Raw genomic sequence first — 144,179 nt, 5'->3', positions numbered from 1 at the left:
TGGAACATACAGGCCAAAGATGGGAATCAGGAGATACATCTGCACTTATACTATTAAATTTCACCCTCACCAAACTTGGCCGTTCTTTGCAGATATGTTTCTCCTGCCATTGACAACAAGACAAAAAAATTGAAATGGTAATTTTATCACTATGTGAGCAGATACTGGTCTTGTAAACAACCTGCTCTGTTTACCAAGTAAAATAGCAAACTGGATAGCAATTATATGATCAAAGATCCAAATCCAGATAGTAGCCAAATTAAGGTTAGACAGGCAAATAACTCTAGCATTTCTTAATTTTTGAAAAAATGGCTTTTTAAGCCTTAAACGGTTCTCTTAAGTCCCTGGTAGTAAGTGAGAAAATACAATACATTCATTTGTTTTTCTTGAGAAGTCTCTCAAGAAAGTTGGAAAAAATCTTCTAGAAAGAAAGAAAAAATGAATATTTGAAATTTGGGGATGTTTTAAATAACTAATGAAGCTTTGAAATATCAGTTACTTAAATGATATTGTCAAAATAGCAGTAAAATTACCCTGAAGAATAATGTAACATCGAGAAATCTCTTTCTATATCTAATATTTTACTGAGTAGATAACAAGTTATTGAACCTAAAAGCTTTATACATAGATTTTTCTCTCATTTTGGTTGCAATGAATCTGCCTTTTTCTTTTCATATTTAGTGAAAAGTCTTGAATTTTACTTCATAGTCACTTCTATTTTTGATATTTCTTACATCCTCACTTCTGTGATTCCTATATTTTCTTCAGGAGACGCTAAAAATTAGTCTGTTTTATGAATATGCTCTTTCTGTGGTAAGAAGTATTAGACACTTAAATAGTTATTGCTGTCATCCCTCCTCTGGTTCGAATAGCTGTTGAATAAACCATGAAACTTGCTTACATTATTATACATGCAAAACAATACCTGGATAAGCAATTTGAATCATAAATACTTTATCCTTTCAGCTACATTTATAAAAAAAAAAAAAAACAGTGTGGGAGAGGTGTCAATAAGGCCCTGTTCGCTCCTCCCCTAACTCCTCTTTCTTCAAGGTGGGAATAGGTGCAAAATTCACAAGGCAAAAGAAGAGAAAAGGGGCTTATAAGTGAAATTCACCTTAAAAACTTGGGTATAGCTTTGTGGTCAAGTCACAAATGGTCTAGTGTCATCATTCTTGTTCCTTATAATTAATCTCTTGAAAATGTGCAATTAGGGACAATACGATATTTCCAGAACATTTCATTTTTCCTTTTATAGGAAATCTGCCTTCCAAGAGGCCTGCCCCTTGTCAATATACACAGGCTGACTGAGCTGTAGCATATATGCGCCGGGTTGGTTTTCTGAGGATATGGTATGTCTTGATTAGAAGTTTGTAACTAAGTAGAGAATCCCACTGCAAGTACCTATCCCTGACAAATTCTTCATTTCATGAAAGTGCTTTTTCTTTGGGATAAACCCTTCCTTATTCAGTACAGAAAAATGTTGTTTTCCATGTAGATTGAGCCATAGATTTCATTCTATGTATTTCTTTAATGCAGCACTGGTTACATTTTATTTTAATTGCTTGATACAGATCACAGATGATGCACAACCAGTGCAAACAGGTTACCTGAGCTTTGATTACCTCTAAAAATAGTTCCTATATTAAATGAGCAAAAGCTAAATTAAAGGAACAACTTACACATTCAGTCAGCATTCTCTCTCTCTCTCTTTTTATTTTTATTTTTTTTTTATATAGTTGAGATTGCAGCAGAAAGTCTCAGTTATGCAACCTCAAAATACTCCTCTAAGTCCCTATACAACCATGATCCACCTCCTTTTGGTAGTTGTTATCCTGTTATTGTCCCTGATGATAAACTAAAGTTCTGAAGGTTGATAGTCTGTGGCTAATTGGAAAAATAGTTGTGTTCTCAGAGGGTTCCTGCCATTTAATTTCTGTTTCTTTGTCCATCATTTCTTTCTCTGACAATTTGCTTATCTTCACTAACAGAATCTTAATATTAGAAGTCTCTGAGATAGCAATAAGGAACTTATATCAGCAACATTTTCTCCACATATACTTGTTCATTTGGAAAAGTTAAATTTGTTTTATGTTGCTAAATTTTCTTTGACAGAATACAATAAAATGTGCTATTTCAGAATTTTGAAATAGTCATTGATTTTATCTTGTCCCTTAGATACTCTTATACTATATATGAAATGTAAATGAAGAACTGAATGGAAATAACTTTATCTTTTGTAAGGTAAATAACATAGAACCTTTAGAACATTTCTGTTCTAAAACAGAAATGCTTCATAAAATTTATGAAGGCACAATCAAATCCTTCTGCTCCTATTTATTAATGACTAGGGACATTAATAATGCCCTTAAATGTTAATGATTTTATGGTTTTACAGACAAGCTTATCTTCAATATGCTTTAATGAAACTTAAGCATTGACTGAAATTTCTAAGTGGGTCAGTAAACAAAGTTGATACAAGCTGTATGTACTCAAAGCTTCCTTTCTTTTTTTTTTCTGCATGAAACTTTGAACTTTATTTGTGTATGTTATTTGAAAATAAACAGATTTTATTTTTTTTCTTTGTTAATAACACTGAAAAACACCATTAAGGAGATATATCAAATTAAAAGAAGCTAAAGAACAAATAAAACTGTAATTTCAACATGGAACAAAGTGTCTACAGAAAATATCCATGTTGATAAATGGATACTCTGAACTCTGGGCTCTCCGTTTGCATTTGCTCATGTTCTGTCTTTGTTTTGTTTGGAATCTAAAGGAAAGAAGAGGTTGCAGATTGATGCTGAAAAAAAAATATTTGGACATGTTGGTGAGATGTTTTTATTCAGTAGCCATTGTACAAAACAAGCAAGCAAACAACAACAACAAAATATCAATATTAAGGCTAATCTGATCCCCATGTGTTGCAGATGAGGAAAGACTTATTTAACTACCAATAATACAGATAATGCACCACCAAATAATAAATTAAATCATGGGAAAGATATTTAATATGAGAAAGAATAAACACATGGACTGCATTATGAAACCTGCATTCCAAAATATGAGTTGTTGAGGACCCAAACTTCATGTGTTCACCTAGGACAATGGACTATTAATTATGGTACATAACCAGTGGCATCCAGATCTGAAGTAACTGTGTTATCCAGAAAATCTGATATCTACAGGAGAAAACAGACACTGTGACACTTTTTCTGGGTGGCACCAATATTCCAGTCATATAACTAAATGTTCGTAAGAGCAGTCTAGTCCTACAGTCAATGCCCTAATAGCAGGTCTAAAATTATTGTATTTACATGCAACCTGTGTGTTACAAAAATAAAGGCACTGTAAAAAAATCCTATAATGGAGTATTTTTATTGTTTTTTCAGATTCATGATATTTTCTAACATACATATTTAAAGGTGTATTAATACAAAACAGTGTTTAGAGGCACAGTAGTGTCTAGATAAGATTATCTGGAACTCTGAAGGTTTGTGCATGGTCAAATTCACCTCCAAAATACGTGCTCAACTTCTTCCTTTTCTGCTCATAGCCACAAGGTTTGATAATTACGGCTATGAGATTCCAATTGTTGCTCCTTCAGACAGAAACTGTGGATGTAGTTGTGATTAACCAGCAGCATGAAAACACCTATTTTCTCACACGTTAGGATCCAGACAGCACGGTAATGTGACCATTCATTTTCTTAATGTAAATTTTGAAAACCTGAACAAAGTTGATATTTTAACTTAAAAAAAATTATTTAATGTGTAGTCCCTTTCAAAGTGAAAACTGAAATGGAAATTGGAATATTCATTATTGTTAATCGAAGAGAAATGAGAGAAATGATTGAATTCCATGTGCCAAATATTTTAAAGGTCCTTCCCCCAAAAGGAAGCCTTGCGCAAGTTTGAAAACTGAAATGATTTTAAGGAGTCTCAGTTTTGATGAATCATGTATTTATGGCTCTTCGTAGATATCTCTACCCATGGCTCCCTACTGCCTTTTATCACCTCATCAGTAACCATTCCTTGCACAGTGTCACTGCATCAGTGCAGCTGCACGAGAAAATGATGCGTTTCCTCTAACATGTGTTCTGTTTGTGCTTCTTTGAGATTTCTCTCAAAAGTCCTATGATTTCCTTGATACTACGGTTGTCTTAGTCTCTTTTCATGTGAGCTGAATTTCCTGCAGATCATTCTCCTGATCTCATTCTCTCTGGTATTCATGTTTCCTACTGTTTAGTCCTGGAATAGCCACAACCTCTTTCCCAGCAGAATTAGTAGCAGCATCCCAAGCCCCACTGCACACCCTCTCCCACCCCCACCAAAAAAAAAAAAAAAAGAGGACTTAAAATATCAGTACATTCATGTTTCTTACCAGAATGCTTAATATAATGTCCTTCAGACATCTGAAAAACATGAAACAAGCAGCTAGTGTGTATGTAACTTAAACAGGAAATACAGTGCTAATACATATTTCAACCCCAGAATTAATTCTGCTTTCTCTCCTAGCTGGGAAAAGTCCCCACGCATGAGCTGGATTTACTGTGCTAGATGTAGTTGTACTGATGAGTGAAGGGAGTAGCTGAACAGTTTGGCAATGTGAGTAGATCTGGATCTGAGCCAGTATTTGGTGTATTCAAGGCATATGTATATCTTAATCCAGTTTACCTGGGTTCCTGCAAGGTAAAGCAAGGTTTTTCTTTTCATTGAGTTTTAGTGGTGTGAGAGTAGGTGTATGCTATGCTAAAATGCTGAAAAACTGGCAGAAAAACTAGCTTAATTTATGGAAGTGTATAATGAGATTGTGAAGCAGAGTAAGTTTCAGTTTTACTTTACATGGAGATGGATTCAACTCATTGTAGTATACCAAGCCACATTATACATTCAAAATGTGTGACTCTGTATGCTGTTGACATGTAAGGACATTGCTCAAAAATAGCAGATTAACAGCTTCATTTTATGTAATTCAAAATTTTCTGTTTTTAAGTGCTTGAACATCCCTGACCCTAAGGCACAAACCTAAAAGCAACCTTAACTTTGCATTAATGAAGCATGTTGCTAGATAATTTCTGTATTGATTTAAAAGAACAATGCATTTTAAAGGACAAAAGTAGTAGCTCTTATCTAATGACATTGTATATGTAATTGCAAGTAAATTACGTAAATTGTATACATAATTTTACCTGCAGCTGCCAAACAAATGTGGCGATCACTGCCAACACAAAAGGCAACACTCTAATTCTTGCCATCATTCAAATAAACCTTTCCTTGACGAAAGCTCCTAGTAACTTTACAAGGAAAATAATGACAATTATTTAAGCTTTAAGACCAAAGAAAATAGACATTATATATGAGATAGAGAGCTGTAAAAAGCTATTAATAGAACTGTGAATAGAGTCATGCATCGATAAAATTCATATTAAACTGTGCCTGTCTTTCTGTTACGTCTGGCCACTTACCAGGTATTGGGTAGAGTCTCCACATTGGAGAGTAGTATCTTCGGTAAACACCTGTGTCACCTATATTCTGGACATGAGACATAGGGACATTATATAATGGATTCAGGAAAAATGTGCAGCTGAGTAAGCTTATAGAGCATTATTTCTAGCCATTTTCTCAGATACTCCTAGTCTGTCTTTCATATTAAGAACGCTATATGCAAAAAATATTGGACTTCATACTTTGTACAGAAGAGTAGACACCCCTGTTGAAAAATTTTCTTAAGTCAAGAGAGCAATACAGATTTTTAAGTAAAATGCTTAGAAGTTTCATGGTCACTTACTACAGATGTTTTCACAGTCTCACCTTCTTGTGTTCCAGAGATAGCACTTGCATATATTTGTTCCACAGGACAGTTTTTAATTTCAAAGCTATGGCAAGACTGTCTTCTACATAAATCATATAATTTCCAAAATAGTCTAAGAATGTTTCCTGAAACCGTTTAAAGCAGTATTTTCCTTAATTGTGGACCTCAATGCTAGAGTGTCTCGAACTGAATTTTCCAGTAAAAATGCAACTTAATATATACATAAGAAATTTTATATTTAGATTTAGATTGTAAATTCACTGTCATGCAAAGGAGCTGAAATACAATCATATGAGGCACAAGATATGTTACTCTGGGCTGAGCAATGCACTAAAGGGATTATAGTGCTTTTAATAGCCAAGCTAGTTCTTTAAGAGCTTGGAGACCGTTGCATGGTATTGCATCATGCTATGAAGTTATCAAACAGTCTGCACAGGAGAAAACATCCTTACAGAGAATCTGTAGCATATTTCCAGTGGTACTAGAAAATGAGTGGTCAGTTGCTTTTGACCACACCTAGATACAAATAATAATAATAATAAAGGTAAAGTCAGTATTCCCTGAAATGTCAGATAAAGTAAATTTTGACTGCTCTGGAGCACTAAAATATATAACTGCACAATTTAAGCAAAATCTTCTGTAAAGATTGTGTAAACATATGTAAGAAATGCAGTGTGACAACAAAAAATATTTCAGTTAGTTAAGATAAGCCTTTCATACTAGTGTCAGTGTCCATCTTTTCCATATCATCCTCTCTTGTCAGAAGATAAACTACAACTTGAGTACAAAATTACTGTGAATGATCCACTCTGAAGAGTTATTTTCTTCATACAGGAATGCCATAGTCTGTAAATCCTCTAGCAGAACAAGAATACAACCTAAAATTTCCTGCAAAAATTTGTTCTTATCACATTGGTTACTGCTCAAGCTGAATAATTGTTTGCAAGATTAAAATGCCTTATCTTCTGTGCTGGCCACTGATATTGATATATTTTCACTGTAAATGAAATGTGTAGTAACAGTGAAAATCATGCTTTTCTGTCATCTCTGAATAAAGCCTGAATTCTCACAGCTGAATATTGCCCAACCCAAAGGAACATGTGAAAAAAAAAAATAATAAAGTAACAACAGACTTGCTAAAAATCCTTGCTTTATTTGGAATGCTCCTGTCTATCCTTCTTCTAATTTTCAAAAAGCTGTAGAGAGAACACTGGCATACAAATATTAGAAGTCCTTAACAAGCTACAGAAAATGTAAGACTGAAGCGAACCGTTAACACACTTCATTCCATTAAAAGCTCTGACACAGAAACCCAAACTTACCCTTTTCTGCCACCCTTGCCATCCAGATTCATCCAAATCCAAACACACACATATCTCCTTCCCTTGTCAGCTCTGTCTTTTGTCCTATATTGTTCTGGTATGATCACTATGGAAATAAATGGTTACAGACTACACTTTCTAAAATTACTCCAGCATATCTAGTATTTTACAATCTCTACATGCACTAGAAGACAACATTTCATCTTCTGTCAAAGGGGCTGTATCATTATATTTCCTTTTTATGTATTTATTTATTGTAACTCATCTCTGCAACAAATATCAAAAGGCTTCCTATAGAGGGAGCATTTGATGAAAGCGTCACTGTAAACTAATGAAAAATGCATAGAAACCTTTGATAAGTTTTCCACAGTCAACTTATCAGCCTAGGAAGGTTTCCTTTTCATTGTCAAAACAGCTTGGCAATGATTTTCCAGACTGAATATATTCACAGTAAATTTATAATAATTTCATAATATGTGAATATGATAATTTAAAGTAAATACATAAAAGGGATTTTTTTTCAGCTCTTATTCTCTCTGTATATGTATATAAATGTAAATAATAGAAATACTTCCTCACAGGCATCATTTTGCTTTCTCAGTGCCTCCTGCTATATCCAGTTATTTTGTTTTTTGTGTACTTGTGTACCTCATCTCCCTTGATCTTCCAAAACAATAAAACAATAACAGTACAATTACAGTACTATAACGTTTAAGAAAATGCTTCACCTGTGTCTTTAATATTATTCCATCTCTACAAGAAACATCTCCTCTGATTTCTCCTATTATTAGCTTTATTTTGCTCCCATAAAAAAGGTGACTTAATGTTTGATTAATGTAGTCATTTTTTTTTTTACCTATGTGCTCTGCTGTATAACAGAAAATGTATGATGTGTCTCCAGCTGCATCTAATAGTATTTACAGAGCTAAATTCCTTGTTTACTACTAGTTGTATACAAACATCCTGAAAAGGAGTCTAGAAAGACCAGCCTCTGCTGGTCAATTCCTACCACTCCATCAGCGTTCCTGAATTGTTTATCATTCTCAGAGATACTTTAAACCTTTTTAACTCCAATTTCATTATCAAATAAATAAGTATTTAGTTTCCAATAAGCAGGGCTGATAACTACTATTCTGTATTTCCAGAATTCAACTTGTCCAGTCAATGACTGGAGAATGTTGCAAGCAGTACACGTCATCTGACTATTGCAACAACTTTCACACGCTCTCTAGCCTATCAACCACTAGTTTCTTTGTTTAACATGAGCATCTCTTTATATAAGGGTATCTCCAAGCATCTTGTAACATGACGCACTTCTTTTAAATGCATTTCATAAGCTTGCAAAGTTATCTTTTGCTTCATTTTTGTTTTGGGAATATTTTCAACTAAATAAGTATGAAATAAAAATAATGAAGTTATCAGCTTCAATATTTTTTTCCCAAATATGTAATCCTGGATAGTACATCAGAAATTCCACTAAAAATCACTATTTTTCAGGGAATTTCCACCACACACTAAGTAGAAACATAAACAGCTCACTCCAATTAGAAGTATGGGGTCCAAAAGATAAAACAACTTTTGCACCTTCTACAACTTCTCTGATTCTCAGATTCCCAGATCAGACTTATAGTAGTTTTGCTTTATGATTTTTCTTATATCCAAAACCTTCCCTTATTAATAGTTTACTTGTCTCATGTAAAGCTGTTGGTTATAAATGTCTGTCCATGAATGAATTGTTGAGAGATATAGATTTATTCCTCAATTAAAAAAAAATAAAGCAACAACAGCAAAAACAAACAAACAAAAAAACAAACTTGGACAAATTGTTAATCAAAATCATTCCTCTATCCATCTTACATCATCTTGATAATCCTGATGGCCTTCTATAGGATCTTAGCATAACTGAAATGTTTCCCTATTGTGCCATCCCCGCAGACATCTATAAACATGCCTGTTTTCTGTTCATACTGTAGCTAATGAAGTCCCTGTACTCCTCAGTACTTTTCTCAGTACAGGAAGCCTCACAGACAGACTTGAAATTCTCAGCTGAAACACAAAGTTAAATGTGTGGCTGAGTCTGATCATTTTCTGATATTTCTTTTTTGTCTGTAACTTAACACTCTGTTCTGATTCTTCTACTGCTCCTTAACCATTTGGTAAGCTTTACTCACTCAAGTTCAAATCCCAGTACATGTAAATATCCCAACCTTACCTGTTGAATATGTTTTCATGACCTACTTACTTAGTCAAAATATATTTTTTTCTACTCAGTATATTTTGTCTTCTTTTACGTCCTCATCGTGCTCCATGGACTTGTTCCTCCGGTTCAGAGAGGTGGGAAACATGCCATGGCTCCCTGCTGATCCATGTTTCCCAATGTCTTTTCATGTTAACTAGGTCATAAATGGGGTTGTGTATAAAAACACTATTGTGTCCAAAGACTGGGGTCTTCCCAGAATGTATAGTTTAAGCATAGCTGAAGGCACTCCATAATCACCTACTGAAACTGAAGCTTGACATCATTTTATATAACAGAGCAAACTAGAATTTTGTAAACTACAAACTACTAGTCCATTAAGCTACAAACATAAGACTACTGACTGCAGTAAATATGGACTCTTATTATCACAGAAATTTTCAGTGGAAAACTATTTTTTTCTTCCAAGGAAATGTCATTTTGATTGTGAAAACATATAATCCCATCAAATGCAGTGTTTGTGTATTAAAAAGAAAATTATACCTTTCTCTCTTTGGCCCCTAAAGTATATATTTCTTTATAGCAGCATATAGATATAAAAAAACAATTGTTTGAAATTTACAAATGCATGTAATCTCCATATAAGTACTGCATTCAGACTCTCAAACACCAAAACAGAAGAACGGAAGAATGTACTTTCGTGATGGCGGAAGACTAAATATTCTTTCAAGAATGGTTTATCCCATTGAATTTGCATCTGCAAGTTTTCCCTGGCAGATTGTTCTTTCATTTTAGAGAAATTCTGTTCATCTGCTGTAGCCATGCTTTACATAACATCAATAAATCTTCTAATTATTTCAGATGTTCTTATTCATTCAAAATATGCTGTCTTGCATGTAATTTTACAGTGGAAAGACCATAAGGATTTTCTTACTCTAACTCTCATTTAAACTGTTTTTGAGTTCTAAATATGGTGATTCCAGAATACCCAGTTATACAAAAAGATTTATTTCTTTAGCAATGCTTTATGGCCTAAATACTAAACTATAATATTCACAGAAAAGTGACATTCAAAAAAAAAGTATATAAAAACATATTGCAAAGGGGATTTTGTCTCTTGCCTGTAACAACATGATTTAAATATTAGGTTTTTATTGTCACAAAATTTTGTGATTGTCATAGTTTCCATATTGGTTAACTTTTGATGACATAAGAATTGCTTGCTCTTTTCGAAGAAGTTGTACGATTCTATAACTAAAATTGGCAAATTCAAAATTGAATATAGGTCTATACATGTATGAATACATATGTGAGCATATAAAAGGAAAAAAATAGAACAACAACAACAAAAGAGTGGAGTAATGGAGTACCTGATTTAGGAAATATACAACAGAAGCAGAGGTGTTCAAGGCAGACACTCTTCTTTGGAGAGAGACACAGGCAAAAATCTTGATACATAGATTTCTGGATTAACTGTCCCTTAGCATAAATGGCTGGTTTCTGGGACCCTATGCTGTAAACACCATTCTAAAGATGACCTTTGCAATTTAATGTCCTTTTTATGCTTTTCCTTGGAAGGGAAAGAGAATATATATGTACAAGCTCTTGCTCGCAGTCATGCTTCCGAAGCATAGGTATTTCATTATAGTGTAGAGATGAAACATTCTTTTCTTCCAAGGAAGAAAAGAAATTATTGGAAGTCAGTTTGTAGAGCTAGTTTACTCTTTAGGAAAGTACTTGGGACAAATCTGCTTTTTACTAGGATGGTTGTACAGTTTATTTTATGGGAAGATGAAGAATGGAGCAAAAAGAACCAAATTGACCAGGTCACATGCATATCAAAGGAAATGCTTGAAAAATAAATGGAAATTTCAGGTGTTCAGGGAAAATTCCTGTTGCGCAAAAAAAAAAAAAAAGAAAAGAAAAAAAGAAAAAGGTTAGAAAATAAAATTGTAAAGGTCCCAGATAATGTGTAAGTGCCGTGAACATAAAGGTGAGGGGAAACACAGCACTGTGTGTACCGCAGGTCATTTTATGTTCACTATGGAAAATTCTCTTGTCTGTTCATGGTTGAGGAAATCTCCAAGTTCTAACAGCCTGGCCTATGCTGGCTTCACAGTGCAACTAAAATGATAAAACCTTGTTCATTAATCAGTTATGGTGTGCTCTCTCCCAGTTTAGCTGAGCTTCTAGACAGAAATAAAATACTTCCTCCTCCTTTATAATTTCTCAGATTGTTGTGTCGCTCTTGCTTCCCTGGGGTCCTGCTCCTTTTGGGTATTAAAGGATATTTCTAATTAAATTTGTTATTTTTGTAAATTTTTGTAAATGTACATATACATTTTGTAAATGTATTATACCTTTTGTATATACATTTTTGAAATGTATTATATGTTTTGTAAAAGTATAATCTGTGGTATTTCCAGTGCAAGGGCACCAAGCACTTACTCAAATTCCTCTCCAAAGCACGGTTGCAAAATCCAAAAAGCAGATCCATTTTCTTTTAATCTGAATAAAGCAGTGCATGCATATGCACATAAGTCTTTACTGAAAATGAAAATAAGAAAAGACAGACTTGACTCTTTCTGACAACAGTTACAAAAAAAAAAAAAAAAAAAAAAAAAAAAAAAAAAAAAGCAGATTCAACCTATTTTCTAGGAGGCACAATTCAGTGTTTTGCACGAAAAGGTAGATCTGGAATGGGCAAGTCCCTGTAGTTAGGGAAGTCACCCTTGATATAAAGAGCATGTTTCAAATTCCCTGATTTTCTTCACTCAGTGTGAGGTCTAGCCTGCCTTTTACACAAGCCAGATGATTATTTTAAGCACTAATCTATAAAGTTGTTCCTCTTTATAGTTGAGAGGGGGAAACTGAGAGATTATTCTGTAACTAGAATTCATTCCTTTGTGATATGAGAGCACCGAGGTCCAACTGTCTTCTTCAGTTAATATTTTTATATGGAAAATGATACACTTGCAGCAAGAGAATTGGAGACAGACCTTTTCTGACTGTACAGCTGTCTCATGTTTGGTTATTCACTTGAGAAAAGTGGCAGTCAAACTCAAAAAATATTAGCTAGAGGAGCATGGATAGGTCCCATTTCAGAAAGGAAAAATCATTTTCAATAGGAAAATTCTGAAATATATGTTATTGTGAAGTATGTTGATTCATTTGAACTTTTCAATAAATTTTCCCTCAGAAGGATTCTACTCCACTGTCAAGTCAAAAATGTTGTTCTGAATTCAGAAGTGTTTACTCCCTGCCACAAGCAAATATCTTGACATCAAATTCATAACACACACACAAAATCACAAAAATACTATGGATATTCTGTAAATTATCTGAACACAGAAAAGTATAGGAAAGAATTATGTTAAATAAGGCAAGCTTCAGCTGACAAAATATACAACCATCTTTGCTGTGGAAGGCTTCTTTTTTTCACTAGCAAGTAAGAGTGAGGCATTTGTTAAGATGAAATATCATCTTTCTTGCTCAATAAAAAACAATACAAACAAACAAACAAATAATGGAATGGTTGCCACAACTAAAAGGACCTTCCAAGAATGAAATTATAAATATATCATATTTATGATTCTAGCCCAAACATAACTTCTTTTCTGTATGCTACAAAACACAGTATTTTTTTCCTCATTCTTACTAGAAAAGAATCATGGCTTGGGATAAAATAACTTTTATATTCTCTACTTAGGAATAAAAATAATTATGTTCATAATTTCTACTGAATATCCCTCTGTATCTAATTCCACACTTGTTCCTGATACTTCCATTTTCCTCCTTTAACAGTCCTTCCTCATGTGCTTTCACTTGATCTGAACAAACTCCTCACTTTTGAATGGGATCTTCACTATTGAAAAGGAAGGGTTCAGGTTCATAAACTTACTGTACTGTGAAGAATTATGCAATTAAAGGCATATTTATATACCTCATTTCACATCATTTCACAAACTCGGTTTACCATACATGGTAATGTTAAACCAAAGAAGGACAAAATTAAAAACATGATAAGGAAATATGGTGGTTAAAAAGTGTCTGTTGAAATATAATAAGGTGAAAGTTGTGATTGATAAATGGCCTACAGAGGAACACATAACAACTTTTCTTCATCATTCTTAGGAATATGATTATTTGATTAACTGATTAAATTAACACAAAAATTCCAAAACATTAAGCACTTTAAGGTCAACAATAATTTCATTAAACCACTTCACAACCTGACATGAAGGCAATGAAGTATCAAAAGAACAAACCTTATTTACTTACAAAGGATTACATGGACACACCACATATAGAAACTGATATAGAAGGGGACGAGAGGAGAGGAGAGGAGAGGAGAGGAGAGGAGAGGAGAGGAGAGGAGAGGAGAGGAGAGGAGAGGAGAGGAGAAGAGAGGAGAGGAGAGGAGAGGAGAGGAGAGGAGAGGAGAGGAGAGGAGAGGAGAGGAGAGGAGAGGAGAGGAGAGGAGAGGAGGGGGAAGAGGAGAAGAGGGGGAAGAGGAGAAGAGGGGGAAGAGGAGAAGAGGGGGAAGAGAAGGGAAGGGAAGAAAGGAAATAGAAAAGAAAAGAAAAGAAAAGAAAAGAAAAGAAAAGAAAAGAAAAGAAAAGAAAAGAAAAGAAAAGAAAAGAAAAGAAAAGAAAAGAAAAGAAAAGAAAAGAAAAGAAAAGAAAAGAAAAGAAAAGAAAAGAAAAGAAGGAGTAATGGAGAAAGAACTATGAATAGAGATCTTTATAGACAGCAGTTCCACTGCAGTCAGTGTGTCTGTTTCAGGGGGTATCCTCACCGTTGCATTTGCATTGTTGAGATAAATAACATAGGAATGTATTTGGTAACCATCTATAATGCTTTAAGAAGTGATTTAACTTCCATTTAGATAGATATAGTACAAATCCAGCAATGGAATGGAATATTTTATGGAATATTTTAAGGAAGATGACATGAAAAGAGCTTTTTTTTTTAAAAAAAAAAAAAAAAAAAAAAGATGTTCTGTATTTTAAAAGTATTATTACAATTGAAATTTAAAATAAGTAGAGCTATTTCACTTTTCCTAGATATCACTAGGTGCAATATATACCGTTACTTTGTTTTGTAAATCTGCCAATTTCAAATTCTCTTGCCATTTTTGCTGTCATTAGTGAGTTGTCTACAGTCATTTTCCGCCACAGATTTACAAATAAGAATAATTATAACCGCAACAACAACACAACAACAATATATTTTGGCAATTATCTGCAAAAACCTCATTTGGAATAAAGTGCTAATTTTAAAAACCTTAGAGTCAATAGGAAATAATTAAACTGTCATCTTTCCATGCTAATGGTTTGAATAAATATGGTTAATCTTTGTTTTATTTTACTTTACAGAGATGTTATCTAAAGAAGAGTATTCAAAGAAAAATGATAGCATTTATTTTCATAATTTTTATAATTTTTAAGAAAAATAGATTTGACATTAGAATTGGCCAAGGATATGACTTGTTGATTTGCTGTTTTGTCTCTGGACTCATTTCTTCTTTTCACTTTCTATTAAAAACAAACTCCTGAATAAAATTTTATGTTATAATTTTAACATCTACAGCCTTTCTTCTTAAAAATATGGTGTGACTAGGATCAAGGTGTCACTGCAACTCTTACTGTACGTTTGTAAATGTCCTGTTTAAGTCTTCTTTTTAGCCATCTCCGTAGTTCTGTTTTTATGATATGTTCATAGTTCTTTCTTCTCATCTCTGTGATCTCTTTCTATTCTACTTTCTATTTCTGACCTGGTCTCTCTACAGTATTCTTGTTTCTAATAAATTCCACTAAACTTGTATTTGCATGGTAGGATAATATCACAGTTTATTTGTGGGGAAGTGGGAAAAGCAAATATTTTCTGCTGCCTTTGTTCATTCCTTGTTATTGGAACTAGCCTGATGTTATCTGCCTCTGTCTCCTTATCTAGTCGTGTTTGAACATTTTTTTGGATTAGGAGAGAATGAGCCCAGTAATAAAACCTTATCTCAATTGGCTATGTCTACACTGTTAAATAAAATAGGACTAGGGAGTAAGCTCAAGCCCTGAACCTCCAGCTATTCATACTATTTAATTATTAACATACTGTCTGGTACATGTTTTCCTGTACCATCCAGCAGTCTCCTTGAAAATGCTCAGGTTCACATAAGCCCAGAGCCACTCCCACACCCAAGGCTTTCCCCATCTACTGTTCCTTACTAACTTACTATCTCACCAGCTATTTTCAGCACTGTTCCTGCAAGTTTTTGATATCAAATACACTCACTTGCTTATGACACTTCAGATCATGTAACAGACACCCTGAGTTTTGTGCTTTGAAAACCTGATGCAGATGGGCTGCAACATCCCATCAGCAGTAAAAGCATTTTAATTGGAAAAAGTACAAATAAAAATAGATGGTTATATGTGGAGATACAAGGATACCATTCCAGGTACAGGCCCCAGATAAAGACTATTGTGTGAGTGTGGTCAATCTACGCTAGTTGGCTTTAGAGTGCTTCCTGGCTCTGAGATGTTTTCAAGTTTTCAAATACAGGTGTCATTGCCAGGGAGTGTAAATTAGTGCTAGTGGTGATCTTGGAGAACATTGAACTTCAAAGAAAGGTTTAGCAGCTCACACAGCTGACAGCACATGCAGCAATCTGAAGGCGGGTTAGTAGAGTATGCTGAGGGATTGTATCTCTGAGCTTAACTATCATCCTTTTGAGCTTTGGTATCTAAAGCGGCTTCTCTCACTAATTTGGATTCAGATGTTAATTATTTTCCTGAGCTTGTATACTTAAGTAAAGGCACAACATTTTTAAGTACACCTGATGCTACCTAATTTTGCACGTAAGTAGATTCAGGAGAAGAATTTATCTCCCTTCAAATCTAGGAATCCTACACCTAACAACAAGGCTATAGTTTGAATTTGGTCTAAGAGTGGTACACAAAGTATCCAGAAAGAAAAAGTAGTTTTGTAACTAGTCCATAATAGGTGGATAACCAATATTATTCATAATGTTTTTGTTTAATTAAAGATAAATCTAATTTGCATAAATTCTCTAGGGAGCAATGATAAACACCCACGTATATAGAAAAGGTGCAAAATACACACACCACAATAATAGTCTCTTTCCTCGACCATGCCTTCTGAAGGAAGTGATTGTGGCTAGCTATATGATTAATTCTATGCAGACAGTTGATGATACTTCTCAAAGTACAATTATTAGACTGGATCCTTTGGGAAATGATCTTCAGATCTCTAACTCATGATGGAATTTAGACACAGAGAAGGCAACCTGCTGTTCACGACAAAGTACTTCTACAGGCATATACCTATGAACAAAACTTTAGGCCCAGAGAGGTGCTAATTGAATGCAGACACCTCCAGAGTTTAAAGTCAGTGAAGAGTGTGCGTTCTGTGACATCGCTACCTTAATCTATTTTAGATGCTAAAGCAGGGAACATGAACTTCATCTAAAGAACGTAGAAAATCATTTCTGAAAGCCATAGCAAAAAGCTTCTGCGCTATTAAAATTATATAAAGGCTACTTTCTGTATTAGAACAGATGCAGGGAATAGGAAACCTGTCACTAGAAGATGTATTTGTTTGGTTAGTATAGGAAGCAGAAGGGAAGAAAGGTCTGGAAGAGAATCTGCCCGGCCTCTGCAAATGAAGCAAATGGTCAACAATTTGGAGGGAAAACCTATTTGGTTGGAGGAATATTTTTTATGATATGCCTAAAAAACAGTCTTGTGCATCAATCACCCAAGTTTATAATATTTCAGTGTCTGACTCCCATTGTGAATGGTCTTAGTCAAGAACTAGTATAAATATTAGTATGCTATAAATACTAGTATACTAGTATAAATACTAGTTCTTGACTAAGACCATAAATACTAAATGCATTAATGAAGGCATTTGCATTAGTGCATTTATTAATACCCAGCTTGATCTATAGACATAATGCAGTGAATGAAAACATTTTACTCTCAGAGGTACATCCTGAAACGAAAACAATTTATGCTTTATTGAGTCCATAGGTCGTTAATAGGTCATTAAATTCAGGGAGAAACTTATAGTCTGAAAAAAAAAAAGAAACAACAACAAAAAGTGTATCTTAAAACAAAAACAAATAAAAAAATGGTGAGTCAGAGTTTAATTTCTTAAGAGCAGTGAGCTATGTCCAAATAATGTATAGATAACTAGGGGAATATGAAGACAGTGAACCAGTTGTGAACTGATTCCTTGGACATGAATGATGCTTGGCCCTATTTGAGTACAAAGAGATCATGATACTTATCTGAAAGACTAGCCATGAGAGAGGAGAAGTTTTGAAATAGGTCTAAGTGAGGAATAGCAAGAAAAAAAAAATCAATGAATTCTGGGGGGAAAAAATAGATTTCTAAATCTTAAAAACAAATATGACATGATAGCCTGAAATAGCAGGACACTGAACTTGCCAAATATTTCCTTTAAAATCCTGTTTCTAAGATGTAAAGAAACAAACTCTGATTGTCCTCTGTATGCACACTTCCTCTTTTCTTAACAAAATTTTAGTTTGCCATTAAGACACTTTTTATCATTTCCTTAGAAACTTTGAAACTGCATAATTAAGAGATCCTTTCGTTTAAACAAATATGAATACATCATTCACGTGCTTTTTTCTCTTATTTCATTGAAAAACAAGTCTGTATAACATATTTTATAGATTAGAATGACCTCTTCATGCCTATTACTTACTTTTATTCAAGCCAGGCTCTCATTCCATCTAAAAAATTATGAGCCTTCAAGTTACTCAAAACTAATGTCTTTTAATCTTCTGTGTCCTTATGTAGTTGGGATAGAGGGAAGAGAGATTTTTTATAAGAAGTAGATTCTAATGATGCTTTGTGATGAAAATATGATCTATTCTGATAGAAATTCTGACTGATGCCCCTTAGTTCAGACCAAGATATTACAAGAGACATTTTAAATTTGTGCAAGTCAAGACTATGGATATTCTGAGGCTGCAGTGAAGAAAGATGAGGCTTCTGTCACATTTACTGTATTTGTTCCTTTATAAAACCATTTACACCTTGGCAGTAAAGGTTAGAGGAGTAGGATTTAATTCCTCTGAGATAAGATGAAAACTAAACCCAGGCTCCACAACGCAGGTGGTCATTCTTATACACTAAAAGACACCCAGACATGAATTTCTCCAGCAGCTTTGTTTGGATTTGACCGATCTTCTTCTCTTTTCCTTTTCTTGATATGTTCCAAGAAAATTGAATATGGAAGGCCACACATTACTTTGATCTTTTTTTCTTCGTCGATCTTCAAAACTTTTTTTTTTTTTTTTTTTTTTCTCAATGGGTCTGGGTCCTAAAGTAAAATAAAAACAGAAAAGCAAAGAAAAAAAATCAGTTGTTTCTCAAAATAAAAGGTATTTCTATTTAATTCAAAAGCTAGGTCAAAAAATCAATTCTTTACACAGCTTTAAAACATAATCAGTTTCATTGACTTAAGTGTGGTGAAGTGCACAAGTAAATCGAAAACAATATTCTTTTATTATTGCTGAGATTTGTCACAAGTAATTTTAGAATCACTTATTGACCTCTTATTATTAAGATTTATAAAAGAACTCATTTGCTAGTCTGAGCACTTCTGACTTTATTCGTGATAAAAACAATACCATTATTTCACCAACATGAAACCCTCAGAAAAAACCCCTACTGTTATCAAAATATAGAAAGATTTTTTACCCCATTACTTCTTATCAATTATTATTTCATTTTAGTTTTCTAAGCTCTATCTTTTTTTAAGCTTTTTCTCTTCTCTTTGACTCTTCCCTCATCAATTCTATACAGAATATGCCAAAGAACTGAACAAAAAAGATGCAAAATTCATTATATACTCATATATATAAATCAAAACATGAGTCTTGATTTATAACCAAAATTAATCTCATTATGTTTGTTCAGTATATGCATTCCCATTTTTTCAATCTTTCTTTCCTTTAAAAATTCCCACAGAGAAATAAATGCAAATGAAGTTTATTATATTCAGATTTAATTTGTTCCCCTTTGAAAATCATGCCTTATTTTATTTGATAATTCTAAATGAACAGTATCAATACCAGAAGACTGATAACTCAGCTTCTTTAGTGAATATTTCTTTTAGTTAGTAAATGCAACTGCATTCACACTGAAAAACTAAATAACTTTTTTTCCATCCAGAAACTCTAAAGAATGATCATTTAAAATCAATAAGATGGACACAGATTTTACTGATGTGTAAAAAATATCTAAAACTAGCATAACCTGCAAAAAAATTTTTGAGCTAGGTCAGGTAAGGAATAGAGAACGTAGTTTTACTATGTGAGAAAAAAAATAAGTATCAAAGCAGAAAATAGCAGAGCATCAAACTTTTTTTACCTGTGCCAAATACAAATACACCTGGCAAAGAGATGTTGTATGTAGGAGAAAAATATCTTCTCCATGAATATCAAAGATCAGCTACCAGCTACATGCCGGTCTATGGTAGCTGCATTGCTGGCCAAGGTTCATTAGCCATATCTTCAACCTCGACAATGCATAAAGCACTCCCGTTGCTGCAGAACTTTATTGGAGTTTAAACCATCTGTGGGTAGATTTGTTATATGAATTCAGCAAAATTTTGTTGTTTTTTCCTCCTGTTGGGTATTACAGCCATAGCAGAAGACCTACTCATAACATGTTTTTTAGATAGCCTTCAATACAAAGTAGATGAAAATAAGAATCAGCGGATATAGTAATAAGCAAATAACTTAAAAAGTTTTAAGTCTTTATGTTTAGGGGCATGTGTTCATGGATAGGTAGCACCAGCATGAAATTCCTCTCACAACTTTTTGTCTTCTCATTCCTTGACATTATTCAGTCTCATAGAGCAGCAGAAGAGACCAGTAGCTTGAAAATTCTTATGTTCTCATCTTTTACATAACGTCTTCTTGTTTTCATTTTCTTCAGCTTAATTAATGATGTTACAGATCTATCAATCCAAATTGGATGCTTGTGATAAGTCATTGTACTAGAGGACAGAATAGAGTAGATTTAATGAACTACTGAGCTGTCAAAAATTGGCAAAAGGCAGGATGACAAATCAATTATGAGTCCACTGATTAGTTTTCAATCAGAAAGGATGGCAAGAAGAAAACAGGAAAGATACTGGGATGAGTATCTTTTCACTTAAATTTAGATATTTAACCTGTGGATCTTTCTAACTGCATTACCACTCTGGGTTGTCTTTAAAGACAATGGAGAAAATTGTTCCAGAATTGTTCCAGCTCCAGAACACATTCCAAACCATTTCAATAAGACTAACTGTGCCCTTCAGATTCCTCTTTTTTTAAAAAAGAATAAGGTCAGTCTAGATGACTAGTTTAGAATTAGTTGTTACATAATAAAAGGTGCATTTGGGCATATTAATTCTCACGTAAAGCAGCTGAGATTCAGAATGTACCTGGTACTGCTAACCCTTCCTTAATGCATAGTGTTTGGAACCTAGGTGATCTTTCCCATGAGCTTCCTGCACACACAGAGCCCTGCAAGATATTTGGAAGGGACTGTTGTAGCTCACTATTGATCTTTGCATGTCATCCATGTTTGAAAGATAAAGAACAGTGGCCTAAAATCATAGATGGCAGGGCACCTTATCTATTCCCTTGCCTTCAGGCAAGATAAAATATTTTCTATCGTATGTATATAAATGTATTTTTACATGAAAGTTGTTAAATGGTTTCCTGAATTATATGGAAAAAAAAACATACTGGAAAAGCTAACTTTCTGATGTTTAGTTACTCTTAGATTTGCAAATAGGTAGGTCCTTGGAGAATAAAAACCCTGACAAAGCTGTACTCAAAAGCTTTGGTCATGCTAACTGCAGTAATCGAAAAATATGCCTATAATCCTTTTTATGATCATGCTGATTTTATGTAAGACCTATATTTACTGTTTCAGCAATTTGTATGGGACAAAAGGATCTGTAGACCTATATCATTAATGAACAGGCTAATGGGAACTGCAGGAAAGTTGTCTGCCCTTAAATCACTAAGTTCTTTCAGAGATCCAGTTCTCTGTACATCTTATTACTCCACTAATGAGTCAAAGCAGTTCGGAAACATACAGGCTCTTCCAGACTTGTTGGAATTTGTTTGCAACAACCTGGGTTTTATCAATGTCAATGTGTTGCCCAGAGCATGAAGCTCTTCTATTTTAAGAAGTACTTGGAGAAAAGATGCCCTCATCAGGATAGATTTTTGGATTTAATAGAAAATATTAATAGGAATATCGTACTTGATACTACACTTCTTTGGTACATTTTAATAAGATAAAATACACAAGATTTAGAAGACTGATACTGACATGATTGGTATCCATGGCTATTTCAAAACAATTATGTCCTACAAAGAAAACTATAAGGTTCTACGAAGACTTCTTTGTGTATCACAATTCCTCTCCTCACTTTTGAGCTATTTATTTATCAGTGTTCCAATTGCGAGGCCTCTGTGTTAAAATCAGCAACTGTACAGCAAAGCGTTGTGATGCTTTAAAAATAAGGTAGGAAAAGTAACCTTTTCAGTGAATGTGGATGTGCACAGCTTATAGATGGTATCTGAAAATGTACTTTCAGAAAGAAACAGGGCCTTCATAAACAGTTCTTGTCTGCTTAAAGGATAATTAACTTGCACAAAATACAATGTACCATAATGAAGAGTGGGCAAATCTCGATAGAAAAACCAATATAGTTTTGCTCTCAGATTTTAATTCCTGTATTGTGAAAGCTTGAATTATCTCTGTGTCTATGAAGACATGTTTTTTTTTTTTAATAGCCCAGTATATGAAATATTGGATGACAAAGACTGTTTAACATGTAGCTATTATATATGTATAAGTATAATTATGTAAATTAATATATATAATGTGCATATTTAATCCATGCATTAGCTACTTATTAAACTTTCTTTATTTTTTATCTTTTTACTTATTAAGTCTTTGTCATCCATTATTTCATAATATTGGATTTCATAATTTCGTAAACTAGTATTTCTTTAAATACTTTGGTTAGGAGCATTTCCATATCAAAAGTTGCTCTAGAAACTCCAAGGACATTGTTTCAAGTAACTTCTGTAATTCTTGTCATGGTATCCAAGGTTCTTATATAGCTTGTTTGTTCTATATTAGAGCAGCTAATGTCTGGGATTTAAGTTCTCCTCTTTTGGGCTCATCTTCATCTGCTCAACAACACTGGCTGTCTGCCACTGCTCTGCAGCTGTCTAGGCTCTGTCTCTGTAGCTGTCCTGGGTCAGTAGCTACCCTATGTAACCTTAGTTTACTCTAGCTTGGATCGTGCTCTTTGTTATTGCATTCCATTTTTGTTTTATGGTTGCATCCAAATCCGCTCTCTGTTATTTTAGTTGTTGATCCTTCAGATCAACCCTGCACTCTAAAATTAAACAAAATGGAGGTGCTATAGAAAGCAGGTATCATTAGACTAAGGGAATAACGCCTTCTCTTCCTCTGATTCATACAATCACTACCAAAGCAAATAAACACTATGGTTGCAGGAAAGTTTTTTATTCACAGGGGATTAGTAGGACCCTCAAAGAGATTTCAGAAGAACCATCAGCATCAGCAAATGCAGTAGCCCATTTTTACAGGCCATCAACTCAAATAATTCTGTTAATATCATAAATGTTTCAAAAAACCCAACAAATTCAAAAACTGACAGCATTACACTGATATGCAATGCAAGATTACTTAGAAATTGCCTTTACTTGGCCAAATATGTGTATCTAGTTTAGAGTATACAAGTATGTGATGTGCACAAAACACAGCAAATTACAAGAGATTTGCTAACTTCATGACATACCAGTTTCATTTGGGGAAATATTAAAGACAGATTTTTGGTTGCCGGTTTTGTCAAAACATTCTCAATTGCAATGGAATATTATTCCAGTTTCTTGGAGCTCTCATTCTTTACAGAATATCTTTTTTTTTTTTTTTCCCTTCATTCAGTTTTTCAGATGGCCCCAACAGAACAACTGAGCTCATTTTGAATTATATGAATGGTAGCTCATCAACTGAGGAGTTACTGTCTAGATTCACTGATTCTACTGGCTCTTTTGTCCATAATGAGACATTTAAGGTTACTTTTGAGCACTTATATATACCTTAAGTTTTATTCTCCAGTGGAATCTGACCTTACACCTCAATAAACTGAAATGGAATTCAAATTATTTTATAGCATGTGGTTATTATAATACATCATATTTATGTATCTAGAAACCATTACTGAACAAATAGTTTTATTTTTGTTAATTTTGCGACCGTGGTACTGTCCCTTGGATTATATGTAATGGCTCAGCGCAAACTCTCATTGCCTACAGGAAAAGGAAATTTCTTCTTCCTATAGAGAATAATCTACTGTAGATAGGAATGACCAGTAGTACCTAGAAGCAGAAAAGAGTACAGAGAACTCAGAAAACAATTTACTAAAGTTCAGCCAAGAACTGAGACTATTTTTAGGATGATGCAAAGTGTGGAAAAACTAAAGAAGAAAGTTGTGATCCCAGGAAATCAGTGGAATCTTTAGTAAAGTGTAGTTTTTGCAGAATAAGAGAATCACCATAACAAAATAAGTGTGTATATAAAAAACCCTGCAAACACATAGCTCTTCCATGCCATGTAGGTCTTGGAAGAACCAGGGTTTCAATTAGCATTCAGAGGCCTTCTCCAAAGGAGAGCGAAATTCTACCCCTAATGCCTTCCTATAGAATCAGAAGAACCAGAGAATTAAATACATTGCGATGTCTCCAGAGTTTTCCAAGTGCTAATTTGCTTGCCAGGAGAATGTATGTAGCCTCGTTTTCCCTCCCTCCCACTAGCACACACATTGATAATTTATTTATTTAAGCATATTACTATATCTGGTATTTCTATTATAAAATTATAAGACTACATTATTGACCTAATTAGTCAAGAAAGCAAACACATGAGATACTAAAGATGTTCACAGTTGTAAAGCATGGTAAAGCACTAATAAACAAAATTTGTTTCTGTTAGGTTTGTCCATTTTAGGGGGGGAAAAAATCACTATCCCAGAGGACATCTGTAAAGAAAAGCGTAGCTTTAACAAGGCACAGAGGAAAGAGGAGAAAGTTCTTCTTGGATGATTTTAATTATACAGCCTAGTGTTTGCTATACAATGAGTAACAAATGAAAGTATTGAAGAACAATTGTACATGCCAAATATTGAAGGTATTCAGTAGACCTAGTTACTTTCAACTCAGGAATTGGCTTTTCCTGTTAACTTGAGTGAAGAGCATCATGCCATCAAAGCAGACTATGCTTATTTAAGCAGTCTTTTTAAACTTTGGGTCATGTTCAGGCTGTTTCAGCTGTCGGTGTTGTAACATCTGCCTGGCAGGATGGTTCACAATCGTTATCTTGAGCATCCCAGCTCTCATCCAGCCAGCAAGTTAAGCGTCTCCAAGAGGAAATTCAGACAGCTGAAGTAGGAAGCCTTTCTATCTCCCTTGACTGTACAGGAAATGCTTTTGGGAATGCCAAATTATGATGTTTATTTGAACAGTTATCTGACTCATCTATGTACATAGCACAGACACCTTCATCCCTTTGAGATTCAGAACAATGCATTTACTTTTAAGCACAGTTAGATGATGAAAGATGCCTTCTTTTTTATGCACATATTAGGGAACTTGACCAGAAAAAAAACATTCTTAGACCTCCCTCTGTTTACACCCCCTAAAGCGAGGCCTAAGTCTCAGACAATTATGTAGCCCAAGACTGAGCTGAACTATTCATTTTGCATTTTTTCCAATTTCTGTTGAATCTGGATCACAGGATAGAAAAAAAATTAAAATGATTTGTGGGAAAAAAATAAACAAGATCTGTTTCTATCCAAATAATAGGGATGATTGTCTGGGAGTGATACCTTCTTGCCTCTGGCTCCATATATTCCCTATGTAATTTTGTGCTGTTCAGGACAACACTTTGCCAGCTTCTTGTTAAGTGATAATTGCTAATATACTGCAATATAACACAGTAAACATTCAGACACATTCTAAAATTATATCTAATAAGATAAAGATAAAGATTGACTATTACTATTTTGACTATTGGCTATTGTTTTCTTAAAAAGAAAGAATGCTTAAGTCAGACTGGGCAGAGTCTATTACTAGAATTATATTGGTACAAATGAAAGACCAGTCAGTCATCAAACTGAGACAATAGGATCATTTTTAGGCTTTTAATCTATTTCAGTCTTTAAGATGTGGATTTTTTAGTATTAAAGCATCATAGAATGAATTATGAAAGGAAAAAATACAATGAATAATCACTATTTGGAGTTATAATTTTCCAGGACAATTAATTTATTATTATTCAGTAATAAACTAAGGTACATTTTATAACAGTGGATAATAAAAACATGTACATCAGTTACTTTTTTATTCATTTCATACTCTTAAGAGTATGACACAGAGGTCTGTTCAAAGGATACATGTTACTTACACAAACCAGTAACATGATACATCTAAATGATGTCAATGGGTTTTATGAATACAATGTGCAACTCTGTTGGTTCTATTTTCTTAGTTGCAGCTATTATTCTAAAAATATTTGGTGGGTGTGTCTTAAGATTATGCTATTTTGGTGTAAATGTGCAGAGTGATTTTTAACTCCTGTGGCACAGACTAAGACTTTTGAAAATACTTTTAAGCAACCTGAAGAGTTAGAAAAGACTCTACCGACATCTGTCTTTATTATTTAACCTAATCAGATGGACTCTGTGAAGTTTTTCAGCTACTTCACAGAGTCCATCTGATTAGGTTAAAATAATAAAGACAGATGTCGGTAGAGTCTTTTTAACTCTTCAAGGTGCTAAAGTATTTCCTTTCAGTCCTTACTCCCTTTCTCACACATACATACACACAATAATAATAATAATAATAATGAAAAAAAATTCTCCTAACACTATCTCTCTACTGCCACTACCAATACTCCTACAACATTTCAAAACCAAAAAGCAAAGTGCAAAAAACACTATCAAAAATTATCATTTTCCTAGCAAGCTTGTGCATTGTTCCAAACTCCTCAGAGACAGAAATTTGGGAAATATAAGCAAGATATTTCATAGGACTATTTTAATATATAGTGGCTAATACAGCAGTCTTCCTGTATTCATAGACATGCACCTTTCTCATTTCTGTGGCTAATGCTAGGGAAAAAGCTTCAGCTATTTAAAGAAAACTAGCACTTATACACACAAAAACGTGCTCCATAGAGGACCATGAAAAGACAATGACATATGACAAGAATATTATTTAATGGCTGCATTGACAGTTTACATATAATGGCATTTAGAATAAGAAGGAGGTATAAGCCATTTTTTATTCTGGCAGCTGTAATTTAACAGATGGTCAGGCTGTCCATGAGATTTCTATTGTCTGTCTTTCAGTAGTGTGATTCTCTTTCACCTTACCATGATAGTGATTTCTATAAGTGAATATACCAAGCTACGTTTCCCACGGCTTGAACACTGCTTCAGAGATGACAGGCATGAAGAGAAAAACTGCTGTTGTCTTTTTAGAAGTATTAGACATACAACTGATCTGAGAGTTGTTGAGTTAACCAGTGACCTACCTATGCTGTTACCTCCCTTCTAGAAGGCAAGTTTATAATCTTTCTCAGGTTCTAAGATTGCTTTTCCATTATATATTTATCTTCTACACCTCTACCAACTATCTGCTTCAGCTGATAACTGACAGATGGCTCAAATGTTCTGTGATGCATCATAGAGATCTTTTGCAGATGAGTCTATTGCTGTAGTTACAGTGTGCTGTGCTCTGTGTCCCCAGGAACTGTAAAAGAAAAGAGTTTTACTGGGCCTGTTATAGGCATGGTGGTTGCTTATAGAGATGCTGACCTCAAAAGATATATGTATATATGTATATCTTACTAACTTAAACTATTTTTATCATTAGTATTCTACAGTCTGGTAATATTTATATGAATTTTACCACACACACACACAAAAGTATATGTATCTTTTGCAGAAGTAGGATTAAGGTTTTATGTTAGAAGCAGAATTATCTGTGTGCATGAATGAAGGTGGAGTAAGACACAGGCTGACAATGACTAGCTGTTGCTTCAAAGCTTACAGAAAGTGGCTTAGGTGATTTACCAATGTAATCTTAATGACATTACTCTCTACATTTTCTAGAGATGAGGAACACCTACTCCACATCTCCTAGCGTACATACTGAGAGAAGTTTCAGCTACATATTAAAGGAACAGAAATGACTCAGGGAAAAAGAAAAATCAGAATATAATCTTATGCACAATGTAGGTCAGAATGACATGCATCCATAAACAAAGCCAGAGATTATAAGACATAACATATGACTTAGCAGAAGAAAGTGCAAGCATTAGCTTAGATAAGAACCTGTAAAAATTTGTGTTCAAATGAAGCTGCATGACAAGCAGAAAGTGGTGGAAATGAACTAATCCAGTAGGACACTTACTCAAGCAATTAGTGCATAGACTCACAAAAATTACCATTAGACATTCAATATTTACAGCATTTTTTTTTCTGTAGTGAAAAATGATGCTTAAGATTTTTTTTCCATTAGTATCCCTTAGTACAGCTCAAGCTGTTATGAACCCAAACAGGATGCACACAAACTCCCAAGGGTCTACTTACACTAGGGAATGAACATGGAATGAATAACCAGAGGAGTGGCTTTTTTTTTCACACATACACCAGATAGATAGGTATCAAATTTCCTCCTTACAATTTGATAATTGAAAAAGAATAGAATGACCACATACACACATACGACACACATGTACATATATATATATATATGTACTTGCATGCACAGCTGTGAACTTTCAGTAATCTGTTGAAAATCATACATAAATTATTCATCACTATTACTAATACATTTTTAATTCCTACTCTTAGAGGCTGGTAATGGATATTTTTACTTTGAATAATGGGGTTCTGACATTGAAAGTTCTCAGACTGGAAGAATTCAAAACTGTGATTTACTTTCTCTCCTTCTGCTCCCTACACCCCCTCCCCTCTTCTGCCCCTTATCTTTCTTTTATTATTATTATTATTATTTGCATCAGAGAACTGAATCACTTCAGAGTCTTCATACTGCAGTACTTGCAGAGGAGTGTATTCACTTTAAAACCCCAATGTCACAGCAAAAGTGGAAAGAGCATAGAGAGTATGAGCATAAGAGCATAAAGAATAAAATCATCCATCAACTTTTAGTCTCAGGTTCATGATATCATTTGTAAGCTGAAGCAAAACACAGACACTAAACTGCATCTAAACTTGTGCACACTGCAGGCCTGAATCACATACCATTATAGTTGTTACTAGCTTGTGTTCAGTTTCTATCTCAGACTAAAATACATAAAATGTGATGAAGCACACAGCAACATTATCTCAATTAAGATGTAAGGTCATTTCCTACAGAGGAAGAAGATGTAAAGAGAAGCTGTATGTGGCGTGTATGTAAATAGAAAGTATGTGTATGTGTATATAATGTTTAACATATATTAATATATTTCTATAAAATACATTAAAGTAATATACAAACAGTATATATATTACAGTAAATATATACAGTATTGTATTACTGTACATAGTATATAAAAATATATCACACATATTACTATATAAAAGTTACTGTCTGCAATGTTCATGTTTATAAATATATATATATATATATTCATATGGACTTTGCATCAGATTCTATTAGAATTAACACATCTATAGGCATCCTTATCAGTAGGATCTGCCTTGAGGAGACAATGAGTTTGACCATGGGCATCTTTGACTATGGAGATGGAGATCTGTACTCCCCAACAGTCCCTGCTTAATATTACTTCTTCACTCTGCTTGGTTTAGCTGCTCTCTCTCATGTGCTCATTGGTGTTTCAAAGGCTGCCAGAGCTGGCCCTGCAGCTGCGGTGTTGGGAGCATGAGCTCCCTTCACTCCCTTGGGCAACGGAACACTTGCAGTGCACTGCTACCCAAATTAACGAAATGGAGATTGCCATGGGCTGCTCTGGTACCTGCTAAGCATGTTTACTCCTAAAGACATCTTTAGATTCAGGTAACTCACTCCTGTATAATTAGCCTTACATGATGTCACAATAATTATTGCAAATTGTTCATTCTGTTTCAGGAATAAAAGCTAGTTTGCTGTGTCTGCCAGTGAACTATTTATTGCAGCTTATGTTAGCCCCGTGTCAGGCTCTGTTTGGAGACTCCAGCAACCAGCTGCTCTGCAAACACGTGACGAAGTTCCCTCCTTCTGACTCCGAAGAACTTGCAGTGGGAGCGGTGGCTACACAATAGCACATTATAGCTACAAGCACAGCGAAATGGAGGCTGGAGGAAGAAAGAGTAACACAGTGTTACATTACGGAGATTTCTGCATCTGTATCTTCTGCTTTAACAATGTTAAAAGACAAAATAAATTCTCACATTTATTTCTCACAAGGAGTTTCATAAGCAATGGCACCAAAGAAACGTGATTTCTACTAATTTGTGCTTCGTGTTGTCAGTCCTCTGGGAATAGATTCTTTGACGTCTAATAGGCAATGCTGCAGCCTTTCTTTGGGGCGTCATGCTCCTTGCCAGACTGCTTTTCAAACTTCTCTGTCCATTCCGGTTGGTGCTAGCCAAGGAATTCACATGGTGTTAATGGAAAATAAACAGACAGGCATATCAAGTCCTTCCCCCTTTCGCCAACAGCTCAGCAAACTGGAATATTCCCAGCTATGACATGGGATCTCTCTGTCCTCACATCTACACAAACCAGTTTTAGTTCCCCAAAAGTCTGCAAAGATCCTATTCGTAAAGCCCTTACTAAAAGTACATGCAGTAAAGTTAGGATGATGACATGCCCACAATTACCAAGGTTACTTTTGCACATATTTTACAACATAATTTCAACAACTGCAATTAATCCAGTTGCCTCACACTACATTAAATGTTGCTTATAAATGTGCAACCTTTACTCATGGCTATAGGCATTGTGGTAGAAAAAAAAAGGTTTAATTACGTAATTACATGGTTGTGCTCTTTTTCTCCACACAATTTCAGCCTTATGGGCAAATTTGAGGTAGTTGTGGGGTCAGAATCTGGTGCCCATTCTCACAAATTTGTTCAGGGCACACATACATTTTGTTCTTAGAACACTTTGTTTTTTTGTTTTGTTTTGTTTTGTTTTGTTTTTTGTCGGGGTGGGGAAGGATGCATGGGATGGGGCGAGGAGCAGGAAAAGGGGCTGTGGGGGGCAGCCAAATTTTGCCAGGTGTTACATGAGAACATATTTGTGAGCTGCCACACTTCATCTCCTGCTACAGAAGGACTTTTTTTTTTTTTTTTTTTTTTTAATCAGGAAAAAAGTAGGAGGAGGGAGAGAAGAACCCTAAGATCCCTTTGTGTGGGTTTTTTGTTTGTTTGTTTCTTTCTTTCTTTCTGTGACGGGAGCAAACCTATGCACGTTTATGTGACCTTTTCACACACACACACACACACACGAACACACACACACACACACACAGAGGAAACGAACAAACAAACAAACAAAGGACATTTAGCACGAGTGAGAACGCTCTTAGAGCGCCAGATCCCGGGCCGGGCGAGCCCGGCGCGCACTGGCCCCGCGGCGCAACGCGCGGGGCGGATCGCGTGACACGCGCGGTGACACGCGGCCAGCCCCGCCGCGCCCTCCCCGCTCCCCTCCCCTCCGCCCCTTCCCACGGGGGCGGCCCCGGGCCGGGCGCGCGGCGCGGCCCGGCCGCCTCCCCCGCCGGCTCCGTCCTCCGGGCCGCGCCGGGCCAAGCCGGGCCGCCTCCCGGGCCGGTACGCGGAGCCGGGTTGGGCAGAGCGGGAGGCGTCTCCTCCGCAGCCCCCGCCCCGCCGGTGCTGAAGCGCCACCGCCCTCCGCGCCCCGGCAGCACCCCCGGGACAGCGGCGCCCCGTCGGCCCCGCAGCAGCAGCCGGGCCTGCCGCCTGCCCGAGCCCTCCCTGCTGCCGAGGACATCCCATGGGAAATAAATAAATTAGTAACCCAGTCACCTCCCCGCCCCGCAGTGAGCGGAGCCGGCGGCGGCCGCGGGAGTAGAGGCAGCCCGAGCGCAGGTAACGTAACCGAGCGCCAGGAGCGGGCGGAGGAGCCAGAGAGGCCCCGCGGGGAGGGTCCGGGAGGGGGGCTCTGCCCGCAGCCCCCGCGGCCGCAGGCGAGGCGGCGGCGGCGCCGCAGTGTCCCCCACGCGCACAGACACAAAGAGGAGCCGCTGCCCACACACGGCTGGGAGGATGGATGGATGCATGGATGGAGAATGGATGCATGGATGGAGGGAGGGTGCGTGGGGCGCAGCCGCCTCCACTCACCACCCACTGCAGATCCAGCATGCATTAGGGTGCAGAGCGCAGCGCCCAGGCTGCCACCTCTGCAACTGGTGATGCTGCGGAGGGGACACAGCAGCAGCACCAAAGGCCCCAGAAACAGGCCTGATGTCACATGGGGTGACCTTGGAAAGGTGGATCTGGGTGGAATCCTCCGCCTCCTGCTCCGACTGCAGACCATGTTACAGTGGGCCCGGCTCCCACTGCTGCTCTGTGTCCAACAGCACTGACATTATTGTCCCTAAACACTGCTGGCTTTAGCTAGTCCTTATGTATTGACCTCCTGGTGCACCTGGTACACAGGGGATACGGGACTTCCCTATCGCTGCTTTGCTTGGTCTCTGCTAACACACAGTGGACTCAAGGTCCTTGAAGGAAATGGACCTTGGCCAAGGAGCATCCACGATGATGAGCAAACACAGGCTGGCCCCTGCATGTCCAAGGAGTTGTCTCTGGTTGTTGAAGTGGCCTCTGCAAGACACTGGAGCAGGGAAACTGTCTTAGAAGAGGCCAAGAGGTTGTCCTTGTCACCAGTGGGTGACCAGATCCTCCCCAGAGCTCCTTGGAGAACACGTTATCTTGCAATCTTGCAGACGCATAGAGCTAACACAGGTTCTCCACAGCTTTTGAAATTAAAAGGTGAACAGGAGAACAAGCAAACAAAAATATGGAATAAAATTTAGAAGTAGCATATTTTTCAGAGGCCAGCTTCAGCTTTGGGTGAAGAAGAAATCTTCCTGAAATTATTATTGAAAATGGATCTGTGAAAAACACAAACGGAAGGAGGCTGGTGCCTCATGGAGGCCTCCATTCCTGTTTCAATAGTCTCTGAAATAATCACTCATGTTTCCATAGTGACATCCACTGTGACTCTGAAGTTACTTATCAAATAATAATCAAATAGGTGCTTGCAGCTTCTGCTGCAAGAATGGGCCATAAACTTAACAGCATACCTGTTGAGCCAACAAAATATTGCTTTGGCTATGCCTAGGTGAATCAAGATACCAAAGTTACTCTTCAATACAAGCGGGTACAGAGTGACAGTTAAAGGAATCAGCTCAATAAATGCAATATGATATTACATATTAATGTGTAAATATTTGGAATTTTGGGAATAATACATAAGTGATTCACTTTTATATGTATATACATATTTTAAATAGGTGTCTTCTTTCCTCCATTATTATCTGATAAAGCTGAATATTATACTTGAGAATGAGTGCTGAATATCTACCTTTTTTTTTTTTTTTTAACTTTTTTGTTAGTGACATGTAACTTCACAGATCTGTAAAGGCAGTGCTATCTTGATTTAGAACATAGTGCTTACAAAATAAGAGGCTTCAGGGCAAAGTGGATGATGATTTGCTAAAGGCAAACAGTGGTTCCTGGAGGTTATATGTTGATATTGAATGATTTTGTGTATTGTGTTCAGCCTGATTTCATTCATGTCATAGAGACATAAGATAGATGGCCTAAGTCTGCACTGTGATCTTCATTGTAGGTTGCATGGAATTCAGGAAGATTCTCTGATACAGATACAACTGATCTGAGCACAATTATTTTACACATAAAATGACGAACAAGGGAACAGTAGATGTACACTTCCAAGGGAATTTAGAAATATTTCTGAATGTAAAATAAAAAATCAATGGAGTATGGCTAAACATTGTGCCTTCAAAATTTCAGTGAAGAGAGGTTGAGTTCTAATTTAGAAATTTTCAGGGTCAGTTAATACATTATTAATAGTAAAAAATGTCTGAATTCCATCAATCACTTCTCTAGGGTTTATATTTGACTTAGACTTACTCAGCTCTTGGTATTGTTAAATCCCAATTCTAGAACCAGGATTTTGTGGAGGCAAGAGATCCTGTGGGCAGTCTTAGAGGAAATGGAGTTTTTAAAGAATAGGCAACTTAAGGGAAAGAAAAAAAAAAAAAAGCATTTCTCCTTGAAGTTACTCCTTTCATTATTCTTTTTCACTGTTAAAAAAAAAAAAAAAGTGCATAATTCTGATACCCAGGCTTTTCCTTTTCCTTTTCCTTTTCCTTTTCCTTTTCCTTTTCCTTTTCCTTTTCCTTTTCCTTTTCCTTTTCCTTTTCCTTTTCCTTCCCTTCCCTTCCCTTTCCACAGTGTATTCATTTCTTAAGTAGGTTGTCCTGTCCTCTTTGTAGCAAGTGTTTTTTCTTTCAGTTTCTCAAGTTATGTTGCATGTCTTTCCAGTACAATAAAAGATACAGCTCACCTGATTTTTCTTCTTTCGCTACATCAAAGAATGCTAGTGAAGAGCTGAGGGTTTTTTGAGTAGATTCCTGTTTCAGGAAAAATGTTCCCTGAGTATAATTCTGAATTAATGGTATCCCTTACACCATTTGCCTCAATGAAAACTGTCCATATCTTTACACTATTTTTATATAATAGTGGATTTTTTTTTTCCTTTGGCTATGTTAATAACCAGTGCGGTTAAGTGAATATTGCATGTCTCAAAGTCAATATGATTACAAAAATATAATTCTCTTAAATAAAGGCTAGGCTTATAGTCTTTAATAGTCAATAGAGATTGTTGCTATTCCTGTTTCTTTTCATTTAATATATACGGCCTGCTGTGTGTACAGTACCAAAGGGCACATAGGAAGATGGGGCCTCATTGACGCACTGTTGTATATGTCAACTGAAAGTTATAAACAGGCTGTGTTCTGTCTATGCATCTTTGAGCCAAGTATTGCAAGTAGAAACCTGCATTCCATGACTTGTATGTTTTTGTGAGCTGTTGTGCCAACTTTTGTGATTTTTTGTGAACCTTAGAACATTCTAAGAAAAGTTTGCGGGATTCCCAACAAGGGTAATTGGCATCAAGATAGAAGTAATGGGACAATATGCCATGACTTGAGGAATATAGGATGTCAGACTGACTGACCAGGGAACTCTACTTGGCTCTACAATTTCTTAAATATTTACCACATTTCTTATACCTTTCTTTTATTCATTTGAACAAAGGAATCTTAGCTTCTATTAAAGAGTAAATTTTTAGCCCATTCAGTCAACAGTGATTGACAAATTAGAAAGTGTAATCTTCTACAATTTTAAGAAATTCTGGTCCCGATGTTCCCACATCTGCTTACAGATTCTTAGTGCTGCTTCAGACATATCAAATGCCTCATGTCCTCCCATCATATGGCCTCAATCATGACAAGACTGGAAAAAAGAAATTGGAAACCTTAATATGCAGGTCATTGCAATAGTTTACCATGCTCTGGAATTAAGATGCCAGAGGAGTTGCAGTTACCAAATGGGGTTACTATAGTTTATATTTTTAATATGACCTTCAGGGCAGATTCAAAAAAAGTAGTAAAAGAAAAAAAAAAAATCTAACAATAATGCAGATAAGCTTCCCGTGGGAATGTAGGTGCCTGATTTCTCAACGACTGGAATTTTCTTGTTCCATTCCTTCAAGATCGTGTCCTTGCTGAGTAAGCTCAGCTCCTAACAAGTCTTTTCAAGCAATCACATGCATTCCATGTCAGAGCTGGATGTGGGTCTGAACCTGGACAGTGGACTCTGCCTTCATGACAGTGCATTTGGCTGAAGTTAGAAATGAGAATCAAGGAAACATAAAGTGCATCGCAACAGAGACATAAAAATGGGCCTAGGGCAGACTCAAACTGGCTAAGCAAAGGAGTTGTATCTAGGAGCAGGTGGGGTGGAGGAGAAGAGATTGTGAAAGGAAATTGGCACTGGGAGCTGAAGAAAGCAATGGGCCTGTCATGTCATTGCCAAACACAGTTTAAGAGGTACGTCTTTATTATAATCTGTGTAGACAGTGTTAAAATCAGGGTCTCCTCTCTGCCCTGAGGAATGTGTAAGATTTGCGGAGCAGCAGCATCTCATTGTGTCACATGTAACAGGGAGTCCTAACTCCCTGCTTTCTGTTAGGCAGCTCTTTTCTCTCTTTACCAACAGTACTAAAGGTTAATCAGGGACTCAATAGTTCATGATGAGAAGTCACAAAACCAGACTTCAGCAAGGAGTGACAAAAGCTTGTGCATTTCGAGAGATCTGGGTTGTATATTTAAGGGAAAAAGATAAGGGAAAATATGCCATAATAGCCTATATTTACAAAGTATGAGGTATGCATTGTGTTTGTGAAGAATAAGGAAAAAGGAGATCCTCTTTTCTTCTTTAGATATAGAGATGTTGGCTAGAGGCATAAGAATTTTTGTTCTCTTGACTTTCTGATGTAGTTATCCAAAGAGAAATGTTTTGATGTAGTTGGATGTGGTTTGCTGGATCCTAGGTAATTTGCTGATTAGAAAGGTGCCTTGTATCAGTTTAGCTTATTTACTTTCTCATACATAACAACAATTCAGCATTATGAGTGTCATACATGGCCTGTTTCAATTTTAGTTATATTAGTATAGTGAAAGTAGTTTTTAAGCAAAGTTAAGAAGAGACAAACTCACATCAGGTTGAGAAATCCAGGAAGGGCATTTAGTTTGGACACCTAACTAAAAACACTGTGGTGTTTACTCTTAAAAAATATTCACAGATGCACCCAGAGGGTATGACAGTACTACTTAATTGGCATTTCCTCTGTGTTTGTGACTACAGTTTGGAACTTTATCTCACTGCCTCTAGTGCAGTTGCACTAGGTTAAATAGGCAGTTGATCTTGATTTACACACAGTACTGGATGAAGAGGCCCTTTTGATTGCTTCCCAAGACTCAGTTGTAGCTGTTTGGATCACTAGCTTTGACTTCTTTTATTAAACTTTAAACAAAAAAAGGTCTGTAATGATTATCAAAATGATTTTCTCTTTCTAAAAATATTTTCACAAGTTTCTTCTTTGTCCTTTTACTGTCTTCTTGCTTTGAGAATATTTTCTCTCTTCCCTTTTATTATACGAAAAATACTGCATAAGATAAAAGATCAATTTTGCATTCTGCTCTTCTCCTTTTGTGGAAAACTGCTGGAATGTGTTTTCCACAATAAAACCAGAAACTATCAGAGGCATACTACCTTCTAGGATAGTTTGTATATTGTATAAGTGATGCTTCTCTATAGTAACTATTTATGTTTCTTCGGTTATTTTTCATTAGAGTTACATATTTTCTCAGTTTTTATCCCTCTGTTTTTTAATTCTGCACTTCAGGTGTTATGATTAAGGTAAAAATACATATATATATCCTTAAAAGAAGAATGACAAATATGAGACATGTAAGCAGAGTAGAAAGGCAAGAAATATTAACTTGAGGAAATATTATTTTCAGAAATTTCATACACCCAGATATCTTCAAACTAGCAGAGGTAGATGTATTTTCAGTCAAGAGTAGTTTTTAATTGTCTTCAGTTTCCTTTTTCTCCTTTTTTTTTCCAGAAAGAAATAGGATGTTGACCTTTGCTGTTATTACAGAAGTAATCTAGGCTGTAGTAAGGCTTTGCTGTTGATGTGCAGTCGTATCTAAAAGGACATGCATTCTTGGCTATGCTGTCTTGTATACTGATATATCTGTCAAGCAAGATGTTAACTGTCAAAAAATATGTTAATAAAGGAAGGCATATCAAATATGATATGAGAAAAAATAATACAAAATTGATAGTACAAGTGTCAAACATTAACATTACAGCCTTGAAAATAAAAGACAAATACTGAGTTTTAGAAGCATCTTTTATCCTGCGGTTTGAGAACATATTGAAATCCAGAAGTACATTTGTAAATAATATCTAAATATCTAAAGCTATTACACTGTAAAATTATAAAATTCAAAAAGGACTACATCCATCTTTTAGATTTGCTTGAATAGTGATGGCCAGTGATTTCATCAGGAAGCAAACGGATGCTGCAGAAAGGATTTGTCTGGGTTTTTTAGTGGCTAAAAGGGACATTGCTCCTTAGTGCTTAGGCAGTGCCCTGAAGCCACATGCCAGTGCTCTGTGTGTGTTCAGTTGATCTGTACATGCACAGGTGACACCCTTCTATGTGTGGAATGAAAAATGAGCTCTCTCATGTGAAATGAAGCTGTGTTATGTGCACACGGCTGTGGTTAGAAACTCCCAGTTGCATAAAAGAGTGTGGGTGCAGTGGAAGGATTCTCCAATTTTATTTATTTATTTATTTTGTGGTTAAATAATAGTGATTTACAACATTATGCCTAATAGGAAAGTTAATTGTTTCATGCAACCTGAAAAATAGCCATATTGCATTATTGCAATAGTCTTATTGCATATAATAGGATCCAAAAGCCTGACCTTTCCATGGTTAAAATGTGACTGCATAGAAAATGTGAGAGCATAGAAAGCTGTTACTGTAACAAGACCGTCTTGCATGTCTGGGTAATCAACTTGCACATCTGCATACATTTTAGTATTGCTGAATTGCTGTGTATCTTGATTGGCAACATAAGTTGTATTTTTCTCACTCACTACTGTGATTTAGCTACTGAGGCCATGGTTATTTTTCTTTCCCTTATAGCTAATTCCTGAAAAATTAGCAAAGCTATAGTATAGTTCTCAAGTACCGACTTATTTTTAAATTATTATACTCAAATTTCTAGTCTGCTAGAATAAGGTTCTCACAGAATACTACATGATATTTTTATCAAAGGTCCACAATATATTTTTTACTTTAATAAAATATTTATAACATTTATTTATTTATTGCATTTATCAGCCTTATTACAGATGCATACGTGCATTTTTTTTTCTCATAGGTAGCACAAAAGTCTTGCCAAACCTAATTTATCCTCCTAAAGTAGGATCTTTAATTCCAGTGTTACTGCATCCTGCTTGAGTAGGTTACTATCTTACAAGAACTGAAGCTTAAACTCTACTTTCAGACCAGTCCTTTCCTGTAACTAGCACAATTACAGGATGAAATCAGCAGTAGTAACTGTATGCTGAACAACTTATTTTGCAATTATTTTAAGTAGTAGATATGGTTGTCTTGTAAGTTAAGAATCTTGCATTCTAGTGTTGCCTCAATGGAGCATCTTCTTGCTTTTCAGTATGAAAAATGAACACAATGTAATTGAGGTGATCTTTTTTCCAACAGAAATAATTATATGTAGATATACAAACATAGAACAGTCAATACCAAAATAAGGAAGAAATGTGGAGCAAATGCATACTGGGGAGATGGAGGGAAAAATAGGAAAGTGCTGGAAAAAGAACTGCTGGTGTATTGATATAAAAATTCAGAGAGTGCTAGTATTGAATTATGGTCTTAACCACCTACACTGATCCGCTGTGAGTGGATATATTTTGAGCAAGATCAACTGTAACAGTGAAACTATTTGTTTAGAGCATTTTATAGCATTGTAGTGTAATTTGTGAAAATAATGTAGCATATGTACAGCCTCTTAAAAAGTGCTAGTCTTCTGTGCTACCTATCTAGGATTTTCAATAACATTGGACTGTGCCATTTCAAAAAGTGTATTGATGCAGAGTATGTTTAAAAGGAGTGGGAGAAATCAGTCCCCTTATACTGACTGTAGAAAGTGTCTGAGCAAACAGTGTTGACAAGAAATCAAACCTTTTTATGAGAAAAAATATTGAATCTATGTGAATCTTGCTCAAAATAGCTGAAATGGCAACACTCTGCTTGTGAAGCAGTGAAGAAAGGTCTCCTTTCTTCTTCTGACTGTAATGTATGGATTATCACTGATTTATCAAAATAAACATGCTATAACGAGGTGTGTGAGGGACAGTGAATATACAGAGTTGTTCTTTCTTTGAGAAGACCAATCGCAGCCCACTGGAAAGACTCCAGGCTTTTGAGAACTTAGGTGGTATTACCTCTAAATACAACTGGTCACAAAGTGTGCACTACCAGGAAATACCCTGACAGCAAAGAGGTATTTTTACTGATATTTCATAACCAAGATAATAGGGTTCCATTTGACTCCTTTGGAACATTCCTATGAATAGTTGCATAGAATGAGCGCTGGACGCTGTGGATTAAAAAAGGAAGGCCATTTCATATGAGGAGAATATTGGGAAAAAATGTGAAAAATATATATTAAGAGTATAGGAATGGAAAGAGATATAAATTTTGGGCTCAGGAAGCAATCAAATGGTTGGAGGAGATATTTCACTGTCATTACTGAGACCTGTCCCATGAACTGTCAGAAATGAATGCATAATTCCTTACTCACGTAGTAATAGCAAATGTATTAGTAAATTAAGCTCCTTAGAGAATCAAGGGGGTTTTGATTAGGAAAGAAGGTTTTTACCCATCCAACCAGAATTTTCCTGTGTCAAGTGGCTAAGGTTTTTGGCTTCATAATTATTCTCGTTACTCAAAAGAAGAATTTGTGCTCTTTGGTCAGTCCCTGTCAGGTTCATTAATCTTGTGTGGCTGTTTCTGTTACTCCATTGAGAAGGGAATGTTTTGTATTTGCGTTTCGAAAAAGCAGGGTGTGAATTATTTAGCTAAACCCCACCGAGCAAGGAACTTTTTGTATTTTGTTGAACTTGTGCTCCCAGGATCATTTTCATCAGTTCCTCTGACCCTGTTAGAAGGGAATCCCTCTGATTATTTCTTCATTTGGTAGAAATGTTTATTTGGTCCCTGCTGACTAGAGAAATGATCTTCCTTCTTTCTGCTGGAAAAGGGAACTGTGAGGAGCTGTTTTTAAAAACACACAGGCACAAAACGGCTAACATAGCACTCTAGCAAATCTGCACATTGATTTGAATGTTTTACCCGTTTGGCTAAAAGAACAAGAGTTGACACAGACTTAGTAAGGTTGGCTTGAAAGGAGCTGATTAGTTCAGAGAGCAGAAGAGAAAACAGCTGTAAAGGAAAGGTGCTGCTGTGACCATATTCAGGCCATCTGGGAGTTGCATAAAATTTGTCTGTCTCCTGAGGAGTCTCTGCTGGCAAGACTTACATTGATTTCTACCCCCCAAAAAGAGAACCTGCTTTACTCTGTTAAAAAGTACAGCCAAGAATTGATCCCTCGGGGTGAAAACTTCTGCCAGCCCAGCTGCCCCTCAAGGCAAAGTAGAGAGAAATTATACTCCACCTTTAATCACTAAGGGTGACCTGCTTCTTGTCTTTAAAACAAACTACTTCATCAGTTGCTGAATCTTCTTGACATTGTACTTATATGTTAAAATAATATGTAAATAATATGTACCCAACTACAATTTTCATGTTCCCTCTATAAGGTACATATGTAGGTTTTTCTCTTGCTTATCTTAAATATTTCCCCTAATCATGGTCCAAGCTTGGCAGAAAGATTGATCCTACCTATAACAAATATACACATGCAGATGTTTAAACATGTGTTATTGTAACCTTCTGGGCTGGCAATTGTCTTTTATTTTCTTACCGTCTGGAAACAATATTTTTATTTAACAGATAACTATTAGGCAACAACAAAATTTTATTAACTGAAAGCTAAGGATCACAAGTGACTTTCACAATACTGATACCTTTAAAAAATAAGATGCTAGAAAAAGTCAGTACTAACATTCAATCTTATCTTCCTCATCTTCTATAAGATATATTATCTATATACCACAATATCTTCACGGGATTCTCTCCTCTCTGAAGCACAGTCTTTTCTAATACCCAGTAGGTCCCACGTACACATTCAGTGGAATTTAACTCACATATATTATCTGACTAGACAGTAAAAGATTTTTTTTTTTTAATTCTGTACGACATACTTGCCCACAAAAGAATAATTTATGAAAGGAATTCAGTATAAGAATCTAAACTGATGTAAACTTAGCAAAAAATTGCAGACATATATTACTGATTTTAGTGTATTTTTTCTTTCATGAGCTGTAGAGTTTTTAAAAAGTAAGAAATGTAGTGCTTATTTTATACCACTTTATTTAAGACTTTATGTGATAAACAAATAAGCACAGTTGTTAACACAGCCCAGTAGGATTACAACCATCTGTAGTCTTAAAAATAATTTTAAGGGTACTGCATTCTTCTATTGTGTGTATAGTTAGGAAAATTATTTATAGATAAATTTAAATGCCATATAACAAGAAGGACTGAAGGGAAATCAGGGCACTAGGGGAAACATGAAACATCAGTCCTGTGGTAAACAAGCCTTAAAACATTTGTAGTCTTTACTTACTGTAGCCTTTGTATATTGGTGTGCTTCTGAGATACTGGAACTATGAAAATAAGGGGGTAAGATTGCCAGCATTTGAAGCAGGTGAGTTAGGGAACAAGAGTGGACAAAAGATGTGCAGCAATTATTCCTTGAAATTATTTGTGAAGCAGAGTTCAGCTGTCGTGGGTGGCCATGTCAGATATTTCCCTTTAGCCTGAGCATTTGCAGCTTGCGCAGAGGTGCACCCAGCCCTCCATGTGGTGCAGTAGCCCTCCCATACTCCCTGTTCATTTTAGCGGATGAGCAAATCAATGTGCTCTTCATAGGCCTGGTGCAGCAATTCTGCCTGATCTTGTTGCAGTCCCTTCATGGTTCCTCATAGCCTTCTCCCTTCACCTCTTGCTGTTGCTGTCTATTGCTAGATGCAAACCACTGCAAGTGAGAATTTATGGAACAATCGAGAAACCAGCAGCCCAAAGGAAAGATTACAAGATTACATGTTCACATAGTTTTGGGCAATGTGACATACAGTATAACTTTCAGACTTGCATTTTCTTCATACCGAACACACTGAAACTTGTTTTCTATTAAGTCCTGGCATACCCCATGGCATTTCTTACCTAAGCTGTTATGTATCTACAGTTATCTAGGCCAACAGAACTTCAGGCCTGAATGATAATGATAATGCTTTTTAAATAATGCACAAAGAATAGTTTTAAATGAATATAGACTTCTTTTTTTTTTTTTCCCCCTCCTAACAGCTCTGCTAGGGAATTCTTGAGTTTATTCAAAAGGCCTTGCCAATTTCTCTGGCAAACATTTGCTGTTTTTTCTGGTCAGTTGTGAATTGACCCTGATGAAAATTCCACATCTGCATCAGCAGGGACAGCAATTTTGTTTTCTTGAGTAAAATATATTTTGTTGCCTCTCCTCCAACTTTCACAGGAAAACATATTTAATACAAGACATTTTTGTAGCCTTTCAGAATGCCACATATTCAGCTATTACAAAACACTCTCAAAAAAAGAGAAAAAAAGAGAAATAGGAAACAGTATTATACACTATAACAGTATCTTAATAGCTTTTTAATGAGTGAAGTCATAAACTGGCTCTAAAATGCTGCCTCTCCAATTCTGAAGCTTTAGGAAAGTGTCTGGTCTTTCCTAAAGGTAAGCTGCCCTCTGCATTCTTCCGTAAGGCTTTGCACTTCGTCTGGTTTTTAATTGGCATTTATCTGGATGATTCATGCAATGTATTGATTGGGTTAAATTGTATATATGGAATTTGAAATTGTTAATGCTGTTTTGACTAACCAGATGACTAGATATAAGTTTTTGCTATATAAAACCTAACTATCAGAAAAAGTAATATTTGTTGACTATAGTATGTACATAAAGCATGGCATTGTTTATCTGCACCTTCCATAAATTTTCTTCTATGCAACCATGATAGCAACAAAACAGTGCATAATGCAGCATTCCTGAGTTTCACATCCTATAAACACAGCAAAATAAAAAGCTGCACAAAATATGACTATAGCAGCCTATGCTTTTCTGAGATTCGTTACTCAACCAAACTGAACTTCTTTTTCTCAGCACTACAGAAGGGATTGCAAAATTTCAGATTTCAACACTGCACTGTGTAATCATGGATCAATTTCAAAGAAGGCCAGAAGAATATTTTTAGAATCCAAAACATTTATTTTTCAGTTTTTTGTTTCATTAAGTAGTTGCCACTTCCAATCCCCTGCAATATGTAGAAATCATGTTATGGACATTTAAGGCCTAAATTCCTCTGATCAAATGCAGAGTTAAGCAACATAGATATCTCAAATTGAGCTACCTATCTATCTAGGCTCAATTTATAACTAATTAAGAGATATAGGCACTTTTAGGATATGAATCATTTCATTGTAACTTCAAGTTACCTAGTGTAAGTCAGTGAAAGTGCCCAGGAGTCCATAGACTATGCCAATTTCTGTCTTTTGACTATAAATGGAAACTAGATAGACTGATCACATGTAGATGTCAGCACTGTAGATGTATAAAGATGGCCGTGATAAATCTCATCCTTAAATTAAAAAGAGTCCCAAAGCATGTATAAGCCAAACAATATCTTCCAGCCCCCTACTGCAAAGATTTATCTATCCTAAAATGTGAACTGTCACAAGTATATACTAAGGAAAAGCTGGAGAAATGAAGACTGTTATGCAATATCTGAGATCTTGCAGAGGATTAAACCAAAAAAAGAAATCACACCAAAAGGAAACACCGTATGACCAAAATGTTGTTAGAAAAAAACACTTTTTATCTTGAAGTACTATTGGCTCTGTTAGCAGAAAGTGTTCTTTTAAGAAAACCAACATCATTGAATTGTGATCAAAGGAAAAATTGAGGTCTGATATAAAATATATAACTTGGCTTTCCAAAAAATAGATTATTTTTTAAATGTCTGCAAATAAATAGTGTATTTCTGGAACAAACACTAGTTAGTAAGAAACCTGAAAAAGTTCAGGTGAGCATCTAAACCAAATGATTATTGTGGACTTGCTTCTGTTTTTATGATTTAAGCTCATGATCTCAGGAGAAAATCCCAGCCTCTTTCCAGTGTCTGGCTCTATTCCAGAAATGAAGGATTAAAAGGAGCGGACATGTGTCCGTGGGCAGCAAGGTGCAGGAAAGCAACTACACCTAGGCATATGTCTCAGAGGAACTCTCAAGTAGTCAGATTCTTATTTTTAATATAATGCTGACTTTTTTTTTTTTTTTTTTTTTCCCCTCCTGTGTTAGTCTGGTATGGTGAGTTGAGTAATAGCCCTACTAGTATCTATACACTTTTACAGGCAAGGGTGCATGACAGTATGAAGTTTTGACTTTGTCATGTCAGGCTCAAGCTGGCAGTGAGCTGCAAGGCACTAGCGTGCCCTGCACCAATTAGCCATGTCACTCAGGAGCTCTTTAACACTAGCCGTGACCTCTCACCTCACTCAGTCCCCTGAATTTAGAAGACATGCCATGGCGTGGGCAGAGATTTAAGCCCTTCTGCTTGCTCTCCAAGGGGATGGACAGAAGCTGCCCGCAATCTACAGGCGTGGTGCCGAGTTGGAACTTGACTGTGCTGGCAGCTGTTGACCCCGTGGTCAGTTTCAGCAGCAGGGAGAGGTTGCTCGTCCTCCTTCACTCTTCCCGCGCCTGCTCTTTAGGGATGTAGGGATTGGGTGGGAGTTGGTGTTGCCCTGCTGAGCCAGGAGGGATCGTGCGTCAGGAAGGGCCTGGTGCTGCTGGCCGCAGCAGGGGGCCACGTCTGCTAGCACGGGTGACACGCGGTGCCTTGCATTCGGTGTCACAGCCTAGCAGAGGGTGTCCAGCGCGAACAATGGCTCGCTTCCTCTTTCCTTCCAATAGTAGGAAACGCGCTATTGTCCTTCCCACGTGCTTGCAGCCAGAGTTCAGCAACCTCTGTTTACTTCCCTGCCCTTCTCTTCTTATGTGCGTGTGTCAGCAAACATGTGCCCTTCCTGCCCTTGTCTTCTGTGTCGAGATGAAGACCCTTTCAAAGGATCCTTGCTGCAATTTTGCGTCAGAGGTTTACCTGTCACTGCTGTGTTTTCTCTCTAATATATTTCAGCCTTATTTAAGGGACTGTTTCAGATTCAAATTAAAATTGTAGACAGTATGGAGATCAGTTAAATGATAATATTTTTGCATGATTAGACTAGTCTTTTTTATTTAAACTGCTCGCTTTGGATGTGTTCATAGTAGTTCTAAAACTCATCTCACTTTCTATGCTAGATAGCCACAAGTCTTAGAAGAGCTGATCATCATTAACATCACTATTTTCAGATAAATTCTTCTATGTAAGAAGGCCTTCTTCCCCTGTGAATGATAAAAATGACAGGCAAGGAAAATAATGGCAGTTTTCTTACAAGTTTTGTTCTAGAGACTGCTTAAAATTCCTGACCAAATATCAGTTGTACAGTGAATATTTTGAATACAAGTATAACTTTTTTTTTTAGCCTGAGCATTCTTTTTTTCTTTTTCTTCCATTTCATTTGGACATGTAATTTCATCCCTTGTAGTATTTATTCATCCTTATTGTATACTGAGTCAACACAAATATGACAAGTGAGATTGGTGAAGAATAATAATTGTAACAACACACACACTTTTATTTGTTTGTTTATTCCTTCAGGAAAGCAGTTAAGGTCATTTTTACAATTATAAAGAAAACGGGGTTTGATATGAACTTGTAAATGAATTTTGCTCAGAATTAATGAGTAAAGTTATGATTTGTTCTAAGATACAATTTGTGTTTTATGTATTCATTTATTCTGTCATCAGTAATGCAAATGATCAGATTTTGCCCCATATAAAAATGGCAAGTTTTTGTAAAATTAAGGGCATAACATAAAATAAATTCTGCATCTCTGAAGCAAATCTTGCATTATCTCCAGCAAAAGACAGCTTTTTAATTAACGTAGCAGCCAACATTGCTTACTAATACAAAGAAGTTTCTAATTACTCTATAAAACGTAAAATGGAATGCCTGCAAATGGAGCAGTCTAAAAATGTATAAGTTAATTGCATATTTATAGTTAATTGCTGGACAATTTTGTTTAAATGAGAAAAAGACATTAGACTTCAGCAACACGTTAGCTGTCCTGAATATGTGCATTTTGTTTTTATGGTTCTGCTAATGATCTTTAGAACATTTTTATTATATTTCTTAGTTGAACAAAATCATGTTGGTGATTTTAACTTACTATATGTTTTAAAAGACAAGTTATTACCCAGCATCTGCACATATATGCTGAACTCCTGTAGCAATAGGCATAATGTATGTTGAGATGTCCTCAGATATTACCCTCATTTAGAGGGTACAGCATTAAAATATACTTTTAAATGTGTGCGTTTACGCAGAAGCTGGTAGGAAATGTCCTGTCTGTTAAACAGGAAACTGTGAAAGAAATCCCAAGCAGGCAGTGTAATGTTCATAAACCAAGAATGTCTTTCTATAGGATCATGTACTAAACGCTGAGAACCATCCTAATCTCCTGTGCCTTAGTAATTTGAGACACTTGTTGATTTGGCAATTGGTCACACAAAATAAACCATACAAACATCATGTGTATTCATCAGCCAATCGGGTCTCCAAAGAGTCTTTAAATGTTCAAACTGAACAAAGACTCTGCATCTATCAAGTTCAGATTACTGTCTTGGACAGCAGCTGTCTGCCAGGTAATGTGCTGTTTTTATGTTTTCTTTTAGCTTTACTTAGTGGTAATAGGTAGTTTCAGATTACTGTAGTAATCCATGCAGAACAAATCACCTAATTAAATGTAAGACAAGTCAATGTGCTAACACACATTGCACAATATTTGCTATCAGTCTTTTAATGACTATATGGCATATATTGACAGAAGCATATGAAGCACTTTGCAGAAGAAATATTCTGACCCTCCATCTCCTTCTAAAGAGTTATAACAAGCATTAATATGACTGAGTGGTGACAATCTCCAGTCTTGTCAGGTTTTACAGGTTTTGTTGACATTTTTTCTTCATGTATTTTGCTAACATTTTGGGGAAATAGAGTTCAAAGATGAGTCTTCTAAAGAGGAGCTTTGAAAAGAGGGAAGTATCAGAGTAGCTCGGGTCAGATTTCAGAACTGATGGGTGTGAAATGTAAATCTTTGTTGGAGTGAAGGATATGAGAAAGTGATTATGTGTCTGTGTGACTTGGCTTTAGTTAGGAGAATGATAGAGAGCACAGGCAGAGTGTTTGGCAGAAACACAGCCATGAAGAAGCTCAAGAAACTCTCAACTAATATGTAAAGAAAGATGAATGAGGTCCCAAAGAAGATTTGAAGATGAGCTGAACATGGCTGAGCCAACTAAGAAGGTAGATGGTTTCTGTAGCAGCGTATGGGAAAGAAGACTATAGCCTGGACTAATAAAGGGAATTAATGTCATGTATTCTGACACAGAATATAATTTACAAAGCAATACTAGTTCTACTTGCAAATTTAAGATAAACATTTTATTTTCATAAATGTTTTGGGAGGACAGCAATAAGAAAGTCCCCCTGTGAAAAGCAAATAATGAACTGAAGTCTGTTTGGCCTCACTGAACAGTTACACAGCTGGTTCTTCTGCAATGCCTGACATTTTTAAAATAAAGGCTGAAAGACTTCTTCAAAGCAAACAATCTGGGTGTGTATCTCATGGGCAAAAGTAGCTTATTTTGGTATTTTTTTTCAACCTCAAAACTCAATGTTCTATGACTAGTGTTAGCTGTAGGCACTTCAAAATTATTAGATTGCTTTGACTGAAGTAGGTGCAAAACTAATTTCCAACTCTATTTTTCATATATAACAAGAAAGAAAGAAACAAACAAAAATCCTCCAACAGTCCAAACAGCTTTGCTAATGATGAATGCATTAGTAATTTTACAGTGGCTGTTAATACATTAGTTAGAGTTGAGTTTTCTTCATAGCTGATTTTTGCTGCTGCTTTTATGTCATCCTTGTTATCATGGTTTAAAGTCTCAGTGTCTAATTCTTGGCTTACTGAGTTCAAAACTCAGCGAAATTGACTTCTCTAGACTGGCTGACAGCGGAAAGATCAGAACTTTTGCTGTCATCTTCACAACTCTTCTGACGTCAGTAGAGTTCTGACAACTTACCACCTGCTAAGACTATGGACTTAAATAACTACAAAACTGAGAATATTGAGCCTTGTCGGTAGCAACGTTTTCCATTTTTGTTTCCTATGAGTTTTCTAACACCTCTTTTCATATTAGTTTTTGATTTGTATTTGCTTGTATTTGTTACTTGTTCCTCCTTAAATCTAGGAAAAAAGGTCATTCAGAAATTACTTATGAAACAACATTGGAGATTAATAGATTATACATATATATATATATATTCTCAATAGTGGCTGGAACTACAGTGGTTTTTTGTATAGTCCTGTCCTTAGGTAGAACTGGTGCACTGTAGCTTTTAATAACAAAACTAGTCACTTAACATGTGTAAAAACAAAACAGACTACAGAATGATATTACCAAGGGATTAAAGTAGAGAGGTCCCAAAAACCTTGCAAAACCTCCATAAAAGAGGCCTGTTTGGACAAGCGATTTTTCATCATGCTGTATGCAACCTTAGTGAAGTTTCCATATGATTAGAATTCCTTTTTTTCCTTTATTTTAACTTACTTCCTGCAAAGCTATTTTTCAGACTGTCACACAAAATTGATTTACCACTATACCTCCCTATCCCTTCAGAAAACTAGAAGTTAGAAAGAAATGGGAAAACAAAAGACAAAACGAACAAACATACAAAAACAACAAATCAGCCTGTCCCTTCTCCCAGAAGTCAAAGCAGAAGGCAGCACTGTTCCTGAACCCTCATAACTGAGGAAAACGGGAGAGGAATAAGTGAAAGAGTTGTAGGCAGGGTAGCTGCAGAGATTATAAAATAATCACAGCATGATGTTTAAACAGCGCTTTATGGTGTTTCCGCAGAGATATTTCCATTAGCGTATGTTGATAGTAAATCATGATCATACTTCAGTGACAGTTCTTACTATGACAGCACACTTTTCTGATTTTTTTTTCTTTTTCTTCCTGTGGGTCACACGTAGAAGCAAAGGAGAGAATTATTTGAGGAACTTAATCAAATGGAAGAAGAAAATATATAGTGGTACTCAGAAGCAGACAAAATTTTCAATACTGTTATATTTCATTTTGCCAGTACTATTTTATTCAATCAGAACTGCAGCTTTAAGTATAGCCTTGTAGGCAATGTGTGCCTTTGGAAAAAATGTCCCTGGACAGTGTCTGTGTTTGCAAATGTTTTTTTTTTTTAAATTCTTTTTTTCCCCAACCTCTGTAGGCATAGCATGTCCATAGCAACTAGCTTAAGAAAGAATATTCTCAGATAGAGATTAAAACAAAAAAGAACTTTTACTGGTAATGTACTCCATAACATCTATATGCGTGTACATCTCTAAAGAATCACAGTTCATCTGACTGTTTCTCCCAAACCCAACTCCTACACATTCAGATGATAAGGTTTCATGACAGGGAAAAGTGACATTTCGTGATTTAAAATACTACAAATCTGCTATGGAATACACTCTGAACACTGGAATTGTGTTTCATGGTGAAATCCAGCTACCTCTGTCAGGTTTCCCCTTAAAATTCTGTATTTTTATTATACTGCAAGAAATTAGGACTAAGAGTTAAGCAGCAGTAAAGTATAACTGAATTTCTTTAATCAGAAAAATATCAGTGTATATAGTGTACAATGACACAAAGTGTATATACCTTATATATGTCAATTACATACATTCTGAAAATCATAAATTGTGTATACTTATATTTGTCCTCTTGAATTTTAAACTCTTGTGTAAATACTTGATAATGTTTTACTATAAAAGTGGATGTTATATGGTTCATTTTATGTTTAAAACAACCAAGAGTAGTTTAGAGTACTACCATATAATAATACTAATAATAGGTTAAAAAATGATAGCAATGTAAGGCATAAGCTGATAATATGCCTTTAATCTCAAGTTTAAATCTACAAGGATCATGAAAAAGGTAAAGGGTGGACTGTGACTTTGCAGAGGGAAAAAGAAGGCATAAAAATGTCAGCATTTATTCAACAACATCAATTCATTTTTCTGGCAAGAAGCCTATCTGATTTATTTTCTAGGGTTTTCGGGAGGGTAAGAGGCCCTGCAGTAAATTCAGTTCTGGCTCACTGGATTCTGTTTAAAGACTCAGAGCTGTGAATAGTCCCAATATAGTCCCAATATTAATTCTATTCATGCAGGTATCCTAATGTTTTTTTATAGAGCATAATATGCAAGTTTTTTTTTTGTTTTTGTTTTTTTTTTTTCAGCAAGACTCCCTTCAGAGGCTTGTTGGAGTGAAACTTGATAATGCCCTAGGGTCTAGTAAAAATATGCACAAGGAGTAAAAAGCTGTGTAAGCATTCACAAGAGTCGTTCTTTTAGTTTGAATCCTAAAATATTTATCGATAATGAGGTAGAAGCTTTAAAACAGTCTTGTTGTCAGACAAATTCTCTTTGAAATCAGTAGGTATTTCAATGAATCAAAGAATCATCCTATATATGTGTTCCTGCAAAGCTGGAACTTCAGTTTGCAAAAGAACAAAGCTAAAAATAGTTTTTAAATGAATATTAGGATTTTGTTTATATGCATCACTTAATATATCTCTTTTTTTTTTCCATACTAGCCATTTTAAAAGAGAAAAAACTCTTAAAACAAAAACAAAAAGTCCTACTGAGCACTTACAAATCTGTATGGTATTGTATAGGTATCTTTTTCATAGCATCTATAATAATCTGCCACATATGAGCTATGGGTGTCTACACAGTGTGATTTATAGCACTTTTTGTTCAAAGTGTTAGCACCATAGAAAATAACATGACAAGCATTTCTCTGTCCAATCTTGATTTGCAGTCCCCTTTAATTTGTATCTTGCATTTTGTATGTTCATGTACACATTCTAATTTTTCCTTTAGTTTATTTCAGTGTCTTTTAAATTAAACACTGATGTGAATCCATCACTATAAAGGATGAGTGTACATTGATATTATATGTGTGACCCAGTAAAGAGAACTTTATCAATATTAATATCTATATTTTAAGACTATAAGACAAGTTGGCAATTCTTTCAGTTGGCACAAAATCACCAATGGAATTGGAGAGAGTGTGGATGAAATGAAGACCCTACAATTGTATTTAGCCACCTTTATAACAAGAACTGCCATAAATGTTTAATTAATTAATCTTTTCTACTTGGAATGTCTAAATAAACTGATATATTCATTTCTAAAAATTTTCTAGTTTTCAAGCTATTTTGAAGTATCAAAATAATATAGTTATTTTAACTCTAGGTATTTATACAAGCCTTGAGAATGAATGAAATATAAGTGCTGATCACTGCAAATTTCAAGAAAAAAAAAACACAGTTGAATCTTAAAGCACTTTAACTATTTTATAGTCAATTGTCAGTCAGAGCCAAAGTTGCAGTGAGGAGAATGAGGGCGAGCAAACTTGCCAGTAGTAGCTGGGACTGATGACCTCTCTATTTATTGTGTGACTAGACAAGCAAAGAACTTGAAGGTTCTCCTTCAAGGACAAGAAATCTGAAGAAGCTGTCAACAGATGTATCAAATTCTGTTCAACAACCCAGAGAACATTATGGCATCCTTCCACCCAGTCTTAAACGGAAAGGTATTTAAAGAACTGACTAATTAATTTCCAGCACAAACAAGTGATGTGAACTATAAACAACTGAACTACTTAAGGGATATGTATAGGCTATTTAAGAAGTACTTAAGAATTCTAGGATGAGACAGTGGTTTAAAGACAGACTCTGTTTGGGAGAGCAGAGCTGCATTGATTTTTTGTGGACCGCATGTAATCCAGCAGGAACTGCACCAGCCTGGGAGGAGGAACAGTACAGTCTGGTGCTCCAGATCCAGCTGTCCTCTATATCCTCCTCCTTTTCACAAGACCCGTGTGATAGCAGCAGCTATGCCTTCTATACATCATGCAACTGATCTGAGGAAATAAAGGGCTACATGCTCTTCCTAGCAGTGATTTTTTTCTAGAATTCCCTCCGTTATTGTGTTGGACTTTGTAGTTGTGGTCCAGAAATATTGCTTAGCACAGGCTTATCACTAAGACATTGTCATATTGAACTGTTACTGTAACTCGTGTCATAGAATAACTGAAGAGTTTTATGGGGTTATTTTTCTGGAGGGAATCCTACAGTCCTTGCTCAGTGAGATAATTACTTTGTTTTTTACTTTAGAGGAAATATAGTCTTGAGAGAAAAGTATTTTCCTAGTAACTAACTACTGTTTTACAGTTCTGAGTAGTGAAAAAAAAATGCATTTTGTCAAATTTATGCCTTGTGCCAAGAAAGCACTTATCACTTAGTCTCTAAAAACAATTCCTGCATTTAGGAATAATAATAATTAATCTCTCCTTTTTCAAAAGAGTTAATTTTGCAACATGTTCAGGAAATACATAAACCTCTGACAGTGCTAACCTCTCCATCTCTTCCTTGCCTAGACAGTCTCATCCTTCTTAAGGCATCAGGGAGCTGAAATAAAATGTTGTTTGGAACAGACACTGCCCTAAATGAGCAAAGATTTGTCGCCTATGCAGGGACTGTTATTTCTTTGTTTTCTGGACCATTATTATACTTTCTGTAGGGGTAAGTCCTTGAACATCTCTAATTTCTAGTCAGGGAATCCTGTGTTAGGCAATTTAAGGCATTGCTTTCCTGAGCTGCTTTCAGTTTTATAAACTTCTCTCACTACATTTGTCTTTCTACACATTCCCTTTTTTTCCATCTACTGCTTCCATTTCACATAGGTTACAACGACATCTAGGTTACAAGACATCTCCATTCTCCCAGAGAGTTTTATACCAGCCATCTGTTTTAAGAAGAGATGCCTTTAAAGTGTGTTTGCATGAGAGTATCATTATACCTTCTGCAAATCAGAAGACTAAACACAGTTTCAGGAAGGAAGTTTCAGTTTCATTTTATGCACCTTCATCTCTACTCATATATATTAAGGAGTAAAATAAAGAATGAAGGAAGGAGAAGGAAACTCATTTAGTAACAAATAAGTAACCTTAAAAAAATAATAATTTGCCACTACAAATGCTCTTACTCAGTATTCATAAGTAGGCCATCAGCGGTAATGTACTAAAATGAATGGTATAAAGAACCATTAAGTGTCTGGAATATTTATTTCTCTATCATAATTGGCTTGAATTTATTTTTGAATATTTTATTTTATTTTATTTCATTTTATTTTAAGATGGACTTTTAAAAGAGTACAAGTTGAGTTTTAGTATCATTGCAATGCATAAAATAACTGACATGCCCTCAATCTTCAATTCAAATGACTCATTTAACCTCCATATAAGGAATGAGATAATCATAAATGTATCTCCATAGATTAAGAATTCTGCAATAGTCATGAACTCTCCTTTCAAATTACTGTGAAACTCATTTTTATCAATTGACATATACAACCAGACCAAAATTAATATTTCAGACTTTATCTTAGTAGAAGAGGATTGCTTAACTGAACTGGACATACACAAGTCCATAGACCCTGATGGGACACACCTAGGAGTGTTGAGGGATAAAGTCATTGCAAAGCCGCTCTCAATCATCTTCGAAAGGTCATAGCAATCAGAAGAGTTCCCTGAAGACCAGAAGAAAGTATTGTCACTCCAATCTTCAAGAAAGGCAAGAAGGAGGATCCAGAAAACTACAGGCCAGTCAGCTTCACCTCCATCCCTGGAATGGTGATGGAGCAGCTGGTTACCATATACGAAGGATAAGAACACGATCAGGAGCAGTCAGAATGGATTCACAAAGGGGAAATCAGAGTTATCCACTGTGATAATCTTCTGTAGTGGAATGACTGACTGGGTTGATGAAGGAAGAGCAATGGGTGTTGTCTATCCTGATTTCAGTAAGACTTTCAGCCATCTCCCATAATACCCTCATAGGCAAGCTGAGAAAGTGTGGGCTAGATGAGCAGACAGTGAAGTGGATTGATAACTGGCTGGCAGAGTTCAAAGTCAAATTCCAGCAATTTTAAGGAGTTTTATAAACAGAAACTTTTGGGATGTAAGACACATTGTTTCCTGTTCCTTGGTAGCTATTTTATTCGTTCAAAATGATGCCTTGGTATTCATTTCTAACTTTGCAAGACTTATTTATATCTGTTCTACGTACTAACATCGGGCTGTATAGTGCATAGTGCATAGTGTATAGTGCAGCTGAATTACTTTAACAATCATTGCAAGAGATAAAAATGGCAAGCAAGTGTACACAATTTTAGGCTCAAGGGCCCAATATTCTTATGCTATGCTGGTTAAACAGACTGACAAAGCAGAGTCAGTCTAACACGTGTTAACATGGGAAAATGTCATTTGTTCCAAAATAAAAGTTACTCTAATTCAAGGTGTAAACTGTTTGAGGAAAATAGTACTAGCCCTATGTAATCAAATCATACTGATGATTTGCTGGGAGTTGTAGAGATAAAATAAAAAGTTTGAAGAGAAATAGAAGTGAATCCTTCACAAACACAAGCATTATGCATAATGCAGTGCAAAATATCAGTGACACAAATGTATTCATTACAACTGTTCATCATCTGATCCACAAAATTGCATCTAAGCATTGAGGTAACTGTTAGTATACATTCTCAAGGAGCCTTTAATTTCCCATGTAGAGCTCTCCTTCCTTGTATAATAATCCAAAAGTTAAAACTGTTATTCCTTGTCCATCGATACTCAACGAAGGACAATTGATTTCCTTCCTTCTCCAATGTTACTCTCCATCTCTTTTTCTCCCTCTTTCTCTTGCTCTTTTTTTTTTTCTCCTTCCTCTTTCTTTATCTACTCTCATCTAAATGCATAGATGTGTGATGCCCTTATCGAAACAAAATTTAAGACTGTAGACCTATAGATTTATTTTATCTAGTTGTCTGCCAGTTGTGGCTTTCTTTTTAAGCATTAATGCAGGGAAATCAAGAACCTCTGCCCATAGAGATCTTACATGTTTTGGAGTCTGTAGGCATATTTTTTGTTTGGAGACGTTTATGATTCAAGACAGACAGGCTGAGCATGTGCCAAGTGGTTCTATGCTGCACATGCAGTAACAGAATCCAGTAAGAGTCAAGTGTTCGGTTTGGACGTATTGTGTATTCACATATAATAACTGTTTTTCTAGATATCTGCCAGCCCAGTGTGTGACAAAATAGGTATGAAAAGAGTTATGTAATATGATTTTTTCTACAAAACATGAGATTTTAACAGTGAGCACAGAATATCCTGCTGTCCATATCCTCATGTCCACATATACAGGATACTGGAAAAAAAACTCTGACTGATGAAACCGTGGGTAATTTCAAATTGGTGAGCTAGACTTTGACCTCTAAAATAGCTCAATATCTAAAAGGTTAGGAAGAATTATTCACAGGAAGGCTTACTTCCTTTATTTTTTAGCAGAGTAGTATTTGAACATAACCCTGTTTGCCTTCTGAGAACTGCTTATTTTGTTATTGTGAGTACTACATTTTCTGAAATACAATCAGTATGGAACGACTTGGAAAGAAGATTTTTATGAACCTATCACGAGTCAAGAGTTTCTAGCTACGTGCTTTTAGCCACTTCTTGATCTTTTCTGTTGAACTACTTGAGCAGTATAGATAGGTGGTTGAGCTTAATCAGAGTAGAAAAGGCTTTTCCATCATTTGAAATTCTAGATTTTCATAAAATCTTCATATTTTCATAAACAGCACTTGTGGGAGGAGATACTGGGAAAAATCTCATAATATTACAATTTTAGAAATGCACTATTTTCATATTGCTCCAGAATTTACTTATTGTAACCTATCAGGGCATTTCTTCTATTATTTTTTCTGCTGAATTTAATCTTTTAAAATCATACACTTTATTTTTTTGCCTTATATTTCCTTCTTTCTGTGAGTTCACATTCTTCATATGAATATCCAGAAGTGCCTTACTTATTTAAACAAATGGAAAATCTCAAATACACATCCACCTTTTTCTGTTTCCACATCCTGACATCTTTGTGAATAGAGGACCAACTTTGTTTCTTTTCTGTGTCCTGTAAATATAGATGGAGTCATTAAAGATGATGGATTGATGGTATCATGATATAATAGAAAAATGATGCTATCAGGATATAATTATCAAAGATCAATATAGTATTCTAGCCTAAAGTCTGTTTTATGAAATTCTCATCCTGTGTGTACACCTATAATACTAATAAAAATTGTTTTTTGCTGGGGAACTTACAGAATCAAAAACAGTCATGAAAATATCTGAAAGACTCAACGTAGATCCACCTTCTGGAAAGAAAATAAGCACTATGATTTTTCTTTCAACTTTTGTCATCTGTGACTTTCACAAGGTTTCTTTTATTACACTATACAGTTGCCATAATAACACCATGTCTGTTGTTGGAAACCTCAAGTTGTATTTGTCAGAGGCATACCATGCAAGTAGGAAAATTGTGCTTTAGTTTTGACATAGTATGAAATGACTTGGTTCACTTATTTGGATTCAGCTCACTGAGAGCGGTTCATCAAGTTACTCGGTTCGTATAAAATGTACTTACTTGACAGTTTTTACAGGCTATTTCAAGCAGTAGCACAGGGTTTTGTAGTTTGAGGACAGAAAAAGTTTTATAAAACATAAGATTGTTTCTGAAAGGGATGGAATAAAACTTTAGCTAAGCACTGTTTAGGCCTCAGACCTGTGACGTTTGACAGGATAAAATTTTAAGGATACAAAATAATGTCTGCTTTTTTTTTTTTTTTCTAGGTCATCAGCCAATCAGTCTCAGTTATTTTGATTTACTGCTGATACAAATAGAACTTTCTTTTAACATTTTTGAGAAAAAATGTGCCATTGAGATTTGAAATGTTTCTGGAAAATGTACTCCACTACTACTTAACAAACTGTTTTAATGGATAGTTTCTAAATAAAATTATTTTGCTGCTTCAGAAAAAAAAAAAGTAAATTTATATATTGTTAAAATGCTTCTTTCTAAATACTATTTATGATGTATATTATCATGCAAACGGTTATGTGACTGAGGAAATGGGATTACCAAAAGGAAATAAACTCAGCGGATAAAACATGTAAATATTACACTGGCTATTAGAAAAGACAGAGGAAGGCTTGATCTGTGTGTTTTGTCCCAGCTGTGTTACAACGCAATTGAGTTCATCTATCAGAAAATAATATTCTGATAGTTAGGTCCTTGTTTCTAATCTGGAAAGCATTTTGAGTCTTAGTTTTGGACTTTTAGCAGTCATCCAGATTTTTTTTTGTTTATGTGTGTGTGTGTGTGTGTGTGAATGCACAATGATCTCTTGCAGTTCAGTTGTTTAGGCTCACTGTCACATAAAACAGATGCTGGTATTTCTGCCCGGAAAATCTCAGGTAAAAATATGCCAAGGCTAGGCAGCATTAATCCACAGTCTGGATAATCAACCAATAAATAATCAGAAGTTCACCACAAAATCTACAGCTCACATAATGTTTGGGATCGGATCATGCTGGGAGCTATTCAGATACAAATGTCTGTATTGCAGTTTCTGCTTTCAAAATACACTGAATTTTGATGCTATAAGTTTCTCTGTGAGAAACTTCCTTGATGCCTTACATAAACAGAATCAGATTTCCATTACTTTGCATCATAATTATTGTACTGTGTTATTTTACACAGGGTAAGCTTTCTGTAGTTTCTGAAAGCAAGGTCTTTTTGTCATAACATGAGTTGATTATTCAGGAACTGAGATGCATAGAATCCTGGGTCACATTTAAAAGCCTTCTCTAATCTAAAACTCAACTATTGAGAATATTCTTTTTTTTTTTCTATAGCAGCTTTTTTATTTGCATGCACAAGTAAGCTATATCTCAAACACAGGATGAGTCTAGAAAATTAATTTCTAGGGTTTTAGTAACATTTGTTTTTGTTGTTATTATTTATTTATTCAACTACATCAATCAATAGTTTTAACTACTTTGGCATCAACATTAACCTTTCATAGGAATTTGTTTCAGAGATATGATGGAGGAAAAACAGCCCCTCTCAAAATTCATTTTCATTTAGCTATTGGAACCTGTATTAAAGAGATCTGTGAAAAGATTTTCACAATTATGTTCCAAGAATAAGGACTCCTTATTTCTTTTCTATGTGTAAAACCTCAAAATTTGAGAGGAAGACCAAGTTTTACAAAAGATATCCCTATTCCTTTAGTGCTAGTTATAAAACCCTCATTTCTTCCTGTTTTAATTTGATTCAGTATCTGAGTGTCTGTTCTAAGATAAAAGACTTTTTTGCTGCTGAGTTTTCTTCATTGTACCTGATCTTTGTGGTGTTGACAGTACACTTTATGGGCTAGCAGTAATCTTTAAAGGGGAACCTATATGCGATCAAGTCCATGCAACTCTCATATCTTGCAGAAAATAATGAGTCTTTTCCTTGCAAAGAGACCACTGGGTATGTGCTGGGTGCCAGGGAAGAAGCTGGAGAGTTATAAGAGAGAGAGAGAATATAAAATATGTTATATGCTCCTTATAATATCGTTTAATCAAATCTAATGATGAAGAACAGGAACAGTGATATCTCTGTGATATTCTTTGTGGATCTGTCAAATAAGTTTGCCCCAGATATTTGTCATTTCCAAAATCTGTTGAATGATTTCATAGTTGAAAATTGTTTAGTGCGCTAGTTCTGTCCTAGAGCTGCGGAGGCGTTCTACATTGGTCATGTGAGGGGAGAGCGGCTATCGGAAAAAGGGCAGGGTGATACTCTCTGCACTCTGACTATATCCATTTATTCACTAAAAGAGAGAAATAAAGATCTTTTGAAATATTTGTTTGTAGCCTTAAAAAGTATAAACAAGTAGTTCTGTAAGTATATAGTTATTTACTTATTACTAATATTTATAAACTTATTTATTTTATTTATGAAGTTCCATATTTGCAGCAGTTTATTTCAAGATGCTTTTCTGACTTCCATTGAAATCTCTGCAAATGTAGACTTTGGATCAGCCTCAGCTAGTCAGAACAACTCAGAAAATCTTTTCTCTTTTTTTTTGATTAATTTGTAATGTTATTAATTTATATTAATTCTTATTTGTTCTGTCTTAAAAATTATTTTCAAATAATCAAACATTAGACAACGTTCTGTTCTGCCATCAGCCTCATTAAAAATAAATAGCAGCTCCTATCTCCCTAGAAGAGGTTCAAAACACATTCATTTGGAAGTGCTAAAGTTTTCAAGGATTCCTGGTTGTCATAGTGCACTATTTTTTTGTTGATAATAAGTGAGAATAGTTTATTAAAATACCTGTGGTTGTGCTATACTGTGCACACAAGAGACAGGTCTATTTTTTTATGTGTGAAAATGTAGGGTTTTTTTCTGATTTGACTAAAAAAGGGAAAGAAAAAAAAAACAGAAGGAGAGAGGAAACTAAATGGCCATAAATTGAAGCAAATCTCACTGAGAAGGGAGAAGTGATTACTTATTTTTTAACAGGTGTGGATGATTAACGTGAGTCTGCCTACATTTTCTTGTATAATAGGCCCCCCATATTCTTGCATGGCTTAACACAAAGTAAAAGGGCAGGCAGGGTCAATGAGAGTGAACCAAAACCTCTAGTCACAAGGCTAGAAGGTGACCTTTTCAGCTGTGGTGCCAAATATTTTGTCTGAGATCTCAGTTAAGTCCTCCTGCTCTATCATTTGGTTTGAGCACATATATTAAAATCTTAGAAAAACAAAGGACAAAAAAGAAGATGAGTGTGATGAGTAGAGAAAGCGGAACACATGACAAATGCAATTGAAGCTTCAAGAAATATTATGCATAGTATTCTGATTCTTCACTAGGCTTCCCTGAATTGCTATGGCAGCTTTTGCTTTCTTCAGAGTAAATTCTACTCTGGCATTGAAAATAGTCCGATTGCCCTCCTCTTCCTAACAAACACTTGTGCTTGATGCAGAGGATAAATAGACAATACTTGGACTAGAGCACAATGTATGGAATCTGTGTATGTATATGATTTCAGCTAAGTGATGTATAACACCAAAGTTGTCATTGACTTTAATTTCTCCTCTAAATTTAATTTCTTCATATGTTGGGGCCTGAATATCGGGCGTTTTGCAGATCACCTCTTTCATCTGCAACAAGTAAAAGAAGGAAGTTTCTGCTGCACAATGATTTTGAAAATTCAAAATCAATATATAATACTTTTTCAGTAGGAGAGTTTGGACATTGGATTCCCATTTGGCATACCGAAGAAGGTATTTGTGGACTTCATAATAATAAAGAAAAAGATACATCTCTTTCTTGGTTAGAGAACTAACCGGGATGAAGTGTAAAAAGACTTGCTGTCACATAATTACTGCTACTAGGCTTCATTCGCTCTTAGTTAAAAATGTGATTGTCATTGAAATTGACAACTTTATATTGAAGACAAGGCAGAATATCTTTGTAAAGTCTGAAGCATTGGCTTTAATGATTTATGAGACTTATATCACTAAGAATTCTGCTCAACTGAAATGTCTTTGTCTCTTTTCTTGCTAAAAAGACTCATTATTGTTCCTTCTACAAACTATATGCATCTATAAATCTCAAATGAGAGTGTTAGACCAAATGAGAAAGTTGCAGTTAAAAATCTATTATTTTTTTTTTGAAAGAGAGAAAGAAGGATTCGTTTCTGAATGAATCTTTATCACTGAATTCAGACTTTTTTTCATTTTTATTGTATGGGATGTTTTTGGACTTTGTGAATTAAATTACTAAAAAGCATCAGGATATTTTTATAATTTAAGATAACTTTCATTAAAAAAATGATACTTTACCCAAATCTTATCAAATTTATTATGAATTAAAAATAAAACAAATATCTTTTGAAATTTGGTATTAAGCCTGTACTACTACACTCATTTTGTGCAGTGCCCTGTTTTATTTTTTTTCTCTCTTCGTTGATTGTTCCAGAGATATTCCATGATATCACAGTACTCAAAGCACATAAATTTTACTGCCTACCTCCAGGCAGTCTGCTTGTTGTTTTTTTAATCTTTACGCCACTCAGGCACAGCACCACAGCAATAAACATTTGAAAATGTAGATAGATTAAATAGACTTTAACACTGGTTTGTGCAAAAGGCAGTTTTCAAGGGCAAAAATAATACAGTGCTAAAGAGCTTGCCATTGAGAAACATAATTAGTTCTCTCCCACTGAAGACTGAAAGGGAGTAGAAGAAGCCAAAAGACAATATGGTCTACAAAAACCTCACTCACCACTGAATTCTTTTAATGGATAAAGTAAAGCTAGCAGAATTGGTTGTATATAAGCAGTTACACTTAGAGCTTTTCATGACCCTACAAAATGTTCTATCTGCTATCTGTCTTGCACTCAGCTTTCCATGATAGATTCTTTCCACTCTTCCTAGATGAAGGAAAATATATTTGGCCAGTTCTTATCACCCCTTAATCTAAGACAGTAAAGGTTGATGCCAAAAGGAATATAAGCATCATGCAGAAAGGAATATAAGTTTCCAAATGCCAAACTTCAGTGGTCAAAATCTTGAACAGCTGCTGCCTGACTTAGAAGGCCATTATTTTTTTTTTCCTAATTGTTTCAAGATTCTAAAATTTTGCTTCTTTGGCCAGCTCAGAGATGTCTATGATTGTGCTATATAACTTGAGTCTTACTCCCCTTAGGATCCGCTAAGTAAACAAGAAAGGCAGGTGTGAACTGCTCTGCATTTTCACAGTGTACCTAATCAGTATTGTGCAAAATGACTGGCCATGCTAGGTGTCACTGGCGACTTCTTTAGTCACCATCTCAGTGATCAGAACATCACCTAACATTCAAGTTTGTTTTCTATCCAAGGACTTTTTAACCAGTGGGTTTTTTTTTTTTTTTCCATTTCAAGAGAGTACTTCAATGATGAAATGGTTCAGGAGCACATTGACTTTCCATCTCAATAAAATTATTTCATTTTGAAAGAAATAATTTCATATTCTTTGACCATTGGAAGTGCAAGTGTGAGCAAAATTTAGATTGGGCTGGAGAGGGTGCTGCTTTGGAGGAGGAGATGTGCTATTGCTTTAGGTTTTCCTCTAGAGATTCGCATTCTGCTACATTAGGTATGCATATGTTAGATGCAAACACAGTTTACAAATCTTTTAAATCTAAAAACAGCTTTATGCACATTCTTAAGCTCTGCATTGAACTGACATTTGAAAGACTTGCCTAAAGTTACAAAAAGTGTTGCAAAATCAGTGAATAGGTCTAGATGGTCTGAAACCTATGCCGTTGCTTTCACCAGTAGACCATGCTTCCATGTAATGTGAGTAGTTAAAAACAGACAGATATATCATTAATATACACTCATATGATAAATATAGCTCTTGAAAAATCATCAAAATGAAAGAATAAATTCAGTAGAATTTATTTTAAAAAATTGCAAAAAAAAAAAGTTACATGTTTCTCTCGACACATACCAATTCTTGTGTAGAAGAAATGAAAGTTCTAGGGTGAGAACTAACATGGACCTTGGAAGACACAATACACCTCTGTGCTTCATTTCTTGTCCTGGGCAAATCTACTACCTGTAATATAAATATCATATCATACTTCAAAAAGAGTCCATATTTTTCATGCTCACCTACTATAAGATTATTATCCAGAAAAAAAAAAAAGCCCTAAAATTACAAACAGTTGTTATTGCTATTGTTATGTTAAATATATCTTTCTCTGTAATTTATAAGGGTAAAAACTCCATCTGGGATTATATAGGAGCTATTTTATGCCTGTGTGCCCTAGAGCCATCTCTGCTCTATTTCAAGTGCATTACTGGTAATTAGCAATGTTTTTGTAAGTTACATGGCAGCATATGCTAGGGTAATATTACCTTGTTTCACATCAGAGCAGCTATGTATGATATATCATAACAAATCAGGGAATGCTCGGCTCTGTTAATGGACAAAAAAAAAAGCATTTTCTGAAAGTAAAGTACAGCTACATCACTATAAAAATGTGTGGATCTATACTGCATGTGAGATATATAAGTTATCTTCCCCTTGTAACTACGGAGGAGACACAAGTATAACCTTATAATCTAGCTCATGCCAACATCATTACTATTTCTAAGTCAGTTCACAGTTTTGAATGAATTTTTCACATTCTATTCTATTATTTTTCTACTGTTTTATGGAATTGGCAGACTGTAATGTGCAGGACCAGTGTCTCTTCCAGAATGATGACTGAAATACAATGATACATCAGGAAATATTTGTTTCTTTTTGTAAGACAATTTGTTCTTTGTCTTTGTATTACAATGTTGTTTTCATTTAAATATCATTCTCATTTACATAATTATCTAGAGATCTCAAATAGCATATGACAATATTCTACAATATTCTTATTTCAGTATATTGCTGGAAAAGTTCAAGATTTTCTTTAGATTAATGGAAAAACAAACAGTTATTTGTGTTAACTTAACATTAAAAATATTCATAGAACTGCAGATAACAATAATAGCTACTTTATCATGTATGTGATTTTAGTACTATAAATGCATTCGTGAATTTATAGAATGCAGCTAAACTTTTAGGACAGCTTCAGGTGTGATACGTAACATAAAGAAGCTAGAAACAACGAATAACGCATAAATCTCCAGAGCTAGACAGTGTCTCATGTGCTCCTCCTCAAAATCACATTTTATTTTGCAAAGAAGATGAGTCATAGCTTCACTTAAACTTCAGAGATGAAAACAATACTACTTTGCTTCATCCTTTAGCACTCTGGCATTTGCCCAAGTAACCTGAACAGTTACATTCAATCACTCCGTCCTTTCTTGCTCGCCCATCATGTTGGTAAAGTAAGGCCCAAAAAATCAAAGCGTATCAGTGCTGCATTTTCCACGTTCAGCTCTATTCTACAGACTAATCACACATTTATGCACAATGAGCATGTTAAAAATTCTGTGCATTCAAATTGCATTTCTTAGATAGTATTGCTAAATACATAAGAAATTTCTGAGATGCCCAAGCATAAAAAGGCAACTTAGGCTTGTTTTGACATCATATGAATTCTTTTGTCATATAAATATTGCAGTGTATGCAGCATTTTAGAGACATAATTTTTCAGGCAATTAATTATTTCTACGTGTCAAGGTCATTCAAATTTGGGGTTAGTTATTACAGAATTCATTTTACTCAACTTTTGTTTCTTAGTATAAAATGTTGAGTGAAAACATAAACCTCACTGTATATAACTTACAAAAAAAAATAAAAGGAAAGAAAGAAAAGAAGGAAAAAGAAAGCAAGTAAATCCAATGCTTAGTAAACAATATAGAAAATTTAATGAAAAGTTTAACAGAACAAAGATGTTGTTCTTGAATCATACAGATCAAAACAACTATAATCTCCACTGAGGAATCTGGCAATATTTTGAGAGTGAAAGGAGATACTGAAAGGAAAAGAATCTTACTAAAATCCAGTCATCCCAGATGGTTATTGTTGTTTCATCTGCTGCTATTGACTGAGGAAGGCACTAGTTAAATGACAATTAGAAATATAGATTTGTAGTTCAGCCCCTTGAACTAAGCCTCATTGAATTCAGTTTCAGTTGGGCTGTATGTGAAAGCAAAAGTCTGTGCATACTTATGTAGGATTATGGTTTAAGACTTCAACACAAATAAGTCAACTGTATGTCTTTAAGAGTTTTCTGAAGACGTTCATAACCCAAAGTTGGCAGTTTTATGTATAAAGAAAAGTGTTATTGCCTTCAAGATAGAAAGAATATTTTTCAGTGGACTATAATGCTCTTAGTCTGTGAATCAGCATTGTATTGCATTCTCAAGGAAAAACCTTGAGAATTATAAAACTCCACTGCTGCCTGTTTGTCTTGTTATCAAGACAAAAAGCTTTGATATGTGGAGTGCACTGTGTATATTTTTATACATTATGAACAACTTTACATGTAAAAAAAAATCTGTTAACCTCTGTTTTTTTGCGCATATGGTGACCTTCAGAAGAAATTATAAAGCAAATACACAGCCCAGTGTGTATATGTATCTGTTTGTCATTAGGAAAAACATGACTCATGACTTTTTGGTTCTGAACGGATTAAACTTCTATCCTGAAAGTGACAACAGAGTCATTGCATAGATTGATGTGCCCAGTACCATTCATTCAATATGGTTTGCTCTTGATTTATTAAGCTTCCAGGTAAATATGATTCACCTGGCTTTTTGTGTGAATATTTTTACTGTGCCCTTTTGATAACTGGAAGGATGCAAAAACTAGAGAAATCTTTACATTTCATCTCTCATTTGCTACACATTTAGGTAAACTGTACCGCTATTTACCTTGCAGCTATTATAATGGAAGTTTGCGGATTTAAAGTTTTTGATCTACAGTCTCAATAATCATGAGACAGAGTTGCTTTACAATATGTTACCACACAGAATGGCAGAATAATCTAAAGTATAATTTTTTTCTTGTAATGATATTGAAATATAAAAACTAATATTCATGAGCCTCTTTTTTGTTCTTGACAAGGGAGGCCAAATAAGCACTTTTATACTTGAGATAAGTTCTGCAGCTAATTTCTAGCATATGTCAACAAATGTGAATTCTATTGTGGGTTTATACTGTTGCTTTTGAGTAATGAAACAATGCTTGAGATGACCACTTTCATAACAGGCTAATAAGGTTGATAAATTCTAATTGAAAGACTTGCATTCTGGAAAAAAAAAAAGTTGCAAAGAAAATGCCACTGTTGTAAGCTAGGGAAATAGGATGTTATATAAGATAAATAATAGTGCTGGATTTAATGAAAAATCTATATTCAAATATGGAAAAATAAATATTTTATTCTAGGGCCTTCAACAGTTCATTATGCCAACGTGGGAGGGGTAGGATTTTGGAATTATTTAGCCCTTCTCTGGTATCCTTCAGTTACTGGAGATGTCCTGACGTCTCTTTGGGTCTACAAACACTCAAAAATATCTTCAATGACACTATGCCAGATGAGGATACATATATTCTATTTGGGCATTCTATCAGGACTTAGTAAACTGTAGAATAAAATGTTGAAAATGATAGAACTATAAACGGTATGATTAATATTAAACTTGATGAATTCTAGAGTTTGTTGCAGATTATTAAAATATATTTTAGTTGTAGACTCTTCATCTCAAGAACAGATACAATAGTATGGTTTGCTGTTTGAGAGGTATGTACTGTGATAGAAAAAATATACTCCGTAATAGAAAAGAGGTGTTTTTGATCTGCCCATGTCCAGTTTCTCACAATAGGTGGTGGAGTACACATTAGAATTTGATTAAATTGTCTTGGTCTTTAAAGTTTTTTTGTATATATATCAGTAGGTCATCTTATTAGCACTTGGACAAAGTACATAGTAAGTTTGCAATTAAACATCCCTTTCCTTCCCATGAAAATCAAATAGAATCCTAACTTCTTCCTTCCCTGTATTTGTTTATGCGAAACCCTTGTCATTGCCTAAATTATATTAGCTTTGGTACATACTTCAAATAGATTTTTTTTATCATCATCTTCCACACTGGACAAATAAACATCATACATGTTCTTATTTTACATAGCAAAGTGCAGAGATACCTGTGTAAAATTAAGTTGCCTAGGTGGGATACTGAGCTAACGTGGCTGTTGTGCTCCTGCTAGCCATGCTAGACATCAAGAGTTGAGCTACCCTGTGACAAGTAAATACCTTCCTCCCCATTTATGTAGCTCTCTGTTTCAAATTGTGTGCTATCAAATAAAAAATATAATTTCTTTTACAATCTTTTGATAGTATGAATAGCAGCATAAGAAAGACTAAAACTTGAGTGACGTGGATGTATTTGTCTACATTAGTACTGCTAGGTAGTTGAGATGTTACCTACCTCCACAGTCCTAAATACGCTTTGAAAAATCTGATTTCTGCATGAAAAAGGGGGCAAGAAATGCATCTTGAAGGACAACCCCAGCACGACCCCAAGTATGAGCACTGTATTAGCCTACCTACTATCTTGTATGTTTGCAATCATAGTCTTCAGGAGATGAAGGGGCATTCCTGATGCCTTCCTGGAAATCAGAGGCACCTGCAGTGAGCAGCCTTACCTTGCTCTAGAATTTTGCTTTTTCAGAGTCATTGCAGTGGTTTATTGTAAGATTAATAAAATGGCACTTAATGTCTCCAGCTTGAGAAAACTTTCACGTAAACTATGGAAGAAAATGCGTTGACATTTTTAGAATTCCTGTACTTAGTTTTATGAGGCCACATTGATCTCTTGCATCGATTCTTTATAAATGTATACAAAGTTTTCATCTCTGCTAAATTCTGTTAAGGTGAATGGATGAAAGACTTATTTTCATTCTTTTTTTGCTGGATGAATATGTTTTAGTAATTTTTGAATGATCTCTAGACTATTTTTTCTTTTGGTTTTATTGTGCTTGGAGTCAGTGGCTTACACAATAACCTTCATGGGCAGAAGGAACTCAGAGATCAACCCTTTATGAGCACAGCTGTATTGATTTTTTTTTCATTTTGCATTATCTGTATGTTTTTAATTTATTTTTGTACAAATAGATGGCTCATTCAGCTCTCACAAAACACTTAAAATTTACTTTAATGAAACAGCTTCTGACTTCTGACTTCTCTGACTTTTCCAAGTTATAATAGTTTTCAAGTAATTTCTTCTAAGAGGCATTTTCCTCACTGTAGCTTTTGATGGTTCTGTTCATTTTGGTTTTACCTATTTGTGATTTTTTTAATAGTGCCCAACTGACAAGTTTTGATGACACTTTAAGCACATAATTCATTAGATCTCCCTGTTCACACTTTTAAAAGTTTCTATATTATCAGAAGCATTACCAAATTTTCCCATTTTATTAATAATGTAGAAAATATTTCTTAAACAAGTAACAGTTTCCAAATTGGCAGGAATATTTGAAGTTTGAACTCTGGATAAGGTCTTGTAGTCTGGAATTATTTTCCAGCTTTGGCTTGTTATTTGATTCCAGTCATATGTTCCTAGGAACAGAATCTAGATCAGTTTACTTCCTATTACATAATCTAAATAGCTGTCACCAAGACTTAAATACTAGTAACTATTTCCACCCATGGGAGCCATATACTGCACGAGCACAGAAGAAAAACATTTTTTCATTATGTGTGAGACTGATACTTCCATGCCAGGATATAGGCCACTGCTTGGACATGTGCAGAAAGCTTCCTGAGTCTCAAGTGCTGCAGCACAGAAGAAAGACGGCCAGCAACTGGATTCTAATCTCAGCGCACTGCTATAGGGACACAGTAACCTCAGTAACGTTCATGGAAATTTATAGCAGCAGACTTTGAATTTGAATCTAAAGCATCTTCATAAAAAAGAAATAGATGGATGTGAATGTTATCTGCAATGATAAATGGATTAAATATTGTCACTTTCAAGTTACAGGAAGATAGGAATTTTGATTTGGATACATGAAATTTCTACTTTGTGAAAACTAGCTAATTGCAGAAGGAATAGACTGGCTTTTTTCTGGAGCTTAGTATTGAGAGAGTGATATTAAAATGAAAATCTCTTATTATTGATAATGGAAAATCTGCTGCTCTGGAAAGATTATGTTGTTTTGTTTCTCAAGAAACATGCAGCAGCTGTGCAGAGAGCTCCATTAACACTGAGTAGGAGCCTTAGTTTTTCCATTTATAAAATACTACAAATATATGAAAATATAATTTCCCTCCCTCTAAACATTGGAATTCTTAAAAGTATATATCAAACATATAACTCCAGATTATTTGAAGTCATTTCAGTTATTCTTCTTTCTTGTTAAGATTCATATGATGTGAATGTCTAAGAAGTTCAATACTGAGAAGGTTTACATTGGCAATAATTCCACACTGGTCTTTAAAGGGTTGCGATAGTAAGTTTATAGAAGAGGTAATAAAGCTGGTAACTATAATAATTAAAGTTGATGGAGTATTCCTAGAAGCATGGTGGTAGTGGTTAAAAACAAAATGTAGCAGAATTCTTGCAGAGCATGCAGTCAACACTTCAAGCTATAAAGAATGAGGTTAGCTGAGTTTATTAAAACTGATTTGCGATTTTTTTTTTTTTTTGGACAGATTGATTAGTTTCAGGATTTTTTTTTTCAAGTGCAGGGAATTTTCGATCAACCTTGATCAACTTATTGTTAAAACTGGCCGATTCTTCATACTGGATCACTGACATTTTCGATTTAGCCAACAACATTTCATTTAGGTGCATTCCAATTTGTGTGAGGTGTCAAATTCTCTGGACTAGATACTATTGACTACTAGTACAATATAATATTGATTACTTTCCTGAAGTAATTAAAACAGAATTGTAATCACTTTGCTTGAAATTCATTTCACTTAAATATAGTTACCTAGGCTTTTAGTCATCCAGAGTAAGCTGGTCATTTAAGTTTCTCTTAAAGTCAGGAAACACAAAGTCAGAAGACAGGATGACTGGAAGGTCAAACCAAGAGAATACAAAACAGTTTTCAAAAGTTTCAATTATGGTTTCCCAGGAGAGTGCATCACCACAACATGTCAAACAAACAAACAAGCACACAAAATTCTTAGGAATTATAAATGATGCATTGGCATTAGTTCTGATAAATTACTGTATTAGTCATCTGACTCCTGACTCAGCAGTCACTGATATAGATAGACAGTAGATCAGCAAATGAGGTCAACATCGAGTCTAATGCCCAAAACATAATTTCAATGGCATTGCAACAGTAGTTTGAATACCATATTCTCAAAAGGAAGTTACAGTTCTGTATAAATATGACTTCAGTAACATATTTAATGTAATAATCTTCAGCCTCTGTTTAAACCTTGATGAAATGCCTTAGTGTGAATGGCATTTTAATTACGCATTTAGAGTATATTTTTGCTCTTTATAATTAATATCTTATAATGCAGGACTCACTATGATCTTGGTAAACCTATATTAGGTCCTTAAATAAGAAAAATTAATAACTTGAAATAAGCCTTTATGCCAGTCTCCTTGGCAAAGGTGAGCTGCACCTTTTGCTATTCTCACAGGTATCAGGAACTCACAACTGCAACCACCCTCATTTAACTCATCAAGTAGTTTTTATTTTTACACACAATTATCTACACAGCTGATGCTGTGACTAAGCATCAGCAAATTAAAGCCCCAATCTGTAGGAGGAAAGAGATTTTCATTGTTCATTTATTTTTATTTTACAACATGTGCCTTTCCCTTCCTTCTGCCTCTCTCTGCAGAGCCTGCCTCTGTTAACCTTCAAGGCATTTGGAAGAATGATATTGATATGCCTGCTTTGGATGCCTGAGGAGATATTAATTTCCCAAACTGGCTTCAACCACATACTTGTCTTGTTACTGCTTCTGTGGAAGAAGTAGTATATTATGATATTGATTCTTAAGTACAAATTATTGATGGTTTTAATAACTGTTTTTTTCAGAGATGTGAATTTTAGGCAGACTTCCTTCATACCCTCTTCAAGATTAAAAAAAAAAAATAAAAATAAAAAATTTTCTTTGTCTTTTCTGAATACAATAGAACTTTATACTTAAAATTCCTGTGGCAAAATATTTTAGTACTATTTGATGTTTTGCTATAGTGGACTGAAGCAAAATAGGTTTTTAAATTAAGTAAAACTAATGAGCATTTTTGTTTTTATTTGTTTTATTTTTTAGGTTTGCTTAGATGTTTATGAAAAATAATGGATAAGTCCCATAAATGTAAAAATATATAGATACTATATGGGTCATATAAGACAATATTTTATTGTCACATACAAGCCTGGAAAGTAATTCCCGAACACAGCCCTGTCAATCTAGAACAAGTAACAGAAACTCTACAAAGACCAGTGGCTTTCTGAAATGCTAGATAACCTCCCACATTCTGCCAGTTGTGACCTTGGAGACAGTCTGTTTATCCTGCAGGTTAGACCCTAGTGGCAAAGAGGAGATACAATCAGATTCTGAGTATATCTTTAATATGCCTGGCTTTCACTTATTGCAGACACCTCAGTCTCTGAATATAAACATTCAGATGAAATGTTGCTATCATCCTTTTTCAGGAAAATTAGCTGGTTCCTTAAGGCTGGACAGCAGTGCTCATTAGGAGCTACTTTGCCTCACAACGGAGTAGTTAGAGATCAGAAGAGGGAAGAAACTCTCTTGATCCCTTCAATCAGAGTCTTTCTGTACTCTCTCTTTCCCCACAACAAAATCCCTAGCCGCAGCAAACCCATCTCACAGAACTAACAAGATATTTTCTTTTTAAATACTGACTGCTGGTAATGAGAATAGCTGGTAAAAGTACAACAGCCAATACTACTTGGTGATATCCACTATAATGATATGCTCCCTGGAACTTGTTAAAAAGCTGTTTATAAAAAAATATATATTTTTTTCAGCTTTTAAGGAAGGCTCTTTTCTTCTGTATTTGAGAAGTTTGAGCTATAGCTCATTGTTTTGCTAATGTTATCCCATATCATTGATTTCAAATATAGCAATGTGATTAAAATTCATTAGGTTTAGGTAGAGCAGCAGAACTATTCAGACCTATGAAGAAAAAAATTTTACTCCACCTGTGCTTCTAACTCTGGTATTAAGCAGTACAATTCATCTGCATTTGTTAGTTAATGAGCTTTAGAAATCCTGCATGTACTTAAAAATCTCAGTCATAATTCACAGTTCACTCAGATGCTAGTCCACACTGCAGCTCTGCCACTGATTTGCTACAAGACTTAGTCATTTATTTCCAAAGTCTGAAAGTGGATGATAATTCTGAATCATTTTACAGGGACATTATGAGACAAACATTTGTTCAAAATTGCCAAGATCTTTGTTGTCCTTGACTTGCTATGTGGATCTGGAATACACTTCACACATGCAAAATATTCCTACTATTCTAAAGCAACTACAGACAGATTTTTCACATACTTTTATGCTTAGACTGGAGGCTGCTGAGTCAAGGATTCATGGGTCTTATTGAGGACAAGTCAGATAATAGAATGCAAGTAGGGAAGGAAACATTCACTCTAATGTTTGCAAAAAATAAATAAATAAACCCTCCTGCTAAAATCAGAATATCTCTATATAAGAAAAAGTAACCCCTTTTCAGAATATTCTTTGACAAGCTGTTGTATTTGTAGCTGGCTTTGGCAGCTGGCAACTCCAGAATATTAATGGAGCGTTGGTACATGAGCAATTTGAACAGGCTGATCATGAGTGACTGAAGTCTACAGTGAGTGTTATCAAGATGCATTATTTGTCTATAGCTTTTGCTTTTAGTTCGACCTTGTTGTTTCAATCTCTCTTTTTGTTTCCTCACTTTTTTCCTTTCCTTTTTCTTTGTCTTTTAAAAATCGTTTTCTTTCCTTCTTATCTCATTCCTTCTTCCTCCTTATCTCATTCTCTTTCCTTCTTTTATTTTTTTCTTCTCTTTAATTCCAGTGTTTTATTTTATATAATAAAAATACTGCCTACTAAATTTTTCCAGTTGTCCTCTTATCATGTTTCTTTCCTACTATTTATTAGTGGATACATGCAGATCCCATTACAGCAAGCTGTGTTCGTGTTCCCTGCTCACATAAATGAGATTTATACAGGAGAAATAGAAGGAGTTCAGGAGAAAGAATCCTTGTGCACAGACTGATGCAGGGTATGGAAAAGCTGAGCCATCTCCCTGTAGCTGACGGAGAGAGCTGAGATTGATGGCTTCACTCAGAAAAAGCTTCAGTCACTATTCCCCTGTTTCTTATCTGTGTGCATGGCAAGCCACATTCTTCACCCATTTCTTGCCTATAAAAGCATAGGAATGAGTAGTACTCTCCTGCTAGCTCCAAGCACATGATGGAGCTCACATGACTGTTTAAGCACACAAGCACCCCGGTAGTGACCTTTATTTACGCAAATGCTTTTTTTTTTTTTTTTTTTTTGGTTGCTTGCTGGGACACTATGCCCTTCAACCGAAAAAAAAAAAAAAAAAGAAAAAAAAAAGAAAATGAAATGAAAATGAAAAGCTCACAAATGTTTGTTTTATATCTTTTATTACATCCCTTTCTTTCTTCACAGATCTTAAAATGCTCTCAGAGCTCTGAAAAGCTACAAAGACATTTTACTTGACAATGCTTCATCTCTCTCTCTCTCTCCAATCTCTTCTCTTGCCAGCATTTTTATCCTCTCATTCAAAGTGCTATTTTGTTATGGTTGCTAGTAGTTTTTGCCCTTTTCTGTATGGCCCTGCTATTATTCAAATCCTACAAGTTAGGCTTAGGCTTAGGGTTATTACTGTGCTAGATATTGTGCTCTGGGAGGAGTTCAATTTCAGGGAGATTAAATGAAGATTTAACAGGAGAAAGTTGCTTTTAGCTCCTAAGCAGGTGTGGGATATTTGAGATGCTGGATTTACTTCACATTTCTGACATAATGAATATTTTGTTTCTCTCTGTGCAGACATATATTTATTACTTTTCCCCTTTTCACCTTTTATTAACTGGACCTAAAATTGGCCATCCAGATCATAAAGGACTATCCTGGAAGCTATTATTAACTGTTCTCTGTAGGATCAACAGGAGGTGTGAGATACAGTGATCCAGATCATTGCTTTGTGACAGGGTAATGTCTAGCGTAAGTTAACACACAGTCTTTTACTGCAGCAGTTTTCCCAAAGATCTGATGTTTTAGCCCTCCAAGAACTATCTTCAGACTAATGTGATTGTAGCGATTTTTCAAAGTGGTTATGTATTATATTTTTGAAATTGAGTACTTTCTCAGTAAATTGATAGTGGTCTTTTTTTTAATAGAAAGCAATAATTTGATATTGTTGACATTAGTTAAATTTATGCTTTCTGCTTAAATCTTTGAAATATGGGAAAATAATAGTTAACATACTTCTAGGAAATAACTAAAAGAAGACTTAATTAAGCAAAGTAACTTTTCTGGGTCAACAGAAAGCTCTGTTGTTCACCATCACTTGGTTAACCCATAGAATAATTGTTCTACTTTTCACAATTTGTATAGCTGTGTTTGTGAAAGTAATTGATAGCTGGTATGTGTGTTATAAGGTACAGCAGATTTTCAGAGGTTCTGTTCTTTCAAATGTGACCTTATTTAGCAAAGATCAAACAAGATTTAAAACTCCTTCGTTAAAGCAAGCAACCAGAATTATCCCTTTTTGTTCATCTTCTGCCAGTGACAGGCTCAGGTTTTCCCTTACTGACGTACATGAGTGGACTAATATTAAGCTGGGAGCAATATTAACGGAACAGGATACAGGCTGGAGGTTCTTTTTTGACATTGATATGAAAAGATTCATGTTCTCTGTGTACCGAGGAACAGATACTTATTCCTCCTAGCAGCAGATCTGCATGATATCATACAGAAGCCAAATTTTCTTGGATTTTTTGACCTATTATAGAAAAGGTCTTTGTGCTTTACTAAACCCCTTATAGAGGTCTGTCATTATAAGGATGATGTTTACAATCAGCTTCAGTAAAGTGGCGAATCAGTGGGTTTCTATCACAGGCTTACCTAGTGACAGTTAATCTTAAAAGGAACACTTTGTTAGTTTTGTAGTATAAATTATATGCAGTGCTACATGCCATTTACCCTGAGAGTACTGCAGGCATATTCCTGAGAGTTTAATATAAACTGACACTTAATATTTTAGTTTTTTGTTAAGGTAATCCTATCACTTCCAAAACTAATGCAGTTCGTGATGACAAATTGGAATGTGCCATAAGTGGCACGGAAAAAAATCACATGGAGATTCTCTGGTAAGCATAAGCATAATGGAAACCCACCTACTTAACACCTCCTGTTAAGGTCCACAAATTTGGATACGGGCATAGCAGCTGACCAGTCGAGTGCAATGAGGTGCCAAAAAATCTCAGGAAAGAAGTAGAGAGGACAGTGATATTATGAGTTCCTAGTGCCTGTGTAGACTGCAATGCACAGAGTAAAGCACAAGTGGACACCAGCTTTGCATTTGCAGAGTAAGAGGATCTTATAGTGGAACAATCTCAGAATTACGAAGTATATTCTCTCTACTAGAGCTTTTCTAAAAAGGTAATGCAGAATATAGTAAGCTTAAGGTTTTAGATGTCAGAATGATAATAAAAGTCTAAAACTAAAACTAGTTTCAGGAGTTTTATGTGAATTTCCTATAGTTTCTTGTTCTCCCTGAAATTCTTGCTTGCATCTCTCAGCAGGTGTGTAGGATATCGCTTAGGAGGCCCCTGATATAGCAAATTACAAATTAGAAGAAAGCTGTTAAAAGTTTGTAAGGTAATTGGTGAATGATTTCCTGACATAATTTAATGTGTGAAAAATAGAGTAAAAATAGTACTATCAGTCTCTTCCTTGTTTCTACAAGCAATATCAACATAAATCAATATGCCAACTGAAATTTTAAGAATATGGGTACAGTACAGAATTGTAATTTTTGTAACTTATATTATAGAGAAACAGGTCATTTTAAATCTCAATGTAAAACTTGCTTTTAATTTTTTTTGTCATGAGAAAAGAAAGAACTTTCAACAGTGATCGACAACTGGATACCGATAGCACATGATAAAATCACTGTCAGAAACTCCTTGCTGATGATTTTGCTGAGGTACTTCTAAATGTTGCAAATAAAACAACATCTAGGATTAGTAAATCAGTAAACAGTGACTTTTTGTCATTTTTTTGCTAAATCCACATTGAAGACAATAGAGCTACATAAATTTATACACACAAATGTGTCACTTTCCAATAAATGATTAATTGCAAAATACAATTTCAGTGACTGAAATCAATTATATGGAATAGTTATACAGAATAGGACATTTGAAGGATTTTTGCCACATAAACTTGTTTTGTGGCCAGATTTTATTTTGTAGCAGGCATTCACATTCTGTAGTTGGTTTGGGGCTCTGAATATATTCTTTTTTAATCCATGAGGCTGATGACTGAATAAAAAAGTTTGATATAGGAAAAAGGAAAATTATCTGAAACACTATTTCTGCTCTTCTTTTTCAGACCCTTTGGAAAGGAGATCTAGACTGAAAATGCCACCAGCAGTAACAGCGCCGCAGTACCCACCTCCAGATGGAGGTTGGGGATGGGTTGTAGTCTTTGGGGCTTTTATTTCCATCGGATTTTCCTATGCATTCCCCAAAGCCATCACAGTATTCTTCAAAGAAATACAGGAAATCTTCCACACATCATATAGTGAGATAGCTTGGATATCATCCATAATGCTGGCTGTCATGTATGCAGGAGGTAAGACATTTATGAAATTAACAAAAAAACATAGATTTTTTGAATGGTCTTAAAGCACTAAAAGCCTTTAAACTTATTACTTGATCTTTTTATTATTGTCTGATGAATTTACCTAACTATACATTTTCTCACTGTATCATCATTAGTGTTTACTTTTCCTTTTAAAATTGGTTTTCTATTCTCTTTCTATTCATTTTCCCCTTATGTGTTTTGTTTGTTCTTCCTCGCTCTGTTTAGCAACTTTGATCTCAATTCGCAGCTTCTGAGAACCACATTTTCCAACAAAGCAATGTCCAAGTAACTTCTCCTGGAAATAGGGCCACATTCACTCAGTTTCCGGTGCCTCAGTGAGGCCTCTCAGTAGACCTCATGATGGAATTTACATACAGAAAATTAAGATTATGACAGTGAGTGACCTTCAATCTGCCGTAGCTAATCCTCTATATGCAACTGTTTCATATCTTGTCCTTATTCGTCCTAAAACAAAATCCAATGGTTACTTTCTGCTTAGATTGAGAGCCATATTTCATGCATGTCATCTCTATGACAACTGAGTAGAGTATATAGTCCTCGTTTTGGGGCTGATACGAACAGTGAGCAAATATTCTCAGACAGTTTTATTCTTGTGAGGAAGATCAAGACAGATGGAAAAGGGTTTTAAAGCATAAAATTAGTTTAAAGTATTAAATGCACTAAGCCTACTGTAGTAGATTCTGTGTTTCTCAGCCTCAAGGACTGATTGATAAATTCTGCTTTGTTTCTTCATTCTTTGGGGATATTTTGGAGGAAACTAACTAGGAGGAGGAACTAACTGCTATTTTGGCAAAACAGTTTTTCAGGAAGTCCAAAGGTCTGGATAGGAGGTTATTTCAGGCAATAGATCTGACATTGTGGTTTGATGATCTTTCTTTTAAAATTATGAGATACCTACTTGGAACATCTCAGACTGTTTATAGTGATGTATATAGACACAGACACACATGCACATATACACCTATACATATTCTGAAAACAGTGTGACAGTAGCACTTCCAGGTGCAGTATCATTAATAGTAGCATAGTAGCAATAGTAGCATTAATCATTACAGAGCACTACAAATGTTTTTCAGAAGGGATATTTTATAATAATAAAAAACAGTATCGACAGGTCCAATAAACCTAGAAAACCCTAGGGAGAAACCCTGTAAAATAGATAGAAACTCTATAAAGAGGACCTTAGAAGCGGTGTCAATTTCAGGAAGAGTTTGCTGTTCAGATATTTTGATCCCATTTTTATTCATGTGCCAGTAGAGAATCATACAGCATTTTACAGAAGCAGCAACAGCCATGAGAAAAATCACTGAGTGAAGAGGTAACCAGGAATGATACATTTAAGAGTGAAATAAAAGAGTAATTGTATTTGTACTATATGTTATGTTACCTTTGGACACCAAATGGCTATTGAGCAATGAGCCTGGAAATGTGTGTCCCTTTGGAATACGTGGTGCTTCGTGTTCTCAGACCTGCTTGACTAGCACCCTGCCAGGCACATCTGAGTGGCCTCTCCACAAGGCCTGCGAAGGCAGCCTGCATGATGGTCAGGCTCACAGAGAGCAGGTCGCATTCACGGCCTCTCTTCAGGAGCTGCCTCTTCAGGATGCACATGCAGTGCCCTTGCTTGTACTGTAGAGCACCCAAAACCAGTGCTGAGCTGTTTTAAATAGGGAAGGAGTACAGATATTCAAAAGCGTCATTTTTCTTCCGCCTTTTCTTGTTCTTTGACTTTTTACCTTGACTCTTTTTTTAACTGCTTTTTATTCTAAAAAAAAAAAAGCTAAATTTTATGAAATAAAATTTTATTGTTGAAACAGATGCTGTACATTTATCTTCATTTTCAAATAGCATGTATTTCATGTCATTTTTGTCATCTCACCAAAGCTCACCCAAGTTTTATTAACAGAATAGAGGGTAAGAAGAGGGAGTTCAGCTCTGGTCATTTTTATATACTGGTTTCAATATGCACAACATTTAATGTAAGCTACAGAGCAATCAGTACTTCTGCCTTCTGTTTAATACTTCTTTCGCTATTGTAAATAATAGCTTGCTAACTTTGTCTGTGAATTGATATTAAAATTATAAAATGGTTTACTACCCATTCTCGGTATATTAACACCTATCCCCTTGACTGTAACTACTACTAGCACAGGAACAGTAGGCAAAGTTTTTTAATATCTCATGGCTTTAAAATACTGAGAATGAGCAACTCTGCCTTGTACAAACATTCTTTGAAGCCATAGCTTCTCTAGAAACACTTCCTAAAAAATAGGCCTTTTAAACAATCACTGGCAGAATATGAAATAGCGATCAGGAAGAACATTTCAGAAGGAAATCACTCCATTGTTTTTGTGTCTGGAGGTGGCTTAATTCCTTAGCATTTGATGTGCTGCACTGTGAAACGCACTTTAAGAATGTGAGTGCAAGATGCATTGTTTGCAACGAAGTGAGACACGTATGTCTGTGATGAATACTGCTCATCTAACTAATTAAGGTAACCTGAGAATATCTAAGATCTGTCATCCTCATTAGAGTTTAGCATTCAACCTATTAATCATCACAGTGAGGTCAGTGAATAAGTTAGAATCTGGGCAGGCGCTCTTTGCTTTGCAGGCTGCAGCCTCTTGCAGTAATTAGCTGGCATCTGTGTTTCAGTAACAAGGTATTAACTTACCTTTCGAGGTCTGACGAAAGAAAAAAAAATGGGAGAGGAAAAGGGAACTAATAAAAGACATCCAGTAAGGAGCTAAAAGAATGTTAATTATGTTTATCACTTACTTCATACTTAGAATAAATGGCATTAAATTATAGCAGACCATCTGGCATTCCATATGGTCTCCTGGAGTCCTGGTTAATTCCAGCAAATAGGTCAAGCACAGCATACTCCCTGTTAGAAAAGCACTAAACAGAGGTGACAAATCTGATAAATCAAATCAATATGAAACTCTTATATTTTCCCCTCTCAATCTGATGTAATGTACACTTTGATACTGTTTCATACTTTTTTTTTTGTTTTTTTGTTTGTCTGTTTTTTTGGTGGGGAGGAAGAGTTGTTTTGATTTTTCTCTTTGATGGTGATACCTTTTGCTTTCTCAAGAGATAGCCTAGACTATCTCTTTTTCTCCCTCACTCTGGTCTCCTATGTGTTTGTTAGAGTTTACTTGAAAGCCATCCCAAAAAAGCAAAATCCTGTAATGTGATCAAGGTTACAGGTACTGGACAGCCTCTCCTGTTCAGTCACTTCTTGAAGAAAGCATCCTCTGGAGAAGAGTAGGAGTTCAGTCTCCATAGCAACTCAGCCTTCTAGCTCTCCTGAGCAGAGACTGACAATTTCATTTTTTTTAAATTAAGGGTGATGATTTTGGGACGGACTTCTGCATACAAGATACTGTGACTGAAGCCCCAGACTTGTTTCTGGAAGAGAAAATTTGGATTAAGGTGGAAATAGCTGATTTAAATCGACAGGGCAGCTCTTGTTTGTGAGTGTATGTACACCTATGTATATGCCCATATGAATTTATAGAACCATATATATACACTAACAGCATGGCTAACCCTAAGAATTAAAGAAATTAAGAAAATTTAAGACAAAGAAAAAACGTACTTGACACTAAGTTTTTTCAGTTCGTTCATCTCTTCTCCGAGCTTTGATTTTCACTTTGCACAACATTAACCAGCCAAGGGTGATTAGAAAGATCCTTATCCAAGCTCAATCTATTTCTAATAAAAACATTTTCACTGTTTTCAAGGTAAGCTTGATAGGACCCTTCGTGGTATCTGTAAAAGCCTTGTGACAGGTCTGTTCATTGCAGGCGCAGATGACCTTGTATTTCAGATTTCCTTAGAGAAAATAAACTCTTGGTTTTCTCACTTATTTTTAACTCTTTTTCTATCATTTTCCAAAGGCAATTTCATTTTTTTTTTGTTTCAAAAATGACTTTTGGGGTGTAACATTGGGTTACAGATGTTATTAGCTTGAGAGCTGCCAAATTCTTTGGGACATACCCAACTGTGAGATGTAGGACAGTCTTGCTGGTCTGATTCTCAGAGAAATTCTGGATAAATCATATAGAACAGACATTGAGAGACTTTTTTATGAAAGATGATATGTAAGAACAAATAGTTGCTGCTTTTCAAAATACACCTACGTTTAAAAGGTACATTATTGAGTAGCTTCCTCTCTTTCTATATTTCGTAAGTTATTCAAGTTTCAGGTTAACTATTTTCATATAGCAGAATGTACTGAAATGTTTTCTCAGGTGGCAACTCAAAAGTAATCTACAAACAAGTTATTTTTGTGACTTTGTCAAATATTAATTTGGAAAATAACATATCATATGGTATGTTCAAAATATTTGTGATTTTATCTCAGTGGGTGTTTCAGTGATATTGCTGTGAAGATGAAATGGCGTGCATAGTGGAAATGACAGTTGCAAAATCCATGTAACACAAACAACAGATGGCTATGGTTTTTTACTTTTGGACAGACCTATGCGTTCTTCTTCCCAACTTTTTTTTTTTTTTTTTTTTGATTTTGTAAATGCTGGCACGAGGAATTGAGTGGACATGGATAAGAAGACTGAGAAGTTTTCTTGAACTGACCTGTGTCCTGTGTTGTCAGGGATGTATGGTTTTTTTTTGCCATTGGAATATGCAAAGTGTTGAATTTTAATAACTTCATTTAGAGTGTCCTTCAAAGTAGAACTTATCAACTTTCCAAATGCCTCATGGGCATGAGGAAATACTTCACATTTAGCTTAAAATATATGTAGAACATCTATGTCAGTTAATTTGAGACTTGCAGACAAAGAAAAAGAGGTCATAATGAGATGACATGAGAACAGACCATTATGAGTCTAACTAACAAGTTGAGATAAGTACAAAAAAGGAAATATCAAGAGTAACAAAAATATTATATATTTATGGTAGTTCTGTTTTTGAAAAAAGACCTGAATGGTAAAGAAGTCTTATAAAAGCTCTGAAGGGTAATACAGAGACTTCTGATATTATTTAGACACCTTTCAGTTTAGCAAAGCTGTATCTCGTAGGACACTGTTCTGAGGCAGAAGATATTGTTTTGAAGATTCATACCTGCCCTAATAATAATCAGAAAATACTCTTAAAATAGACATGGGAGAAAAAGAGTTACAAAAAAAACCACTTTATTTCAGGTCTTCTTATAGTTTGTTTGCAAATAGTCTTTTTGTGTAGGTGGGACCTTTTTTGCCTTCTGCACCTTTGCAACTTTTCATGATTGGCTAAGCAGATAAGATCTAATTGTTAAGCATTCGAAATATCTTTGGCATCCAATTTTTTCAAGGTTTTACTGGGGTCTAATAAGTTGCCCTTGCAAAACCAGTCTCAAAGCTAAAGACATAATGCCTTTGACAGAAATAAATTCTTGTTTTGTCTTTTATTGTATGATCATTTTATAAGTATCAGAAAAATACTTAACTGGCAAAGAATTCCCTCCATGCTCCTACCACAGTCTTTCAGCATTCTAACCCATAGGTTTGAATAATGATTTGATGTATATCATACAAAACTAATGAACACTAGTTAAGCACCTTTTTCCTCCTTGAACCTGAGTAATTGTCTTCATCTTAATTGCTTTTATAGTTAGATCTTTCTATAAGTAGTTGATATCAACAGTTTTTTCATTATCAAGATTCCTTTTTTCTCTCTCAATTTCAAGTAATGGGTCAAAGTCAAACAATAATAAATAGAATACATCATAAAATGCATTTCTAAGAGACTAAAGCTTTGGGTTTGTTTAAGATAAATATCAAGGGACAAACTCAGGCCTTTGATATGTTCATTCAGCCTGGAAAACTTTGGCGAGAGAATGCTTACTTTGCGCGTACTAATTAAGTTGGATCAGTTCCCATATAGTTTTTCATATCCCTGGATCGTACAACGGTTGTATTTTTGATGTGTGCTGGAGAATTCAAAGGTAATGAAACAATGGTCCAGCGTAACTGGGAATCATGAGATACTTAAGCACATAGCAGAGAAGTACTCTGGGGAAGGAAAAGTCTATCTACTCATGCTGTGTATACCATTGTAATCATATCAGCACTTTAAATGAAATAATAAACCTAGCAATTTTCAAAGAAGTTATTATAGGATTTTACTGATCTATTGTTTTGGAATCTCTAAGAAATATTTCCTTGTTTATTTTGAAGGATATATTCATGGGAAACAGAGTTGAACTAAGATAGCTATAAGATATTTCCAGACTGGAATAAAACAGCAACAGCAGAGATTTTTAAGGTGTTTCATAAAGATACATAGATAAGTTACTGTTTACATAGCAGTTTGAACCATGGACTTAGAGACAGGTTTGTGCTGATGCCAGTGGAACTACAGAATTCAAAGAATGAGGTCGTTTTAAATTGTCTGTTGTGATTACTTTAGATGCTCTTTTAAGAAACTAACTGGTTTTCAAGATTTTGGCAGCAATCACATATGACATTTACAGACATGTATACCATACAAAGACCTTTTCGATCGATCACAACCTTTTAATCTGTCTAACATTCATATTCTATTAAGATCACTGATGTGATCCCCAAAAAATCTGATACAAATGCAGCTTTAGTAGGTTTATCTATGTTTGAAAATTTAACTTTATTATTATCTCTGACCTTGAAAAAAATAGTTTAGTAGAAAAAGTTTGCTATTCTTTTCCACAAAATTTGGCAGTTTTTCTTTTTTAAATGCCTGGATGAGACCCTGTGCCACATGCTCTAGGTTTCTTAGACTAGATGATCTCTAGAAGTCCCTTCTAACTTCAACCATTCTGTGATTCTGTGTCAAGAAACAGTTAAGCATTTTCACTGCAGTTTCACCTGACTTGTTCTGATGAGTGTCTGCTATAGCTAGACAGCTAAATCAAAGAACGTGATTAAACTAGGAGACTGTATTGTGAAATAAGATGTTGATTTTCTGACTAGTTCAAACACTTCTTGCAACACTTTTCCACTGAGAACTTCTACACCTTATGCACCCTGTTTACCTATGTATGCCACTTTGAAACACTTATCATCATTGTTTTATCTCTTTCAAGATTTTGAATGAAGTCATGCTAAACTTGCAAGTTTTTAACAACAGTATATAAAGACCTTATGGACAGGATTCATCTGTTCAGTTTTCTGCAGCATAGACACCTACACCTGAACTAGTTGTTTAGTCATCTTCTCTTGATACTCAAGAAAAATAAGCATTTCACACTCATCCCTTTCTAAGTTTGATATCCAAAATGCATTGGATAAATCATGTTTTAGAAAGTCTTCTCTGTCTTTGGACTGCTAAAGCAACCTAGAAAAATTGTTAGGTATGTTTTTTACACATCTTAAGTGATATCACCCCACATGATTGTTTCCCTATCCTAACATAGTCTATGTTTCTCCCTTGAAATCAGAAATCAAAAAAACAGATTAAAAGTCTGATAAAATAAATGCTGTCTTTAGAGGTACTGAAAGACTAAGGGAAACTCCCAGAGTTGTGCTGTATTTTATTCCTGTTTAGGTGCTTAAATTTCTTTTGAAATAAGTGGGAACTTGGACACATAGAGACATATGAAATCTCTAAATACCTCTGATTTGAGCTCGTACTGGTAAAGGTTTGATTTTCTTTTCCAGCTTTCCCAGGCCTTTTATGTTGCAGAGGTTGTAATTCCATCACATTTCAGCAACATCAACTTGATTGTGCAAGTTTTGGTATCATTAGAACTTCCTGGTAATCTTAAAACTATCTATTAGTTTATAAGGTTTCCCTAATCTTGCAATATCTTTTATCATACCCATAATTCCTCCTAACTCCATCATCAGATAAGAAGAAAACACAAATAGGATAATAGCTGGTTTGTCTAATGATTAACAGAGTTTAAATTCTTTTGTAGCTGATTAAGAAATCTATGAATCTGTTTTTTTTTTCTGCTCTTTGAATGATTTGGAAGTTGAATACCTCAGTCTTTTGTATCGAAATCCCCAAATATATCTGTATCAGTGTTGCCTGGCAGTGCCACTTCTGTACACAGTACAGACCTTACTTATAAGGTTGCTGCCCTGCGCCTACATCTTGCAGTGCTACAGATTTATCCTCATGTCCATCTTGCTGTTTTCTACCTAGTAGAAAATAATGCATTCTTAGGAACGGCTTAGTGGCAGGTCCTCCTGAGGACTCCTTGCAATGGCCATCAGGGCAGGTCTCGCGTCCCATAGGGACACAAGTGTCCTGCTCGGCCTTCCCTGGAAGACAAAGTGATCTTGTATCCTTGGGAGTCAAATTTTATTCAGAAAATCTTCAAGAGCAGATCTGTTCTGAACAGAGCAGAGCAGTTTGCTTGCACCCAAAGGGCAGAATTAATCCTTTCCTATTGCAATGTTACTAAGTGCTACATATCTCAAATTAGGTGACTCAGTATTCACCTACTGAGAATCTAGTTCTGTTTTTCAGAGCAGCGAGTCAGCAAAGAACTGGACATTTTACTTCTGCATGTGCTACCTAGAAATTCTCTTTACAAGAACTATTCAGTTCATAAGAAACAAAGACTTTATAAATGTTATCATGAAACATTTAATCAAGCAACATAAAGTTTTAAAGCTGGTGAGAAGCAGCATGCCATTTCTTATGCTTTCTTTTTTCCTTTTTTTTTTTTCCTGGACATCTGCCCAGTAAAATGCAGTAAAAGAAATGAACTAAAAACAAGCACATAAATGCTTTATTGATAAAGAAGTTTAGGTCATGTGCAACATACGGTGAATCTTAGAGCTTATGTGAATTTATAGCCAAGTATTCCAGGGTCATTGTTTGGCTAGTGGCACTGGAAAAAATAAAAGATGACTGTAGGAAAATTTACAACAGATCTATTCATATACATGGTGGTGATTGACACTTTTCATTGGCACTGTTATACTCTTATCACAGACATGTAAAATAACTGCCTGCAACTCACTTTGAAGAATGGCCAGTATGGTGCTAAGCCTGGAATGTATATTTCATTTTAAATACATAAGTGATCCCATCAAGTTTAAAGCTAAAGTAAATTTATCATTTGAAGTCAACATGTAAGCATATGTTTATATTTGTACACATATAAATGTGTTTGCTTAAATAAATGTTTATACATTTTTATATATTATATATATTATATATCACATATATTATACATTTTGTAATATCAAGGTCTTGTGGCAATATACTTTCAATGACTTCAAGTACTTCCAGAAGTACTCATGGACATCCCATTTTTATTTCTATCATCAAACTTAAAATGACATAGTATTATATTATCTATAAATGATTCGTATCATCGCCACATAAGAAAATACAAAAGAGGTAAACATTAACTGTGAGGATGTATTTGAGCAAAACTGAAGCTATTCACTTTAGATAATCATTTGATTATACTTTTTGATATGACATATATCGGTAAGCTTATCTTTGCTTCATATTTCATTTTTACTTGTGTCTAGAAAGGATTTTTTTCAATAAAAAGTACTTATTTGAAAAAAAAAAACCTTATCTAAGCAGGTTTATTCATGTTGTTTTCTTGTTTTACTGTTTAGCATAGTGCTATGTAGTAATTCGATTTTTTATTATTAAGGGGAGGGGGAAGGAAATTTCTACCTTCTTTTAAAAGGTACATCATTTTATGAGACATATATAAAGAACTGAGAGGAGCGTTTGAGGAATATTTACTTGAATAAAAACTTTCCCACTAAAAAACTGTTGGTAACTTGTTTCTTAAAATGGTGCTTAAACATGTTTCCCTGACTGTTAACAACAGATAATCAGTTTATAGGTTACTGGAATCAAGCTTATTTCTAATTTTTGTTTCAGAGACCTTAAAATGTGGGATATTAAAATAAATATATAAGGGCATAGTACAATCTGACTGTAATTATGGGTCTTTCTCCTAATTTAAATTTGTTGCAAGTGAAAAGTTAATGTATTGTATTTCACAGAAATCCTGTACTGCAAAGTGAACTGAGTAGAGTAGAATAAGGAACTCTGACTGTGTGGCTTTTCTAAAGTATTGTTGGAGCAACAAACAAACCCATCAGTGGTAGTGACGTGAAATTTTCTGATTCTCACATGAAAAGAGAATGAAGAAAATGCAATCAATATGAGCGATGTCTGTCTGATTGTTGATAGACTCAGCAATCATTTTGACTATCACATTCTGATTTTTCTATAAAATTATGGAAAATATAATCATCTTGGGAATAAAATGGATGTTAATGTTTCACATAATTCTGGTTCAATTTTACATGTTGTTCCTTAAAAAATCAAATAGACCATCACAAAATTAATATATATGGGAGAGATTCTCTTGTCTTTCACAGTGTGCTGTAATTTACACTTGTGCAAAGAGTGTGCAGACATTTAAGAATCACTGCCATACTGACTTAGATGCTTTTTATATTTACTTTCTCAAATATAAGCAATAAGCTGAGTGCAAAGCTTTTCACTATGCTCACAGAGAGATAGAGCTGAAGTGGGATGTGGGATTAATACAAAAGAATACATTTGTATGATATGTTTTTCGATCATTTCTCAATTTGTTATAAAAAAATCTACTTGAGAAAGTGTTCAGATATACTTATTGCCTAGATCAGTCAACTTTCTAACCAACCACTTCTCAGGCAGATGTATTAAATCTTACCAGAGAAACATAGTTCCTCCTATGGAAGAAAATAATTCTTTTACTAGTAAACCTAAGTAATATTCTCATCACAAGCACACATGTTAAATCCTCACAGAGGCGAGTATATTCACCAGATGATTTTAATATGTTCTGGCTGAAGAATATCAACATAACTTCTGAGATGAAAGGTGACTCCGGGAGTGCATGGTGTCTAGGCAGCATCTGTATTACAAATCATAAGAAGCCTGTATTTTAATGGCGACTAATTTATTTTGAATTTATGGTGCATTGCAACCATTAAAAGTAAGCTGCTTTACATTAGTTCATGGGGAATAAGGTTTCTGTCAGTGGTGGCTTGTTTTATTTCCCGATGTCAGGAAAGAAAATATGCCTGTTTCAATAGCCACAAAAATAATGTCTGCAAATGCAATAAGATGGCACTAGGTCACTAAGCCATTGCATGTTGCTTTTTCAGCAGGGCTCAAATATTTTCCTATTTGTTTGAGCATACCAGATCTAGACTTTTATTTATTTACTTATATACATATTTTCCTCCTCATGTTCTGGAGTTACAGCCCATGGGGATGAACCCTCTGCTGCCACCAGACAAGGGGCTATGAAGAGAACATTTTCCTTTCTAGTCCATGCCATAAATACCTTTGCCTCGCTCCACAATAATATCTTTTTTTTTTCCCTCCCCATTGGTTAAGTCACAGGCTTTCTCTCCTTCTTTTTCATGACTCTTGCTTACTTAGTCATATTTTATGGAATGTTCTTTTTACAAAGGAAATTATATTTTCCCCCTCGTTAGAGGAAGTCATAATGTTTTCATTGATTGCGGACCATGAAAAGTGAATGTGTTGAACAAGCCCACAGAAGAAATAGCATGTGAATGTTCATAAGAAATGGATGAAAAATTGAAAAACTCACTATATGAAGCTCATTTTGTATACGGAAATCTAAAAGTGTGTCTTTAACAATATTTTTACTAAAGTCATATATTCTGAAGAGATATGTCTGTGGGTCTCTAAAAAGACTCCAGGGATGAAAAGGTAGGTATGGGAAAATGCAAAGATAAAGTGACATCTACTCAGTTATGATATGGCTAATAAATACCCTGTAAGTGTTTTCTCTCTCTGTTGGAAAGAGTGTTACTCTCAGGTGTGTATATTTTTGTTGTTAATGTATGAATAATCTTGATAAGTTAAGGAGAAGCAAGTAAAACAGGAGTAGAAGTGAATAAAATTTATTCTTAAATTATTAATTAATTAATCAACATCCCTTTTGTTCAGAAAGCTGAACTTTGATAAAGATTCTCCTAAAATTAAAATTTTAAAAGAATTGGTTAAATTTTAGGGTCTAAAGTTTAAATAAATTGCAAAAAAGTTCTATTCTGAAACTGTGAAACACTTCCAAAATATCTGAAAACTTCTGAAACTGTCCCCTAAGCTGTCTCTAATCTTTCTACTTCCTCATGGGCAAAATCAAGGCTACTGATTCAGGCACAACTACACCACATAAATGCAGTTACTAGTGCTGATTCAGAGGATAATCTTAGGATAACTTCTGGGCTTCACATTTTATTTTTGATTTCTTTTTTCATATTTATAGCTAATTCACATTTGCTTTAAGTCTTTTTGGTTGAGAAGGCAGAATATTCAGTATCAATCACCTTTACATGACATTCTGTAATTAAAAGAGATTTTATCAATATCCGCGCATCTCACTTTTAAAGTTCTTTGAAAAGAGAAACAAAAATAAAGAAAGAAAACAGACAAGGATTCTTATTTTGAGCATAAAACTTATTTTGCCTGGACTGCTGAATTTACTTGTGTCCTTTCCTCCTCCTCTTCCTCAGGTTTGCTCTGTCTCCCCTTTTACTAAAACCTGGCAAAAAAAATGAAGTTTTACACCTGTCATTACCCCACTATTATACTATTACTCACTGTATTTATATAATAAAAATATCTATATTTTGCTTTTCTCCTTTCCCCTTCTGCTTCTTTTTTCATTTCCTTTTCCTTTTACCTTTCTTCTTTCCTCAAATACTCCCTGAACTCATAAATATGACAGCATTAAAATTGTTTTCATAGAATCATAGAATCATAGAATGCTTAAGGTTGGAAGGGATCTCTAGAGGTCATCTAGCCCAACCCTCCTGCACGCGTAGGGTCACCTAGAGCATGTGGCACAGGGCTGCGTCCAAGAGGGATTTGAAGATCTCCAGAGAAGGAGACTCCACAATCTCTCTTGGCAGCCTGTTCCAATGCTCTGTCACCCTCACTGTTAAAAAAATTTTCCTTAAGTTCCTGTGGAACTTTTGGTGCTTCAGTTTGTGGCCATTACCTCTAGTTCTGTTAGTGGCCACCACTGAAAAGAGGCCAGCACCATCCTCCTCACTCCCTCCCTTCAGGTACTGATAGACACTGATTAGATCCCCTCTCAGCCTTCTCTTCTCCAGGCTGAACAGGCCCAGAACAGAGCCAGAACAGGCCTAGTTTTGTTTGGACTTTTATTATTATTTTAACATTTTCTTTAGAAAAACAATCCTATTAAAGGGATCTTTTGATTTTCTATGAGCCAACTAAAGTCATAATAGATTTGAAAGAGAAGCCACCAAAACATTGTTTCTTACTTTCAGCAATTGCAGGATCTCCAAACTAGTGTTTGCAGTTGCCAGATACACTATTTTAATGTCGGTGTTGTATCACCAAATGAGCAGTTTTATGTATTTTGCTGGTAACAATGACACGCATCTGTGACTCACTGCTAAGCTAGCATTTGCAGTCCATGAGTATGACTCTCTAAGTGCTACGTATGCTTTGCTTAGGTAGTGAATCCTGTGGACAAAGCATTTAACGTCTCATTCCTCTTTTATATCTCAATAACACAACCATTTTTTTTAGAGGACAACGTCTTTCTCCTATGGATAGTTACCTGCAAGAAGTGGGTAGACTTCATTTGGAAATAATTGACCAATGTTATGGGCAATGATCTAAATATGATGACTTCTCAGAACACTTTAAAGCTATAAATACATCCAGATTTATGCTTCTAGTTTTATATATTCTGAATATGCAGATGAGATGTAATGATCCACTTAAGGTCCATAATTCATAATAAATGGTCCATAGAAATGTCATAGGTAGACCGAGTGCTTTCAGTTTGAAGTTTAATTAAACAACATGAAATTAATACTAGAAGAGGACTACAAAGAGAGTAAGGAGAGGAAAACAAAAATAATAAAGAAGCAAATAATTGAACAATGAACATACAAACTTACATATATGTTTTGCTTTCTCTGAAATTACATGTCGTTACTTGTAGCAATATATAAGAAATCATTTCCAGTTAAATCAGATAGAATATTATTTTGGGAGAAAAGATGCACCTGTAAGATTGTGTGCAGGGTCAACAAGAAAGAATTTTTGTTTTGAGAACATGAATATGATGGGCAATTTATACAAGAAAGAGAAATCGAATGTCAATACTAAACTTAACTAGATTTGATTGAATTTTTCACAATGAATCTATTAGCTGAAGGAGTTCTTTTCCAGATTATTAGTGCATTGATCCTAGTTAGAGACAATACGTCTTAAAAAGTTAAAGACTATAGGTCTTATAAGACTTACTAATCTGTGCAAATATATATAAAATACTTGCTTTTTGTTCTCTGTGCCTTCTGCTTGATATCTAAATGACAAAATGTTGTTCTCCTTTGAGGTAAAGTAGCCAAAGATTTTTAAGAAAGTGTAAAAATGTCATAAATAATTATAGGGGATAATAAATAGGAAGCAATGAGGAATGAACATTTATGAATATTGTGTTCACGTGGACGCGCATATATTCACGCAAAAGACGGTCATTGCCAAAAAAGGATGAAAAAAAGAGAAATGTTTTTTTACTGGCTAAAAAATGGATTGGCAGATGACTATGAAGAATAAATAGTAGATGATAGCTTTTTTTGCTTTTCCAATGATCAGCTCCAGATCAACAGCATATCTCTTACTTTCAATTTGCCACAATTATAGCTGTGACAGTGCTATGTTGTAATCTCTCCTTTTCCTTTCATGAACTACCACAATCATGAAAATTCTTCTTCCTTTTTAACAGAAGAATTTTCAAAACTTGTTTGGTAGTCTGGTTCTCATAGTTAGCAAAATGTAGAGGCAAGTTTTATACCTAAATCTGTTGTGGCAAGGCTCAGGGTACCAAAAACTAACTCTTTTATATATTGCCTTTTAGTTGCAATTTTTTAAGTTATTTTAATTCACTAGTGAGTACAGATATTTACAAGTTAATATGTTATGTATGTATAATTTAAATATATATATTTTATATATATACTAATATATATAAAATATATTTAAAATATAAAAAACATAAATATATAAATATATATATAAAAGATGCCAATATTATTTCATGAAAGAAAAATCCATTTATGTCATGAGAAATTCCACAGCCATATGAGGAAAAAAGGTTATAAATGTTATCATAAACATTTAGACTTGTTCATTTATATTATAGTGAATGCCTCTTAATAAACGTTATCTCGGCCATGTTTATCATTCTAATGCGTAAGCATGCAGTATTTATGTATTTATGACTAGCAGGCTTTCAGTAAGACTGTTTTGGAGACAGATAAAACAACTATGATAAATACCTGAGATGTATAAATTACTCTGTAATTTCAGGTTAGTGATAATTTTGATTCATTCCTTGGATTCATTTGATTCATTGTGATTAATTTTAACCTTTTCAGAAATGTGATTCCTCTTCAGTAAAAGTACCCAAATACGAATATTACCACACTGAACTAAATTTTTCACCTGGAGCATCTACTGGAATGGATAATATTTCAGGATGAGACCTCTGTCTGCAATAAAACTGCCAAATGTTTTTGCTGGGACATTTCTATACATTGAGTTATGCCTCTTGAATGACCTTGATGGGATCATTAAAGTGTATAAATTTAATTAAGTTTAGTTTGTAATATAACCTCCCTGTATTTTGGACTTTATAGGGGTGATTTTTCACTTACAGAGAAGTAATCTATTGTGGCAGAGGTACATTGCGCATGTCATTAATGATAGTATTTACGTGACATCACCAACACATTTGTGAGTTTGGAAAATGCAATTTTAAATTTATATTCACACAAGCACATAGACTGTTAGTTGTTGTTAAATATCAGCTCAAAAAATGTATTCTCTTCTGCAGAACATTAATTATTCAAAGTAGTTCTATTTGCCACTATTTTATAATAATATTAATGCATTTATTGCTTAAATTACAAGCTTATAACAACAGTTCTCTCAGAAGAAAACAATAGTTTTCCAAGAATAGCATTTGTGATTCACATATCATGCGCTGATTCTATTTCTGTCTCTCTCCATTACAGAAGCATGCAGGCCACTTTGTGAAAAATATGTGCCTGGTGTTACATTGTGTCTATTTATAACATCTCTTTTATAGGTGCCTGGGTTCCACCTCTTGTCCTCTTCTTTTCTTTCTCTCCTTTCTTTCTTTCTTTCTTTCTTTCTTTCTTTCTTTCTTTCTTTCTTTCTTTCTTTCTTTCTTTCTTTCTTTCTTTCTTTTCTTTCTTTCTTTTCTTTCTTTCTTTCTTTCTTTCTTTCTTTCTTTCTTTCTTTCTTTCTTTCTTTCTTTCTTTCTTTCTTTCTTTCTTCCTTTCTTTCTTCCTTTCTTCCTTTCTTTCTTTCTTTCTTTCTTTCTTTCTTCCTTTCTTTCTTTCTTCCTTTCTTCCTTCCTTCCTTCCTTCCTTCCTTCCTTCCTTCTTCCTTCCTTCCTTCCTTCCTTCCTTCCTTCCTTCTTCCTTCCTTCCTTCGCCTTCCTTCCTTCTTTCCTTCTTTCTTTCCTTCTTTCTTTCCTTCTTTCTTTCTTTCCTTCTTTCTTTCTTCTTTCTTTCTTTCCTTCTTCCTTTCCTTCTTTCTTTCCTTCTTTCCTTCTTTTCCTTCTTTCTTTCCTTCTTTCCTTCTTTCCCTCTTTCCCTCTTTCCCTCTTTCCTTCTTTCCTTCTTTCCTTCTTTCTTTCCTTCTTTCTTTTCTTCTTTCTTTCCTTCTTTCCTTCTTTCTTTTCTTTCTTTTCTTTTCTTCTTTCTCTCTCTCTCTCTCTCTCTCTTTCTCTCTCTCTCTCTTTCTCTCCTTCCTTCCTTCCTTCCTTCCTTCCTTCCTTCCTTCCTTCCTTCCTTCCTTCCTTCCTTCCTTCCTTCCTTCCTTCCTTCCTGTGTAAAAATTAGTTTTTCAAATACCTATTCATAAGCCTCACTTTAGTGAGGGATATTGAAATTGCTATGAACACAAAAGTAAATTAGGTTTAAAGAAGACCGTGATGTGTTGCACCATTTGGCTGCTCTCACAATAAATGTGGCAATACCAGAGCTGAACAATTAGTTTTGATGCAGAATATTTTTTTTTCTTCTTTTCTTTTTTTTTTCAGTGACCTCGTTGATCATAAGTGGAACCTAAGAACTGCTGAGTTGCAGAATTACAATTAAACACTCTTAAATATTATGAAGTTTCGCATTGTTAGCTTGAAAAGATATGTTATAAATCAGTCTAAAAATTTCTGCTTTGAGACTAACTTATTTTAGCTTTTCTTGAAAAAAAAAAGCTCCTATAGCAGAGCATGCAAAACATAAATCATACCCAGCATCAACATGTACTAATGCAAATAACAATCAGCATGAATACACCTGGATTAAAAAATGGGTCATTTTTATGCTTTTAAAAATGGATATATACACAGGAACTCACTAACCTGAAGTTAACTTTTCTAAATTACATGGTGCATAACTCCATACATATTTACAGAATAGCAAAAAGAAAAAAGAAAAAAGAAAAAAAAACTTTAACATCTACATAAAAACAATACATTTAGAGCCAGAATCAGTACCACTGATCACTTATTTATGTTTCTTCCTAGCATTTCAGGAAAAAAAAAAAAAACACATTGCTATGCTCATCCTTGCTGACTGGCATTTATCATGGTGACTTGGCTATCTCCTGGCATCAGTTTAAAACTACAAAGTGTAGCCTTTTGGGGGAAGAAAGATTAGGGCTGTGGCCAGTGTGCAGAGGTAGTCTCCCAGCACCCAGGCTTTGATGGGCTATCACACACACACAGGGTGTGTTAGCCATTTCCTTGGGGTGGTATTTATTACAGAAGCATTGTTTTTTTTCTCCTTGATTTCTGTCAAAGTTCCCGTATTATCTAATTTTATGAAATCACTGTAGACAGTAGTAAATGTTTTATGAAAAGGAGGACTGAGTGGGAATATTGCCAAAAGTACAGAGAAAACAGACTTCTTTACAGACACTGTTGAATCATGTAATTTTAGTTACTGTTATACAAACACAGAGAATGTGTCAGAAATGCAGACATGCCTAGAAATATTATGGAAGTATAATACAAAAATAGGTGTATGACATTTTAGTATTTACCAATACTTGCTTATTTATTTATTTATTTATTTATTTATTTTCTGTCTCTTTTAGCCTTCTTTAAATGTACATATAAGGCTATTAATACTATTCATCTAAAGGTTTCTGAAGTAGAGGTAAAAGTCAGAGAATACTCAGTGTTTTTACTTAGCTCTGCTTGAGAAAAAAAAAAAAAGAATATTTTTATGAATTGATTTAAACATTATCAGAATCATTTTGCTTTTCTTTTCATCTGCATGCCAGAAATGACACTCTAATAGCAGTTCCAGATCCTGTATAAAGCATTTGTTGTATAATGAGTAATTTAAAAATGAAGGAATAAGGGTCTATTTCAGCAAATTCTTGAGGACTCTTTGACAAAAATGTAAATCAGCTTGTGTAATTTTGTATTTTGTAAAAGAAAAAAAATGTACCATTGTTAGCAAGTTGCTTCTTGTAAGGCTTAGAGTTCCTCTGGACTTTAAAGACTGAGAGGAAACAGAAATAAAAATAAAGCAAGTCAGGATGGATAGCTGCATTGACTCTGCTGAGCAGATGACCAAAATTACAAAACTGTACTTGCTCTTAAATCACTTGATTTGCAGGATACAATCTAGAACTTCATGAGCATAACTTGCATTAATGCAACTTCAAGTAATATTACTGCATTTATTTTCATCTTTTTTCACAGATCATAGAATGCTTAAGGTTGCAAGGGACCTCTAGAGATCATCTAGTCCAACCCCCTGCACACGTAGGGTCACCTAGAGCATGTGGCACAGGACTGCGTCCAAGCAGGTTTTGAAGATCTCCAGAGAAGGAGACTCCACAACCTCTCCGGGCAGCCTGTTCCAGTGCTCTGTCACCCTCACTGTTAAGAAATTTTTCCTTAAGTTCCTGTGAAACTTTTGAAGCGTTAGTTTCTGGCCATTTCCTCTAGTTCTATCAGTGGCCACCACTGAAAAGAGGCCAGCACCATCCTCCTCACTGCCTCCCTTGAGGTATTTATAGACACTGATGAGGTCTTCTCTCAGCCTTCTCTTCTCCAGGCCAATTCCTAATCCACCTCACTGTCCACTCATCTATCCCACACTTCTGGAGCTTGCCCAGGGGGATGTTATAAGGGACGATGTCAAAAGCCTTGGTGAAGTCGAGATAGATGACATCCACCGCTCTCCCCTCATCTATCCAGCTGGTCATTCCATCATAGAAGGCTATCAGGTTAGGCAAGCATGATTTCCCCTTGGTGAATCCATGCTGATTACTCTTGAGCACCTTCTCGTCCTCCACGTGCTTGGAGACAACGGCCAGTATGAGCCATTCCATCACTTTTCCGGGGACGGAGGTGAGGTTGACTGGCCTGTAGTTGCCTGGGTCCTCCTTCTTGCCTTTTTGGAAGACTGGTATGTCATTGGCTTCTTTTTTTCATGATTTCACTTTATATGAAATGTTCATACTGTTCAGACTGAGTCACTTCAGGTTGTTTTTGATTAATGTCTCTGCATTAAGTATTAATTGTTACAATAGGTTTAGAAAATTATCTTTATATTAAGAAAAAAAATCTTTAAGCAAGGTATTGTCTAGTTTGATATTATAGATAATGAAGAAAAAATATAAGGCATCAGTAGGCTGACTGTGAGTCAAAACACAGAGATGAAGGGGATTTGTTTTCAACATGTACTATAGCAGTAAGAAATCAAAGTAAGAATACATTAAATATGTGTAGCCTAGTTTATGTACTTCTTAAAGAAACTGTAGCTCCTTCAGTGAATATAAATATAGAATAGACCCAAAGATGGCCTCATTATAAAAATGGAAAACATTCTGTGGCACCTTGATGCTGCTACAAATCAATCCGTACTGTTATAGCGATTCTGATTAGTTGTTATACATTTAAGTTGCAGGACGTTATTCATCTCTTATACAAAGCACTCTCTGTTTAGACAAGAACTAAGAAAAATACTTTTTTTTCAGTGATCATATTAAAAAAAAAAAGATGGAAAAGAAAGAAGTCAACAAGAATTTTCATGTCCTAGATTCCTTTCCTCTTATAAATTAATGGAGTGTATCTAATACATTTGGACTGATAAATGTTATTCTACCTGGGAGCTGAGCAAGATATGGATTTTATGCCACATAAATCTTCCTTTATTCTGTTTTGTGCCCTTAAAACTGATCTACCAGTACTAATACCTCTAGGTATTATGAAATGGAAATATTGTTATCTGTTTTGCATCCCCTAAGCTTTTAGAGACATTAGAGTTGCTGCATTGTCTCCAGAGTCAGAACAGGTTTTTTTTTAAGTTTATATTTACTTAGGACCAAAAAAAATAGATAAACATAGATATGTATACACGAGTGTGTGTTTATCTCTGAGAATGGAACTGCATGAGAAAGAATGCTAAATATATTAAATATCATGTATTTTTAGTACTTAGCTTGAGTTCTGTATCTGTTTCCATAAAAAGAGCAACCCATACATTTCTTTAATAAGAATGTTATACTTCAAATTTCATGTAGACAATATGAAGCCTGTATTAAGCGGAAAAAGCTTACTTTAAAATAAGTCTATTTATTATTCAGTTATGTAGTCTATTTACTGCTTTTCATTTCCAACAACAATGAAGAAAAAGACTCAGCAGAAGAAGGAAGATTCAAATGTTGATCAGAAAGTTAAATATAGATTATTGCCAGATAGATCATTGTAGGGTTCCCAGGTAGCTTAATCTAACTTTATGGCTTGTATAACAATTAGTATTCTCAAAATACATGAACTTTGAATCAAAATACCACAATATATTCAATAAAAAGAAAGGAGAAGGAGAGGGAAATGGAGATGTGGTGGTAAAACATCTAACTAAGATCGCTAAGTTGAAGAAAGTTTCTCAAATAAAGTATTAAAGAATAGTCCATTCATTTTCAGTTTATATCCATTTTTGCAAAGAGAGGTTGTGGAGTCCCCTTTGGAAATATTCACAACCTGCCTGGATGCAACCACATGCAATGTGCTCTAGGTCTCCTTCAGCCTCAACCAGTCTGTGATTCTGTAATTCATTCCACGTTTAGTTCATTAGAGCTTGGACTCATCAGACAGATTTGACTTTCCACTGGTGTCTTCAACCACTCTCTAACTCAATCAGCACATCCATGACCTCTAGGTAACTGGTTACCATATAGCGGACGTTAACATCACATGTTTGGACTTGAAAAACTGTAACGTATGATCATGGCCTAACTGCCATGCTTAGGTCGGCATTTTTTTTTATTTCTGAGAAGGAACTGTTTGTAAACAAAGAAATTGGATAATTTTCCTGACTTATCTTCTTTACTTTCTATGAGAAGGAAGTAAGGTTTGATGAAACTATTCAAGAATGAGGAAATTTTCATTACAGCTAATATCCTTTGGGGGATTTTTACAGCAGAGCTTACTGCTGACCTTGGTTATCATTTGGAAGGTTTGTCAGTGCTGTAAAATGTTGGCTTTTTGATTCTTAGTTTTAGTCAAAATAAGTCAACAATATAGAAATATTGCATAGTGTAATTGCATTTTATAATGGTTTTCCTCTCTTCTCTCTTTTGGATAGTTGATAAACTGCAATGTTTGTCTTTATCCTCATCTTTTTTATACAGTCTCACACCTATACTTCTGGCTTTTCCACCCTGTCTTTACTTAATGAAAAAAGAAAGTGTTTGCTAGCGGATCTTTCAATATCTGGATTATTACTTAAGTCTTCACATAAGAGCACAATTCAAAGCACTACCTCTAGTGAATAAATCTGTGAAAAATACAGACAAATTGTCCTGTATTATGGTTCCTCTTTCCTAGATTTTCTTCTAAGGTTTATCAAAATATTTTTTTCAGTGTGTCTACAGAAAATCAACACAACTCTAAAAAGATTTTTGATCAAAAGGTTAACAAATGCTGAACAAATCTTCTTGAGTTCAGATCACTTTTTCAAATATTTCCATCTCATCACATTCTAACATTTTGGAAGTGAAATATTGCTGTTATGGTTTTTTTTTTAGTACGGATAACCGGATAACAATCAAAACATTTTTTTTCAGATTTAATTTACAAAATTTTTGCTCTGAGTTAGGCGGCAACCTTTTCTTTTCTTTCTTTTTCTTTTCTTTTCTTTTCTTTTCTTTTCTTTTCTTTTCTTTTCTTTTCTTTTCTTTTCTTTTCTTTTCTTTTCTTTTCTTTTCTTTTCCTTTCTTTTCCTTTCCTTTCTTTTCCTTTCTTTTCCTTTCTTTTCTTTTCTTTTCTTTTCTTTTCTTTTCTTTTCTTTTCTTTTCTTTTCTTTTCTTTTCTTTTCTTTTCTTTTCTTTTCTTTTCTTTTCTTTTTCTTTTCTTTCATTTTTTGATCCACAGGAAATATTTTATCTAGTTCACACATTTCAAAAATGTCTGTTTCAAGCATGAGCCAAACTATTGATTGTTCAAAAATATTTATATAAAAAAACTATGAAACTATGCTTTGGCACAAATTTATTAAGACTGGAGACATTATATGCTTGGATAGTGCTTTGAGTATATCTTGTCAGTCTCTTGTATCTCATTGCCTTCTCCTATGGCCTCAAAGAAAGCTCAGCCTTATCACCACTGTTCTACTCAGTGGTTCCACTTAAACAAGAATAAAGGAGTGTTAGGTATCTTCTAACACAGGCTGTCAGGTAAATGTTTTGGTGTCTCATATGTGATTTAAAGTCTTTTAATAAATCTCCACCATATTGTATAATTGGTTGACCACCACATGCCATAAATGTTTAAGGGGAAGTTCCCTTGTTTTTCAACACACATTTATGCTTAAACTGCAGCAGAACTAACACAGCCTGGTTTCTTCTGTTTATATGTTTCCAGCTGAGTAATAGTCACTTCAAGGCGAGCAGCCTTTACCTTTTCAGGATAACAGCTACCCTCTTTCCCTTCAAGTCTCCTATCTACTTCAGACTGCACAGCTAACCTGGACAAGAAGCTACAAGAAGCTTTTACTAGTGCCAAGCTGAGCATACGTGTCTGTGAACAGTGGTCAGGGAGTCTCCCTGATTTTTCTTAAAACATGTGGTTCCCTGCACCGCTTGGGGACCCAAGCTACCTAATAAAGACATAAGCTGCAAGATCTATGTATTGCTGAAATCTCTGATTTTAAAGCAATTTCATTTGGAACAAAACTTTGGATTCAAGAGTTATAGGGAAGATAAGAAGCTGAGGGCAACACAGTTATAAGCATATAAACTTATTTCTCTATGGAAGTAGGCTAAAAATTGTGAGGTTTTTTTGCGTACATTTAAGACTTGCTGTTGATATGTAAGTAATAATTTAACAATTATAACAAATCCATAATAATACTTTAGTACCCTTAAGGTAACTCAAACAGTGGGGCCTAAATAATACCACATCTATGAAATACACTGCTAAATTTGGTTGGATTTTTTTTTCTCTATGAAAATTCTGGCATTAATTCCTGTAGATATTTACTGTAAGAGACAAGCTATAATGAATACAGTGAGTGATTTGCAGTGAAATCAAATGCAGTCTTTGACATTTCATTTTATGTCAGATGCCTATTTTGTCTTCAGTTTGAAATTCATTACTTTTTATTGTGGGTGGTTTTATATTTACGTTAGATAAGTTTAGTTATTGCAAAAGTAAGACCCTAATGGGTTGGAGTAAACATAGTGTAATCAGATGGTGTGCAAGTTTACCTAAAGAGCTTTGACAACCTCTTAATCTTGATATGCAACACGCCATCTCTTCTAGTCATGGTCGTTTAAAAAAACATATAATGCATGTCATGCTAAATTGCACACTAGCTGTTTGTTTAGTATGGACATAATTATACTATAAACTGAACTGCAGTTGAAAGTGAAAATCAGACTTTCGCAATATTTTCAGTTTACAGCTCTTTACGCTAAATCACATCACAGATTTTCCCAGACAATGTACAGTCATCTTACTGCCCATTAACGCTCCTTTCTAGGAGTAAGGAAAAATGAGCCTCAGAGTTTTGTACTCTGGTTTGACTGAGGTTGAAGCCAGGGTCTTGGGGGTGCTGTAGTGTTAAAAAAATATTAGTTACTATTTGGCCTGACTGGAGGTTCCTCTTACATTGCTGACTAGGATTTTGAAGTCTTCCTGATACTTGAAATTCTTCAGTGCTTGCACTTCCATTGACTGATCTCAGTATTATTTCTTTGTGACTATACTAATCTCTCTTGCTCGTCTCATGTCTTTAATCTGATGATCCATCTCGTGACTAAATCTGTATGTAGATATATTCGTGAATATACATATACACACACATATATGTGCATGTACATGCAAACATAGTCAAAGAGGCAACATATCCACACACAAATTTATGTGTCTGCAAGTTCACAGAGTGCATTTGTTATACAAATCAGTATGGAAACATTTAAGCTTTTTAAAGGATTGAATATTGTCAGATTACAACTAGTCCTAAACACAAGTACATATGCATTTTGCATTTTCTCTATATATGTATACATAATGTATTTCTCTTTGTATGTATACATAAAGAATGTATACTCTATGTATGTATGTATTTTCTCTCTGCCAACAGGTCCCATAAGCAGCATTTTAGTGAATAAGTATGGCAGCCGACCCGTGATGATAGCAGGAGGTATATTGTGTTCTTTTGGGATGATTGCTTCCTCTTTCTGCAATAGTGTCCTGGAGCTTTATCTGTGTATTGGTGTTGTTGGAGGGGTAAGAGTCCTTTAAAATGTATCACTTATGCCATTTCTACTGCTGTTGTACCAACGCGCTTTACTGACCAGGGCGCTCCCTGCGCAAAGCATTGGAAAGCAAGAAGGTAGCAAGAGCACTCATCTCACTACCTGATCTATCTAATCTTTTAAATGATGTTAAATTATTTCTTTAGATATTTTAGGAATAGCTGATTATTTTATTCAGTAAATGCTATATGCATGTACCGTTCGACTCTGCACTGGTATAAAAATTGATTGGCTCATGACAGCACTTACTACATTTATTTGTGTAGAATTTCACATTCATTGTTTTAGCCTTCTTTCGTGCTGTTCTTCAAATGGGGTAGCAGAAGTTAAAAAAATTATAGTAAAAACACTAAACCTAGTAACAGCTTTCTGGATGCTTGTACATGCAAACAATCTCATAGAAAATTATGTCAATTTTCAGTTTAATAACTTTCTGCTTAAAATTCAAGTCAACCCAAAATAAAACTGTTCATACATTACCAAAGGCCTGAAAATTACTAAGGAAATGAACTAACGTGATAATAAGGCCAGTAAATTAAATAACCACTTCACTTTTTTTTTTAAACCATCTCCTCTAAAAAAGAAAGGCAAGCAAGATTAAAGGTTAAATAATGAGAGATAATAAATGAATGAAATCATACTTGTTCCTGTATGCAAGTATATCTTTCTTTATACTAGGACTATGTAGAAGTGAATATAGAAGTCTCTTAGTTCAGGGTGTATTCTTTAAAACTCCATTTTTTTTTACCTCCTAAAATATGATCAGGGCTGAGGAATTAGGCCATCAGAGCAGAACACTTCTTCTATGCAGATTCATAGCTACTTCTCCTGTATTGCCTAGATATCTTACTAGATATCTAGAGATGCAGATGAAGTGTGGAGTGTCCCATACTGAAGTGTGGAGTGTTCTGCTCCCATACATGTCTTTTTCCTCCACAACATTGCCACCTATAGCGGTGACTTCCACAACTGCAGAAGTGGGGCTGGATATGCTCCAAAATTACTAGTCATTTTAATCTCCACTTTTGAGATTTTAATCTCCCTTCAATTGGGCTAGAAATAAAAAGTGAGGAGATTTTTGCATTTAAATACACTCTGCAATCTTTGCAACTGAGGTGACATTTAATAACTTTTGTGAAATGAGCCAAGGGAGAATTGTGTTACAGCTTAGTAAAAACAAAAATGATGTAGTCAAGTTTTTGATATCATCATTTCTGTCATTGCTGAAACAGAGCGGTGAATTCTGGCTTTTATTATAATGCTGCAGAGGGAAATGACAGAATGTCGCCATGACATAGGCTTGGCATTAACTCCCATGGAAAGCAATGAAGATGTATTTCATTCTCTAATATTGGTTGCTTTTCAACTTCATTAAAAATCACTGGTTTGTATATTGATCATTTTAAAAATAATTGGGCTATTGTGCAGAATGTTTTTTAGTGCATGACATGCAGTAATGCTCTGTTCTGTTCTGTGTGTTGTTTAGGTCTGGGTTTAGCGTTCAACTTGCAGCCTGCCTTGACCATGATTGGCAAGTATTTCTATAAGAAGCGTCCCATTGCTAATGGATTGGCCATGGCTGGAAGTCCAGTGTTTCTAAGTACATTGGCACCTCTCAATCAATTCCTCTTTAATGCATTTGGCTGGAAAGGAAGCTTTCTCATTCTGGGAGGACTTCTCTTGAACTGCTGTGTGGCAGGGTCACTGATGAGACCTGTTGGACCAAAAACAGTCCCTCCTGCAAAAAAAGATGTTGAGAAAGGCGATTCTACCTTGCACAAAAACAACAAGAAATCTTTTTGGCAAACTATAAATAAATACCTAGATTTGTCCCTCTTCAAGCACAGAGGTTTTCTGATTTATTTATCAGGAAATGTTATTATGTTTGTTGGTTTTTTTGCTCCAATCGTATTCTTGGCTCCTTATGCCAAGCATAAGGGAATTGATGAATATTCTGCTGCTTTTTTACTCTCTATCTTAGCCTTTGTAGACATGTTTGCTAGGCCTTCAATGGGACTTGTAGCAAACTCCAAATTTATCCGGCCAAAGATCCAGTACTTTTTTAGTTTTGCTGTCTTTTACAATGGTATCTGCCATGTCTTGTGCCCTCTGGCAACAAATTACACTGGCTTGGTGATATATTCTGTTTTTTTTGGGTTTGCATTTGGAATGGTTAGCAGTGTACTTTTTGAGACATTGATGGACCTCGTTGGTGCTGCCAGATTTTCCAGTGCTGTTGGACTTGTCACTATAGTGGAATGTTGCCCTGTTCTCATAGGTCCTCCTCTAGGAGGTAAGAATCTCTTTTTTTTTTTTCTTCTTCTCTCTCTGTCTCTTTTTAATGAGATTACAGTGTAAATTTGCAATTTAGTATTGAATGAGTGTAAAAATTGTTCTTAATGTTCTTTAATGTTTTCTCTGTGATTTAGCACACACCCTACCACTGCACTGCGCTGAATCTCTTAGTGCTTTACAGCTTCAGATTCACATGAAGCTCTGCAGGTGCACATTGTATGCATGAGTAATAGGGAGATTTACAGCAAAACTCATGTGCCCCAATAAATCCAGGTGATAAATGTATATTTTCCTAGTAACACTTGGTGCTAACTCTGCAGCCTTAATCTGCATGTACTCACTTCCCTTTGCTTTTTGCCAACACAGCGCTTACTTCCCTGAATAGGTTGAATCCATTAAGTCCATTTTCATGAAGAGCTCAATCTATAGGTGCCAAAAAAGAGAAGGGCCCTCAGCAGCCTCTGCCATGGAGTGCTGTAACCTGCCACACATTTAATTCTACATGTCTCAGCCATCTGTTTAGCCTGTTTTTATAGCCAGTAGATAGGTATAAGGTAATTTAGAGAGTAAATCATCCTGCATAGATTGAAATGTGATGATGATGCCTATTTCTCTCTCCTGAGCACGAGGAGAGCTTAAAGGGAGCCTATATGAACAGCTAGGACTATATTTATAACTTTGGGACTTCTCAAGTCAAAATGATGAAAATACTCTTGAAGGATTTTCTGCCAATTTTTAGTAAGTATTTAGTAATCTTGCTAGTAAGATTTACAGTCTTTACAGGTTAAAAAACCTTTACAGGTTTTTTGGATATAAAAGACAAAAGAAAATAGGTATTCAATAGGTATTGAAAAGCGTAGGTTAAGCATGTGTCTGTGTAGGGGAGCCTTAAAATATTAAAATTCTGATAAAGTTACTCTGGAAAAAATACTGAGAAAATGAGCAGCCCTGTCAACAGGCACTTGTTCCCCTAGGTTCAAACAGGCAGAGAAACAGAAATCACCAGGATTAAAATACTCACATATGTCCATCAATTCTTAGCATTATGGTCAGAATCTGTGTCAAAATAGCATTGAATGAAACTTTAGATAAAGCAAAATAATTCCACTCATTTCAACATGACAATATTTTTACAAATAAATGTTTAATAGTCCTCAAGATATTCCATATTTCCATGATATTTTAGCATATGAGTTTATTTTGGTGATGGCAGACCGAAATAGATTATTCTAACACAGGCTCTTCCTATGCCACCTAGTGGAGGGCTAGGCCGATGACTGAATCTAGCATTCTCAATCATGTTCTGAGATATTAATATTAATTCTAAAAAAATTAATCTAATATTAATGGACCAGTAGAGCCTGTAACTGTTTATTTTTAAATGTGTTAGTTTTTCAAAAGTTTTGAAAAGTATGTTTGTGCTATAATTGTATGAATAATTGACTTCTCCAGTTAAATTGAGAAAACAAAGTGGATGAACACACAAAAGGAGCTAAATCACAGTTTTTACTTCTTCATATCTTTTAAATGTTATGTTATGTTGTTAATTGAGAATTTCATTTTTTTAATCTGTTTTATAAGACTGCCTCTAAACAAAACCTAGTAAATTTTATTCTTTGCATTAATAGGTGAATTATACACTTTCACTGCTATAGTAATATAATTTGAATTTTTCTTAATACAAGACTTGTGCAATAAAGCAAAGACTAAAATAAGCTGGCGTTATGGCTCCAACTCAGGAAAAGCATCTAAATACACACTAAATTGAAGTGTGCAAGTTATCCTATGAATTTCAAGATAGTGTAGCTGAGTTCAGAGCTAACTACTTAGATATGTACAAATGTTGATTTAGGAGCTGAGAAAATCCCTAAAGAATGACTCATAAAGTGGGAGAATTTTATTTTCCTTGCAATAAGTAAATTACTCTCAGAAGCGTGCACATAATTCTGAGGTACAGACTTCACAGTTCAAAACTCATCAGTTGCAAGTAATGGCTGAAGGGATGAACCTTTCTATTTCTTTCACCAGGCACAGGAAAGTAAAAATGAAAGGCAAGCACTTGATGCACAGTGACATCAGCCAGGGAAGGCACATACCTCTTCAACCTGTTGTCTGCAGATAGCCTCTGTTAGTGCCAGTCGCTCCAAAAGAAGAGGAAACAAAATTAGGAGATGAAAAAAAAAGACAATGAAGGAATGAAAATGAAAGAATTAACAACTGTCTGTCATCATTGTTTGTTAGGTTTTAATTACTTTGTAATTATATTGTTGCCAGTGATTCCAATGGCAATTGTTATCTTTATAGAATCATAGAATGCTCTAGAGGTCATCCAGACCAATCCCCCTGCACACGCAGGGTCACCTAGAGCACGTGGACTGCATCCAAGCAGGTTTGGAAGATCTCCAGAGAAGGAGACTCCACAGTTTGACTAACACAAGTTTTGTTAGAGGTCCACTACATGTTTTAGACAAATAGAATTTGTTGAAAATACTTTTCTGTTTCAGCTTCAAAATATGTAGATATTTCTCCTAGAATTTGGAATTTAATGTATATTTTATTGTCAATTCTCTCTTTTCTCCCCCCCTCCCCCCCCCTTTTTTTTCCTCCCCTTTGCCTTTCAGGTTGGTTAGTGGATGTTACTGGAGAATATCAGTACATGTATTTTGTCTGCGGAGTGATCGTGATTGTGGCCAGCATCTGGTTGTTCATTGGCAATGCCATTAACTACAGGCTTTTGGCAAGAGAAAAAAAAATAGAAGACGAGAAGCAGAAAGCACAGAAGAATGCGGACCCAAAAGAAGCCGAACCATTAACAAACAATGAGAATGATGATGCTTCCAGCAGAACCAACAAAGCTCTAGAAGATCCTTCAGAAAGGGAAACCAATATTTAACCTGCAATATAGCTCAGAAGTCAGTATTTATGATTTCCCTTAAAAATATATTTTTTTCCAAACACAGGCCAGGTTTTGTAGTAACAGTGATTAGTCACAACATTGGCTGGGAACAGATTTTTGCCCCTTGACAAGACTCCCAAATTAAATTATCATTTGCGGTTTATTTATTTCAGTGATACAAAATTGAGGTTATAGAGGTAGTGATTACATGTAAATGAGTTCATCCAAACTCTGGACAACCAGAGTCAGATAAGACAGATAAGCCTTCTAGTAACAAAAAGCCTTGTTTCAAAATAACTTCAAATAAAAGTGCATCTCTTAATCTTTTTTTGGGGAAGATACTTTAAGTTAATCTTCAGATTATTAGTAAAATCTGTTGAAATAATCTGACTACACTATATTTATAACTAATACTAAAAAAAAATAAGCTCGAGAATTTGTTTCTAAAGAGACAGAATAACTGAGGGAAGCATATTGGATTATTTTTAATGCCCATTAAATTAAAAATATTAATTATATGTGTATAAAAATTTACAATATGGATGTAAAAGTTTATGTAGGAGGGAAAACAACGGGTAGCCTCAATATCTAAGATACAGTAAACAGATGAGTTAAAATGTATTTCAGTGGTTATTACCTCCAGTGATAGCTGGCTACATTATACTTCAACATGCACACATCTGAACTCAAACTATATTCAGATCTCAATAACTGAATCAAAGCTAAATCTGCCTGTTCTTAAATGGATTTTAAACCAAGATGTACATTGCCAAACCAAGAGTGGCAATCATTTTGTTCAATTTTGTATTCCTTTATAGTTGAGGGAACTGCATTTGTCCGTGAAGCCTTCTCTCTCTGGGGATTGATTCAGAAGTCATTGATGTTAAAAGGATATTTACCCTTGACTTTTGTGGCCTGAATCGGTTTCATGGCAATTACTTCAAATCAGATGTTTGGGTTTATTGACAAGAAATCATTAGTTCTTTGACAGTCTACAGATGGGAGATTTAAGGTCTAACTTCAGGTCCTTGCAGACAGGTATCTTCTTATCAGTTCTCATCTGTCTTTCTAATCTACTTAGTGAAAACCCACTTTTTTTTTTTTTTTATTGCTGGTTTGACCACAAGGCATGTCAATAGTGCCAGTCTGGGAGCCTTGTATTGACATATCATTTTTGTGGAGAATATTTGGTCTTGTGCCTGCAGTGTTACACATACACTCATATTAAATATCAGTTAAAATGTACACTGCCGTTTTTCTTTCTTTAGGCAAAAGAAAACAATTTTACTGTACAAATAACAAAACAAAACAAAAACAAATAAACAAAAAAAGCATTGCACTTGAAAGCCAAAAATGAAAGCTTCTGATAGTATTAAAATAAAATATTTCTATTTTATTTGTAGATGAGGATAGGTGCTATTCCTTTTGGAGGGATGCATGTAAATCCCTCTGAAATTGTGAAAATTAAGGGTCTGATTCATAAAATATTTATGCACTATTTATGCAGGATACACGCACATTCAGTTCAGGAAAATGAATATCTAATTTGAGCCCTTTTCTAAATCTAAAAAAAAAAAAAGGTAAATATATGGACAGAAGCTTTGTTAAACACATTATAGTGTGCCAGTATCATAAGGAAAAAAAAAAATTGTGACATACAGCATGTATGTGAGTACTTTTAAGAAAGTCATATCCTATTGGTAGTGTTCAACATGTTATTTTATTTTTTATTTTTTTTTAATATAAATTAGCTAGTGCTTGCCTCTGTTTTGCTAGGTTATCACTAATATATTATGAACTTCCACGGTAATATTGAATCTTTTCATTATCTTAGCATTCTTTTTGGGAAGCAGCATCATAAATGTATTATCATCAGGATGTTAAAGAAATTAATGTCTACTTTTCACCTAGTTATGTTCCGGAATACCAAACAATGTTAAAAAATCTTATAGGAGCATCAGCAACAAAGTATGTGCATTTCAGAGTTTTGAGGGAAAAACTGTGTTTGAACAATGAACTGTGTGAGGAGCAATGATTGGCTTTCTAGTCCTGGTAAAATTATAGTTCCTCTTCCAGATCCACCATTTCGCTCTACTAGTATACAGAGTTAGTTCCAGAATCCACGGTCTTTGAAGGCCCTGCCTGCTCGGAGAGAGAAAGATAGAAGGAGTTTCACAAACACTAACCTTTCATATAGCTCAGAACCTCAGTTATAAATACTGGATTTTGAAAGATGAACTAAAACTTTAACTAAAGAGTAGTCACCAGGAACATCACTCTGCTTCTGACAGCAAGGGGTAGGAAGAAACAGATTATTTGAAAAGACATGAATATAGATGCTGAATAGAAATGACTGAGACAAAATTTTAGGTGCTTATTATCTCTTTGCAAAAAAACACCATGATTAAAAATATAGGGTAGGAGACAACTGACATCAACTTTTGACTCCATCTGTTAAATGTCACTGTTGAGGAAATAAAGGACTCAAAAAAGTTGATTAAAGAAAAAAAGGTGTTTTCAGGAACTATTCAGGTAATTTACCTCTTCAGAGTAGAATACAGTATAACATAGAACAGGAATTTAAGGAGAAAAAAAGAGAGTTCCTTCGGTCATAGACATGACTCTCTACAAAAAAAAAAAAATTATTACCTTAGAAAAAAATAAAAATTATGAAAAAATGACCCCCCCAAAGAGTTATTACTCTTTCATCTCCAGTCAATTACATTAAAAAAGATAAAGGTAGTAAAAGATATGGCTTACCACCACTGACCTTTTATCTATCACATGGTAAGGTAAAATGGTGGAGCTGGCACCTAAAGCAATATAAAGTAGGAACTATATCTGAAACACTTTTGTTTTTTTTTCTTACGCCTCTTTCACTGTTTTTCCTCTTTAAAAGTAGTATCAAAGTAAAAAGATGCTCTTGAATGTATTGAATGTTGAGGAAGTTCAAATATAAAACTGAATGAGGAAGATTGGGACCATATCTATGCAAAATTTCTTGGTATTAAAAAGCTGTGTCTTCCAAATAACAGGTCCTGAAGGGGAAGTTGCTTGGTGTATGTAGCTTTTATTTCTAATAATAATAATAATAATAATAATATATGGCCTTGAATTCAAGCTATATTGAGCACCAAACTACCTAAATGCTTATAACATAACCCTGTATGTCATTCTTATTTGCACTGAGCTTCCCCTTTCACCTTAAGTCTTTTCATCATTGCATTTCTGTTTCAAGCTAAGACCTGGGTATACACTATCTCTCTACATCCCCCTGATTTCTTTTAATTATCCCAGGGGGCCTCCCTCAGCCTGGACCATTGAGCAGCAGGACCAAGGGATGACCCTGCCCCACAATCAGGCAATGTCCTCTGCAGCTTCAAGACATACTGTGTGCAGCGTAGGGTCTCTGTCAGTCAGTCAGTGCTAGCACATCCTTAATTGGTCTTAATTTAATTTTCCATAATTTATCCTTCATCGTCTTTATTCCTTTATTCCTCTGGATTATGTGTATCTAATTGATCAGAGTTGGAGAAGCCTATGGGAGTTTCTCAAGCTCTCATGAAAAATGACCAGTTTCAAATGTTCTTTGTACAACTCTCCTTAAAGATTACACAAAGTAACAGTATATAATATACTGACTCAAGAGGTAGGATTAATCTAATTTAGCTTACCCATGTAGAAAATATATTCACTTTACTACCCTTTAAATATGCATACTTAATTACTGTTTTTCTAATTTTATTTTCTCTTTCATTCATCATATTTTTCCTCCCTTGTTTTTTTTCTGTTTTCCATTCTGAGATAATGCAAAGGATTAGGCTCTGGCATACAGTGAGTTGTTCCACGTTTTTTTGTCTTTGTCTTTCCTCAGATGTTCACTTGTTTCACTTGTTATTTTCAGGTCTGGATAGTTGAGAGCATCAGTGATGCATAAACTACAGATTCATATTCAGATACAGATATCACATACATCCAGATTCAGTGGCAATCAGGACTTCACCGAACAAAATCAGTGATAACTTTTTTAGACAAACTTGCTGACAAACTTACACTCACAATTTTGTTTATATCAAAATCAAATTGAGGGAGCTTTTGTTAGTTTCTTTAGAAATAACTATTTTTCTACTCACACAGAGGAATATAAAGGGAGTTTTCTAACTGGTTATTACCAGAAATGGCATATCAATTTTAACAAGGCTCTCTATAAAGTTTCCCTTTTCTTTTGGGTGGGTACTTTTCTGATAATTTTACATATATATTAAAAGTATTTGCATACATTGGCTCCTTTGCATAAATAATGTGCTATATAAGTTCAAAATGATTTGCATGCACTTCTTTTGCAGTTCATTTTTTTCTCTATCAACTACCTCTTGAATACAGTTTGGAGACTTTTATGATCCTGGAGCAATATAATTAACAAAAGCATAGAGGTAAAATCTGTACGGTTTATTCAGAAGTCTCCCAAATATTTGAAGCCACTTACAGTAATATTTTTTACAGGCATTGCATATATGACCATATTCTTTTTTTTCTATCATTTGTCATTGTTTTATAGACCATCTTCTGATGAATTTGCTGGTGTAGTTTTTACATCAATAAAGCGGTTTAAAAGTTCCTTGTTCCATTTAAACGTAAAAGTCCTATTGCCCTTTCTTTGAGATGCTGCCTCTCCTTTTTTTTTTTTTTGCCTTTTTTTTTTCTTTTTCTTATGTTTGCATTCCTGAAAAAAAAAGAGTTTATCAGACTTGTAAATAATCTAAAATTTTAGAAATCTCTCTTTTTTTGGAGAGGCAGCTGATAGTGATGATCACAAAGAGTTAGTCTGGGGCCAAGGCACAATGATTGTTCTTCACATGTTGTTTATAAGAATACACATGCTTGCTTCTTCAAAGATACTCTTCTTTTTAGACTGAAAACTATTTTTGCCTTCTAAGATCTAATACAAGGTCCACTGAAGACAACAGAAAAAACTATTGCAGTCAAAAATTTATATCAGGTATTATGGGTGATATGGCTTCAGTGGAGACTTGAGCCTTATTTTTCCATATCAGATCTCAGGAGTATCAGAAATAACACAGTGGGTGCAGGGTTTGCTACAGCTGGCAAACATAGCTATGCCTGCATAATATTCCTAATGAATCAGTCCCTAAATTAACGCACAATACCTGTTACTTTAATGATCTATGTAAATAATAAAAATATTATCAGTGAATGTAGATTATAAAGTATCAAAGATATATTTAAATATCTCAACAAAACTGTTTGTTTAATCCCAAAAGAAAATTGTCTGTTTCCTTTCAACCCTTCCTTCAGCAGTTCATAATCTTCATTATTCTTATTTCCAGAGAAAGTGATTTATGTCATTTTGGAAAGTGTATATATGTGTGTGCGCGTGTGTGTATATGTATAAGGGAATATATATGTGTATGTGTGTATATATACATATATATTCCCTTATATATGAAACTCTAATTTATATATATGTTATATATCATTAATATATATAAAATATATATAACACTCTAGAGTAAGTTGCATATTGTGCCTGAAAAATAAAACATATTTGTAAACGGATAAAAGACTTCTGCAAATGAAAGAAAAATTAAAGCTTTTCTACAAGATTATATTTTATTATGTTTCCATTTCTGCCAGTTTTATTTATATTAGAAATTCATTTAGAAAACTGAAACTACATAACACTGCTATTTCTACCATGACTCAGCTGTTCAAAGTGGCCTAAGATCACCGTGAGCTTTCATTGTTTTTAGGCTCTAAAAAAGCAACATTTCAGGGGGGTAGGGGATAGTGCTATTAGCAGTTTGTTTTTGCTGTGGAAGTATTAACTAGATTATTCTGTGAATACACTGACTTCAGCTGTTGTAGTTATAAGTGACAAGATCATATGAGGTATTGCTGGACATGATATTCTTGTAAAATTTATGTAAAATGAAGATACTCAAGGACTTTCAAACAGTGCCCACATTAAAAAAAAAAAAAAAAAAAACCTGTCAAAACTGAGATTTTGGGGAAACTCTCCTGAATACTAAGATGTAAAAATACTGATCATTTTTCATAACTTTTTCATGTTTTATTTTTATTTTTTGCCTGCAAGTATACAATTAAATGAAAAGTCTCTGACTCTTAAAACGTTCTACCTAAGCTGCAAGATTTTTTTCAGAGTGGTACATAAAACACATAAATACCCTTCTTTAAGTGTGACATGGGTGCATTTTCCACTTATGGTCTACTTGAAAAGTATACCACTTCTACAGTCTACCAACAGTACTTGGTATTGCTATGCAGTAGTGAAATATGCAGTAGCCATTGTTATTGACTAACAAATTATTTTCTGCCTTTTTATATTTTGCAATGCTGTACGGTTTTTACTTGAATGTATTGGCTAGATTTTTTTTTTTTGAGACAATCATTTATTAGCTAGAGGTGCTATTTATTTTCCAAAAAGATCTGGGTGGATGATAACTTTATCTTTCTACATGTCAAATACTTTTTTGACCTGACAAAATTAATTGTTCGTACAGTATATTATCTCCGTAAAATGCTTATGGACTGCATTGCATTGTATTTAAATGCATTCTTGCTCATTAACTTCCATTCCAGGCCTGTACTAGTATCTAATATGTCAAATTTGTCGATATATATTTATGGAAATTTACAAACAAAAGTGTACATGAAAATTAAAAAAAAAAAGGAAAGAAAGAAAAAAGAAAATAAAATTTCCATGTAAAGTTTCTGAAAGGGTGTATATGTTGTTACTTTTTAAAGATTATGTTCTGTAAAGTTATTTGCACCTTTCAAATGTAGAATTATTCACAGGCTTACTATTCGAATTTAGTTAAAATCTCAAAATCTTTCTCTTTACATATAGAAAAAGAACATGTGTAAAAAAGTTACTACCAGCAGTAAAAAATGATTCACTCTCTTTGAATGTTATCTATGAACATTTGCATAGAAGCAAATAAGTGACTGGGAAACAACTGTGAACATTTTTTTAAAAGATCAACTATTGAATAAGAAAGACATGACAGATTATTAAAGCAACTGCTCTTTATTTTTAGATATCTAATTAACCGTACAGTCTATTTTTAAGGAGTCTTAGCTATAACGTTTGAATATGCCAAAGGTCTACATCTACTCAAATTTATTTATAATTCTGTTAGATACTAACCCTTTCTAATTTTTACAGTCCTCATAAATAATGTATTTTAAAGCATAGAGCTAGAAAAATGTTAAGGCTAATGTTAAAAATATATACTTCCTTTGCAACAGTGAACCAGGTCTGGTGCTGTTCTCTCCTATTTCCTTTTAATGGGAATATGATTACTAACCCTACTCAAAGACATTCTTGATCTTGACTTATGTTTATATGTCACTTAGCTGGATTAAACTGAATTACAAAAATGAACTGCTAATTAATAGAATCTCTAATTCAGCCCTAACATTCTCATTCCTGATGTTTTATATTTTGATAGCTCAGTGGAAAGTTACATGGAGATCTCAGTCTATAGGTCAGTTCCAAGGTCAGCTTTTACCGAGTGCTTTTTCTGACAATTTGTACTTTATTCTAGTAACAGGCCCTTTTGACTCTCCTGTTTTTCCCAAAAGGAGTTAAGAGGTTACACTTACCACTGTGTCTCAGAGGTAATTACTTCTGCAATTTCAGTCCTCTGTTTAAGACATTAAAATATTGCTATCCAATGCTGTTCCTAATTCATATCATATGTATACCATACTTTATGTTATATAATTATATCTCTAATAATATTTATGAAATCATTTTATTCTCATATCTCTTCTACATATGCCATGGTATGCATGTATATGCCATGGTACATTATGCTTCTAGTTCGTCTTCTTAACTGAGATAAGACAATCCCCTGAATCTTAGGGATACTACTCTTGTTTAAAGATAACACCAGACTCAAAATTCAAAGAAAAATACATGTTAGTATAATGAATTAGTATTGGATATATAATTGAGGATAATAATGCCAAACCATAAGAATATCTGATGAAGTAACAAATGCTTGAATATTTGATTAGAATGTGTCTATCCTTTGGAAAATCTGTTTTTCCTGTGGGATGTTATTGTATAATGTAATGACTTTTTTACCTCAAAACTGAGAGAATAAGGTATCTGTTTGACTAGCATGAAACCTCAGACTTGCAATCTTTGCCGTTGGAGCCACACCAGAGTTTCACCATTTTTCTCAGAAGATATAAAAAGCTGATTTACATGAAGAAAATCCAGAAAAAAAATCAGGTAGAATGACATTTTAAGGACATTTAACTGTATTTTTTCCATTAGATAAGGAAAACAGATGGCTCTTAAAAATATCTGGAATGATACTTCCTTCAATTCAATATAAAAATATAGAACTTTGTGTTCAAAATAGTATTTGTAAATTATTTCAAATCAATATTTCAGTGGTGTCTCTGAAAGACAAGGATGTTGTAAAAGCATTCATGCTATATGTTTTTTTTTAATATTTTATCAAATTTCTGAGTTTTAGCATTTCAATATTCAAGGAAAGTAACTAAATTACTTCTCGTCTTTCACATAATTGTCTCCTCCAACATTTCTCACTCAGACTAGACATGTTGGAAAGCTATCCAAGTGAAACAATATATTTTATCTGCCTGATAATGATATTCAAAATGCATACACCTAAAAAGAAAAGGAAAAAAAAAACAGATTAGAAAAGGTGCTATTTAACAGTTCCAGATAACATCCTAAAATTCAAAATTTACTTGAATAATTCTTTCTATTAAAAATATTAACTAGATTTTTATCATATTGACATTAAAATTTCTCATTTGAATACTTTGAAGTAGTAATATCTATCAGGACTTTTTTTTCAGAAGAAAAAATTTCTTTCATTAAGTCCCTTTTTTCTCAATGTATTACAATTTATTTGCATGTAAATCATTTGACCATAGGTGATAAAAACATATTTAGGAGTGTATATTCTATATATAACCCTTGCAGACTTATATGAATAGCAGAGGAATTCTAATACCTTCAATACTGACTATATATAGTCCCAATGATGTCTTATCTCTGTCACACTTGCTACTCCCCCTTCCTACAATTTCTTACATGAGAAATTGCATGAACTATTTGAACTCCTTCATATCTATGAAATTGGAATGAGAAACCTGCTAATCTACCTTTTCTTATTCCTACTTTCAGTCAAAATGAAATACTCTTAACATAATCCATTTTGGTTTTATTGTCTTCATCAAAGTTCACTGAAACCTATAGAAAAATAGGCATCTGATAAAAAAATATATAGCATTTGAAACTCTGATCGAAAAGTCATGTGAAATAGGAAAATAAAAGTTGTTAAATGTCTTAAAACTCTCAAAGGTTTCCGTTAAGCTTAAAAACTAAAGGAAAAGAGAATCATTTTATGTAATTTGGTTCAGCAATTTGTAAATGGTATCCATTCATATTTCCATGAAATAAATACTTTAAGAAATGGATCCTTAGCATGCTAAAGCCATAGTTAAATACCAAAAAGAAATGGTGATTTTTTAATGAAGTGTACATGTACTTGTTCTAACTGACAAAGAGCTTATTTTGGAGGAAGACTGGTTCATTTTGCCAACCATCAACATATATTTTGATTAATAACTGCAATTCCAGCTTGGTCTGAATGATAGATGAGTAGCAGTTAGGCAGTGTGAGTAATTATTTAGTTTAGTCACTGAACTGAATAATTGGGGGAAAAACAGTTGAAAATGAACTGAATTTCTTCTCCTCCCCTCCCCACAAAAAAAATGTTTCCTTGCATTAATTACAAAATAAAGCCTTTTGGATATCCTGAAGGGGAATAAAAGTAGACTTGGATACCATTTATAAAACAACAGGATTCAGCAGTGATCACATTATTCATCAAACACACAGAGAAGCAGGTTCAGCACTCTCTTGCACAACATGAACAAGCCCATGGTTCCCTCTTCTAAAGCTACCAGTTCTTAGAGAGGGAATTGCTGCCCTGCTCCTGATACTCCACATCATGTTCACTGCATCAGATATGGATGATCTTTTGTCTCATTTCTCATGGAGACATCTAGCCCCTGCACTGTATGTCTTCCAATAGTGAGAATTTTATGCAAAGCGAATAATCAATAGAAGATATAAGGAACACCTTCAATCTAGAAAAATCCCACAGAATGCTATTTGAGGACTATCCTCAGAAATGCGTTGCTTTGACAAGACACAGTAGTATTTTAACACCTTTTAAAGTAGACTGATACTGATGATCTGTTCTTTTTATTCAGTTGGTGTCATGAGCAAATTAAAGGTTTTATTGCTGGATATTAATAAAATCCATTGTTAGCTGGCTTGTGTTTACATGGCCACTGTTCCATCAGACATCTCACCTGAGTTAACTGAAAATAAATACCTCATGGAACTAGAAATTTCCCTTCCTATCCTCAAACTCAGACCTATGGAAATACACTCTGGAGACAAATAGCTGAAAATGGGAAATAATGCCCTAAAGTGACATTCATTTTCCAAAAGATGTATTATTCCTACCAGTATTTTCCCCACAAGATAAGAATGGTATAAATTATGTGTTCCACTCAGGTTTAATACAGTAAGTGTTATCTCAAAATTAATCAAGCAAAAAGATTTTAAAAAGACATTGCTAGACTGTGCCTTTTCAACAGCAGTAACAGCAATCTGGAGATTCATGGTAGCTGACAAAGTGTGGGCAAGTGGGCTCTTCCCAGAATATACAGACTCAGGCACGCAGAAGTGTTGACATGCTTAACAGACTTCAAAAATGTTAGATTAACTCAAGCTCACAGGCAGAGGGATGTCTGAAGCTCTGCAATTAGTGCAACACCCAGAATTTATTTATAACTTTGTTTTATACATCAGTTAATAACTTATTCCCACATCTGTGTCATCAGATCCAGGAATGTGTTTTGATAATGGAAGCCACAGCTACCAAGAGACTGTCAGGACAACCTTTCTCTCACCTTCCCTAAGCATAGACCAGACAGCTGGTTGTAGAGGCCAGGGTGAAAATTGCTTCCCTCACACTTTCTGCACATTCTGAAAATTATATCTAAGTATCCATGATGCACAATAACTAAGAAATGCCTTCTTTGATCTCTGCAAGGTGCTTAGTTCAGGGCTCAGCTTACTGAAAGCTATGTCAGGGAGTATTTGCTTGAAGACAATCCAAATTCTTTGTAAGTCTGCCCTAGCCATGTAGGTGGACAAAAAAAGTAATACATGGTAAACTAAGCACCTCCAAAATGCCATCCGCTTAAATGTTAAAGTATGGTTATATAAAATATGTATCAAAATTAAATTATCATGCTTCACAACTAAACACATCTGCAATTTATGGCTGTGTAGTCAATGTCAAAAAATTAATTGAAGTGCTCCAAAAAAATTTTATCCCCAGAGTGGATCACAGTCCCCAACAGGAAACACAAAACCTTTAAGCTGAACAGTTTTTGTGGTTATTTCTCTGATAGTTATGGGCTTATGTGTGTGTGAATATAATTCACTGGAAAAATGAAAAGCTTTTAATTTGGGGAATTTTCTTTCTGTTGGATTTTGCCAGACTTCTTAAGACCCACGCATGGAAGCAATCAAAGAGCTCAGTGAATATCTTTTTCCACTTCAGGCTTCCTATCATTTAGAGAGTTTCATTTCTGCCAAGAAATCTACAGTCACTATATGGAAAAATACCTTTTTTTTTTTTTTTGACAAGGCAGAAGTGACTGTGTGAAAACCCAAAACTATCCCACGATTAAAGTATCTTTGTACAGGTGGAAGGAATGCAAAACCCCCGAAACATAAGTAGAATAAGAACTGTCATATTCACAAATCTTTTCTTCACTGATATAAATCAGCCTTTTTCTTTTGATATAGATGTTTAAAGGAAAAGTTTGCATATTTAGACAGTTGTCCTTTAAAACAGGATCACAGTATAACTCCCTACTGGGAGGAGTACTGGCTGTGCTGCCATCCAGAGGGACCTGGACAGACTGGATAACTGGGTGATGAAAAACCTCATGAAATTTAACAAGGCCAAGTGCAAGGTCCTGCACCTGGGGAGGAATAACCCAGGACACCAGTACAGGCTGGGGACCGACCTTGTGGAGGGCAGCTCTGCACTGAAGGACCTGGGCGTCCTGGTGGACGACAAGTTGACCGTGAGGCAGCAGTGTGCCCTCGTGGCCAAGAAGGCAAATGGCATCTTGAAATGCATTAAGAAATGTGTCTCCAGCGGGTCAAGGGAGGTGTGCTGGAGGTACACCTCAAGGCAGATACCAGAGTACTGTGTTCATTTCTGGGCTCCACAGTACAAGAGCGATGTGGAGCTGCTGGAGAGAGTCCAGCTCAGGGCTACGAGGATGATCAGAGGCCTGGAATATTTGCTCTACGAGGAAAGACTGAGAGAGCTGGGCCTGTTCAGCCTGGAGAAGAGAAGGCTGAGAGGGGACCTGATCAGTGTATATAAATACCTCAAGGGAAGGAATGAAAAGGATGATGCTAGACTCTTTTCAGTGGTAGCCACTGATAGAACTAGATGTAATGGCCACAAACTGAAGCACCAAAAGTTCCACAGGACCTTAAGGAAAAAAAATTCTTAACAGTGAGGATGACAGAGCAACTGGAAGGTTGCCAAGAGAGGTTGTGGAGTCCCCTTCTCTGGAGATCTTCAAAGTAAACTTGGAGGAAGTCCTGTGCCACGTGCTGTATGTGACCCTGTGTGTGCAGGGGGGTTGGTCTAGATGATCTCTAAAGGTCGCTTCCAACCTTAAGGATTCTATGATTCTATGATTCATTAAAGAAAAAGAAAATTAAAAGCAAGGCAACTGGATTAGCCTTAGGAATATCTTATTTGTTACACACATTATTTTCAGGAAATTTCCAAAGAGCTTACTAGATTTCTGCTTTTAGATTTTTTTTACTGCCTAGGAAAATTTCCTGCTTTTCTAAGCATACAAGGAATGATTTCTAGAGACCTTTGCAAAACGAAGTGAAACCTATGAAGCCAAGGTTTAATATCAGTGATTGTTAGTCTTATTATATTCTCAAAACATACACCGTTTTCCTTGTCATCTCTGTAACACCTGCGGAAGCACTTCCCATTTTACAGAATTGCAGTCAGCAAGCTCTTAGCATGAGGTTACTAGCCTCCCTAAAGAAAAAGTACTGGAACGTACATTCTAACACCTGTGGGCTAGAAATAGCTTGATCTTTCACCCAAACTCTCAATCATATATTAAATTAAAGGTAACTGTCTGTCTACTCAGCTGCTTATTTCTAAGTCAGGTTTATTAGCATAGGTGTTAATACATACAGACATTTTTCATGGTGCTAATAGATTAGGTGCTAGGGATCCTGTAGTGCTCTGTGAAGTTAAAAATGTAAATCAAGCACTACACTTTCAGAACAGTGTCTAGTCTGTGTAAAGAGTCATCTTCTTTACCATCACCAGTTCTCATTTTTTAATACAAAATGTATATCTGACCTGGTTACTCCTAATCCCTCGGTAATATGATGCAGCCTTGCCGACTTGTAGAAGATGTGGAGAAAAGAGAGAGCTAAACCTCCTCCTAATCCCTTCAGCATTCCCAGCTGATGCACTGAAATGAAGCTCCTGTCTGTCACCAAAATTTGAAGACAAACACGTTGTGTAGCTGGTGTACAGCTTCTTTCTCTTATGCCCTGCTCAACAAAAAGAAGATCACTTGTATCTTTGCCAGGGGATCATCAACATCCCTTCTCTATGAGCTGGTTCTAAGCTTTACTAACCCAAAGACAACAATACCAGTCAGAAAACTCTCTGAACCCCCTCACAGGGAAGGAGGAAAGAATGGCAGCAACTCATAAAGGATGTGGTAGCTCTATTTGGGTTGTTAGCAACACTCTCCTTTTGAAGCTTGAAGTGTAGCCAACTCTCTACCTCAGTTACTTTGGTTAACGATGTTTCTGAAACTTGTTGTGACTGATGAAAATCACAAATGGCCTCCTACCTTCAGTGACACTACAAAGCAGTCTCACTCACAGTTGCAATACAAAGTATCTGCCACCACACTATTATTTTGATAGGCACATTTCTTTAAAATGTTTTTTCATTTTGTTATTAATAGCTGCAACAAACAAAAGAAGCTACTTCAAGGCCTTCTACAACTGCGGACCAACAGTCTACCCAACAGTCTACTAGCATCTAATACAAGGAGAGAATTGGCATGGCCCAAACTGAGTGTTAGATCTGTAACTGAGTTTCAGATTTTGTCTAAAGACTCAGGGTCTTCATGGATAGAACTCTGCAAATTTCAGGCTTGTCCAACAGATTTCTTGGTTTAATTTTAATATTTTTTTGAAAGTATTATCCATATGTTTCACGGGAGTAATTTCTATCACTAAAATCTGCCAGTAGGACAAGCAGGTGACAGTTTTGGAAACTGACTGTGACTGCAGTGAGGTGCAATTTAAAAGAAATCTTATGGAATTTACCTAGATACAGACATATCTATATGTAGATATATATATATATTTATAAACAGAAAAAAAGAAATCATGCATTTGCAAAAGTTATCTTATGTCATATGTATACATATTTATTTGACTTTTAATATCTTATAAATGGCTCAAAGACAAAAAAAAAAAAGTTTTAAAAAGAGATACTTCTCCAAACTGTTTATTTACTTTCTTTTACAGTTAATGAAGGGAGGAGTTAATGAAAAATGAAATATGAAAGTGTCAAACAAGTTCTCAGTGAGTCCTTAAAATTTTTCTCACTCTAATCAAATAATTTAAAAATCTCAGAACTGAATATGGCTTTTAAATCTTCTCACTTTCATTTTTCCCAGCATGGGGAAAGATCCAGAGAAATCTTTACTTAGTACACATGTCCTGTGGAGAGCTCCAGGTATTTTTCAGCTGAAAGTTTGATTCATTTTCATTTTAAAATACTAATTATTTTTTAAAAAGTTTTATATTTCAACTTTTAAAGCTTTGACTGCTCATAGGGAACAATCCTCATTTAATTCAAGCAGTTTTTCTGACTTCATTATTAACTTTCTATTTTATATTTCATTTCCTTAAGCTCCTCTGTTAGGAAGATTATTTAGAAAAAAGAATAGATATATATGAAAGTGTCAGAAACTTAGTCTGCTTTCACTGATCAGTAAATGAGATCTATATTCTTGTAATCTTAGTCATCAAGAGAATCTTCTCATAAGATTAAAGGAAAGCTCTAAAACGTCCTGGTAATTGACGTCGTGTAAAGTCAAAAAGCATGCCTGCTCCTCTGCTTAACAAAAGGAATGAAAGACACACTTGACCTTCTCAAACTTCAAGACTCTGCAGCATAGAATTGAATTGAGGAGAATAAAAACTTAGGCTTGCAACTTAAAAGCAGTGATTCTTGTATGAAAATACAAGAGTATATCCTATATATTTTAAAAATAGGTTGAAATGACACACCCAAGCACAACAATACACAAAAAGAAGTAATATTTAAAACTCCCCAGAAGGCAAGTCGAGCTGAACCCTTTATGTGATAGCCTGAGGGCTTCCAATATTATGGAATCATCCTCCACATTCTAACTCTGTACTGCACACTTGATTACAATGGCAGTGGAAAAGTCAGTTAAACCTGACAATCATCAATATCAATAGAATTGTAAAATAAAGATTGGAATATTCTGTCTAGTCATAGGGAGGAGGAGCAGAGACATTTTATATATTACAGTATTGCTGTCAGAAAAGATAAGAAAACTAGATATATCCCATCCAGCTCCAGGCATGAAGGGTCCTCTGTACTAAGCATTAAGATACAGGCCATTTGTAAAATATGTAAACTAAGAGCTGAACCATAGATGTCCACAATTTGTGTACAATATACAATTGCTCTCAGACATTAAGTAAATTTTTGGAGTAAACAAGATTGAATCTGGATATACGGCTAAGGAAGTAAATGGGAATCAGTCTGTGACTGACTTAAGTCCCCTCATGCAAATCTTAGCGCAGAGGTTTTCTGTTAGAACAGTATTAGTTGACTTTTCTTTTCTGAAGCAGAGAAATTTCCTGTTGATAAAGTCAATTAAAGTTATCACAGTTAGGAACATTTAGACATTGACTTTAAACTGACTCTCCACTTTACTCACTTCGCCCTCCTTAACTGTTTTTTATACTTAGCAGCAGAAGATAAAGCTAGATAGTCAGATCACATATTCTATAAAAGCTGTGATTTTTAATCTGGTTCCTAACCCTTTTTTCTTTCTTTTTTTTTTTCAGCTAATGTTGTTGTAATTGAGCTAATGTATTGATAATCTAGAGACAAACCCATTAGCACAGATGTCCAAAGGTCAACAAATGAGAAATACTGCATCATACGTACCTTAAAACTTATCTGACTAATTGGCTCATGGAATCTCACTTCAAAGATGGACTTTTTGTGATAAAAGACACATAATTACTAGGTGTGAGTCTGGGAAGCCTTGAAGGGAAGGAGAGGAGAGGAGGAGGAGAGGAGAGGAGAGGAGAGGAGGAGGAGAGGAGAGGAGAGGAGAGGAGAGGAGAGGAGAGGAGAGGAGAGGAGAGGAGAGGAGAGGAGAGGAGAGGAGAGGGAGGGGGAGGGGGAAAACAAGAGTGGCACCATATCTACCTCCTTTGTCACTAAGAAATGGGTCTGAAATCTGTATGGCTATTTCCAGTCTTTCCAAGCTAGAAATATGTTTGTTCTCTCCTAGTTACACTACCTGTGAGACAATTGCTCGAGAAAGGGGAAATTAGAGAAAAACTAGAGTCTAACAGAACTTATGGCATTACAGAGGCTTGCCTGAGGTGATAGACAAGTACCACTTCCAGGATGGTTGGTATGTGCAGAATCTACTTCTCTGTGATTCCCTTAACAACACAGTCTGCCCTCCCAGCACACACTAATAAGAGTAAAAGAAGAGTGGAGCAGAATGGAGACATCATGGCCAAACTTTGGTAGCTTCCCTGAGGAGGTGGTGACTTGATGGTGCCGTGCAGCTGATGAGTGAGTGGAGGGTGGAGTGGAGTGAAGACATCACAGCCAAGCTCTGTCGTACTCCCTGCAGAGGTGGCAACCTGGTCGTATCACGCAGCTGATAAGCTACATAGTGCAATGTCTGGTGCTGGGCCAACAATGGGGGCAGGTCAATCCCTTCCAATGGATTTTGCTCAATCTTCTCTTCATTCTAATCTCATTACAATACCAATATACAACCCCATCCCAGAAGTTACTGACTTTCAAAGAATGACCAGTCCTCATTGATCATGCTCTCTAGATTTTCAATTAACTCGGGAGACCTTTTAAACCAATCAATAACAAAAATAAGTATGACTAGGGTCATTCAAGCTCCACCTAAATGTAAAAGAAAATATGTAAAAGGTGAACTATGGAGGGATATAGTAGGAAGAATGGGGTGGTAAGAATGGAGGAAGAAGGAACTAGAAAAGAAGGAAGAGGAACTAAGGAAGAAGAAAGGAGACAGGGAAGACTCCATCGTAACTTCTGGATCAGTCGACAGGCTGAACCCCTTTCCTTCCCTCAGGTTAGGATACAGCCTGAGGAGACTCTCTTAAGACTGAGAACCCTCTCCTGTCTTCTGGATGAGTGATGATTGCACATTTGTACATTAGGCACTAGCTAAGACCTCACACTGTAGTGGAGAATTTGCTGTTCTGACATCCCAAACTTGTTCTCTAAATGTTGTGTTTGAATAAATTGGGCTATCCGTGAACCCGATACTGCCAGAGTCGAGCTTATAGTTGATCATGCTATTCAGGAACTCTATTCTCTCCTAGGAAGCGGATCAGATCTACGGTCAACAGATTGTTCATTAATTTGGTGCAGCCAGAGTCAGGCTTATAGTTACCACAGGCTTATAGTTGCCACAGTATTTGGTATCCCTATTAAGAAATGAGTCCAGCTGCTCCCTGTCCCCCTAACCTTTGAGGATCAGCTGGAACACAAGAGGATTCATCTCTTACCAAATTTGCCCCACCCACCCCCCGCCATCAAACCACAACACTACTATGTTTGCTTTTTTGCCTTTGTTTTTGATCTTCATCTTCACACCTCTGAAATGAAGTACTACTCTTTAATATCTTAGAAATAATCATTTGTAAGCGTAAGAATCTGCCGAGCAGAGTATAAGTCAATAATTAGAAAAAAAATATATATATAGGAATCAATTCATGTATGTCTTCAGATGAGACTTTTTTTTTCTAGTTGCAGGATTTCTAATATTTTTTCTCCTTTTATTCCTGTGTATCTCCTAAGACAGAGTTTGCGCACGATTGTCTAACCCCCTGAAGTTTCTTTCTCAGTAGTGAGTGATGTTTGTTAGTTTTGAGAAGACTTTTTTTTTTTTTCTGATGATTATTGAAATAAGAAAAAAGTAATGCAGAATAATTGTAGTAAGTTTGGAGGGCGTTGATTTTTCTACCATAGATTAAAATTCATGTATCTATGTCATATGGAAGCACCATTTATGAGCAGTAGGATCATCTAATACTGTCAGGAAGCAGAATATACTTTCACTGATTTATTAAACACAGACGAAATAGTAGAAGCTTAAATCTGCCCCTTCTTTATTTGAGATTAAAAATCATCTGGGCCAAAAATTAAAACACTCATTGAAAGGAGACAACGTAAGAGGTTAAAATCACAGGTTTCACTTAAGTCATTTCTATGTATATAAAGAATTTATGTATACAAAGTTTTATTTTTACCTTTTTCTAGTTCTCACTCATTTTTCAATCATACATGTTCATTCATACACTCATACTGCAGAGTCAGTAAGGATGCAGGCATGTGGGAAAATGCTACGGGGATAACTATTGTCCTTACATTACATTGAAATCCCTGCTTTATTGGAGGAAATCCTTTTCCTGTCATTGATCTTTGAGGTACGTTTCATAACTTGTGGAGAACAAAACTAAGTCATAAGAAATCTCTACATATTTTAAAAGAATAAAGGTTGTGTTTATGAGATAATTTATTGTCTTGCTGTAAAAATCAGAAATGAGTAAATTTGGAATTATTAGAGAATAGCTTCCTGGTAAACTAGATTGATTGCTTAAAATGACGTAAGTTTTTGAAACTTCCTAAATATCCTCTTTCGAGCTGACATTTGCTTTTGATTAACATGAAAAACCTAACATCTTGGATGCGATTCTCAAGAAAATCCTAAAGTTGTTCCCTACATGTAAAAGCTTTTAGCAGAAAACCCCTTACTATCATTAGTTAACTAATGAATCATAGGAATCTCAGGCCGAAGTGCATCCAATAAAATAATATGTAAGCAGTTACTGTATACAGTTTCATTTCAGTTATCTAATTGTTTTGCTGTGTGTGTGTAACGTGTGTGTCAAGTGGGCATCCTGCTGATATGTTGCGGGTTTTAACCACAGTATAATTATTTCTTTTTTTCTTTTTACTTTGTTAATCACCTGAGATTAGAGGTATGAATTACAACTCACCTTCTTGAAAAGTACACTCTTAAGTTGAAAACAGAACAAATCTTGAAATTTTAATCCTAGTTTTCGATAATTCAGAACATGGCAAACATGGCCTTACTACTGTTAGTAGATTGCAGTTTATTTTTAATCTCTGACATACTGAAGGTTTGCTTTTTCCTTCAGAAGATTTGCGTTTTTCATCATCTTCACTTGACATTGCAAATTGTAAAGTGCAGACCATCAGAACCACTACTGAAAATTAAATCTGCCATTTTTTTTTGTTAATTTGACAGGCTGGTGAATCTGTGTGGTTTTTTGAAATTATTATTAGGCAAAAGCACATTCATTCTTTTTCTGATCAGATTTATTTTTATTGCACCTTAGACTCTAGCAATTTTAATCAAAATAACTTACACGATATAGCTCTGAAGATTACTAGGAAGCAAGAAACAAGTCTCTAGTTAGTAAGAAATAGCTCTATGTGAAGACAACAAGGGTACAGCAACAACAATACTGAGATTCATTATTAGGGAGTTTTACTAAAATTTTGTCATGGCTGATAAAGATCTAATCTGATTTTATTATCAAACTAATCCATAATTTGAATAAACATTGAAAAGTACATCTCATTGCTTTTACAAACTACATAAATTTTAAGCATTACGTCTTCATCAATAGATTCTAACATTCTAAATTGATGTAAAATATACAGAGTGGGTCGAAAATGAACTTAGTAAGTAGATAAATTCAGGAAAGAACTGATAATCAATGTACATGTTATGATAATAAAGCCAGTAATACATTTTAATTTAGTATGCAATTAATGTATAAATTGCATGTAATAGATAAAGGAAAAATCCTACCCATATTTTTACACTCATATATGTACCTTAAAGCAACTTCAAAACTGAGGCCTGAGTTCTTATTACAGACATATGATTATTTTGATAAATATGTTACTGATATGATACTGGACCTAACTGGATTACACACATGTAAAGAACTACTTATATACACATATCTGAGGGAAGAAATTAAAGAGAATGGGGCCAAACTCTTCTTGGTGGTGGCCAGTGACAGAACAAGATGTAACAGGTACAAAGTGAAACACAGGAAGTTTCAACTCCATGCGAAGAAGAACTTTACTGTGAGGATGTCAGAGCACTATAACAGGCTGCTAAGAGAGGTTGTGGAGTCTTCTTCTCTGGAGATCTTCCAAACCCACCTCAATGTAATCCTGTGCCATGTGCTCTAGGTGCCCCTGCTTGAGCAGAGGTTTTGACTAGATGATCTCTAGAGGTCCCTTCCAACCTCAACCATTCTGTGATTTTGTGATAGATTTTTGCGAAACTGGGACCTAGCTAATTGATTGTTGTAGAATATTTTGAAAACCTCACATTTAAAGCATTTTGGATATATCTTTGAATAATATTTATGTATGTACTTTTCTAGCAGTCAGTTTTATCTCATTTCCAGAAAAAATATTTTCATTAGAACTGTTTCTGCAAGTTCAGTTCATAAGTGTCAAAAGTTCTGAGGAATGCATTCTCTTTTTCTAAGCAATATTTATCTTGTATTCAGAATATACCCCATATTATTTGCATAGGCACAAGATATATATGGCAGAAATAGTTTTAGGGTCCAGTTTGCCAACTTATTCTCAGTCTGTGCCCCAATTCACTGCTTCAGTTTCTCTCTGTCCACTGGAGATTATAGCCATACCTAAATATTCGTATAGTCAGTATGCTCAACAGGGCTTTAGAAAACCTTTAGAAGCCTTGTTCAATGCAAGGCTGCAAAATATAAGGCAGAATTATATGTTCCTCTTGCACAAATAGTCAAAAAGCCATTATTAAGAAAAGTGGATACCAGTGGATACATCGTTTCTTGGTAATCAATTCAAGGAAAAATAAAAAAAAAAAAAAAAGAAAAGAAAAACCCATAGAGCAATTCCATTTTCTCCTATCAGTTAGAAACAGACTTCCTTGTAAAACTGATTCTAAGTGTAGGCCATGCAAATTGATACCTTGGTAATGCAGTTAATAGACAATAAGTCTCTAGCAAATTATTCCACAGCTGCCACTAATTTCTCACTTCTTACTGAAAAGGATTCCATTTTCACACCTACCCCCACCACCATCTTCTTCACTGGATAATCAAGTAATATGTGTATCCTGATGCTCCTAAAAAGCATCTGCAGAAATAGCAAAGAGGAGTTTTTCTTTTTTTTTAACATGTAACCTTTCCAAAAACTTCATTGTGAGTCTATCCAAGCCCTTCTCAAGTGCCTTCATCCAGAGCCTGTGTGAAAAAGAAGTAAGATCTTACGAATTAGCAAAAAAAACTAAAGAATTAATTTATTCTCCTCCAATAACACATAAAGACATCACATTACCTAAACTAAATAACTAAAGTCTATAATTAATATAAAAACTGAAAGTAATGATTACATTTTCTTTTTGGAAAAGGTTATTATTATTCTGACTTTCATCTCATTACAACATCAGGCAGAAAATGCAGTATGACTTTATATACAAAATGATCTACTTGCTTTCCCATTTCACCTTATCTGTCAATGTAAACCCAAGGTACATTAAATGACTGAAGTTACTCTGTGTTTTCTACAGTGGAAAAGGAAATTAGAATCAGTTACAATAGTTTTTTTTTAATGATTTTGAATGCACTAACACTTTTTATATTGCAGATTTGGTTGTGCTTCTTTATGAACATGAAATATAATATGGTTATTTTCTCTTCAAGAATTACACAAAAAATAGGAACAGCTGCCATAGCCAGTCCTAATGTCTATAGCTTCAATATCCTTTTATTGACAGTTATCAAAAGTACATTTTCAATTAAATTTTCCTGTATCAAAGTAGTGTTACTTTATAAAATGAAATACAGCAAGATAGCATTATCCACTATTTACAATGTTATTAGGCAGATTTGAATCAGAAATGTACAATTCCATGTTCCAGCAACATCTATTTCAGTGAGCAATACTACCACAGCTGAGTCAAAAGTGTATCCCAAAAATATGAGGTGCATGCATATGGTCATTACCTATAGGTCATTACCTTCAGTGAGCCGCTTCATTTCTAGTGGAAAAATGCATCTAAAAACACTCAGCTGAACTCCTTTTGGAAGGGATGCAACTCTCATGCATGCACGGTTGGTTGCTTTGTCTCTCTCCCTCGCTGGATTGTAAAATGATGCAGGTCCCACGGCAGAGGAAGAGCAACTTCTCAGAACAGGAAGAGGTTTGTATCAGCTCTGCAGTGGCTCTGTGGCTTCTCTCCAGCCAGAAATACATGTGCACATACACACACACACACACACACACACACACACACAAAAAAAAAAAAAAAAAAAGAAAGAGTGAAAAAGAGAGAGAAAGAGAAGGCATTACATTATAAAGTGCATGAAGTGTAGAAAAGTTGCCAACACATTGGCTAACAATTGTAGGTGAGAATGATTAGTGCAGGCAGTGCAGAAAAAGGTGAAACCATTTTCCTCTTCATATGTATTGCATTCACTAATGATTGGTCTTAGAGTCAGCACAATATTTAATAATTACAGGTTTGCAAATGTCCTAGGCTTCATCTTTAAACACTATGTCCTCTAACTTTTCTCTCAGTTCTTTTAAGTATCCAGACAAGCAGAAAGGAAGAAATAAGGATGAGGGGAGGCGAGCATTAGAGGTGATATCTTCAGACTCAAGTTCTTCCCACTTACCTGGGTACCCTTAATTCCAAGCCAATGTCAGAGAGGAACCATCTGCTGTCCCTATGGCAATTGATCAGCACCTTTGTTAACCAACCTAGGACTCAAGTGCCCTCTCCGGAGAACTTTCTGCTGAACATAAGCTGGAATCTGAGTAGCTAAAAAACTCTAGGACAAATTTTTGGTAAATTATTCTGAAGTTTTCCTAACTGAATAGTGGTTAATTTCTTTTTTTTTTTTTCCCTTTTATTTTTTGATCCATGTAGTTTAACCTGGCATCTTAGAGTAACTGCAGTGTGGAAGAAGTGTTTGTGGAAGAATTGTTTGAAAGAAGGAACTGAGAGAAAAACTAGGGCCTAACAGAAGTTTTGGCATTACAGAGGTCTGCTTGGGGTGATACACAGTTGCCACTTCCAGGATGGTTGGTATGCACGGACTCTGCTCCTCCATGGTTCCCTGGGCAACGCAATCTGCCCTCCTCGCAGCTGCAAAGAGGAGTAATGGAGGATGGAGCCGAGTGAAGACATCGCGGCCAAACTCTGTTGCACTCCCTGTGCTGGGCCGCAGATAAGCCGCACTGGAGCTGTCCAATGGGAGATATACAATAACAAGTCTGGTGCTGAGCCAGCAAAGGTGGCAAATGATGAACTTTGATTGAACTTTGCTCATTATAATGTGAAAACCACACCTCCGTCCCAAAAGTTACCCTCCTCCGAGGTACGACCACCCCTCACTGAGCATGCGCTCTAGATTTTCGGTTGACTGTACCTTTAAATGAAACCAAGAAACTTTTTCACCAATCAATAACAATATTAAGTATGACTCTGGTTACTCAAGCTCCACCTGAATGTAAAGAAAAGTATGAAAGGTGAACTAAGGATAAAAAAGTCTCGGGGGGAAGAATCCATCGTAACTCCTGGGTCAGTCGACAGGCTGATCCCCCTTCCCTCCCCTCACGCTGGGACGCTGCCTGAAGAGACTAAGAAGCGAGAGGGAAGAATCCATCATAAATTCTGGATCAGTTGATGCGCTGATCCCCCCTTTCCTCCCCTTGCGTCAGGACGCCACCTGAGGAGACTCGAGACTGAGAGCCCTCTCCCATCTTCTAGGGTGAGTGATGATTGCACATTTGTACATCAGAGCTAGCTAAAACTCCACACTCTAGTAGAGAATTTCCTGTACTGACATCCGAAACCTGCTGTAAATGTTGCATTTGAATAAATCATACTGTTTGTGAACCCAACTACTTGTTTGGGGGTAGGCGATCGGACCTACAGTTGACAGACTGTTCGTGAATCCGATACTGCCAGAGTGGAGCTTATAGTTGATTACACTGTTTGGGAACTCGATTCTCTCCTAGGAAGGCGATCGGACCTACAGTCCACAGACTGTGAATCCGATACTGATTTGATATCTCCTTTCCCCCTCCACCACCACTACCACTACGGCTTTCAAACTGCAACATTTTCACATGCAGTTATAGAAAAAAATCAAGACAGGGTTATGGATTATTTTTTTCTGAAGATCTATATACTTCTTTGTAAAAACACTGGGTGCTATAATACACCTTGTTCTTATAAAGCATCGTAGATAGTGTTGCCCTAAGCAAGCGCTACATTCCAGTCCACTACAGAGACCTTCCATAAAAAAGCAGTATAAGAAACAATATCTAAAAGGCTTCAAGGACCCATCCGTAAGTCCACGTAAATTCCTATCTCACAGATCAGCAGCAGAAGATGTAAAACCTTCCTAAAGAGTTGTTCTCAGAAAATGAACAAATAAAAAATGTTTTTACTTGCTTACCTCCTCTTGAATTCACTGCTCTTGTCTTTTTTCTTCATCATCTAGATAATGAAAATAATAAAGAAAAGTCAATAGCAAAGTTGCACCATCACTAATGTAAAATAAGACCTCTGACTTACTTCACACATTCTTATCCAACCTGCAGAAGACATTACTATGCTTCTTTTCTTGAGTATGCTTATCAATCTTCAGTCATAAATGTGGGGTGTGCCAGTGAGGGTTTAGTAGCATTTTAAAACTTTGCAGTGTTATTTGTATGGCTTTGAAGAGCTTATTGTCAATAAGAATTTATGACTTTGTAGATATGTTCAGTTTTGAAACTATAAAGACCACAGCACATGAAATCACTTCTCAGATTGTATGTATAAACATAGACTATATGTATAAACATACATTCTTGGGTTATTTCTTGTCATACTCTCTTAAGGACTGAGATTCCTTTCACTTGGTCAAGTAAGTGCATAACAGTCCAAATCTCTGGGAGAGTTTGCTTCCATTTCTTTCCTTGTTGGCATAGATATTCTTCAGCCAGGAAAATAGTTAGGAATGGAGCATCATGAGAAAACAGGTCATGCTTGTGGGGATCAGCTGCAGGGCATGGACAGACAAGGGTCCATGCGCTGCACCAGACATGGCTTGTACCCACCTGGCTCCCACTGTTTTTACAGGCTTGCACGTCCACAGGCTTACAGGTGCCGCACCGCCACCTTGGTGCCTCCTGTCCCCAGCCATCAGTCCCACCACACCACTGAGCAACGTGCATTTTCTGGGAAAGAAATATTTATTGGCAACCAAAAAATACCCAACAGAATACGTTATATATATATATGTGTATAAAACTACAGCAAAAGTACACTGTGGAATTAAAATGAAGATATTAATAGCACGCTTTATATCTGCATTGCACATTTTCACCAGCTCTATACAGTGATCAAATACCATTGCACAAACATTTGTCAGAAGAAATACCATAGGGCTCAAAATGTTTTCCACTTTTTATACAGAGCTATGAAAGCCAAACCTTCGTGTGTCAATTTGCCAGTGTTTGAATGATACAGCAGTACTCTGAATTCATTTATTTGCATATTTTCAAAACAAAACAAAACAAAACAAAACAAAACCTTCTGTTTTTCTAAGCAGAAATAGATTCTCCAGATGAAGACATGCTGCGGACAAATGACAGTCAGTCAAAACACTTTGTTCAATCTCTGGAATCCTTTGTTCATATGTTCCCTCATTTACAATTAAAGAGAGATTAATGTTTCTGACTTAATTATTCTTCCCAACTGCATCAAAAGAACCTGAAAAAGCGTTTGTGACTGATAACCTTTTTCTGTGAGGCCAAAAGATAAATTATATCTCAATTCCAGTAGTAGGTTTCTAAATATCTTCTTCAGTACCAAAGTCACTGAAACTCAATTTTACTTCAATGAGTGCTAAATTCACTAACATTATGTGCAATAATCATAAAAATGGTACATTTTACCCCAATAAACTTTCTTCATTAAAAAGTAGCAACATTACACTTCTTTTCTAAGAGTGATTAAATATGTGTGCTAGTGTAACTTTAAGAAATATAGAATGCACTGAAGATTAACAGTTCCTGAGGGTGGTGGCACAGAAGTCATATAAGAAAATTTTATTGAGAAATGCTGGCTTGTCATGTCTGTAAAATTTATAGAGGAAGAATCTGCTTCAAAACCTCCTAGGAGTTAAGAGAAGGAAATTGCATTTGATATAATGGGAAACGTTTGAGATTTTTAATGCAAGGCAATGTATTCTACATGCTCTCTATCAAGAAACTTTTTCAATCCACTTCTACCTGTGGGATGACACTTCTGATGGCTTTTAAAATGAGAGAAGAACCTTGCTCTGTACTATGGACAGTAGAAATATTTGTATGCTTGTGATGGATATCTGCTTTCCCTCATAAAATTTTATAAGAAAGTTCATTAGAACTTTTCCTTACCTATAATCTATTTTACCCAGTTACAAAAATCAATTTGATTTTGGTCATGTATATTTCTTTTTTTCATGGTTTTATGATGAGTGGGTAAGTATGAAAAAAGAATGAAGATTACATATTTGCAACAGACTTTTTTCTCCTAAGCATTTCATGTTTCTTTTTATTTAAACCACTGCATGGTATTTTAGAGTGTAGTGAAGTGGGTACATTTTGGTATGGAGTTCTTCTGCATGTAGATTAACTATTTTTGGGGTCCATAGATATATAGCCTTTGGCTGCCATATTTATGACTTTTTAAATTGCCCTTGAAAATGAGTTATGTATGCATAACTTAAATACACCCTTGGGTGCTGATAATACTTTTTTTAAAAAAGATACGAATGTTTGCATAACAATTTTTTATCATCTTTCTATAATTTCTAAGATGCTTCTTTAGTCTGAAATAATAATATCATATGTGAATCTGCTAACCTTTGCAGAAGGATCGCTGAATCTGAACAGAAAAAAAATGTAGATAATACAATTTTGTTATTCAATGGTATATCTGAGTGTCCATAGTTATGGTCATTTTTCTAACTACTTTCAGGTGAAAAGATGGAAGGAGAAAAGAGTTAAAAGTAGACAAGGTCATAATAATTTCCTTGTTCATTTCTATAGGAAATCATAATGTCTCCTATGTCTATTTATGGATTGAGGCAGAGTAATGCTAAAGTCAGATTCAATTCCTAATACACCTCTCTGGAGACTGCACCCTGAAAACACCTTGCATACTACAGAACTGTTTCCAAAGTTAGTAATTCCATATTTGTTTACGTAATATGCAATGTGCTATGGTTGGCTTCTCTTTTTAAATTTTACCCTTTGTGTAACTACCGAGTAGGACAGCTATCTGGTGTATATACTATAGTATACCTAATAAAGCTATAAAAATATAAACATACATAGCAACTCTACATAGCTGCATATATTAGTATAGTATAAAGTATTTGCATTCTATATATTTAGGAATATTATTATGTATTATATATTCTTGTATATAATTCCTGCATTCTCGTATACAGTAGCATATATACTGTGTAGTGCTTGTGGATGTATCTAAATAGATAGATAGATAGTGTATAGTATATAGATAATATAGTGTATATATTATATATATACACACTATAGTATGGCATATATAGTGTGTATATATATATATACACATGATATATAGTATATATATGTGTATGTGTGTGCAAATATATATAAATGCACATATACATATCCATATATAGATGCACACAGATATATGTGTATATTAGTATATACCCATAGGTACTACACAGTATACATGTTACTATATACAAGAATACATACATATACATATTTATATATTTGCACATGTACCTATATATACACATACATAAACACACACCTAACATATAGCTGTGTACTATCTGGAACTCTACCTAGTGTAACTACCAAGGGAAAGGTCCTGAAAAATATTCTCAAAAGAATACTTTCTCTTTTTTTTGGTCTTTTTTAATGGGTTTGTGAACTTAGTTTTATGCACATTGAAATAATTTGGATATCATTATTCACTAATATTTTAGTAATTATTTGGCTTCCTTTCCTCAAAAGCCTCTGAAATTTCAAAGAAAGACAGATGCTTCTTTAGTGTTTAATTTCATAGCAAGATATAGATTAAGATCTGTCTGCAGAAAATTAACACAATATCTTTAATTTGCTACCAAAGCGGAGAAAATTGCTTCTTGAGTTGATCTTACAGATTTAAATTTCTGAAAACAAGTATACAAACCTTTTCTTTATATATTTTAAATACTTCCATACTTGACTAATTTTTGGAAATTGGGTTAGGAGAAGTAAAGAATTCTCTTTTATCTGCTCAGCAGTTATTTTGTAGGCTGAGGAATAATTTAGCAGGTATGCCCACTTAAATTTGTTGGCAGATTTACATATCAAATTTAATTAATTACAAACAAATTTACGTATTTGTTAAGCACAAAATTGCATTTGTAATTAATCCTTAGCTAATAGGTCATTGTTAAAGTTGTAAAGTTGATTAATCAATACTGAAGACCCAGAATTCAGACTGATTATGCAACTTTAATTATATGATTGCAAAAACATCACCCTGGTGCAGAAAGAGAAAGCAGTTATTCCTATATTCCTATACTTTCCTCACCTCTCCTTGAGCAAGATCTGAAAGGATCTTTTAGGATTTTTCATCCTTCAGATGAAATTAAGCAAATATATATATATTTTCTTCTCAAGTAATCATGGGGAAAAGAACAAAAGAATATTCAAATGTCTATCTCTGAGAAGGCATCCAATACTAGTACATAAACTGAAAATAAATCATACTAATAAAAAGAATAATATAATGAGCTTGCAAATGAGAGATCTGACCCTATCCTATTCAGATACCAAGAAGGCTATAAATAAAAACCAATTTATTTTAGACAACCTTCCCTATTAACTCACTATTGAATTCTTTTTCTCTGATAAAATTAACTCTACCCTGACTTAACAGGTAGATTGACTCAGTGTGTTAATCCTATGCTAAAATTCAAAAGAAAATCAAGAATAAAAAAAATTAAAAAAAAAAGAAAAAGATGAAGCCCTATGAAAAGAGATTAGAATAAGGCTTTTTTTTTTCTTCCATGAGATAAACCTGGGACAGAACTAAAAGCTAGATCCTGTAAAAGATGTAAAAGTCACAGATTCTGAGATTTTGTTTTCAGATAGGTGTACTCCCTTTCCCATGTGGGAGGAAAATAAGACTCACAACTTCAACTGTCATCCTCCAAATAGCAAATGAGGGTTGCTTGTGGAGAACTAATAGGAGATGGAGTGAAACACTGGTATATCTAAGGGTCATATTCGTGTACCTCTCCCAGGCGTGGGCAGGATGGGAAGCTTCTTCACTAACTGCTTACCACATTGTGCACAGGCTTGACCTCTCCGGGGCAGAGTTTAGGTATTCTGTTCCTTGGCTTTACTTGACATTTGCTATTGAATGAGTTCAGAAAGTCTCAGCAGGCTGCTGTTTCTCATTTTCACCTTTGACTCTCGAGTTTTGCAACCAGGGGCCCGTTAGGAGCCCAGGGATGTCATAAGTATCAAAAATTCTTGTATATACTCTTAACTTACCCTCCAGAATTTGGTTCACTGCACTATCCAGCTGTGAGCAGCTTAATATATGTGCAGAGACTTCTGGAATGCTCATTTTCTTTTCATTCCTGGATATTTAATTACTTTGGCTACTAAAAGAACACTGTCAGCAGCGTTTTGGTCTGTATTACATCCTGGGGCCAAGTCTATCGAGTTCTGGTGTTGAACCAGGTTCACCAGCCGACTTGGCAGCTGCAGCACCAGCCCTGCCCCCTTGCCACAGCTGCAGTTTGCTTTGGACTTCCACCCGTGCAAGCACTGAGCTTGCAATGAGATCATGGCTCCAAGTGTGAGCCAGGTCTGCTGGCTTCCCTTTTAGACTTGCAGTGATTAATGGCAATAAGATCTGACATATAATTTGTCTGCCTTTATTCAGGAGATGTACTATGGTAAAGTTTACACACTAAGAAGGCTTGACCAATGCCTTTTAGCACAGAACTGCATCCAAGATAGGAAACAAATGAAATCAGATGGAAAACCTTTTTCCTTTTTTTTTTTTTTTTTTGGTGATAATGCTGCTACAAATACTGTAGTGTTCCAAGTATGAATGCCTCGATACATACTGATTTTATTTCATTTGATAATGGCAGGCTTTTGAAGCCTTCTTTACCTAAAAGTGGCATCTTTCAGGCAGAGAATTGAGACATCAGACGGAAGCACTTGTTAATGTTTATAGTTCATTTTTCATACCAAGAAAAAAAAAGAGCAGAGAGGAGTTTGAACACTACTGCAGAAGAAGATACATTAGTGTAAAATGCAACTTGGTTTTATTGCTGGTATTATCATGAGCAATGTATCTATTATTGCTTTGTAGAGGGCTTCTTATCCTGTTATCTTATCCTGTTATCTTGCTTTAATTCTTGCAAAGTGTACTTATTTTGGAGGTCTTTATTTTGGAGGTCTTGCTTATTTCTCAACTTGTAATGTGCTTTTTTTTTAAGTCTTTCTTTCATCCTCTTTTTTTTTCTCATTCTTTCTTTCAAACAAAGAAAACACCAGAAGTATTTTTGAGTTTTTTTTTTTTTTAGTTTTCTTTTTATTTTCCCTTTTTTGAGGGGGGGGAAGTGGGGGGGGGACATGGGAAGGAGATGAGTTTAATCTGTTTTTTATTTTTCTGAAGCACTTTGTTATTGCAACGATTTCAAAGATAGGAAAAAAAGTCATGAAATCATTCCAAAGCAGACTAAAAAGAGAGTTTTAAGGGGATCTTATACCTGTCTTTTGGGGATCTTCATCCTCTGCAGAATTTATCTTTTAGTCATTTCTTTGTGCCATGAAAAGGATCAGAAGTTTGTCTGAGCTGTCAACACTGCTCTATCTATGTAATCTATTTTTCCTTGTTTCTCTGCACTCTAAATGTATTTATTCTCACAGATATAGAAAAGCTATTCTCCTCATTGCACGGCTGGGCAGATGAGGAACCACATATCATGGGATGAACTTATGCAAATTAGCAAGTGGTATTTTATAAGATTTTATACAGGTATTCTAATGATTGAGACATTTATATTAATCATTCACATTGCGTAGACAAATGATGGAGTCCTCGTCAGTAAATGCCACATCTTCGACACACAGCCAACAGTTCTCTACTCAAACTCTTCTTCAGTTGTGTTTACCTTATTATTCATGCAGTGGGTATAAGTATTTTGGGGAAAGAAAGTACAGCTGAAGCAAAGCAGGGCTGCAGCTGTTGTATACCTTGCTGTCAATCCGTCTCTTCTTCCATAAACCATTTCTGGCTTGGTAAATGGTAAAAAGAATTACCAGAAGTGGAGCTAAGATGCTGTACCAGTAAAGCTGTTACATGCAGTAGTTGTGCTAGTTGTTGGGGTATGCCAGATATGAGGGTTTGGTGCCACAGATTGCTAGAAAGTAGGCTAGAACCATCACGCTCCTTTTGCTTATAAAAATCCAAGCTGTCAAGAAGTTAAAGCAGCACAGTAATGAAAGGCAGTTACCTAACTAGCTTAGGAACAATATTTCACGATTTTTAAAAAATAAATAAATAAGTGCCATCATTGTGAACCATAAGCATTTAATTCTTTCCAATTAGAAATTCTTTTAATGGAAGTACTCTTATAAGGCTTTATTTGAGTTTGAATACTCTTTTTGCAACTCATGTTTTCTGGGTTATGGAAGAAGCATAAGGGACGTCACAAGACATCAAGGAAGGACCAAGAGGAATTTCCTCTAACATGGAAATTCTCAAATATGTTTGAAAGTGGGTTATTCTTTCCTCCCCTTCTCAGTCTCAAAGTAAAGGCAGTGCTCGCTGCTCTAGGATCCCTCTGGGCTAGTCAGAAGACCACTGAGGGCTCCCATGGGTTGGGAGGACATAGCCCATTGCCTGACAGATTCCTCCCCTTTTGCTGTGCACATCATGAGGCTGGTATAACAGTGGCCCTGGAACTGTCTCTTCAGGGCAGCCTGAGTCCTCTGTGCATTGAGGTGGTTCAGGATGTTCCTGATTTAGCTGAAGAATTGCTCCCATTGCTGCTCCTGCTGAGGGGGACATGGAAGGAGTCTTGTTATCCTTGCGAAGTGCATTTTGGATCTCCTGGTGAGAAGCATCTTGTAGTTAAGCACTGATTGCTCTCCTTCAGCAGTCACACACGAAGACAAGGCTGTGACCCCATCTACCGGGACCACCAGCCGAGGGAATAATTACTGGTCTGTCGTCAGACAAGCTCACTGACTTTTACTCTGTTTATCAATAGGTGCTTTAAGGATATGGGAAAGGTAAAGAAGGTGAATAACTATTCTCATTCATTCTGTGACTGACTGGAAAGTGCAATCAGAGTGACACATGTCACCAGTCAGTCGATGTGTGTCTTCATTACCAAGGACTACAGGACACATTACATTTACTAAGCATCTATTGCAAGTAAGCAAAGCTGTGCTTGAGCTTGAGCTGACCTTTTCTGTTGCCAGATAAGTCCCAGTACTGTTAGTCCCAGAAGTCCCGGTACTGCATTATTTCTCAGGTCTTTGTCTGCTCCCTGATTGTTTTTTTTTTTTTTTTTTTTTTCCTCCTATGACAAAACTATGGAAAATGAGTTTCCTATGTCCAGATGAAGCCTTGGAATATCCACTGTCTCATCCATCTTGTTGGTGACTATCGCAGCACGTTCTACTTAGCTTTTTGCATGTGTGTATGGGTGTGTGGTTTTAAACTGCCTTATTTTGTCTATAGTAGTACTAGGTAATATTGAATAAAAGCCACAGATATGTATTCTTTATTACTAGGTCAGCTTTTTGGCTTTATTTCTTTTCCTGGCAGCTAGCTAGACAAGTTATTTCAGAGCTTATAGAGCAGTTCAGATTCATCATGGTTGCCTCAGACTTTGATTTGACAGACACATATAAAAAAAGGTGGTTGTCCAATACTATCTGTGAGGACAATAGAGAAGACAGAACTTCTTCTGCATTCTATATTTAGAATGATAGATCTTCACAGCTCTCAGAAAACACATCGTAAGGGTTATTTTAACCTAAAAACACACAAACAAAGAAAAGAACTTTGTAAAAAAAGTGCACTACATTAGCTACTAAATTCCTATTTTGGAATATTGCGGCCTACACTCCAGATAAGACAAGATGATAACAAGAACAGAGTAAGACGTCAGTATAAACATTCAGTTTCCTTCTTTCCTTCTAGATCTGCATTTTTCCCTGAATAAAGTTCATGTGTTATCCCACCAGCTTTTCAACTAGTCAGGTCATAGACAATTGCCTTATGTCTACATAATTGAAGGAAAATAGAATCGATACTGCGCAACACCTTATCTTTCAATTTTACCCATTAAGCAGCTGCACAGTGAAAACTTTTCTTGAAGAAACAAAAAAGATCTTTAGAAAAAGACTTTCTGGTCAGATAATATTCCTTGTCTTCTTCTTCTTACTTATTACAGTTGTTTTTTTTTGTTGGCTTGGAAAACAGGCTTCCTTCTTCTTCTAGAGCACAGATTTTAGATCACCTGGAGCAAGTACAGAGGAACAAAAACAATGTTTCCACTGTGATATGTACAAATTGCAGGTAAAAGCTCTTTCCTAGAGATTCTTAAAAAATAATAATAATAATGACCACAAAACCTACAGCACAAATAACTTCATGTGTCATAAACATAGCTAAATTCAAATGAAAAGATGCTCATAAAAAAAAAAAATCTGTTAATCTCCCACTCTTCCTCCACTTTACTACATTTCTATAACCTTAAGAGAAAAGAAGTCCTAAGTGTCCATCTATGACATGTCCATCTAGATCTAGGAGTATTTGGGTTATTTTCAGTACATATGTATATATATATATATATATTTGTCTTCTCAGTTTCTGAGAGCTTGCAGTGCTAGAAAATTACAATGCCTGTTTTCCTTTTGTCCACATCAAGACAGCACCAAACTTTGCTTCTCCTTAATTAGCTCTAAAATGATGTCTATGCATTAATCAGCCTTTCCTTGAATCAGCAGATTTCTCATTTTTCTTATTACATGAGTGAATAAGACTTTAATGACTGCAGCTATTCAACAGCTGAGTGTAACATGTTATATTGCTTCAACCCTTGTTACAACAAAGAGGTTTTTTTTTGTTGTTATTGTTGATTTGTTTTGTTTTGTTTTTTGGTGGAGAAAGTAATAAATCACTCTAATGTTTCCCTTCCAGGTCAACCTCACAGATATCAATACCTTACCTTACTTTAACTTAATCTACCTATCTATCCAGGTAGGTGTGCAGGGAGTTTAGACTAGATGATCTCTAGAGGTCCCTTCCAACCTTAAGCATTCTATGATTCTATGATTCTATGATCTATTTATTTTCCATTAAAAGAATTTATAGAATCTGGGGGAGGATAATATATTTTCAGACTTCCTTGAAATAAAGGGACTTTGCAAGAATTTCAATGATTTTAATCTTCAGAGCAGTTACTAGTTACTTTAAATTTATTGTGACTGAAAATGAAAGTTTTAGAACAGATTGATATCCAAAATTACACACTCAGTCAAGCATAAGGACTTTGTGAAAACAAACAAACAAACAAATATATCACTTCTATAATATTTTCATAATACACAAACACATTAAATCTGTAAGGGCCCATTCAAATAAGGCATGGTATAGGTAAACTCAAGATGCTTTTGTCTCAAAGAATTTATGATTTAAAATAATACTCTAGAATATTTACATTATTATGTTGTTTTAACCTAAAATAAATGACGAATATCTCTGGCTGGATAATTAGAAACTTGGCCAAATTTTAGATTCAGATCAAGAGAGAAGGCTTTTGAAGTGAATCTCCCCACTTTCTCTGCTTTGACTTCCACACCAGCTTATTCTTGGAATGTATTCACTAGATTACTATCAGAGCAAAGTCATGGTTCAGGAAGAAATTAAATGCACCTCAGCTGCAGTCCACCAATTGGCATGGAGCCTGTAATGCCAGACCCTGGTCTTAAGTAACACTCCTGCCTTTCTCCACTAAAATGCACATGAATATCAGTGTCAGGTGCTTCACTCTTGAAAATCTACTTCTGCTAGTTATACTAATTACTTGTGCAGGCACAGCTGGAGATGATTAATGTCCATAGAAGGTCCTTAAGTAAAAATTGGATTTCAGTATTAGTACTTTGAGTTTGTTTTTTAGCAGTAATGCTTTATTTTCGTCTCCTGACAGCAGAGAATTTCAGTCAAAAGAATTTCAATTGAAAATAGAGCCTCCTACAAAAAAAAGGCGGGGAGGGAACAGAATCAAGGAATTCAGGAATGCAATATGTGCCTCATTGCAATCATTGCTTCTGTTGAAGGCTGCCTGTTGGTTACCAGCAGCATGAATTAAAAGTCTAATGAATTTTTGTAATCATCATAAGCTGGTCTATCAGAGCAACCTTTTTTTTTTTTTTTTTTTTTTTCTTCTTCTTCTTCTTCTTCGCTGTCAAGGTGGCTGTGTGCCATCAAGGGAAAGGAAAATAGAATCTGAGCCCCTGTATACTGATTAAGCCAGATGGATGCTTGTCCTAGAGCAGATGTGATCAAGTACTAGTCTTGTAGGGGAAAGTACAACTGCCTGAACTCTTTCTTGGAGCCAGTCCGAATGCATTGTGATGAGTACATCAGAAATCAACAGGACAGAAATGAAAAAGAAAAGTTCTCAATGCAAAAACAGACACTTATTATAGTTAAATCCTGATACTTGAACAGAATTAATGAACTAATTACATACCTGGAACGCACCTCTGGAGATCCAGATGCATTTTCTAGATCTGACTTCATTTTGTGAGCTTGGACAAATCATTCAGAGACAACGTTGCCTCAGATGTGTGAGTCTCACTCCTCTAACAAACAACATGATCTTCAAAGAGTGATTCAGTGCTCTTGCAGTTTTGCTAGAGAACAGGTATAGTCAGCCATTATGAAACAGTAGGTAAAGAAATTTAGATGATTTCTGGGATCTTGGCAGTTGATTAAGGGCAGCTCGTTAGGATTTTTTTTTTTAACTGGATTTTGGAATAGGAATAGAGAACTAGAGGAGAAAAAATATATATGCCTTTTGAGTACTAGAACAACAGAATTACTAATAGACAAGGGTGATGGCGACTATTGGTCTGGAAGAATTCAAACACACAGTTTTCACTTATAGCATTATTCACCAATTATGGACAAAACTGACAGGTTGTCTTCTTCCCACTGAAGCCTTTATATAAGCTCTGCAAATATATGGGGAACAAATAACAAGGAGAAGAGAAGAAAAGAAAAAAAAAGTACGATTGTATGTCATTGAAAATGGTACTCCCTGAATTTTGATCTCTGGCAATTTCTTGCACATTTTTGCAATGAAAATGAGAAAACACTTAAAAAAAAGTGAGAAGGAAGCAGAAGTCACTTTTGAAATCCATCGATGAAATTATTACTTATGGAGTCTCTTGTCATACCCTTGAATGTACTTTACTCACTGTGTATACCCAATGTGCTTCAGACCAAAATGAGCCCTCTTCCAGCTGCGCAGGTCTAATTGAGGATAAGCCAGTGTTTGCATGCCTCTTCCAACCTCTCTTTGAATTTTGATAATGTTTACAAAGAGATTAAGTGGTTAGATAGT

The 144,179-nt window shown here is 35.2% G+C and overlaps 1 protein-coding gene across 1 annotated transcript; it reads left to right on the top strand.

Annotated features, from left to right (window-relative positions):
• Nucleotides 1-31,509: 31,509 nt before the first annotated feature.
• Nucleotides 31,510-106,945, top strand: SLC16A7 (solute carrier family 16 member 7). Its single transcript, XM_088530386.1, has 5 exons — nucleotides 31,510-31,554; nucleotides 76,594-76,836; nucleotides 101,550-101,691; nucleotides 103,209-104,017; nucleotides 106,641-106,945. Exons 2-5 carry the CDS (start codon nucleotides 76,623-76,625, stop codon nucleotides 106,910-106,912), a joined length of 1,437 nt encoding a protein of 478 aa, XP_088386512.1. The 5' UTR covers nucleotides 31,510-31,554; nucleotides 76,594-76,622; the 3' UTR covers nucleotides 106,913-106,945.
• Nucleotides 106,946-144,179: the final 37,234 nt, after the last annotated feature.

Source organism: Tinamus guttatus, unplaced genomic scaffold (assembly GCF_059628265.1).
Source record: "Tinamus guttatus ecotype Peru unplaced genomic scaffold, ASM5962826v1 Tinamus_guttatus_pri_ptg000368l, whole genome shotgun sequence".
Classification (NCBI taxonomy): domain Eukaryota; kingdom Metazoa; phylum Chordata; class Aves; order Tinamiformes; family Tinamidae; genus Tinamus; species Tinamus guttatus.
Note: the sequence above shows the minus strand (reverse complement) of the source record. Positions and strands in the feature narration are given on the sequence as shown.

Coding starts and splice junctions, on each gene's coding strand:
- SLC16A7 (XM_088530386.1), top strand. CDS start 76,623: ATGCCACCAGCAGTAACAGCGCCGCAGTACCCACCTCCAGATGGAGGT. Junction 101,692..103,208: donor CTGTGTATTGGTGTTGTTGG/AGGGGTAAGAGT, acceptor TGTGTGTTGTTT/AGGTCTGGGTTTAGCGTTCA. Junction 104,018..106,640: donor CATAGGTCCTCCTCTAGGAG/GTAAGAATCTCT, acceptor TTTGCCTTTCAG/GTTGGTTAGTGGATGTTACT.